Source organism: Typopeltis vanoorti, chromosome 24 (genome assembly GCF_054136105.1).
Source record: "Typopeltis vanoorti isolate ZY-2024b chromosome 24, IOZ_Tvanoo_1.0, whole genome shotgun sequence".
Taxonomy (NCBI): domain Eukaryota; kingdom Metazoa; phylum Arthropoda; class Arachnida; order Uropygi; family Thelyphonidae; genus Typopeltis; species Typopeltis vanoorti.
This window is the reverse complement of record NC_143572.1, coordinates 28525186-28669364: the sequence shown is the minus strand read 5'-3', so window position 1 is coordinate 28669364 and position 144179 is coordinate 28525186. Positions and strand designations below refer to the sequence as shown.

The 144179-nt window shown below is 34.4% G+C and overlaps 1 protein-coding gene across 1 annotated transcript; it reads right to left on the bottom strand.

Annotated features, from left to right (window-relative positions):
• Positions 1 to 37859: 37859 nt before the first annotated feature.
• Positions 37860 to 104120, bottom strand: LOC150093051 (pyrokinin-1 receptor-like). The gene is made up of 2 exons (XM_090413559.1): positions 102739 to 104120; positions 37860 to 39001 (listed from the first exon to the last, which is right to left on the bottom strand). Exons 1-2 carry the CDS (start codon positions 103622 to 103624, stop codon positions 38412 to 38414), a joined length of 1476 nt encoding a protein of 491 aa, XP_090269685.1. The 5' UTR covers positions 103625 to 104120; the 3' UTR covers positions 37860 to 38411.
• Positions 104121 to 144179: the final 40059 nt, after the last annotated feature.

Sequence of the window (144179 nt, the reverse complement as noted above, 5' to 3'; positions counted from 1 at the left end):
AGCTGTTTGCAATAAAGCCATCGGATACAGAAAGCGCTCTACTCATGACAAGTGACAACGTTCAAATAGATTGGTTGACACAATAACCAATCACAGACGCTAGGTACTGGGTGAGCTCAAAATCTTAGCTCACCTAGCCACGCCTTCTCAACGGTTTAAAAATACTAAAACGATAAGAATTTGACCCACTGCGCCCTCTTTACATGTTTTCAGAGGGCGCAAAGGTGTATGCATTTTGGAAGCACACCCTGGCTATTAACGCGAATATGACGCAATGTTTACGCGTTGAAACGTGCTCTCTCTTCATGAAGCATTAATGCTTTATTACCCTCGTGAAGAGGACAATGAAGCATTAGTATATTGTATTCAATTTTTAAGTTTGCAAACAATTAGAGGAGTCTTTAACGGGAATAAATGCGAAAATATAATATCGGTGATATTTCGTGGATGAGCACCGTACGCCTAGCACACCCGGAATATTCGTCCCTGATTATAATTCGCCCCTATATATATATATATATATATATATATATATATATATATATATATATATATATATATATATATATATATATATATATATATATATATATATATATATGCAAAAATTCTTAGCATATAAATGCAAAAATTCTTAGCCCGCCCAGTGAGAGTCGCATTAAAAAAAAAATGAAAAATTGCTTCAAAATTAACTTGTAAGCTCATTTAAAATAATATTTCCGTTCTTCTGATTTTTATTTTCTTTTTGACAGTAGAAAAATAAATCCATAATACCGAAATAATTATGATAAATTTAAGGAAGGGGGGGGTGGTATTCGAAATGTAATTTACTATTGATGTTTTTCTCTTTCACGTTTTTTTTTTTTTTTTTTCAAATCAAAGGTACACCAAAAATATGAAGAGTCATTGATTATAAATAACTATTTCATTTTAATTATATTATTGATGAAAATATAATTTTATATTAATATAATCTAATGCACAATATCAAATGCAAAAATAAAATTCCATATATATATATTCAGAAGGTCAAACAACTTTCTGTTAGAGGTAACAGATGGCAATGCTGTAGCCAGTGAAGTTTTAACTGAGGCTCGGCTAGTTCCGTTACCCAGCCATGATCAGCGCTTATAGCCCTATATTACCTCATCCATACATTTTCTTCTACAGATAACGGGGTATATAATGAAAAGCATTCTTCTTGCTTCACCCATCTAGCCAAAAAAAAAAAAAAAATCTGTTAGGAGGTAACAGAAAAGAGTATTGGTGGATTTGTAATTGTATATTATATTATATTATATTATTAGGTGATTTAATATACGCTTTTAACATTAATCATGAGTAAAATATGGATGCAACGTTTACTATCAGCCGGTTTTGACGTTGACAGTTTGTTATTTGTTTCAGTGAAAAAATAAAAATAAATAAAATCTATTAAAATATTAACAATAATAAAAAAAATCGGCTGGCAAACAACAGATCTTATGGTTTTTATTAAAGACGTCAGACAGGTTGCATTTCATAGCGTTAGAAAACCATTTTGACGACCTTATAAAGTGGACTCGGAGCCACATGCGACTCATAAATGATTGTTACTGATCGTTATTCTACTGCACGATATGGTTATGTAGGACAAGCAAATATAAAGTAAGTTAAGTGCGATATCATAAATTCGGGAAGTTATAGCAGAGGTTCTTTTATCAGTTTGAAAATATGACTCCACAGTATCTCGAGAATATTTTTTTCTCTCACCCAAACACACGTTCAACTTCACGCTGAGATGAAATAAGAATGTCAGGAAATGTGAAGTTTCAAATTTGAAGAACTCATTTGGTATTCAACGATATATATATTAATCCATATTTTAATATAAGATATGATTGATTAGGTTCAAAATACACTCGGACAGAACGCACTAGTAAACAACTTTATTCATCGCTCTGAAAACAGAGCACACTCGCCCAGGTGATACTCGATCAACATCTAAAGACATTCACCAATATACTTGTATTGCCTGGAAAGAGAAAGAGTGTCAGATTCTTCGGCAGTCTATGACTTTGTTTTGATTAGGAACGCATGCCAGAAATGAATGCCACAAGGACAACAACAGTCGACAACACATAAAAAGAGTTATTTGGCTGAAATCCAAAGATGTTTTGGTGTTTTTTTTTTCAGCTTTAGTATTATGACGCAAGGAAACTCAATCGAAGTCATGACAAATCTAAGATAGGCTTAATTAAAACAGTGAAGCCGAAAAGTAACATCAGCATAATCATTGAACTGTGTTTGAGACATAAAATGGTGTCCTAACTTAATGTTATCTTTAAGCCTTTTATTGATATTTTTTTGGCATTATAACTATTTAATAAAGTTAAATTTAATAATTTCAAAAATTTAAAATAACATTTTCTATTCAAACTTAAGTCTTACATTGCGCCAATTAGGATAATAAAATTATCCTAATAAAAAAACATGACGTTGAATTATTAGAAATGATAATGAGCTCGGATGATGCGACATCTGATGGTAATAAAAAAAAAGTCTTCTACCTCTAAGCTTTGGAAGTTGGTTAGGTAATTTGGGAGCAGAAAAGTCAAAATGTTCAGTAGCAGTTTATCGTATGATTATGGATTCGAGGGAACATGAAGAAATGCTGTCAGCGAATTTAGAAACGGTGTCCATGAAAGTACTTTGAAATATTGACGGGAGTGAGTCTTTGGAAGAAAGGTCTCCAATTATTAGAATCTTCCTCTTCTGAGAGAGAGAGTTTCGTGTAAACCCCCCCCCCACCACCACCACCACCATACGTGAGGAAACTTTCTACGTTTTGGGGTATTTGTGATTCATAGTCTTAGGAGTTGTGTACAATCGAAAAAATAATGTATTGAGTGAGAAAGGATATGATAGAAAGGTTGTGATGTGCTTATGTCAGGAGAGATTGGAGATGGAAGTCAATATAAGAAGAAATATCTGATCCTGATGAAGAACTGAACATTACCAAACGTAGGAGAGGCGAAATACAATATATTGTGCGTGAAATAATGCAAGATTTAAGGTTTAAGGCAACAAGGAACAAGTAGAAAAGCTTATCAGCAAGTCTTAAACTACTTATGTTTAAGCTTCAAGAAAATTCTAAAGTTTCTTGAAGATTAAACACAAGTATCTCTCTCTTAATAACAATATTTCTGATATAATCATCCCAACGTTGTATTTCAGTTGCCATCTACATTGCTTACGAAACTAATATACTCAAAGTGTACTAAAATAGACAAGATAATAAATATATATAGTGCCCTTGAGGGGTATGCTGCTGTACTTCCTTGTTTATATTATAAGGTAAGGTAGATTACATCCTGACGCCAGTGAGTTTTAGGACGTGAATTGCAATTTAGTTTACACCATGGAAAATAAACAAAAAAAAAAATCGAAGCCACGTTGATCCTTCTACAGAAAAACTGAAAATTAGAAATACCTTTGGAGGATTAGAATGAAAAAGAAAGATAGTCGTAGGATTTTGTTCGATTTCTTAATAAATCATCTCTGAAACGACTTAACAGCATGCTCGGAAACCTCATACACACGTAATTCAATTCCTTGAAATGAGATGTTTGTTAGATCTAATCAAATATGGGTTATTAATACACCCTCCAATCTGTTTGCTACCTGCTATTCATCTGTTTGCTATTCATCTTATCGCAAACTTTATTCAGGAAACTCTGGAAAAGCTTGGAGAATAAGCATGTGGCGGAAACCTCTCTTTCTTTCTCGGCAAATTAAATCTGACATCGTTGCTATCTCCAAGGTCTTTGTAAGGAACCGAAAGCATCCCCCCCCCCGTCCTGATTAATTGTGAGTGAACACACGGAAAGGGAAGCGAATGCAACGATGCCTCTCTTGGGATGTGTCCGCGGAAATGTGGTTTTCGTTATCTGATTTCCTAAGATGTTGAAGCCGTATAAACACATTCTGTGACATCATCGCTCTCCGGCTATGATGCTGACTTCGAAATGGGACGGTTAATTAATGGAATACAAGGTTGAGCGGAGATGTTTTCTTCACCTCGTCTGTGGTGTTGCTCAATATCTGTTTTTACGTTTTACTTTCCTTCCAGGATGTATTTTTTTTAATCTTTTACTTTCTTTTCTGATTCTTTCTACCCACATACGTTTCCTTTCTTTTCCTTGTATGATTTATTTGCTCACCTCGTAATAAAAAAGAATAAAAAAAAGAAACAACTATTTACGAGTACCTCTCTAAAAGCTGTCTGATGACGAACTCTTCTTGTCATTTCATAAAACGATTGTGAAAATATATTGCACTCAATTATAGCTAACAACCGCACGCACACACACACACACACACACACACACACACACACACACACACACACACACACACACACACACACACACACACACACACACACACACACACACACACACACACACACACACACACAGAGAGAGAGAGAGAGAGAGAGAGAGATCATCCTAAGAAAACATAAAGACAAATATCATCCAGAGATAATGATCGTTGCTTGTAACTCATTCTAAATATGAGCAAAAACCAACATATTGTAAATTTAGTAAACTATTCAAATAATTTAAAAATATTTCCAAAAAATGTAAATAATTTAAAATAAAGTTAAATATTATTTCAATAATTTGATATAATTTTAAGATTTGTTATAAATTTAAATAATGTAAAAATATTTCAAAATTAAACCAGAAATAAATTTTCTACCATTCATTTTTATATATAAAAAGTATAGAATATGATTATGGATCGTTATGAAAACTGTGCCCACACAACCCAATGTCATCCATCTTAGCACTTTATGCGGATGACACAGCAGTACTTACCAGATCTCTACAACCATATCTTGTCACTAAAAAACTGCAAGAAAACCTACTAAAACTAGAACAACGGTTCTCCAAATGGAGATTACAAGTGAATCTCCAAAAGAGTATAGCGATACTTTTCACCAGAAGATTGGCAACTCCCAAGGGGGACCTTTATCTATTCAACACCAAAATACCCTGGCAAACAGACACAAAATATCTTGGGGTAATTCTAGACAAAAAATTAACGTTCAATCCACACATCAAAGCCTTATGCGGGAAAGCATCTAAAACTATTGCACAACTTTACCCTCTAATAAATAGAAGAAGCAAGCTAAATACCAAAATCAAAGTACTCCTCTACCTGCTGACGATCCGCCCCATAGTGACATATGCATCTCTAGCCTGGAGCCACACATCCAACACCAACATCCTCAGGCTGCAGAGAGTGCAAAATAAGTGTTTGCGCATGATCTTGGATGCACCGTGGTTTGTGAGGAACGTCCAAATGGATGCAAACATGCCTTACATCTACTCCTTCCTACTAACTACAGCGGAAAAATTCTTCTCAAAGATCTCTACACACCCCAACGATCTAGTTAAACAGGCAGCAGACTATGATGAAACTGACCTCTTCAAATACAAGAGGCCAAAAGCCATCCTGAACACTTGCAACAATGACTAATCTCCGTGTCCCCCCCCCAGGGCGAGCTCACAGCTCATAAATTTTTCCTTCAATTCATCCTCCCTATCAGACAACGGGGAATAAAAGCATCTTGCTTCACCCTTCTGGCCAGTGATGTTATGTTATGTTATGAAAACTGTGATTGTGGATCGTTATGAAAACTGTGAGATGAACCCAGGAAATGAACATCCCAGTCCTTTTTAGGACTTCCGGGGTAACGGATGGCAATGCTGTAGCCAATGAAGTTTTAACTGAGGCTCGGTTACCCAGCCATGATAAGAGCTTTTAGCTCAATAACACCCTATCCACACAGATTTTCTTCATTCAGATGACGGAATAAAGAGCCAAGGACTCAGGCCATCTCCCAGTTTAAGAACTTTAAGATTAAAACTGTGAATGGTTTGATCCAGATGGCAATACTGTAAACTGAGGCTCGGCTAGTGCTGTGAACTCGCCAAGACCAGAGCTTATAGCTCTATATAGCAATATACTATAGTCAATGAAGTTTTAACTGAGGCTCGGCTAGTGCTGTTACCCCGCCAAGACCAGAGCTTATAGCTCTACTCTATAATACCCCATCCATACATTTTATTCTACAGATAAAGGGGAATATGAAAAGCATTCTTGCTTCTCTCATCTAGCCAAAAAAAAAAAAAAAAATGAAATTATAGATTTTAATTTATACAATAAGGGTGACAGTTAAAAGATTATTATACACGTAGACATTGTATATTATTTTTAGTTGTCTACGAAAATAATATAATTTTGTGTATAACAAGCTAATTTATTCCTTTCTTGTTTGTATTTTTTTTGTCGCGTATATAAATTTTCAGAAAATAAAATCATGGGTTACAGCATGAAAATGAATTTCTTGACTCCCATATATTTTGCCCACAAACATCTATATTCTCTTACTGATCGATATTTCGCGCGTACCCAGCCTCTATCTATATTAAGAATTTTTTCCCCTCTCGATATCAGGGGTCTTTGACATATGCAGCGAACGCAATTAACAAAAGCAGCCTTATATCTGATTTGTTTCTCGTGTCGACAATATTTATAAGGAAGATTCTTACAAGCGAACATTAATAATATAGAAATGCGTTATTCTGTTGTCAGAGAAATGCAGTTATATTGTAGCCTTGCAGTGGGCAATCACCTGGACGAAATCCATACATAAATCTTGGGATGCATTATTAAATTCTACTAAATTGCATAGGGTGGTTGACGCAGTTGGTCAAAGATTACCGCTGTCTTTTATTATCTCATAATATTCTTGGAAAGTTTTTTTTTAGAAGTTGTTACCTTATTCTTATTTTTCGCTATTTGTACTTCAATATGTAAGATCTTAATCAACAAAATATATTTAAATATTTTCCTATTAAATGCTTTTAATCCCGTGTGTGTGTGTGTGTGTGTGTGTGTGTGTGTGTGTGTGTGTGTGTGTGTGTGTGTGTGTGTGTGTGTGTGTGTGTGTGTGTGTGTGTGTGTTATCATTTTACGAACCGCTGGTGCATTCGACACATTAGCATCCCCCCCCCGTATTTTAGCTTCTGTTACCTTAGGCCTATGACGTCACACGTAGACTTAGATAAGGACGCTTCCGAATAACATTTACTTCCCGTTTCCGTCCAGGATAGTTGCCACCCGGGCATAATTACCATGACTCTGTGGTCGTTAACTAAGATCGAATTCTCGTCCAGTAATTTCCCAACTCACCTCCTCTATAGCTGTACTTCCATACTCTATCAGATAACAGGATGTGAAAGGTCCGCAAGCCTGGATAAAGTAAAGAATAACAAAATGCAACAGACTTGTCTTTCTAGATTTTTTAAAAGAAATAAGTGTTTTCGTACAATTTCATTTTAAAAGAGGAACTTTGACGATATTTTATTTGAAATTTTATTTGAAAGTTTGAAAAAAAAAATTGGAAGTTAAAAAGCGAGAAAAAAAAATCAGTTTATCATGTTATCAGTTATTAGGTTAAAACATGAATAATAACATCCCTGTTCTTGAGTAATTTCAATTTTAACTATTTGAAAAAAATTGCGATGTATAAATCAAAATTTTACCAATTTTCTGTTAATTTTTTATATAATCTTAAAATGGTATTATTTTTATTAGTAATATTTATACATTTTAATTAGTTCTTAATAACTATTAAAGTAGATAATCCATTAAATGCGAATTACAACACGAAAAACTAATTAAATTAATAAATTCAGGCATTGATTCATTCACTCTAATTGAAAACATAAATATTTATATAAACCGAAAGAATGTTAATCAGAAAATATTCTAAAATCTAGAGCAATAGGTTCACAAACTTTTTAGGGCCACCGCCCACTTTGCAAGACATAAGTTTTGTAACGCCCCCCCATTATATAAATTATATAAAATTGGGTTTATTTTTGTACAAATCAATTAGAAAAGTGGTTTTATATATTTTATATATATTTTGAAATGAAATATGACGAATGTATTCGCTACTATAAACATAACCTATTATACACACATATATACATGCTCAATTTTCTCATTGACATAGAAAATTGACATCTATTTCTATCTGACATGGTAAATTTTCAAATGATTAAATAATTGAAATAGAAAAATTGAAATTGCAATATTTTAATTCATCTTATGAATTAAAATATTGCATTTTAATTCATAAGATGAATTAAAATGCAATATTTAAATTTTAAATGATTATCTAATCGCAAAATCACGAAAATAATTAATTTTTAAATATATATATTATTAATTTCGTCTATAAAGAGCCACCGACCCCTAGACCGCCTGAACGCCCCCAAATGCTTCTGATCCCACTATAGCCCCCTTCCCCTCCTAGAAGGCTTCAGCGCCCACTGGGGTTGGCGGTATCGCCCACTTTGGGAACCTATGATCTAGAGCAGTGGTCGCTAAAGGGGTCGATATGACATTGTTAGGGGTCGATTCGAGCTCAGGGGTCGACAGAAAAATATAAGACATCATTGTATGGGTAATATTTAATTCGGTTAACTTGGATTACCTCCATGACAAAAGACATGGAAGTAATGACAACGCAATTAAGAGTGAATCGTGGAATCAGTACCTCCATCTTACAGGTCCATGAATAGGACCTGTAAGATGGAATAAGGTCATGAAAATAGTTACTGAGGCCAATCAAGTAGGCCAAAATGACGTTTTACCAATAAACGAATGTTGGTGGTTCCTGCCGGCCGGCGCAGTGGGAGCGAGATTGCAACACGTGAGTGGTTCTTATTTACTGATACTTCAAAAATGAGAATATAAGTATTCGATCCCAGTCTCATTTTTGCGCATCGACATCAAGTGAGCGTTAATGTTCTGAAATTAATCAACATACATATTATAATTCAATCGTTATTCATTCACGAACTAAACTTATCTATGTTGAAGAGTTGAGCAGCGCTGGTAGTAATACCAGTAGTTTATAAATATCACTAGTAATACCAGTGATATTACTAGTGATAGTAATAGTAACAGTAATAGTAATATAATAATATATACTATATTATATATACAATAAACACTGTAACTATAAAATAAACAATCTAAAAACTCACATAAGCGTCTTTTTTGGTTGTCTTATTATAATTACGTAATAGTAAAATATAGGGGGTCGATAAAAAGTCAAGAAACGCTTGAAGGGGTAGACGGGCAAATAACTTTGGCGACCCCTGATCTAGAGTAATTAAATGTACTATCCAGAACCTGGATAAAAATCACTTTGTCTTTGGAAGAGCTATTATTTCTTAGCTGTTCTCTTAAAGAAACAAGAAGCAAGTGATATGAGGCACAAATCACAGAATTCATCTACACAGTAGTTCAAAAAAACAAACAAACTTGCATCTCTCTATGAGATTGGATAACTCACCTTCAGTTGAAAAGACCTGATAAAGATTCTTCGCCTCCTATAAAGGATTTTATGGCAGGTCTTCCTAGTTTATCAACTAGAATACCCGATGATCTTCTTTATTCTCCAAGAATTTGTTGTAATTTTCATTTAATGGATTACCTACTTCAATAGTTAGTAAGAACCAATTAAAATGTATAAATATTACTAAGAAAAATAATAGAATTTTAATATTATATAGAAAATTAACAGAAAATTGGTAAAACTTTAATTTATACACCGCAATTTTTTTCAAATAATAAAATTTGAATTGCTCAAGAACATGAAGAGTATTATTACTTTTTTTATTACTTTTTTAATAGAAATCGACCGTCAGATGCGGTGATGATTATAATTAATACACCTGTATTAATTAAGATTAATACACCTGGAAGGAAATGGGTGGCAATGCTGTACCAATGAAGTTTAACTGAGGTTCGGCTGTTGCTGTTATCCCGTTGGGCGATGAGATTCGAGAGTTTTTGAGTTAGCTCTCTTCAGATCAGATTTTTGCTTTAAGGGAGAAATTTGAGTCTCCGGGGAAAGTGTTCTCCGGCACGGTCCGCTGAGGGGCTTTGTCGGTCAATTATTTTCTTCGGAATTTGAGCGGTTCTGCTCGGTGGTGGGGGAGCCCGTCACTGAGTGGAACCAACGCTGAGATATGGACGGTCTTTCGCCCACTATGGAGTGGCCTAGAGATCGTCCGATTTTTTGAGATTTCACCTTTACTTACATAGTCGGTGATTAATACCCTTTTTATTTTGGGGGGGGGGGGTAATAGCTCAATGGCACCTTGTCCCCACACTGTCCTCTACAGATAACGGGGATGATGAAAAGCATTCTGCTTCGCCCCTTTAAGCCAGTCCTTATAAGGATGTTATTATTTGTTATAGTGTTGCTTTACACGCACCTCTATAATCTACAATTTTACATATCATATAAAATTGCAGATTCTTTTATTGTACACATTCAATAATGAAATAATGATGTTTGACATTTCAAAGTTCGTACCAAGAGCATTGCAAAAGTGAGTCAACGTAACTGAAACAATTTAGTTGAATGTTTGGCTGTTCAGAATATTTTAAGTTTGGGATAATCTCTCCTTAGAGTGGACAAAAATCCGACAGATGTTTTTATAATGAAGACTTTTTTCCGGATTTATTGTGTTATGTTATAAGAGTATTTCGTTCTTCTGCCATGGTGTGTCACTCTATTCTTCCGAACATTGTTATCTTGGTTATAGTAAGCGTAGAAACAGATGGAAGACAAATAGGACACTTTTACTTATCTTGACTACACAATGTACAAAACCGATTCCTTCTGCCACGAATTTGTATCTTTGATATGCTAGAATCCTAACAAAGTAACTGCAGAACAGTAATGGTGAATATTTCCGTTATTAGATACTCGATATGACTATACCGATGTCTGTGCAATTCTTCTTTGTTGTGCTTTGAAATTGGAAGAAATGCCAGAGTTCGAAAGATAAAGGTTGAAGACATTTGAGATTTTTATGAAAATTTCTTCACTTTCAATTTTTGTTTCGTTTGGACCATTTGTACTGTCAAAATTGGGCAACACGACATCAGAAATATTCGTTATGCTATCATACTCCGTTGTACAAGGAATTGCGTTTTTAAACCACTCACATATTCAAGATTGGTGATAACAGTGATGAAATAATAATAACCTATGTTATTATATATATTATATTTATATAATAACGCCCTAAACTAGCTATCGAACATTATTAGGAGTTAGCCTCCATTCTTAGCCAATCTCAGAATAACTGGCCCACAAATATGAGTGATTTTAATTGGTACCCAGGAAATACACCATACAACTGATGGCACTTCATAGTCCTTAACCCTAACACTGTATATTATTGTTTGAAACGGTGTGAGTTCTACGGTTGATCTTTGTTGAATTTAGAGGATGAAAAACAACCCGTCTGGGATGCCAGAGATTGACTAACTTGGAAACCTTTCGAAGAAAGGCTTAGAAAAAGTTCCTCCAGTTAGCGACTAGAATCGAACTAAGAACACTCTTTCTTCGGACAGTGTAGCGCTATGGATGCAAACGCAATTTCCACAGAACACTAAAAAGAAGAGCTAAAACTAATAATGTCCTATTTTTTTCACCATAATTAAAATTTTTTTTTTTTGTTTCTATTACAAAAATGACTCGATATGATCATTCATTGCTATCCCATGGAAACTAACGTTTTTTTATTATTATTATCTTTTTGATTAAAGAAATCAAAAACAGAAAGCGAGTTAAATCACGTGGTAAAGGATTTTGTTAAAAGATTAGTTGAAAGTTAAGAGTAGTTTGGTCATTTTTATTCAGGTGAAGATGTGTTATAACCAAGACAGATTACATACCGTTAAATTAGTTATTGTGATATGGTACATAAACGATCAGAGATCGAAATAAAAATTAAGAATCATCCAACTAGGTTATAGAATTGCTAAACACGGCACTTTGAAAACCAGTACTTGGTTAGACTGAGTTGATAAGTAATTTGGAGGTGTGGAAGATGAACGTTCGATAGTCTGATTGTAGATATATTTATTCAGATAACCAAAAATATGAAAACAACCAATAACGAAGAAATGAACTACATAAAGTAAGAATTTTAAAGAACTGAAAATAAAGAATAGAGAGAAACATAAAACCCGTTAAGTACACGGACAAGCCTGCAACATGACTAGTGGCTGGCCATTTCGTTTGAAAACGTCATCAGATTTGAAACAAAGATAACAGACTGTGAGCTCACCACGTAGTTTAATGAAAAATCTAGTATATGCCAAATAAGTAGTAACTGATATTGATTGTATTTTCGTTTAGATTGTTATTCTTTTTCACAAACAAAGAGATTGAATATTCGTTAGTGTAATAAACTCGTTTTTTACACTAACGTTTATTTTAGGACTTATAATTACACATCACCAAAGCATTTACATACCACCCACGAATGGATCTGCTTTTATTTTCTTTTTCCTCCACGTAATTATAACTAAAAAGTGGTTTTTTTTTTATTCTAAAGCACCCTATATAAAATGACATGAAATGAGACGGGCCCGTAATTTTTAAAATCTTCAATATTATCTTAAAGAACATCTACACGTTATTTCGAGTATCGTCTTTCAAAACGACCAAAGCAGCTGCCCTTCTCTTTGTATCCAGCTGATTTGACGAAAATCGGAGTATTAAACTCCAGGATCTGCACGATATTATAACAAGCATCATGCGGAGAGCTGCTGAAGATAGCTCTCCAGTTGGTCTGCTTTGTATGCATGACTCCATCATTTCTCACTCGATGATAGGGCTAAGTTCCACTAACTTACTGCACGCATTGTTTGTGTGATCGCTTTGTTTCATTTTTATCAGTAAAAGACCGATGGACAAAGAAAATCTCGATTGCGAGAGAATAAAGGAATGAGTACTTTTAATAGGAAATGAGAGCAATGATTTTTTTATGTCAATATGTCAACTCCATTAAAGGTCGTTGAACACTTAGAATGTATAATAATATCTGATGATCAAGGATAAGAATAAGTCTAAAACCAAATATAATCCTCATAAATATTAGAACCTCATAAATATTTCTTTTATGCAATGGTTCTTTCTATTAGACCATAAAATGATGCAAGTGATTATTGTTGTATTCTTCATGTCCTGTTCTGTCCTAATTTACACTCACGCATAGACCCGCACTTAGGCATTGGAAACCGAAAATCGCACGGAATAGGTCGATCAAATCGTATTCCAGGAGTGGCTTATGTCTGTTGAAGTGTGAGGGCGTTCACGGGGACGGTTTGTCTGTTCTGAGGGACGAAAAACCCGAATTTTCGGGTGAAAAAACCTCCACCTCCATATGAGATCGATAAAAGTCGCCTTTAGTCGAAAGAGACCAAATAAAGGTTACTCACGTCATGGACGGGAATCGAACCAGGGTCTTTCCGATCAAAGGGCTTCGCGTATACCGACTAAGCTACGGAAACTCTATTTTCATGTCGTAATTTAAAAAAAAAATGAATATTTTGTTCATTTTAGTGAACGTTTATATGTTTCAGTTACACCAAACTATTTTATAGAATTTCATGATTATAATATATTGTATTTTGCGTAATCAGTGCTGACTAATAATAAGCTTGCCACAAATTTGACATTTCCAGATTAATAACATGTTAGAAATAGGAAGCAAGCGCTGATATCTGCTGTCGTCATTAGCACCCTGTATCTGTTGTCGTTATTATCTGCATTCTCTCAAAATTCTATGATATGTCTCTCAGCTTTCATGTGACCTCGAATGTATCGTGCGTCGATGTAGCAATATGAGAAGGTAATGTCACAAACCTATGGATTATTTGAGAAACTTAAGATTGCGTAACAAGCAGGAAATTGTTGTACCAGAATGAAGGAAATGTTATTCTTATAGTTTGTATGAATACACTTGAACTAAAGCGATTCGTGTTGAAGTTTCGGGAATAAAAACTACGTAAAACTGGTTATGAAAATATTTCGAATCGTATCCAATATATTGATCATCATCTGTTCAAATGTCTATTAGTATTATTCAAGGATAACCACCACCTTACCTTAAGAACTGAATTTATTATTATTAAAGTTGCATTCCTTTTAAATAAATAAGCCAACTTCATCTAAATGTCTGTCAACGAGAAAATAGAACGTTTCCAACATTCATATTAGCCTTGCAATGAACTTATCCTTATAAGGACTGACTTAAAAGCGTTAAGCAAGAATGCGTTTCATCTTCCCTGTTATCTGTTGAGAACAGTGTAGGGATAAGGTGTTATTGAGTTATTGAAGCTCTGATCATGGCAGGAGGGTAACAGCAATAGCCGAGCCTCAGTTAGAACTTCATTGGCTACAGCATTGCCATCCATTACCCTCCGAGGGTCAGATCCTAATATAAACTTATTATAGTCCTTATAAGGACTGGCTTAAAGGGGCGAAGTAAGAATGCATTTCATCTTTCCCGTTATCTGTAGAGGACAGTGTAGGGATAAGGTGTTATTGAGCCATTAATTTAAGCTCTGATCAAGGCAGGAGGGTAACAGCAATAGCCGAGCCTCAGTTAGAACTTCATTGGCTACAGCATTGCCATCCATTACCTTCCAAGGGTATTTTGGGTTGAATGAATCAATCACCGCAACTCCGGGTCGATTGATTCCCCGAAACTAATAAACCTAGTATAAATTATTCTTGATATTCTTCTATATCATCTATTATTTATTATTTTTAAAGGTGCATAATACTTTTTTGAAGAAAATATTTTAATATTTATTTTTTTTTAAATAATTTGAATTTTTATTAATTTTTTTATCTTAAGATATTATTGTTAATAAATAAATTGAATAACCTTTATTTCTTTAAGTCGAACTAGGTTATATTGAAAGACGCATAGTTAAGGCTATTTCATGACTTGGGAATGTACACAGCAATTAAAATAACAGAGAGATCCGTGTTTCATATTTTGAAATCCTCATTTATCACATCAGCTGTAAGATACTGCCAACATTTTTTAAAGATTTTACCAAGTAAAAATCATAATGATATATTAGAATTACGTATTGCAAACAAAAGACAAAATAAAGTTATATGCTCAATTCATCCTTAAAACATTTTGTACGTGAATTAATTTGAGATCCATTTATGTGATTTAGTTTATTTTTGTTTTATATGAAAGCTAGTAAATTAAAACAAAGAAGGCAAAATTTTGATGAAGAAACTGGACTGGAGAGATTATCGTGTTAGGAAATTTTAGGAGAAAAATAAAAGCAGAAATGTATAGATTTATACATATTTACACTTGAATACAATAAAGGAGACATAAAAAGTATATAACCGTCAATGTAATAGACAAGAATCACGTCTGTGAATCATATGAGCAATCTATTTACGAGAGAGTATCAGAACTCGGTACATGAGTTATTTATTTATTTATTATGTTGATCCCAAACACGAGATGTTTGTTTGTCAACCTATAGAACGTTAGTATCGTGCATAAGAAAAGATTTGGGAAAGGAGAAAGTTGTTCACATTAGATTTGAGGGTCTGTGCATTGTATTCCTTGGGGTAATAAATGGGAGGAAAGGCTTTTCCAGAGTACAGCAACAGCAGGGGTGGAGGAGGAAGATGATCACTCCTGTGAGTTTTGAGTTTGAATTTGATTTTGTGTCAACGGACGCTAAGTGACAGTTGCACGCATTTCGATTGATTTAGCAGCGAGCGAACGAGAAAGGAGTTATTGATGCTAGTTCTAATGAATATTTACAATGGAAATATTTATAGAAGATGTACTCAGCATAATCTAAACTCCTGAAAGTGAGTGGCATGAAATGGTAACAGAGAAGTTATTGCGTCGAGTATTTTTAGGGAACTCTTTGGAACAAAGCACCAAACGTCTGACCAGTACTAGATGGATGGGCGGTTTGTGATTTCTACAGGATTAACAGATGTTCAGAGGTAAAGTAAGGCCTTTAGCGAAAATTGAATCTCTTTTTTATGCTGAGGAGGCAATGGCTGTAACGTGCTTGTGTCAAGAGAGGCGAGGTTAGTTGGTTATTTTTATGAGAAATAATGCAGAATCAAAATGAGCTATGCATGCATTCGAGGAAAAGTATAAAGCCTGGAAATTCCCTTCTTCTGTAAGTGAAGACGGAAGAGACCCATCTAGGTGTAAACGAGTGGGAACAGTGTGGGACAAAAGTAATGCCCAATTGCTTTTGCAAACGATCAAAAGCCACGACTGTCGTTTGGGAACAATGCCAGTTTCCGCTTTGGCTCTTTTGAAATCAATTTTCGTTATAGTGATAGTCGTCTCACAGCTGCATCCGTCTTTGGAATAAACAGTTAAGGAAGATGGAGTTTTGATGATAACCAATTGTAATATGCTCGGGTTTTCATTTGTACAGTCTAAACGTATCCTTTGCAGAACCAAGGCGTAGTCAGAGGAGGGAATTTAGTGTGAACTGGGAAGTATATGTTTCCATGACAGCGAGGATTACTTCAGTGATGCATAGTGATCATGTCTTAAGGCAAAAAGCAATAAAGCATCAATGGAATGAGAATGAGATTTGGAAATCATAAAAGTCCTGGCATTCATATATTGGCAGACACCTCTTGGTTGGAAGCGACTGTTTGGATATTGCTCTGTGGGACAAGAGAGAGAGAGAGAGAGAGAGAGAACAGGGTTGTGATCTGAATTACATAAGGAAGATTTAGCCTTTATCTACTTGGAAGAATCACTAGTGAGGAAGAGATTTAGAGTGTTTAGAGAGTGGCTGGTCTTACCATTCTGGTAACTGCTGTCTCTACCTGCTTACTATGAGAGAGAGAGACATCAAGGAAAAGAAGAAACAAAAAGACAGTTAAAAACGGGAAATTACCCAGGAAAAAATTGAAAAAGAAGCAGTGAAGGATAGCATAAAACAGGCCATTTACTGTTTTATATACGGCGTCGCATAAAAAATTTCTGTGAAAAAGGGGTCGGGAGTGAAGAAAGTTTAAGAAGCTCTGCTCTAAGCAACAAACGAATTTGTTGAAAGTCTTTCATTCAGGTACAGTGTTTGCAGAGATTGGCAATCATTGTGATGCAATTATTTCTGTCTTGTGTATCTCTAAAGTCTGCATGGTACTTTTGTTCTCCGCTGGTCTATGACCTTCCTATAATGATGTTTTTGACGGCCTCTTCCACTTCTTTCTTTTAGTGTTTCCCTGATGATCTCCTGGTCAAACTTTCGTCCTTTACTGTATGGCCTAAAAATTTCATTTTCTTCTTCCTGTTCTCATTCAGCCAATTTTTTTTTTTTTTTTTGGTTTGACCTTTGAAGTAATTTGCGTAGTAGTTGACATCATTCTTCTTACACATTACAATTGCACAACATCTCCAGAGACATTACTCTTTTTTTTTTTTTTCGTTTCTTTAAAAATAGTCTATTTTTTCACAGGTGCATTAATGTGGAACAGATACAGGAGGTAATAAGTGGCATTACTGTATTCATATTGACTTTTCTGTTTTTAAAGTGTCCTGTGTTAATTTGGACTTACTAGACAGAATACCGTTCCAGAGGTCAGCGATCGAGCGAGGCACTGTCATCGACGCCGATGTTGCATTCCACATGATCCTACAAATGATCGATAGGATTGTAATCAGAGAAATTAGGCTGCCAGGGAGCACGCGGTATGCTCTTCGAACCATGGTTACCGCTTGTGACACGGGGAGTTGTGCTTGAATATCGGGACACATTGTTACCACGTAGGCCTCATCTGAAACAATTCCCAGGTAAAAATAAGCTGTTAAAGTGGTGTCGGGAGAACCCAGTTATGTTCGTAAGAACAATCATCCTAGGATGCCGCCACCACTGCTAGTTTCCGGCCAGATGTGCTGTCTCGCTGGTCAGAAACAGGCTGGATGGTCATAATTCTTTAGATCATTAGTGTCTGGTCCAATGTTTCTGAAGTTTCTCATGAGTTGTTCGTGAGCGACAGTGTCAAATGTTTTTTGGAAATTTATGGAACGGAGGTAGGCTTGTCTTTGTACAGCAAATGATTTTTAGATCATATATTGAGCAATTTTTGTTTCGCTTCTGCATTTATATTGTCCCACCGATATTTTACTTTATTTTGGTTTTGACATCTATCCAATATTATTCTAAAAATTTAATTTATTATAAATGTAATTAATTTTAATTACTATTGTATTTTTAAAATCATGACGAAGTGTCACTTGCTTCATTTAACCATACTTCATTTACCTTTCTCCATTTTTAAATTATCTCAATGTCATTCATTCCTTTTTTTCCCTTGTTCTTTAGAAGTATCAGATCTTCTGAAGCATTAATACCTTGAAATTATTCCAAGCCTTCGTTATTGCAATTGCATCACTTGACTGTCTTCATTTTCCAGTTGATCATTTTCAATATGAAGCAATTCAACTAAACAAAAGACCCACTCTCCAACATTATCATGGGATAACGTTGGAGAGTTAGTGAAGATTAATAGAAAAAGCATTAAGACATGTTTCTGTAAAGTCTTGCAGAAGAAGAGAAAAGAAGAAATATTCGGTAACGAAAAATCCTGATTAAGCAAAAATGTATTATTAAAAAGATTGGATTAATAATTGTAAGGATTATTAGAACATCCAGAAAGAGAGGAAAATGACAGCAACGTTGCATTTTGAGTGTCATGAAAAAAAAATGTAATCAAGGAAGAGAAAATAGACATCGCTATTCAGAAAATTAAAACTAGGAAAGCACCAGACCATGAAATGTTAAGTACATGGAAAAGGCTGGTAAGATGTCACTATGAAACGTTGGGCTTACTTAGAAATGAAAGCAGATCCCAAAGAAAAATTTTAATCATTGTTAGCATCTTCTAAAAACAAAAGCGGGAGATAAGAGATTATGCTAGAATGTTGCAAGTATTTCACTTCTTATGATGCTAAGAACAATCTTGGTCAGGATATTCAAAGCTAGATTAAGCGCAGATAGAATGTGGCTTCCGAACAAATAGAGATCTTAGTATCAATTCACTCTGAGATATTTAATTGAGAATTTAAAAGAGCAAATCAGAAGAATTTCTGACATTTAGACCAGAGTTCACTCTCATTGTTTACTGCATCATATCATTCGCTGGCTGGTTGGTTGGGTGGTTAACGTATCCGTGCTCCAACTAACAAGTTAAGGGTTCGAATCCACCGTGAGTACGGATGATTGTCTTTAGGCAGGAGATGAATTTCATTGCATGGTGCAAGACCTGTCCCACTTAATGTAAGCCTGAAGTGACTTGCAAAAAAAAAAAAAAAAAAACGTTTCATGTTTTAGTATGTGGTGTAGGGTTTCCAGATGCCAAGAAAAAACGAATAAAAATACAAAAATAATTATAAAATTAATAAAAATAGAAAAAATCCTTAGCTCACCCATGGTGCTAATATACACTGTCTACCAATAATTGTCTAGCCACTCCTGTTATTTGAAGTTATGGAATATTCCGGTTTTTTAATAACGTAAAAACCGGTGTACAGATATAGGAAGCAGTATGTCATAGTAGCAGTTAAATGCTGGTGCTATGGCAACATGACATGAACTCAGTGACTTAGAGAGAGACGTCATCGTGGGCTGTCACTTTGTCACATTGGTGGCGTGTTGCTGTCACCAATGTGACATATTGATGGCAGCAATTGCTGCTCAACTGGAACATCCAAAATCAACGGTTGGCGATATGATCAACGAAGGGAGATGTTCTGGCATCACCAGTGCAGGAAAGAGAAAAGGACTGACAGCAACATAAGGGTGTTTAAGACAGGTGGTAAAAACCGTCTACAGTCCGCACAGACCATCCGTGATGAGTTCCAGAGCGCCAATAACACCATGACGAGCACTAATAGTGTACGAAAAGAACTCGATTTAATGGGTTTCCACGGAAGAGCAACGGCACACAAGCAAAACGCCACAACAACGAACAATGCGGCTCGTCTGGCCTGATGTAAAGAGGGTGTGAATTGGACAACTGACCAGTGGAAAACGGTAATGTGGAGCGATGAATCATGGTTCACCTGTTTCCAGTCTGATGACAGAATATGGGTATGGAGGCGACTCGTGCATAGGCACTGCGGAACTGCAGCACCCCAAATTTTTCTCGATATATAAATATTATATTAATTTATTTATATTTGCTTGTAATATTTAATTTTATCATCAGCAATCCTATATAATTCTCTTATTTTGTATAAAAAATAATGAAAATCCGTCTTGTAGCATTTAGGAAGGCGAAGGACGCTAGCAGCACTGTGTTTACCACAGTGTCATATTGCTACGCGCGCAAGCATATGCACGTCATAGTGAGATGCGAGCTATTAGCGTAATGCGGCACTGTCCATCGCGCAGTTCCACTGTTGTCTATATGCAGTTTGCGAGTAGTAGAGTGTTTGTAATGCTTATCGTATTTACTCCGTCTATTTAAATATTTGGACATTACAATTAAAGACATTTGTTATTGTAATTTTTAAGTAATTTTCAGTTATATCAAACTGTATACTTTTATCGATAATAAACAATATTTATTCATGTTTAATTTTTTTTTTAATTTTTTACCATAATTTAGATATTTTATCCAAACACGTATACACTGTACTTACAGTGTGTATGTATATTTCGAAAGTTGCAGCACCCCCACGATTTCAAGCCACGAGCCGCTACTGGTAGGCAGTCTGGTGAACGCTTGTTATCACAGTCTGTTGTGCCCACAGTAAAGTTTGGTCGTGGTGGAGTAATGGTCTGGGACGCATTCAGCTGATTTGAAGCGGGACAACTGGTCGTTGTCCGTGGTTTCATGAAGGCGACTCAGTACCTTGATATTCTGGATAATCAGGCGTTGCGTACACTGTGGAGATTTTATGGAACGGACCCGTGTTATTATCAAGACGACAATGCCCATGTCACAAAGCTGCAGCTGTTATAGAATGGCATGAAGAGATGGGTGCTAAACGACTGTCCTGGCCTGTGCAGAGTCCTGACCTGAACTCAATCGATCACCTGTGGGGCGAACTGGAGCGGCGATTGAGGTCCAGAGCAACAGATCTCAGTGCTGTCGCTGAACTCAGTGCTGCTTTGATAGGGAAATGGAGACAAATTCCACCGAACGTCTGCCGCACATTAGTGGAAAGCCTCCCTCAAAAGGTGCAGGAGGTGATCAAAGCCAAAGATGGACATACCCGATATTAGCGTTAGCCTGTTGGTATCGATTGATAGTAGTGTACATGCTTACAACATGTGATGGGTGAGAGTCATTTAAAAACTAAAAAAAAAAAAAAAACTGAAGAGTAAAAAACAAACCATTTGTAATATGCAATTTGCCAATGAATTTTACTGTCACTCTATATCTCAACACCGAAATGAGATTTTACAGGCAATAGAATAGATTTACAGCCACCCATTTTTGACCTGGGTTTATGTAAAAGGGTGTTCACAAACTTATCAGAGATTGATTCTTTATAAAAAAAAATGATACTTAACATCGATGTCCATTTTATTTCTGAGGAACTTCAAGGTGGACAAAGATTTGACATAACATGGTAGACTTTGGCTAAAGTTAAACAATGGATAAAAACGGGTTGAAGAATCAAAATCCTCCTTAGCCCAAATGATTTAAACATTTAATTCTAATTATATGAACTATTCTTATCAACTAACACATGCATATTTATTATTATTTTTATATTTTTTTATATTTTAATTTTTTATGGTTGAAAAAGTAGACCACTTTTTTTGGCAGTCTGCATATTTCCAACGAAGTTTGTTTTTTTCTTGAGAAAATTTTTTTAGAAACATTTATGCTAAAGTAAAACTCAAACCTTACACTATAGAAAAACGGAGCATTTTTTTTAAAATTATTTCTCACTAAACATTCGCTTTAAATACCTATTTCGTCATTCTGTGACGAGGACATGCATACATTTTTGCGCATATAACAACGATACTAGTAAAAGCTCTAAAGTCACAATCGAACTGGAATATCGATTTTCGATACCATAAAGATAAAGATAATACAATTTTCGTAAGTAGTCATCTTCACGTCTCCCAGTAATCGGTTTATCAATACTCGCCTTCCTACTGAGCCTCTTTCAGTTTCAGTAAAAGTTGGTTAGATGGGTGTATTATCTTTCTCACCACTTATGTGTCTTTTATTCTATAGCTTTAGGAAACCCTCCCATTTATTTGTGGTGCACAGAAAATTATTTAAACAAAAAGTAGTTTATTTTATGCGTTGTGGCATTTTCTTAATTTGTGACGTATAAGAGTAATCCGCTTGCTCACTGTGTTCACACTAATCAGTTTTGAATTTAATAATAAACTAACACAACATTTTCCTTTTGAAATTAAATTTTATTATTAATTAACATTACAGATGTTAATTAATAATAAAATTGGTAGACTTGAATAATAATTTAATAAACTTCGCAGTATTAATGCTACTCCAAGTGAGAACATATTCATATACCAATTCATGCATAAAGAAAACTTGATGGATAAGATACACTCTTTTCATATTTTGGTTTGAATTACAGTCCATCCATCGATCCGTTGGACATAATCAGATGCCGTATGGTCACTCCTTTACGTTGCAATGTTCCACACCAGTCCTCGCCAGTGGTCCTGATGTATGCTCCTCTGGAGACGTCAACTCTCTGAAGATTAGTCACTTCAGACAATCCATCCATCTATTTCAGTGAGGGTTTACCGCTTCCTCTTTTCCCAGCAACTTTACCTTCTATTACTGTTTTGAGAAGTACGTCCATCCTTTCGATATGTCCGATGTCTTCAGCTTTCTTCTATCAATATCCTTATAGAACCTTAAAGTTCTGCCGATCATTTCTAGAATTCATCCATTTAGTGAACATCTCAAAAGCGGCTATCCTTTTCCAGTCAGACTTCATTAGGTTCCAACTCAGTTGGAACCTAAAGAAGTCTGACTGGAAAAGAACTTCCAAGTCTCATATCCATAAGTCACTGTTGGAAAAACACTACATCCAGAACGGTCAGCTTTGTTCCATCCTTTCAGATAGAGAACGTCATCCTTCCAGATCTTAGACAGTCCCTGACTGTGGCTTTAGCTTCTAAATTTTCTTCGGATGTCTTTTGAACAGCAATATCAGGTACTCGAATTTATCGACTTTCTCAATTATTTCTCCGGTAAGATACTCTTGCTTATTTTATCAGAAGCTTCCCATTCCCTTTGAGAACCATAATCTTTGTCTTACCAGGATTTCAATAACGTTGTCAAGGATTAATCCCAATTCTTCCTTCTCATTAGAAATGCTAATCATCAATCTTCCACGTATCTAATTCTTGTCTTAATTTCATCCAATGGTACACACGTGATCTCCACAGTATAAATACTAAACAGGTGAAGAGAAAATAAGCATCCTTGCTTAACTCCCTTTCCAACCTGAAGCCATTAATCTCACACCTGTTCTTACCTTGACGTCTTGCTCCCCGTGCAAGTGAACTCTCAACCTGATTGCTTTTATCATTATGGTTGGTTTATCTGTTTTTCGTGATGACAAACCCCTCTATTCAGATGGAAAGAAAGACCATGCAGCTCTCGGAACTCACAATATTTTGGAGCTATACGGTATTACGATTCGAGAACTATGTGGCTAGTAAGCAATAATTGAAATTAGCTTACATAAAATATATGGAGATTAGCTTTTCTATGTTAACTGTGCAGATAAAGTATTTTTATTATCAAAGTTAATCTTGTTTTAATCTTGTTAATCTTGTTAGTCATGATTGCAGATAGATCGTTTTGAAATTATCACATAAATGAGTAGTGTAGCAGGTGAAGTAATCTATTTCTTCTTTTGTGTAAGCAGATTTTTTTTTTTTTTTTTTTTGTATAGTAATTTGTTTGAAACATCAGAAATGCAAACTAGTTATTCTGGTTTCATGAAATAGAACTTTATAGTTCTGTAGTAATCCTCCAATTTTTGGAACTCCCGATAGTGAATCGGCTGTTTTCTTTATAAAACCAGTTCTTTATTCATGAAAGTAGTTTTATAAAAAAAAACTTAGAAATACCAAGGTTTAGTAATACAGAACTTATAAATAGTTTACCAACACAAGTTACCATAAGGTGCTTTGACCTTATTAAATAAAAATCTAAGGATGAGAGATAGATGCAGAAAACTTGGTATTTCTAAAAAAAAACCTTGGTATTTCTAAGCCTGGCTCCCACTGATGCAACCTCAATAAAGGTCGAAACCGGTTTGCGTAGTGGCCCCTTGCCTTTAATGCATATATATATATATATATATATATATATATATATATATATATATATATATATATATATATATATATATATATATATATATATATATATATATATATATATATATACTAATTTATATTACTAATTACTAATTTATATATATGCAAGGATGAATTCGAAAGAAGAATTATCGAATCAAAAGAAATAGTTCTGGACCCTTCACATTTGAACAACAATCTAAGCTACAATTTGCCTGATTCCCATTGCGCAGTAATCCAGTACTTGCGCTCTAAAATTAGCTGTCGCACACATTCAACTCATGCCAACGGTAGCACGCGGTCACCTATTCAAATATGACTGTTACTATTCTGCTTTTTATTAAGCTGGAAAGTCCATGTTTTTTACCTTGTTATTTTTATATCTTATGCTTTTTATTTCTCACCTGAAGAAGTCGGAGCACCGATGAAACTAGCCGTGATGTATTAAAGGTTTTTGTTATATTTTCTCGGGTTCTAGTCAGTTAAATTTATTTTTATAAATGCATACATCCCGAGTAAATCCTAATTTCAATAATATATATATATATATATGACAGAATGATCATTAACTCGGTTAACATACATAGTTTTATGAAGAATTGAATGACTAGAACCGGGATTTAAGTAAAAAGGTTTTAATATAAAAACACTACTAGTTTCGGCCTGCAACAGCCTTCTTCAGGTGACATTATAAAAGAAGAAAAAACTAAACGTTGAGAGCTAAAAGACTATGAACAACAATGACAGTCTCTATACATAATTAGCATGAAAACGTTGTAGTTGTATTTGAAGCTGTTCTTTCGTTTGTTGCATTGTTGGGAGAGTGCGTGCTTGCGGCATCACGTGAACGCCAGTACATGATTACAGCTGAATGACCATCTGGGAGGTTGTAGCTCAAGTTGTTATTTAGATGAACAGGGTTGAAGTTGATTTCTCTAGATTCCACGATTTTTCTCTCTATTTCGTCACTGCAACGGAAGATGGTAGTAGATTTTTCCCAGCAGACTTTGTAACTTGGTTTTCATCATTAGGATTAGCCAAGAAAAGGATATGACTTGATAATGCACTCGCTCGCTGTCTCTTGTAAGTAATGTCCCTCATGTGTTCTTCCATACGCAATTCGACAGATTTGTCTGTCTGCCCAAAATAAGGAATATCGCAATCACACAATATTTTATATACACCAGGGTATTTGAGTTGATGATGACAAGGTTTTGGGTGGCTAATTAAGGAAGGGATCTTTGGAAGTGGAGTGAACAAGGTTCTGATATTGTATTTTTTTAGAACGTTTGCTAATTTATGTGAAACAGTACTTATGTAAGGAATAGATATATTGCCTTTGAATCTATTTGTTTCTTCTGAGTGGTGTCTAGAAGGATTGAGAAGGAATTTGTCAATGATTTTCTTGGAATATCCATTAACTTCGAAAGAAGTTTTCAGATGGTTTATTTCTGTAAGAAATTCATTTGGGTCATCAAGAAGAGAACGGGCTCTATGTCCCAAGGTGGAAATTATTCCAAGCTTATGAGGAGGGAAATGATGGGACTGACTGTGCAGATATCTGTTGGTATGTGTGGGCTTTCTATATATCGATATTTTGAGTTTACCAGAAGAGCGAGTCAGTGTGACGATTTCATCAATCGTCAAGAAAAGGCAGGGAATTACCCGTTTCAAGCTCGGCAGTCAACTTATTACTTTGATGTCAGCTATTGAGATGTTCGAGGAAAACCATAAGGGAATCATGTCCATGGCTCCAAACAATGAAGACATCATCCACATAACGTTTCCAAACTTTAGGTGTTAAAATAAAGGAAGGGATAGCCTTGGTTTCAAAATCTTCTAAGTAAATATTTGCGAGTACAGGGGATAAAGGATTACCCATAGCCAGTCCATGATTTGCTTGTATATAGTATCTTGAAATTTGAAGTAACCGGACCTGATGCAATGTGTAAGCAAGGCTAACATATTTTTGGATAACTTGTCCTTGAATAATGATAGAACTTCATCTTTTGGGACATTAGTGAACAAAGAAGTTATGTGCAAGCTAGCCATGATTTTATCTTCATTAACTGTAATATCCTTGATGTATGTAACAAATTCTGTCGTGTTCTTGATAAAGGATGGTGACTTTCCTGAAAAACCTTTTAGGTATTTGGCAAGATATTTTGAAAGATTGTACGTAGGAGAATCGATACCTTCTACAATTGGGCGTAATGGGGTGTTCTCTTTATGGATTTTATGGATTTTAGGAACACCATATATGCGAGGAATTAACGGATGGAGAGAGCGTAGAGATAAACGAACGTTTCAGGATAATTCGGTTGTTGTTTTTAATAAGTTGTTTGTACGATTTTGAAGTTCACGAGTTGGATCTCTCTCAAGTATTGAGTATGTATCATTATGTAGTAATTCAATCATTTTATTCTGGTAATCTTCAGAGTTGAGGATGACTGTTGCATTGCCTTTATCCGCAGGGAGGATGATTATATCTCTGTTGTTTTGTAAACTTTTAATAGCTTTGCGTTCAGTTGATGTAATGTTGTCTGCAGGTGGTTTTGCGTTATTGATAATAAAGATTGATTCAATACGTAGAAGGTTTGCATCTTGTGGAGGGAGAAAAGAAGCAGCTTTTTCTATTTTTGTAAGTAGTGTCTCCTTTGGAATTAATTTTGGGGAGGAATAAAGTTTAGACCTTTACTAAGGATGCTTTTTTACTACATCTGAAAGTATATAAGAAGATTATATATATATATAAAGTATATATATATATATATATATAACATTTATAATAAATTATAATCATTATAACATTTTAATGTCAAAATGTTATTGGTTATTTTTATTGGAAATCGCCAAATTGATCGTCGCGCCATCTGATGCTCTGTATGCTTCCCATAAGTATACTGAAAATCGCTGGAGTTGTTTTCAAAGATTGTGAAGAGAGTTTTTTTTTTTTTTCTGCTGCGATTAACAAAATAATAATGTAAATAGAAATATTTGAAACGACACGAATCCAACTAACCTAGGAAATATTCTTAAAGTATATTCCTACGAAAATTTCCTTCAGTATAGCAAAGGTAGTAAAACGATCGCACGCTAAGGATTCGATGGAGTAATTTACTGCCAAGACCCTTCGAAAAGTAGAACATCTCCCGGCGAAGGAGAGTTTGGTTCGGTAAACAAGGACATTAACCAGATAAGAGAAGAAACTTTTTGAATAGCAAATAGCCAAGTTTTACAATTTTTAAGACTGTCAAGGATCATTTAATATGGTTATCAAGATTTATTATTTCAAGAGCTCTTTTTCTCATAGATACTTACACTAGTTCGTGTATGCATTTATTTGTTTAGATAACATATTCATAAGAAATTAACATGACAATTTCAGCCACATATACATTCTTTTATAATGATATAAAACTAAATTTAAAAATAGAAAAAGATTATATTTAAATAAAAAAGTAAATAGAATCTAAAAAATGTTAGCACACCAGTTTTATTTAATAATAGTGCCTCTATGAAATTGAAAATAAAAACAACTTTTCGGTGGGAGATATTTAGGACTTACAGGGTAACAAATGGCAATGCTAGCCAATGAAGTTTTAACTGAGGCTCGGCTATTGTCGTTACCCAGCCATGACTAGAGCTTTTTAGCTCAATAACACTCCATCCACACAGATTTTAGCTCAATAACACTCCATCCACACAGATTTTATTCATTCAGATGACGGGATAAAGAGTCAAGGACTCAGTCCATCGCCAAGTTCTTATAAGAACTTTTCGGTGGGAATGAGATGCGGTGATTGATTCATTCAATCCAATACCCTTGGAGGGTAATGATGGCAATGCTGTAGCCAATGAGGTTCTAACTGAGGCACGACTATTGCTGTTACCCTCCTGCCATGATCAGAGCTTCAATTGCTCAATAACACCTTACCATACACTGTCCTCTACAGATAGCGGGACAGATGAAAAGCATTCTTGCTTCGCCCCTTTAAGCCAGTCCTTATAAGGACTATAAGGACTTATAAATTATGGAGGGTAACGGATGGCAATGTTGTAGCTAATGAAGTTCTAAATGAGGCTCGGCTATTGCTGTTATCCTCCTGCCATGATAAGAGTTTTAATAAATTATACATTTAACCTTGTAAATGTTTATCGATCAAAAGGGAATTGGTCAATGTTATGTTATATGCATGTGGAAGAAGATATTCTTAAATTAAATTATAATTTTCTTAAGTATTTTGTCTTCGTTTCTGAATAATTATATTTCCTTTTCTTTCTTTCTTTTTTTTAAACATTTTGTGTTCGTTTCTGAATAATTATTTTTCCTTTTCTTTTCTTTCTTTTTTTTTTAAGACAAATTTTTACTTTATTAATGAAATCCATAAATGAGATCGTCATGCATTTTTGATTTCCAAAATTTATATTGTTGCTACAATGAAAAAATTAATAAGGAGATTTTAACGTCAAATAAAAATTTGACGTTAAAATAGATATATATGATACTTTAAATATGGAGCTAGGTGATCCATATTTAAAGTATCATAGCGGACACAACTAAAATATTTTCTGTTTTTATTTCTTTAATATCTCTACGAAACAATTTAATAAGATAATATCCTGCCTTTTGTGAAAGAAATAAAAATTTCAGGAATTGTTTTTTGAATACTACTAACTATATGTTGTTTTTAACATGGTCGTCTATTAGCTAAGTTCACCACACGTGACCACAGTACATTAGTAACATTAAAAAGCGGTTTTAATTTAAATATATATACATAATCTTTTAAAATATTTATTTTTTTAAATGAGAAACTACATTTTATTAAAAATTTAAAAATAATTTTTGAATATAATTAAAACACCATTTATTTATTTATAGAAAATTATTTAAAAATGGAAAACGAGGAATTTATTTGTGGTTATAATTTCATGCTCTATATTCTCTAAGCTCTCGTATTTTGCGGTCCGCATTTTAGAACTGATTAGTGTTCTCAAAAGGAAAGGAAAATTTTATTTTATCTCAATTCGAATACCTCTGTTGTTTTAAATAAGAAATTATTTATCTAATTAATAGTTTCGCAATTATTGACTTCATAAAGAGCAACTAAATTATTTACGCTTGGCAATCACAAAACGTCATGCATAAAAATCGCCTTATCTGAACAAATTTTAAAGAAAATATACTTTCACCTAACTTTCGAAAAGAACTGGTAATTAAATACCCATATTAATTAGTTAATTACACGTGAAAATTTTTTCACCCCATTTAAAAGAGAAGTTGTTTACATGCTTATCCTAACATGTGTCGCCATCTAGCGTATACGTCATTATCGTAAATCAAAAAAGAACTGTTAAGCTATAAATATAATTATCTACTCAAAACTTTGAATAGAAAAAAATGCTTGATTCTTTCTATTTCGTAGACTATTTTAGGGAATCTGTTCTACAGTTAAAACTGCTCATGATATATTAAAAAAACATTTTGTGTAAACAAATAAGTATAATGTTAATTAACAAATGAGCAACATAATATTTTTGTAGACAACAATTATAAACATATTTTTTTCAAATTTGTATTATACATATATGCATCACTTGAAAAAAAAGTGAACGGACACCCTCCCAGAGGCAAGGAAAATCGTGTCATGTAATGAGCGACGTGTTTGACAAATTCGGCCATCCGAGGTCAACATTCAGTGTTACCATAGTGAGGTGGAAACGCAAGGAGACAACCGAAAGTGCTACCTGCAGTTGGCGACCCACCACACTCACCGAACTTGACCATAGGATGCTACCCAGAATAATATGTAAAAACCTCCATTCGTCGGCCGACACGTTAAATGCGGAGTTCGGGGCATCGCATCTTCACAAAAAACATTCAGAACCGAGGCTTACGACATGGGGTTTCAATGGTAGTACTGCAATCGGCAAACCTCACATTACCCGAACCAACATGCAGCGTCGTCTTCAGTGGTGTTATGGAGCCACGAATCAACATCCTCTACGGAACAGATGGACGGTTGTGGATGTGGCAGATACCCGGTTAATAATGTTTCTTACCAGAGATGCGTAACCCCAACTATGAAATTCGGAGAGGGCAGTATGATACTATGGTCCTGTTTATTTCCTGTATTTGGCCTCGGACCTCTGGGGTGCTACAAACATTGAACTCCGAGAGATATCCGAACATTCTGGACAATGTAATGCTTCCTACTTTGTTGCGTTTCTACGGAAGAGTTGTCTCTTCAAGCAAGACAATACACAGTGTCTGACTGACCGTGTGTTGCCTTGACTGGCCTCTACAGAATCCTGATCCCAACCCTATTGAACATCTGTGGGATGAACTGGAGCGTCCGGAGGTCAAGAGAAGTCCGGCCCACAACAGACCAGAACCTCATTACATGCTTATAGAAAAATTGGTCCAAAATTCTCATTGATTCATTATCGTATGCTTATGGAAAAGCATGCCGTGTAGGACTGCTGCAGTCATCGCATTCAAAAGAGCTCTTACATCTTATTAAGATGAGCACCTTGATAAAGAGCAGGCTGATCTCATCTCATCAGTCTTGTCTTTCAACTCTTGTGTAGATAGCAAAATTACCGGCCATCAATACTACGAACAATTCATTACATACCAGTTTCTATCTACAACTGGTTGGAAGTCATCAGAACAAAATCGTCTGTAATTTAATACTAATAAGGATCGTGGTCCAATCTTCCCCTTCTCCAGTTTTACTGAAAGAGCTTGTCCTCGAAAATTAACACCCATTTCTCATTGCTTAATCAAGCTGTAATGAAACTTGCCATCGACCACCAGCCGAAAACAACCCTTTGCTCAAAAAAAAAAAAAGAAAAGAAATATTGTCCTCAAACATTGGACCATTGTCTTCACTATCAGTCTTGGTGATAATATGAATGAGATTATTAGCAGCCGTTTGTTTCACTCTGTGGCAATCTCCAAATTAATTCGTGAATAACAAATGGATTCCTTCACTCTCATTCTGTTCATAGCTTGGTAAGCAATCCACTTAAGATCTCTCTCTCTCTCTCTCTCTCTCTCTCTCTCTCTCTCTCTCTCTCTCTCTCTCTCTATATATATATATATATATATATATATATATATATATATATATATATATATATATATATATATATATATATATATATATATATATATATATAGAGAGAGAGAGAGAGAGAGAGAGAGAGAGAGAGAGAGAGAGAGAGAGAGTAGAAAAATGCTCCCCAATATACACTTTTATTGACCAGCATAGTCTGGTTCGAATACAATCGAAAAGTAGGTCATCAAAAGCCCACCACAATGAATCTTTTCGAATGCATCTTAAGAGACTTGAAGGTTGACATCGATGCTCGAATTGACCTATTTAGGAACTTCTTTCACACACAGAATAGCTTCGCATTGAAATGAGGTGCTGCGTCGAAATATTTGCGCATAATAAAAACCTCTTTTGGAGATACGCATTTCTGTATAGAAATGCAAAGAAATGTTACCATGACCTATTACAATTTATTATTATTATTATTATTATTATTATTATTATTATTATTATTATCATCATCATATATAACTCGACATTTTGCCGTAATATAAGCTAGTCCTCATTTCAATTTTTAAAATATGTATTAAAACATATATATTTTAATTCTGTTGTTTAAAACTTCATTTTAAAATGCAGTTTTAAAATGCATTCCATGAAACAATGAATTTTAGTGAATTTGTCTGACAGGAGTATTCCTAAAAATATTTCGTGGAAGGCATATCACTGAATTCGCATATTCTAAAGAAATAGATGGTCAGCGAATCCGCTTCAGCAGCCTTTTATTATTATTTTTTTTTCATTCATGCTCTCTCTCTCTCTCTCTCTCTCTCTCCAATTAATGTCGTTTTATTTTGCACTAAAATACAAGCAACAGTTCTCTTTCATACTTGAGTGGTACTTGAATGAAATATTATTCGTGTCCTTTTATATACACAACTGTAGTAGAACTGTTCACGAGTTTAAATTTCAAACAATTTAAATTTAAAAAAATGTTCTTTTCCCCTTTTTTTTTATCTCTTTCAGTAAAACTTCAAGAAGGTTCAGGAGTAATCTTCTTTATCTTACAGAGAATAATAATATTGACTAAGAAGGACTTTTCCCCTGAAGCACTTCAGTGTGTTCCTATCACCTGCATAAATTGATCATCATAAGATCTGCTTAAGCACACTTTACGTCCAGTGAATTTTTTTTTTAGACCTGAATTAGCATATATTCCACTTCAAGGATCTTAACTGACCAAAGCGCAATCTGGGGGCATCTGCAATCGAATTCTTTGCTTTGTGTAACTTAGTTTAGTTCAGCAAACAATTTGATAGAACAGCCACGTGTTATTTTTTCATTTATCTTACAAGATTAAGGGAAGTGAGAACAACTCTGTCCTTGGAAAATCGAAGACTCTAAGATAAAAGTTTACCTTACTCTTTTCTGTTATATCTTTTTTCGCAATTTACTCTTTTTTGTGTGTGCGTGGGAAGATAGTCAAATTGTATCGACTAAGAAACTAGGCCAATGCATTTCATGGTTATCAGGAAATTGTGTTTTGCTTTCACCGGATGGATGACGTGCAGTTATTTTAAAGGAAGGCAAATGCAATAGGAACATTTTTACTTGGAGTATCTCGTAGGAGTAATCGAAAAATTCAACTATCACATCATTGATCCAAATATAGTAACCCTTTAGACACCTCCCCCCACACAAAATGATGCAACGTGCTCAAAGGTGACTTGGTTCGTCTTTAAAGCTGTCGATTCGAATCCCAAAGATACGTATGAATGCTTTTAGGTGCTAGATGATTTTTATCACCGGGTGTGACAACACCAACGTTGTAGTGTTTATCGGAAGCCTGATGGGTAGTAATCACATGAAAAAACTGCCTTAAAAAGTTATTTCTTTTTTCCTAAAATAGGAAAAAAGTTGCTGAATAAAATAAAGTACATTAATTAAGTTAAGGGGATAATAAATTCCCCATTATTTTATTTTAAAGCCGGATACGAAACTCGGAGATCGAATTCGAAGAGTTTCATGCCGAAGAACTATCGGCGAGTCCAGGCGTAAGTGATCACCTGGGTAGTACAACACTAAGCCAACTCGTTGCAAAGGTGGAGCAAGTTCCGTCACTATCCTTAATATTTTCTCATAATGCAAAACGCAGCTCCTAGATGCGTAATTTTTGCGCATCTAGGAGATGCGCGATTAAGATGCCGCCGGAAAAATAGCCTCTTGGCTCTTTATCGAAGTACATTAATAATTTCTGAAATGTGTCATAGAAAAAAAAAAAAAAAACGACTCAAATTCACTTGATTAGATAATGCGAAATACAAATACACGTAGAATATGAAAAATAAATAGAAACAAAACACACACTTAATTAGCAAATGACAGAAGTTAAAACACGAAATAAAAAGACAAATAATTGCCTGCTATATATACTAAATTTTACAAAAAAAGCAATTAAATTAAAAGGTTAGTTGATTAAATAGATCTTAAAAATTAATTTGTTAACTTTCTTCTACGCTTTGATATTTATAGAACTAATGAAAAAATGCGCTTTTCCATTTTCTTGCTCTAAATTAGATGCTTCTTTTTCTTACATTACTGAACGTATATTAAAGCATATCCGTTTCGAAAAATCTTCGCTAAACAATATTGACAATTACCATTCTATTACATCAGTTTGTCGCCTCAAGGCGGAGCAAGATGACGGTAAAAATTTCCATGAAATCAATTTGGAAAGAGAAATGATATTAACAGCCTGGAATAAGGTAAGCTTTGGTACGAGTTTTTATGTATCAACTAAAGAAATAATTTTATGGCATTTCCAATGAAGACTAAACTGCACATGCGCCAATCCATGCAGAAAATCGAAAGGTATGTCGCTTATTTTTATCCCTGGAAGAATTTGTGACAGTAAAGAATCAGGATGGAACTGTATCAGGAAGATGTGAGTTGGCTGGAGAGATTGTTGCTGGAAGAAGAGGTAATGAGTGCAATGAATAGATCTGAAGTGGTGCGAGGTGATAGGAAAGAACAAGAAAGCAGGGTAAGGAAGCTTGCGAATGGAGAGGTGAATATCCTGAGTGAAGTAAATAAGAGGGTGGAAGCACGACACAAACATAGAAACGGGGAAGTCAGGGTGGATGGGGAGGGAAACACTTTAGGAAACATATGGATGCTAGATTCAAAGGTGAATGTGCTTCTTCTTCTTCTTCTAGCTTGACAACTCTTTATGAGTTTTAGCTTGCAAAGAGGTGAATGCGCAAGTTGGCCAAAAAAAGGATCGAGATAGCCTGTGATGAGAGAGAAGAGTTTGAGTGCAAGGAAAGTTATGGAATCGGTGATAATATATAGGAAAGGACAGAGGAAGAGTCACATCGGAGAAGTGATGTTCGTAGGATTTGTTAGAATCACAAATCACTTCTTATGTTTGGTTACTAATGTCAGAAGTATTCGAAATAAAGGGAACGAATTTGTTGCACTGATTAGTTTATTCGCCCCAAAATTGTTGGTATAAGCGACACATAGTTAGATGAGGATGACATCCTGACAGGAATAGAGATGAACGGATATCATATTTTTCGTGAAGACAGACAGGGAAGAAAGATAGGAGGAGTACTGTTGATGGTAGCAGAGAGTTGTGCCCATCTAAGGTGGATTTGCAATGTGCAAATAGTAGCACCTTAGATGGGTGCTACTATTTGCACATTGAAATTTGAGGCAGTATGGTATGAGGCGGAGGTAAACAGGGTGAAATATTTAGTTTGGATGCAGTGGAGGCTCGTCCATAATAGCTGCAGGGCTACATTCAAGGCACTCTGCAGCCCTTATGGGCAAGCCGTCACTGGTGGGGTGTTGCTATAGACCTGGTAGTATGGAGGGTAATGAGAAGAAAATATATAGACAAATTAGCCTGGTTAGCAAGAAATGAGCGATCATTATGGGTGACTTTAATTATGGTAATATAGACTAGAATCAAGAGACTGCATTTTGGGGCAAATAAAACGAATTTCTAGAGTTTTTGAAAGACAATTACCTTGGGCAGTACGTAAGAGAGGGCGCACGAAGATCAAGAGTATTGGATTTGATCATCTGATCAGATCATGTTATTATAAATGGGGTTTCAAATCTTCCCCCAGTTAGTGAGAGTGACCACCAGGTGATAACTTGCAGGGTGACCAGCAGTAGTGGCTCGTCCATAAGGGCTGCAGCCCCTCCAGTATAAATAGAAAGTTCCTGTTTTATTATTGCCGTCTTAAATTTTTATATATTTATCTAAAAACTGTTATTTTCTTGTTTGTAATACAATAGCCCTCGATAGTATTTTATATAATTCATTTTGTAGCAATAGTTGTATTTTGCAATAGTCAATGTGCTGTGCTGCGCTAGGGCTAGTGTACCCAACGCCGGAATTGCATTCCATGCAGACCGCTACCTAGTTGGGGATAACGTGTGATTTACGTGCAGTCTGAGATGGTAACATTGTAACCACGAATACTAAAAATTCTTTCGAGCCGCCACTGGCGGCCAGCCATTTGAATCAGTTTGCGGCAATAACTTGGAATGAGGAACCGGATGGAAAGGATATCAATGCTGCTTGGGCCTTACTCAAGAACTATTTGGTGGAGGCAATATTACAGTGTACTCCAAAGGTAAAGAGGATAAATAGAGGAAGTATGAAATGGATAAGTCAAGAGATAAAGTAATCAATCTGGAAGAAGACGGTATTATGGAAGAAGCACAAGATGAATGGTTATAACAATTAGTTGCATTAGAAGTACAAAAAGGCACGCGACTCTCTTGTTAAGGATAACAAAAGTGCAGTACGAGCAAAAGTTAGCTGATAACCTCTTTAACCTGATAACTTAAAACTTCTTTATTTTCGATAGCCAGTAAAAGAAAGAATGATTATGGAAGATGGCATTGATTGAAAATGGAGGTGATGACCGCTGCAGAGGATATAGCTGAAGTATTTAATGAGCAATTTATAAAGTATTTCATTCTTGTGAATGTGACATCATGTAGAACTCGAATGCAGCTGGAAAGGAGGAGGAATTATTAATAAGTGAGCAGGAGTTATACGAGGAATTGAATAAACTTGGATCTAGACCTTGATGATATGTCACCAAGTGTTCTGAGGGAAAATTCCAAGGGCTTTCAATTATAGGCCTGTCTGTGTGTATCAGTTGTTGTGGTTAAAGCGGTTAGTTGGGACCATGATTCAGAATTGGGTTGACAACAGAAAGTGTTGTCCTTTGGTGACTGGCATGGGTTTGTTAAAGGAAGGTAGTGTTTTAGCAATGCATACACAGTGGTATGTTTAGATTTTACAAATGCCTTTGGTAAATTGCCACATGAAAAACTGGTAATTAAATTGGGACTAAACAGTATATTAGGGCGCATGTTTAGAGACTGGCTGTTTGATAGTATCAGAGAGTTCTCTATGGAGGAACGATATCCGACGAGAGGAAAGTTACAAGTGGTGTACACCAAGGATCTGTTTTGGGTTCATTGCTGTTGAATTTGTATTTAAATGACATCGGGAGATGTGTGAATGGGTGATATGCAGTTATCTGCAGAACTATCAGGTATATAGTGGATGCCGTAGTTAATATAAGCGGATGCAAAAGACATGAATCCACTGCGTGAATGGGTCAATAAGTGGGGTTATCAATTGAATGTTTCGAAGTGTGATATTTTGAAATTTGGGAAGCAGAGATGGGATGTAGAGTACACAATCGGTGGAAATATCTTGGAAGAGGTAGAGGAGATGAGCGATCTGAAAGGGATTGTGGACAAGGATCTAAACTGTAGGGGACATATTGATAAAATTGTAAGGATAGTAGAGCGGGTAATGGGAATGATGCGGAGGGCACTGACTTGTAGAAGTAAGGATGTTATGGTTGCCTTGTATAAGGCATTGATTATGGATTGCTGTGCACAGATTTGGTCAATCGATTTTCAAAAGGATGACAAAATGTTGGAAAAGGTCCAGAGACTATTGACTGAGGTGCTTTCCGGTCTCTGGAATGTTGAGTATGAAGACAGATTGAGAAAATGAAATTTTCAGAAATTGGTGGATAGAAGAGGAGAGGGGATATGAGCGAGACATATAAGCTATTAAGAGGTTATTGCCACAGTAACCTCGGGGGGAGGGATTTTGCATAGAATGGGCGAAAACAGGAGGTCATCCCTGGGAACTGTATAAGGAGAGCGTGAGCAAGGGAGTGAGGAGCAGGGTTTTTGCATGGAGAGTGGTGAGTGATTGGAATGTATTGCCTGAGAGTGTGGTGAGCGTGGAGACAGTGAACATACTTAAGGCACGGTGTGATAAACTATGTGTGTAACAGTGGGACCTCCCGCGATGAGGCTTTTAACTCCATGGAGATTTAATAATAATAATAATCATGAAATATGATCAGGGTATTTCCGTTGCCATGGATACTAAATGCAACGTAACGAAACGTCAAGTAAGATTACCATGGAAACATAAGGAAATGAAACAAGAAACAAGAATTAAAAGCATACAATTTTATTTTGTCTGTATTTTCATAAATATTATTAATCAATTTCTCATTGCTGAATATTGCCATCGAAAAAATATATATATATATGCTGTTAGAACATTAAAATTTAATTGCTATGTTTTTCTTTTAATTTTAGAAAACTCTTTTAATTTACATCTTTCTTCCTTGAGTATTTTAAGAAAATTCAATTTTATACAACAATAAATATTGGCACGAAAAATATTGATTTTTTTTTATCCATTTGGCTGACAAATATTTAAGAAAGTTTCTTTATTGACACCGAAGATTTATATAGTTAAACACCACTGGTTAAAAAAAAAAACAGACGCACAAAGTCATCTTAGAACAGCATCATAGGTAGGTATCGATGGCATGCACGTGCAATTTATGACAATGAACAAAAACGAACAACAACAAAAAAAAACGTCAATACGATATTTAGGTCACATCTTGGAAAATCCAAATCTTTTCTATCATTACAATCAATACGACATCCTCTTCGCAATGTGGATGGCCAAATGGAAATTTAAGGGTTGTCTTTTCATCCTCTGGTGCCCTTCAACTTCTCCATATAATCGCTAAGCTCTGCACCATCAAAAACGTCATCATCCAACATCTGCAGGCTACTGTTGCTTATAGAATTGCTCATCTTCTTGGGATCATCGGCATCACTGGCTTCGAGGATAGAGATGGCGGGAGTGACTAGGTTGTTCTCGTAACGTACTTTAATTCCATGGTTCATCTTGACTTCGCGATCTGATTGATGGGAAGCTATACCATCTTCCATCAGGTGTGGTGATTCTGACAGTAGTGAAAATTCTGTTGTTTCCAGGCCACCCGAGCGGAGTGTACTGTTGTAGAGGGACATGTTTGGAAACGTACCCCGTCGGGTGGCCCTGCGCCCTAAACATCGTGCCAAAGTATCCCGAAAGGCATGTCGGAATTTCAACGACATGATGCTGTACAGGAAAGGATTGATGGTGGCGCTGATGTAGTAAGTAATACCAGATATATAGGTGAGTGCTGTGAAGATCATTATATCGGATGGGGTTGGTTCCAATACGTAGACGGCCATCAAACGCTGAGCATGAAATGGAACCCAGCAAACAAAAAAAGCCACTACAACAGCCACTGAAAGCAGAAAATAAAAAAATAAATATTAGGTTCATGTATAGAAACTATTGCCAAGTTAAGGATATTACATTATTATTAACAGTTAAATTTTCTTCTTTAGCATTTTTGAGTCAGTAACAAAATAATCTGAAATTCTACAAACAAACATCTCATGTAATTATCATAAAATTGGCATTGACGCATGCTCAGTGAAATCAACAGAACGAATGGTGAGCATGCGCATAATACGTGTTTATACGTGAATTTTGATAAATATCTGCTCATGCGTATTAGAGAGAAGCACAAACAGAATATAAATCATATAGAATATCACAATTTACATAAAATAATTAACATCGATATAAATTATAGTAAACGAAACTAATTACTAGCAAATTGATACCATATCTACTTGGAAACCAATAAATAGAGGAGTCCGTCAAGGCTGTCCTTTATCATCCATATTATTTAACATATATATGGACAATATTATTTTTAAAAAATGGATAGAAGTAAATACATGTGGCCTCCAAGTTTAATCGACATACAAGAATAGACACGCTACTCTTTGCTGATGATCAGATCATCTTTGGGAAGACTGAAGATGAACTGCAGAAAGCAATCTGTAATTTAAATAATATTATACAACACTATGGGCTGGAAATATCAATGGAGAAAACTAAAGTCATCGCTTTTTATGGAGATAACCTGTCAGAAGTAAAATAGTAATAAATAATAAAATAATTCATCATCAATGTATCTGTCAAAGGATACAATGAGGAAAGATGGTGATTTAATTCAACTAACAAAAGTGCAATACACTTTTGAGCATTAGGAAGTGATGAAGCCTGTCGTAGAAAACATGCTTTAGCTCACTGTTGAGTAAGTAATGCGTTTACAAGATAAACATATTAGATAAAATAATATTCTTGGTATTTCTCATTTTGGAGAAAGCTGTTTGGGGATGACTCAGAATATCAGGTTACTTTTACTTGTACACTAAATGACGTTTAAGTCGGGAGTTTTATCACTTAAGCTTTCAGAGATAAACATCTAAGATCACTTGAAACTTACGACGTCAAAGCGTGCTTATCAAAGAAGCTTTGTTTTCATCAACGAATCATACTCGAGGACATTTCATTTGCAACCTAGAACTGTACTTCCTAACCCACATACAGATACACAAGTGGGTTCGATAGATCGAAAAAAATCACAGTTCACTAACTCCGTAGTAAACGACAATAAAATATTTCAGTCCATCTACGAAAAACAAAGTGTAAAATTCCCAAATCATATTTTTTTATAAAAAAATAATAAAATTATCGATTGTTTTCTAACTTTAAAAATATACTTACTGTATATAAATATACACACTAAAACGACATTGGCTACAAATATAAACATCAGTGTGGCTTGGGATTTAAGTTTTCTACAACGTATTGAAAACTGGAGTATATTTATAACACCTAAATCGATTTTCTACTTCAGAAATAAGTAGAAAATTTAGTATGCGATCTCCAATAGCATGATTATTTATCAGAAACTTCGTTTTTTAGCATAAAGATTAGTTTCTGATACTAACTAGAAAGTATGCTTTTTTCTAACATGAATATATTTAAATTTACCTGAAACAGAAATTAGATTTAATCAGTCAAATTTATCATATTCTATTTGGAAATCAGTCTAAACTTATTTGTGCTATTTCCAATGAAAGTGTCGTGTGATTAATCTCAGATGCAGTGGTTGTATTTAGGTTGTAATCCATTTTAAGCACTAGTCTTGAGACAATGAGTTTACTTGTTATTAAGGCTACTGTTTAATACATATTGATTTAAACGAGGCCTTTTATTTCTCCTTCTGCAATCAGTGAACAAGCTTTAATAGAGCCTTTAACCAGAAGTTGTCTTGCTTCAAAATAAAGCTGAAAGTCGATAATCACGATTTAGTACATTAAACGCAAACTATAAGTTCCTAAATCCTCTCCAACTTCACGTAATTAACGACTGTTTCCAAAATCCATTTGTTTCCATGGTTACCACCACTGTGACAACCATCAATAATTCTCGTATTGTGTTAATAGCTATTTTAAGAGCTCTCGTACTAACAGAGGTCAAATGCGAACAAGAATCTCCCAAATTTTCCGATTAGTAACATTCGTGGCCTTGACACGAGCATGGAGAATACACCTAGAGTCATAGCCCTGTAGAAAGCAGCTGGAGAATCGTTAGGTGTACTATCTCTGACAACAATTCTGCATTCATCACTCCGTGTGTGTGTGTGTGTGTGTGTGTGTGTGTGTGTGTGTGTGTGTGTGTGTGTGTGTGTGTGTGTGTGTGTGTGTGTGTGTGTGTGTGTGTGTGTGTGTGTGTGTGTGTGTGTGTGTGTGTGTGTGTGTGTGTGTGTGTGTGTGTGTGTGTGTGTGTGTGTGTGTGTGTGTGAAAAGTGACGTCATCTCTTCTTTTGAACTCCAACAGAATTCTTCACGCGTGAAGAGCATTTGTGGTTTCTTAAAATACATCCTTAAGTTGGCAGAGAAAGTAATTGTTGCTTAATTAAGGGATCTCTCGCACAACAAGAAACATTTCACGTCCTATAGTGTACTCAGTGCTTTTGTACAAAAAAATAAAATTGTGTTTGGAGGTTTATAAACCAATTTTTAAACGCATCACACTAAGCTACCATAATGTAACAAGCATGATAGAAATATGAAAATATATAAAGCTAATCATTTTTCCAACATAATTTAATACAAATAAAGCTAATCATTTTTCCAACATAATTTAATACAAACGGCTAAAAAGGAAACAAGATTCTAGCTTCAAACAGCACATCATTTCAACAAGCACTGCCATGTAGTCCTTATAGTCCTTATAAGAACTGGGCGATGGACTGAGTCCTTGACTCTTTATCCCGTCATCTGAATGAAGTAAATCTGTGTAGATGGAGTGTTATTGAGCTAAAAAGCTCTAGTCATGGCTGGATAGCTGCAATAGCCGAGCCTCAGTTAAAACTTCATTGGCTACAGCATTGCCATCCGCTACCCTGGAAGTCCTAAAAAGGACTACCAGAAAGCGCACTGCCATGTAAAATCAAAGAAGTGGAATTTCATTATGTTATAACTAATTAAAGATTTGGTGTCTGAACAAAATTACGTTAAGTATGACAATTATAAAAAATTCTAAAAAAATTAATATTTATTTAAAATTATTATTTTATAAAAATGTTTATAGTTTATCAATAAATATAATATAAAATTTCTATTTATATATTAGGATTTCTTTCTTCTGCACTATATGCTATTGTGATATTCACATATTACATAACCACTGTAAGTTATTTATTTTTAAAAATTTTATATATATATTAGTTTGTAACCTAATAAATAATTGAAACATTGTACTTGTTCTGTATCTTCTCCATTGAGATTGCAGTTAATATTTTCCGTGGGTCTACCTATGGTTATAGTTTTGTCTTTCTATTTTAATCATATTTGTTACAAGAAGTTACTCAGTTCTGGTAGTTCAGAAGCCCTATAGGATTTATTTAGAACTATAAAATTGTCTCTATAAAGTGCTGAGTTTAGTAACTATGGTTTCGATATTAGGTAATCAACATGTGCAGTTTTCGTTAACTTTTACGTAGTTGCCTGCTACGTATCTTTGTGTTTTTTTCCGTTTCGCTGTGAATTATAAATTATTTATAACTATTATTTTATTTTATTGTTATTAATAATGGCAGATAGAATTCAAGGTAAGGGTGCTGTTGCTTCCAGTGAAAAGAAGACGCCTAATATTATTACTTTATACGTTAACATTAAAATTATTAAGTTCATGACCGTGTTGTATTCAAACACTAAGATAGTAAGATAGACCACATGCTAAACTTACCCTTGCCCTATTGTTGTTACAATTAATAGAAAGATAAAATCTTAGGTAGGTGAAAAGTGCTATACTAATTAATAGTATGATTATCCATAAATCTGACAATTTATTGACGAAATAAAAATTAAAAAAACTTTCAATTCTAATTTGATGAGCAAAGTGGTTGGTATGCTTTCTTAAACCAAACTGTTCAAAATAACTTTTACGTTTGCGAATCTGACGTAAATAAATGCTTTACTTAAAATTTAACTGCTTATATATGACTGCTTAAAACGTTAGTAAACCATTATACAGACAAGTTAAAAAAAAAAAAAGTGATTCGCTATACGACGGTGGTCAGAAACTTTATGTGTCGTATGATCGTTCTCTATACCTGTACTGAGTAACACTTGTATAGGTATCTTTCGTATGTCTTTTCTAGATCTGAAAAACTTAAATACAGATCATTGTTAAAGGCTAATGAAATCTCAACTATTTGTCTTAAAGTGAAACATGATTTTGACAGTCTCTGTTTTGAGCTCAGCTTGTTCTTCCATAATTCGTTTGCACCTCCCTTCTCAATATGGTTGCACAAATCTTACTGAGAACACTCAATACAGAAATTCCTCTGCAGTTCTCACATTCAGTTTCATTTCCATTATTATAGATGGGAACTAAGAGAGTTTCTACTCCAATCATATGCGATTCGACCTTCCGACCAGGCCCTGTGAATTATGCACAACCATTGCAAAACTTTTATACCTCCATACTTAAGCATTTCGAACACGATTTATTTCAGCAGCTCGATATATCGACTACATAAAATTCCACGAGTACAAAAAAGTCTGGACACCAAACATCGCGTTCCTTGGGAAAAAGATTAAGGTCAATCTTCAACTTCTTGTGTACACTATGCCGTTATGATTTTTCCATTTTTGCAGACACCACCCACATACATTATTGGTTGAATCAGTCAATTTCTTCAGATATTTTTCACTTCGTCTCTAAGTTTTTTTTTTTTTTTTGGTATTTTAAAGGTATTTCATTTGTAATAATGTGTCTGTATTTCACCTTTAAAGTTGCACGTTTCAAAAAAAAAAAAAAAAAAAAAAAAACGTAAAACAACAAATCTACTAATTGGGTAGCCTACCCTAATAGATACTCGTAGCTCAAGGCAACACAACTATAGAGAAGTGTATCATCCATTGCATTCTTATTTATTTATTTTTAACATGTTTTCGAACCTACGTGTCGCAAGTAATTCTCTGACCAATTATGCGATAAACGTTTCACTGTCTCCTCAACCACCCGAAAGTCGATGTAAATCACTTAAGTGACCATTTAATCTCTTTATAATGACCTACTTCACTGACAAATAAAAATACACAGGCTGTTTTCCTTTCCATCCCATTAGGGGGCGTTAGTTAAGTGAATTATGATGCTTCACGGTATGCGAACCTTGACTCTATATTCCAGGCCAATAAACATGATTAATGATTGAATTTGTGACAATGAACCCAGTGCTATTTAAATATTCCCTACAAAGCAATGAAAGGTCGTGAATTAAGTCTCTTGAATATTCAATTATTTTTATTCTGTGTACTTTTTTTGTTTATATATTTATTTTATATTTTTTAAAGTTCATCAAAAGCATGCGCTTCTGCACGTAGACTATTCTAAGTGCATCTACAAAAACTCTAATAATCTTTCATATATAAACACTACCGCTGAGTTTCGACAGCCTAAGTGCTCATCGGTGTCCACTACAGAAACACAGCTCTTCTATCAGGTTTCTTAGCTGTGTCAAGGATTTCCTAATCAATGACACGTTGCTCTTTTTTGTTTGTAGAAGACCACACGTACGTTCGCGCGAACACCCAATACTTGTGCAGACAGCTGCATGTTTATAACCGCCAATAAAATAGCCCATAACTGTTTACTGTAAGGTTCGTCAGGAAGAACCAGCCAGTCGTTTTATTTTTGTCTCTTTTTTTTCCCCTTTCTCTCTCTCATGAAAAGAAAACATAAACTGGAAGCTTCTTTGATTGGATTTCTTTCTTCAACATCATCCAGATCATAAACACACACTTCCGATGTGTTAATAGTCTTGATTTGTAGAACCATTGCAGCAATACTCAGAAGTATTTAAAAATTTATATCTGCCATTGAGCGTTTTCCCCTCTCTCTATCTCGAGAGAGAGAGAGAGAGAGAGAGAGTAATCAGTAATGAGGTGAACACATTGGTAACTTTAACAAGATGTACTTGTTACATCTGCAATATGAACAACAATATGTAAGCTATGTATACCATTAATCTTACAGACAAAATGAAAATGAATAAAAACTATAATTTTATTAATTCATATTCTAAAATTGAAATGGTTAATTGAACATCAAACATTTTATAAGTCAGAGAAATTCATATTACATTAAAAATAAAAATGAATACATTAAACTACATATCAAATAATAAATCACATATATATACTTATTATAAATAAATAAAAATTGATAAAAAAAGTACATTTTTAGTTTTATAGATGTAGGTAATAAACGATAATATAAATATAAAGGAATAAAAGTTACCAAAAGTTCCAGTCGTGGCTGAGTAACCGCAATAGCCGAGCCTCAGTTAAAACTTCATTGGTTACAGCACTGCCATCAGTTAACCTCGAAGTCTTAAAAAGGACTCTCCTTTTTCAACTTACCAAAATCCTTATAAGGACTGGCTTAAAGGGGCGAAGCAAGAATGCTTTTTATCTTCCCCGTTATCTGTAGAGGACAGTGTAGGGATAAGGTGTTATTGAGCTATTAAAGCTCTGATCATGGCAGAAGGGTAACAGCAATAGCCTAGCCTCAGTTAGAACTTCATTGGCTACAGCATTGCCATCCATTACCCTCCAAGGGTATTATTAATCACCGCATCTCATGGTCGATTCGTTCTTGGTTGATATTCAAGTTACCAAAATAGTCCTTATAACCACTGGCTTAAAGGGGCGAAGCAAGAATGCCTTTTATCTTCCCAGTTATCTGTAGAAGACAGTGTAGGGATAAGGTGTTATTGAGCTATTAAAGCTCTGATCATGGCAGGAGGGTAACAGCAGTTACTGACTGAGCCTCAGTCAGAACTTCATTGGCTACAGCATTTCCATCCATTACCCTCCCAAGGTTTCATCCATATAACTAAATCATATTTTTAAGTTGTTTTTTTGTGAGTTATTTTTAAGTTACGAAAATGTTAACTATTATTTTAATGTAAGATATTCAAAAAAAAAATGGTATATTAGATTTTAATATTTTTATAAGAGTTATGAAATATATATTAAATAATAATTAAAATTTTAGAAACATTATTTTTTATTATATCATATTATATAACTAAAATAAATTAATTATTAAATTTTTATGAGTACATATGATTAAACTTTTAAATGTACATAAATAAATTATTTGATTTTCAATTATTTTTATTTTATATAAATGTATATATATTTATAAATTATTTTATTTATTTGAAATGTATATGTCAGTTATATATCTAGTACACCTTATTACGATATAATAATATGAAAATGAGAACCTTTGTAACACTCAGATTGACTAAACTAATGCAGAGAAAGTAGATGCTTTAAGTTTTATTTATTTATATTTATTTAGGAATCTCGAGTTTTTAATCCCGCAAATGAGTAATTTTGGCCTGAAGAACACAGATACAATAAACGACATATTTTTGCTAGCTGTGTAATCTCAAATGCTTCTATCGTTATAATAAAATCCAACACAATCCAGAAAAAGATAATGAAGATGATAAATACTCTCAATAGGTGTGTGTGTGGGGGGGGGGGGGGAATGAAATGTAACACTTTATTGTATAACTGAAGCAAAACATCATACCATTAAAGTTAGGCATAAATATTAGATTTTCAAAAATCATATTTCCATTTTTCTCCATTTTTTTTTAATTCTTTTTACTTTTGTATTTTATTTCACTTACACGGCAAGTTGGGTTTCTTTCTTTTTTTTTTTTCTTTTTAAAGAACAATTGAGTCGTTTAGTGGACGAAACACTTCCTTGAACTCTGTGACGCTCTCATTTGTCTGCCGCAATTTTTATTCATGCCTTTTTAAGATTCCATCTCCTCTCGCATCGAAGAACCATTCGCCGCAAAGAGTGCGGGGGGGTGAGTTGGGGGGGGGAGAGGAAATTGCACGTGCTGGTTATCGAGATACGAAGAGTAGTGCGCGCGTGTTCGGTGAAGGCCATAGAACAGAGAAATCTTCAACCGAAAGGTCAAACAAAGCTTCAGCGAAAACACATTTCATCACTTTTTTTTTTTTTTTCCGTTTTACTTTTACTTTTCTAAATTAATTACGCAGAACACAGCCATGGATTTGAAGAAGGACAAAGCAAAACAGCGAAGTGTTTTCTCGTGCTTGCTTTTGAAGATGATGATGAGAAACTTCAAAGATTTCGAACGTCGACAGAGATAAATATTCTCTCTGTTTTTGTTACTACGGCACGAAATATATAACCCTCACGAAACATCAAAACAGCTCTGGCTATGAAGAGTAACAAAAGCAGATCAGAGCAGAGTTATGAACGAAAAAACGTGCAACGCCTACTCCAATTGGCGAGCCGCTGATGTATAAGCCAATTGGCTTATTGCCCAAATGGCTTGTATTGACATTAAACATTATTAATATATCTTTATTGTTTCTTAATTGAATTTTGCTTCTAATAAAGCGAGTAATTTTTTTAATTAACTGTAAACAGTACATATTTTATCTTCAAGTTTGTTTCATTAATTGAGGAGAATAAAATTTCTAGCAGATCGTAATTAAATGTCCAAGACACAACAGTTCAGTGTGAGTTAATTCTGTAGTCGGTTGTTTGAGTTTCGTAGTTTTTTTTTTTTTTTTCAATTGATCTTATGTTATTGACCTACCTACTGCCTGTCTATCGATGAAGCATTTCCAAATACCGTTTGATATATTAGATTTTTTCGTAAAGTATGATTGACATGGTGCACTCACATGAATGCATCGCTCAAAGAAAATGAACTGAAAATGAGGCTCTCCATTTTGTGTTTATTCCTAATATCCTTCCCGGAATTCCAGTGAACATATAATACATATCTATAAAAGAAATATAGAATTTTTTTAAAACTTATTTCACAACCCACGAATCTGTAATGACCAAGGAGACATTCCACTAGCTTCCTACTGTTTCACATAACTTCATCGATTCACAATACGGCCAACGCATGAAGAACATCATCCCATAAGAATAAAACGAAGTCAATGCTAAAAAATATTTGCAGTCATTTCGGTTTATGAGCTGCCTTTTCTTAAATAACAAGATTTCTTTAAAACGCGACGTAAGAATTGCAAATGATGCGTGTGTCTCCTTGCGACAGAAAATTGAGTATCACACGACAAAACTAAAGTTAGATGAAGCAATAAAGAAAAGCGGGAAATCTATTTTTCGTGACATGCAATTACTGGTGAATAGTTCTTCTCATTTAGATGATTGTATTACTTACAGTTTTTCACGAATTTTCCAGATAAATCTTATAACCAAATTTTCCACAGCTTGCTATTGGGTAACCATGACGTCATAAGTGAACTGAAGCAATTCTAAGGAGAATGGGATTTCTCCTAAAAGTGAATCTCGCAACACTTACCCCTAAGTGGATGAATTATCTATGCAATGTTGGTGTACATACTGTGAAGTAGAGCATGGAGTTCTTATCTATGCAGAACGAAAAATCTTAAATTTAGAGTAGTTTTTTTCGAACTTACGAAAAGAGGATAAGAACATGTCTGGATTCTTGAATGATGATAAACACGAATAAATAAAGAAACGGCCTGCAAATATCCTTACCAGAGAATAATAAACAGATGTCAGTACGCATATAAAACTACAATCTTTTTGTAGTTCTAATCCAATATATGTAGTCCGTCTCTAAGAAATCTCTCCACGTGTAAAAGGAAGCCTTTGGAGTGTTTTCAGACTGTTTTCAGTTTTACTCTTAGATTTGACTGCATCCGTAAACACCTTCGCCTCAAAATAACTACTCGAGTATTCAGCCATATCAATACTTTCTACCAGGGGTGAAATCTCCATGCTTGCTGCGCAAACTCATTCATTGAGAAAGAAATAATATTTATTTGTTAATAAATGCATGCATTTATAAGCATTCCATTTAAGCTTTTATTTTTGTAGACAGAAGACGTTTTAAGCTTGCGCCGCAATAATTGAGCTTTGCGTTGTGTATCGAAGGCCGATGCTTGCTCGTCTAGTCGAAGCTACCTTGGCTTGCTCGGTTGTGTGAGCTTCCAGGTCCTCACAGCAGCACTGTGATTTCATGCGCGCGCATAGCCATTTCCGCACCCTTCACGTCATCTTAAACCCAGGCCATACGCAGTGAAAGTAGTTCTAGCTAGTGAGCTTCGGCCAGTCTTTACAAGTGTGCGTGTTGCTTGGGAAAATTAAGTTACAACCAACTTTTTATGACGATGTTATTGACCAGTTCATAAAGAAGAACCGTAGGGTAGAATTTGTATTCAAGTAGCTAAATTGAAAAAGATAAATATCATTTGTAAAATAAATGTCGTATTTGTATGATTAAATGTACATAAATTTCTAAATATATAGTTTTAAATGGTCAGTAATTCATTATTCCGCTAATCAGACTTCGATTACACACCTCTCATTCCCTGAATGATAACAAGAGCAAGCGTGAATTTCAAGACTAGATGATATATCTAGATGATCTATCATCATCATCAGTCTATGATGATAGAAATATTTAGAACAAATTAAAACAAAACTTAAATTAAAATTTAGATTGGCTATATTACAGATCACATTTAAATAAATTAAAATTTAGATTTATTAATTTAGATAGTTACAAGTTTAACTCCTTCAGCGACCACACTCATGCACTATAGTTTAACTCCTTTAAAGTGTGGAATTAACATGAAAAAGCTTAAATTAAAATTTCGCCAAGCCTTTTTGTTTTAGCCGTTCCCTACGTAAGTCACTATTTGACAGAAAAGTTTGTTTTTTCTTCTTCGTCTTCTTCGAAAACTTGAATGTTTAATTCCATAACTGAAGAAAATCGATACAAGAATCTCACCATTCTAGACATTAATGCATAATATTAGGAATAATGAAATGGCGCAGTTATCTGACGTGCTATTTTCCTTGATGCTTACGATATCATTAACAGCCTTGGACCAGCTATCAGTGACAGCTAGGGGTGAAGACTGGCTGCTCCCCAATCTTCAAAACAGTAGTTAAAGATAAAAGAGCCACTTCTACTCCTCAGCAAATAAAAGGCGTCAGGAGATTTTTTTCTTATCTTTAATTGCATTAAATTGATAAATAAACATTTAGATTAAGAAAAATTTTTAAGTGCGTAAAAAACACCATTAAAAATTCAGTGAAATGGCAAATATGTTTGGTTCATATCAGTTAAACTTTCGATGAGATTTCAGATATAATTGGTTTATATTAATTATTTAAAATTAATTTATATTTAATTGCAGTCTGTTGCAATGAATTCCCTTTGAAATGTTTTGAAGTGAAAATTTTTTCCATTAAAAAAGTCTCATTAAATATATCAAATAAAAATATATTCAACATATTCGGGGTATCTGCAATTTCTGTTCTTTTGCTCACTTAGTGTGTGCATTTATCATATAAAAGAATTATGAAATTAAAAAGCTGTTTCTAATGAGATGCACTTCATTAATGTGAAGGCGATTAAATTAAGAAAGTGTGTATTTCTTAAGAAAAACAGAAAAATAAAAACTTCGATTAAACTTAATGCCATCTTGTGTCACTTTTATTAGCCTTCGTTCAACTTCATAATTGGCCTGTCGTGCAGCCTTGTCATTTTTGAACGATGAGGTCTGAAATTAAATACCATTAGTGTCTGTGCGCCTTCACTTAAAAATTTCCCAGTGGAAAGGTGACAAGAATTGGGGCAGCGTTACAACCAACCTGTACATCTCTCTCTCTCTATCTATCTATCTATCTACCCCAAAATAGAGGGTATATGGAAAGAAGTATGCAGAAAGTAAAATGGCAATACTTCCACATGCTGCATTATACCTATGTGATCCTTGATAGGCCTTCCTACTTTCTCAACAAAATAAATGATCTGTGAAAAATCATTTCACAATTTAAAAAAATGTATCATCAATAAAAATAGAATTATAACGAGACAAGAAAAATAATCTTTATTTTAATTTTAACATACATTGAGCTATTAAGGCTCTGATCATGGCAGGAGGGTAACAGCAATAGCCGAGCCTCAGTTAGAACTTCATTAGCTACAGCATTGCAATCCATTACCCTCCAAGGGTATTGGATTGAATGTTGGATTGAATGAATCATCACCCATCCAGGTTCTTATAATTACAATTTAAAAGTATCAATTCAAATTATAATAATAAATAAAAGGTGTATTTTTTAAATTATAAATATTTCAAAAATTTCAAAGTTATAGTAAATTAGTTTTAAAATATACATATTATAATTCTAAATTTATTATAATTTATATTAAAATTTGATTATATCTATTTAATTTATTTTAATGATTTTAATTACTTTTGAAAACATATTGCTTTGTCTCATCCATTCCTATTATTCACGAAAGATAAATTTGGCATTTTAAAATTTTAAAATATTACATTGTATATATTAATTTAATCTTTGATGCTGAATGATGCCAATCTGATGACAGATTTCCTATGATAAATTTCAAGTTATAAAGTGAAATCTATCATGCACAACATACCTAATTTCAAATTGTATACCGCATAATGGGTAAAATAGAAATGTATTCTTCTTTTAAACAATGAAATAACAGAAAAATGAATGCAAGAAGTAACTGAAATTAAAATCGAATGCGACAGTAATCCCAAACTTTAAAAATCTGGAACTCTTTTCAAAATATACTTTAAATTTTATACTAAATCAGCCTGTCACATCAGTCATTACATAAAAATAAAACTGACTTTAAAATATAAATAAATATGAAAAAAAAAGTTTCTTTTAAAGGAGTCCAAAAACGTTTAGTGGCAATAATGATATTGATATTCTCAGTTGCTCGAGATTGTATTTTATGGATTTTATACTGTATGTTCCATGCAATTAAATTCTACCTCTCATTATTAAATTCATTATTTCGAGTTTTCATGTTACTCAACAGAATCACAGTGAGTCAAGAGAAAACCCACGCTCTCTAGAAATAACCTCAGAGGCAGTAAGATTAAATTTTATTATTATTATTATTATTATTATTATTATTATTATTATTATTATTATTATTATTATTATTTTATGTGAAAAAAAAAAAACACATTATCTTCTCACAAAGACGAGATCTCAGAAACTGAAATCATTGGAATCATCTAATCAACCGAAACTACTAATACATAACGTTAATTGAATGTCAAGATAATTGACATGCACACATTATTTCGTTTCCTAATTAGTTATTCGTTCAATTCCTTAATTGAAATACCATATGCTAATGGAATAACTGTGCTTCCTTAGAATGTCAGTTGACATGCTTAATTTATAAGACAGATTTCTGTAGATAATGATAAGTTAATCTGAAAAGCGAATCTCCATTCCATAATGTGTATTTTCCCAATCCATCTATCTATGTCATATTTTCGTTTCATTCTTTCTTTCAATGGATTTTTTTATTTATTTTAGTCTATCTATCTGATTGGTTATCGGAGGCATTTCTTTTTATTTTTTTCTTCTTTCATTCAACAGTTCGTCATCACTCCGACTGTATATTTATCTATGTCTCTGTATTCATTTTTTCCTTCATCTTTTTTCAGTCTTTTTCTTTCGTCTATCCATCTGAACGACTATCAATCCTTGTGTTCTATTTAAAAGCATCTATGTCGGTCTGTCTATATACACTGCATTATCCACTCGTCACAGCCATCCGCCTTTTATTTTCAAACGACATTAAGAATATACACAGCCAATTTTTTTTTCTCTTTCGCTGCCTAAAAGTCTTCATTATTCACTTCTTCACTGAGTGTTCAAAATATCATTAAGGAATTTTTTTTAAAATAAAAAAATGCACTTTCTTAATCTAAGTTGGTATGAGAATTTCGTTTAACACTGATTGTTATCTAAAAAACGAGATTGTCACTTGGAATATTTTTCTTACTTATCACACAACCTAACTTTGTGTGTAAAGCAAATAAGATCAATACTCTCTCTCATTACTCGCAAACACACAGTCCATTATTGCCCTTTCAAATAATTCTTTGCAACAACCTGGTGTTTACATTTATATTTGGCCATGCATTATTGCATGTGCGATGGCAATCTGCCAATTCCAATCTTTTTTGTATACGTCAAATTAAATAAGGGCAACCTTCCAGTTACACATCTCGCCGTGTGTGACAGAGAGATAAAAAGAAAGAAGAGTTTCTCATAACAAATGCGATAAAATCGCTACAAAGTTTTATTGTAGGAAAGCTGACGCTCGGATCACTTCAGCAACAGTAAACATTCGTGAGTAGAATACCTAATTCAACATATTTCGATTCTATTCTACATAATTTTAATTCATCTCTAAGGGCTGACTTCCGTGTTTGGCAATATCCATCCATAATTTCATTTCAATGGAAAACATCACATCAAATCAAATCAAATCAAAGAGAAAGGATTTACCACTTTTGATAAAGAAAAATTAAATTCCCACGCCTGCAGAAGTGACTTAACGATATATAAATGAAATTATTTTATTTTTTATTTGGTGTTTTTATATTTTATTTAGTATTTTGTAAATAATGTAAGTATTTTGTTATATATTTATATTTTTCTTTGTGTTTTAAATAGATCAAAATATATCTTACAATTATCATTAATTATTTAAATTAGTACACATGTAATTTAAAACTAATTTTTCTATTGAGAGTTAATAATTCTGATGTTTTTCTAGTTCAATCCTCATTTATTCTACATAAGAAACTAGTGCTGCCACCTACCGATAAACAAACTGGAGTGATAATGATGTGCTCATGGCTTCCGAAAAGTTCAAATATATATACAAACACACAGTTATGGTGATTAAAAGAAGTAAAGAAAGCGTTGCAAAGAGGGGGGGGTGTCAACTTCATTTTTCCATGTTTCAAAGAACCCTTTCTCGTCTTTCTTTGATGTGATGTTTTCCATAACTCTTAGAATATAAAGGCGACTATGTACACGCAGTACAAGGCACTTAAAGACTCCAAACCACGTGGTGAAAACACTCATGAAGGGAAAAGAGTTGATGGGTTCGTAGGATCACATTGGACACTACCCAATCGCGGTCAGCAGAATTTTAATTAGGATAAAATGCGTCATCTCGATGAAAGTGTCTTTTTATGGCCCCATAGACGGGGGATAAGTAGGTGACTTGCAGACGCACGTGTGATTCCAACGAAAGTGAAGTGAGCCACTTAGAAGCAGGAGAAAGGAAGTCGATTGAGAAGGGGAAGAAAAACATAATATAATCAAGTTGTCACATCTAGTCTGTATCCCATTGGTGGTAATTTGCTTCCATCTTCATGCTTTGCTTGACAAGTAAAACGGACAGAATGACAGGAATATAGGGAGCCGTGTTTTTGCAAATAGCTACTTATTAGCTTCATTTGGTAAGCATCAGATAAGGTCATTGAATCCTTCGGTGCTTTTGGAAGCGTTTTTGTCGACTGCCCTGATTTAACCGACACTCTTCAACTTCTCTATTCACAATAAACGTTTCCGAGTACTGGACCAATTTCCCTGTCTTCCCGAATGGCAGATGGAGAATGTTAAGCATCTCTCGGGCAATTGTGACATGTTATGAAGAAGGAGGTGTAAGTGTTATGACCGGGTTTAATGCCTTTGTGGCTTCTCAAGAAAATTCTATTTACAGGAACTTGTGTGAATGTTTGTTTTACGTTCTGGAGAAACGTGTGTGTCACGAAATGAATTTAGCCCATTTAGAAAGATTCTTGTTATGCAACCCATAATTTATCCTTTATTTATTCTCTATTCTTTCCATTTAATGGCTCCTTTAATATGCACACTCTTATGTACATGCTTGAAACGTTTGTGTAAAATAGCGATTTGTAAAGCGCATTGACCAAAATCCTGGTCAAGTGTTATGATGGTAACAATAACATTCCCAATGTGCTACTGGCAAAACTATAAATTCGATATCATGTTATTAACCAAATAAATTCGATTTTTTTCTTAAAAATAATTTGAAAACTTTAATAATAAAAATTTTAAAAATTATATCACACCTTAAATTATTTATTTTTATTAGACTTTATTAAATTCGCCAATTAAAATTTAAATAAAATAGAGTTTATCTTAAACACAGTGGAAAGTATTTTACTTTCCTTAAAGCTTTAGGTTTGTGGAGTTCGGGAAATATTTAAGTGGTATGAAATAAATACACAACAAAAAAATAAGCAAATGTATCTCTTAAAACGTTAAGTTAGGCAACGTATTCATTGCTTTGAAATTTCTCATTAAAATTAGCTTGACAATAGAAAGATATCTCTGTTCTCTATTTCTTCGATTGGAAAAGACCTGCTCGTCGGGATGAAGGATTTTTTATATGGACATTTACAACTGAAGTTGAGTTTGCCGATCTCATAAAGAGGTAGGTAGCGGGATCTTCTCTCCCCGAAATTCAGGAAGAAGAGGGAGTAGAGAACACAGACAATTTATGTATAAAAATTATATTCGTGGGCAAAAGTTTGTGAGTCGATGGCCGATAGTGAAGTTGTGAAGAAATTAAGTAGCATAGACCGTGAATTTGGTAGGACAGAGTATCCTTCTGCGATAAGTCCTTGGATTATTTTGATATGTCACGTAATAATAATAGGAAGAAGTACAAAGCTTGCAAACTAACTTGAAGTTCCGAGCTATTATGGATATGATTAATACAAATAGTTTAATATATTCGATTTATTAAAATGTATAATCTTCTGATACAGTTTAAGTAAGTTACACTGTGTTTGAAAGAAGGCTAAAAATATATTATACTGCTGACAAAATAATTTTAAAATTACATTTCTCAAAACATTAGCTTAAATATGATAGAAGTGCAACCTTTTATAAATGGTAACTTTTGTTTGTAAATTTTGATAAGGATGTTTCATCCCACTTTACAAAGTCAGGCCTTGATAAGACCACATCTGCACTACTTGTGATCAGATATGGTCATTCTTGGAGATGAAGAAGCAGTCGAAAACGTCCAGCACCAGATAATCAACAACATCTGATCTGGTTGGAGGAGCTTTGCCTATGAAGGCAGGCTGAAAGATCGTGTGATTCAACGTTTGAGAGATACAAAGAGAAGATCAGATACAACAGAAGCATATAAAGAGTTTCTTACGAAAGAGATACAGAAGAAAATTTGCTGCTCATAGGTGGAAGGAAGAACTGGGCGTCATCTGTGGAAACTATGTAAGGCCAGGAAGAATGCAAAGTCCAAGTTAGTTTCATGGAGTGAGTGAATGGAACGAGCTTCATTGGGACATTTTGAGTGCGTTTTCCATGAATATTTCCAAGGAGTAACCTAATAAGTTCTTGACTCCCTAGGGGGTTTTCTGTGTATAATGATAATAAGAATTGTCATTTTACTCATGGCACCTGTGAAACCAAATTATTAAATCTGACGTAGATAAGAATTGTTTTGACAGAAGAAAGAAAACCAATAACCTGTACTAACTGAGTCAGCTACAATCTTCTTTTAAAAGTTACCAAAAAAGTATTATTTTTATTTAACATTCTTACTACCCAATTCTTTATTGATTTCATACTTTTGGTACACTTCAGAGATTTCTTCATATAAACTAAATGACAAGAGACCTTTGCTCTATCAAAGCTAACAAAAATCCATAAGAATCAACGGTTGCAAAGGTGGTTTAGCAATAATCTACATACGGCATTTCCGTTTCTTGCTAAGTACAGGTTGGCTTTCATTGATTGTATAATAGACGAGTCTGGACTTTTTGATTCTTTTTTTACTTCTTTAATATGTTTTGAGACTGTTTATCACCAGATGATCTACTTAAAAGTCAACATTTCCTTACCGAACCACTAGAGAGAGCCAATGAGGACTGAGAGTACGCTGTTTAGTACTGTCTATTGTTTATCTACCTTCAATGGATGTGTGCGCGCGTGTTATTTACATTGCTATCTATGAAGATGCCTTGGTGACCAAGGAAAAATATTAGCTTAATGATTAAAAGAAATTTAGTAAGCGTATAGGTCACAAATTTAATATGCGTTGCTCCTACAGAATGTGTACATAAATACTTATTATGTACTCTAAAAGCAAAGTCTATTAGTATTTTTTTATTTTTAGATAACAGTGCCAAGATTTCGTTATATAGTTATTGTTTGTTCCATGCATATTAACGCGAATCTATTTAATATCTCCTGTAGAATTTCGCCAATAATTTTTGATGCATTTTAAATTAGAAAATGATTTTTCTCAAGTGCAAGTTGAGACTGGTAGAGTAACGGATATTTTCAACAAAATATAACTGTCTGACGGTTACAAAAACCCCTGTAATATACTAAATTCTTCTTCAACCGCCTTAAATTTTTATCTAAAGAATTATTAAAATCTAGCTGACCACACAGAATAATAAACTCTCGCTATAATTTTCGTGGGTTATTTTTTTACTGTCTTCCAGAGAAGAAAATGCTACTTCTTCGTTTCTGTATTGATCTGAATGCATAGATCTTCGCTGAAAAATAGTCAAGAATGGATAATTGTTCTTGTTTGCGTTTACTCACTTTCTGAATAATTAAAAGAATATTATTATTAGCTTTTTTTATTATTATTTCCTTTAACATACTGCTAAAATGCTGAGCTGTTTGCACGAGAAACAAAACAAAAGTCGATGGAAGACTTTGATAAGAATGTCGAAGATAGAATAATATCGGGAGGGTGGCAGCAGGTTCTGGAAGGTAGAAATTCTTAAAAATGGAGGAAAAAGTACTGTAATAGAAAACAGAGATTATAAAAGTGAACTAAACAGCGGCAGATAAAATTTGGGAAGAATGCAATGAGCATCATATTGATATCAATACTTGAGGGTAGAATAAAGTAATCGTAAACCTGAAATGAGGAAATGTAACTGAAATAGATCATATTCGACTAGAAGTTCTCAAATCTGGAGCCACAAAAATTTTATAGTGGTTGTACTGTTTAATCAGAAGCCTTTGTCGAATTTCAGATGATTGGAGTCGAGCTCTCATAATGCCTATCTATTAAAAAAGGGGAAGTCAAATGAATGCGAGAATTGCAGAAGATATTTCCTGATGAGTATTTGCTCCGAATGAGATTAATGCAAGTACATATGATGGAATGTTAAGAAAAATTGTGGAAGGGAAGTTTGTTGAAGAACAAATTGGATTCAGGCCAAATAGAGGTTGTCAAGATCAGATTTTCACTTTCAGATTAATAGTTGAGAAATCATGGACATAAACAAGGATCTGTACTTAAATTTCGTAGATCTGGAAAAGTTTATAAAAGAAATTCTTTTCAAAACGCCACGATTATATGATTAAAAGACATTATACACGGCAATACATAGTCTATATTTACGTTGTAAGTTAGCAATTAAAATTGAAGGAAATACAGAAGGGATGCCATCCTCACTCTTGTTCGCTGCCTTCATTGATCGTATCATGAAGGAATATGGCCTCAAACTACTGTATTCAAATTAAAGATCAAAGATCAGATAGGTAGATCAGTAATAAAGCATTTGATCAACGACTAGAGGCAACAACTATGAGTTGCTGCCTCTAGTAGTTATTTCGAAGGAATTTGATGTTAATAATACAATCTTAATTGTTTGGCGCTATCATAGTATCCCTTGAAGGTGCATATGGCGAATTTGATGATGATGCTAAATGACTTCCTATTATTATTTTGTGCTGTTGGAATTTAGTTTTTTAAACACGAATATAAACTCAAACACTGAACGAATGAGACACCGATTGTAAACAGTAGGTCAGCGTTCGCGTGTGCAATTTGTGTTATCAGCGACATCTCGCGATGATCCACGCAATAATTACTTTAAAGTGGCATCTAGCGACAAACTTACACAACTGAACCAGTTTATATGTTTTTTTATATGGGTTTAACCTTTTTTGGGATTGCACAATCCCTAATGGTGCTTTTGTCTTTAGAATACAAATTTCTATGAAGACAACCGAACGTTGCTGAAACCACGTGTGCAGTGGATATGGATCGTCTAAAATCCTTTGTTATCTGGAAAACGTTTACCTTCTCTGTCGGATTATTATTATTATTATTATTATTATTATTATTATTATTATTATTATTATTATTATTATTATTATTATTATTATTATTATTAAGAGAGACCTCCAGGGAATCAGAGAATCATCGAGGGAGGCCATATACTACACAAACCAGCTATCATACTTATTCTGGAATTCATTTACACTGCTCGCACTCACAACATCCAATGGCAATACATTCCAATCACGCACCACCCTCTGAGAGAAAAATCTAGCCCTTACATCCTTCTTGGCGGCCTTCATTCTCAGCTTCCAAGGATCCCCTCTTGTCCTTTCCCCACCCTCCATAAATTGAAAAATTCCATCAATTAAAATCCTGTATGACCCTTTCAGAAGTTTGTAAGTCTCAATCATATCACCGCCTCTTTCTCCTGTTTGCTAGTGTCTGCAATCTACAAATTCTCAACCTGTCTTCATACAGTATTCCACAATCCTGATATCATTTTTAACACTCTCCTTTGTACTCTCTCTCTCTCTCTCTCTCTCTCTCTCTCTCTGATATATAAGAATCACAACGGAATCCAGGAGACCAGACCTGCGCACAATAGTCCAAGTGAGGTCTTATCAAGGCCTTATAAAGAGGCAAAATAACATCCTTATCTTTACATGTGAACGTTCGTTTCCGCATTTGAAATCTTTGCCACATGGCCCCTAAATTTCAACTTCCTATCTGCCTCATCAGTTTCCTCTAGCCTCCTATTTTTGCATCATCAGCAAATAACTGTATGTTACTTGTCAAATCCTTCCTAATATCATTAATGTACAGATTGAATAACAGCGGACCAAGCACTGATCCTTGTGGTACACCGCTTGTTACCTTAAACTTTGTAGGCACCCATTTTCTCCAATTTATGCAGCAATCTGCCATGCTGTATTCTGTCAAAAGCCTTTGGCAAAATCCATAAGTGTCATGGTGTGTCCATTCCCCTTGTCTAGTTCAATGGTAACATTGTTATAGAATGTGAGCAAGTTTTTAAAACATGACCTTCCCTCAGTAAACCCATGTTGTGCATTGCAAAGTAGAGATTCACTCTCAATCCATTTCTGAATGCGGGCCGGAACTAATTTTTCCACAATCTTCACCACCACTCCTGAGATACTAATTGGTCGATAGTTTGATACATCGGTTTCTGCACCACCCTTGTGCAATGGAATTACCATACATTCGTTCCATTCCTGCGGAATCTTCCCTGTGCTGAGACTCATATTAAACATCCTGGTCAAATGAACGATCAATTCAGCTGAACACTCTTTTAGCACACGTTCAATAGGGACTGATTCCATCAGTCCCTATTGCTGAATTCTAATTTTTACTGAAATTTGCGTAGGTTTTTTTTTTTTTTTTTTGTTACGAAATATTTATGTGGGCAATTGAGCTTTGAAGGTGAGCTATACACCTACTTGGAATTAAGCCTGCATTAAACTGTGAATAAGTAGAGATTTTTAATGACTTCAACTAACGAATTCGTCATAGTAAAGTGTTATTGATAAGCTGACATCTTTAACCAACACAGATGAATCACAGTAATTTCTCTATTTCATTTAACATCGTTTTCTGAGGGGGGGGGAATGAATTACGAATATTAAATTTGTTATTTGTTTGACTGGACTGATTTTTATTGAAATTTTGTATTTGGAATTTTTACAATAAATTGTGGCGTCAACTTAATTTTAGTTAAAAGTGGATCGTGCAAATTTTAGAAAGAAAAACAAAACGATCTTAACACATCCCTACCACCCCTGCTTAAGGCTATTCCAATCCACTTAAAACTAATTAGCAAACAATAACAATTATAGCATAGACTGAAAAGAACTGACATACGATTTGGTATCGAGATTATTACAAACTAACAAAGAATGGCATTTAATCGTATTATCCTAATAAACAAGGTTGGGATTATTTCGGTGCGACTTTGGTTGCCTTTCGAACTATCACTAAGCGAACACCACAGAGCTACTTTCTTTCAAACGATTTATTTTCGTCTCCCAGCAACAGAAGGTTATGGTAATTTAAAAACTAAACTTGGTGAGTCGACAACAAGGTTACTTAGCAACTAAAAGTGTCTACAAGAATGATCCATTAAGGGTTCGAATTTCAAACGTGTTCGTTAAGGGACGGAATAATGACTTATCATATCTCTTAAAGATCTCATTAAATCGGGGAAAGTTTTTGTTTCCTGTAATGCAGAAGCAATAAGTGAGTTCTTGACTAAAGTGCTAGCGGCAAGTAGAACATGGTTTAAGTGCACCAACTGCTTATTAGCTATTTGTTAATGGTTTTTTTGTGTCACATCGATAGCTAGTGTGACGCAGTACAAAAAATAATAAAGATTTTTTTTGTTGTTTGTATTTATCCATTATTAGCTACATCTACCAGTATCCAAATGAAATACGCAATAAAATTCACTCAAATATATTAACAACATAAGTGCATTTTATAATAATTAAAAAGTTGTATTGAAAGATGTGCCAAAATCGAATCACAGTTAGTAATTATTACTATGTCATAAAAAGCATACGCATCAGTTGAATATTTGTTAGTGTATACTTGCGCGACAATTTTTTAATCGGTGTTTTCAAATATCATGGGACTAGTTTTGTATTTCCTCAATTTCATATGAGAATAATTTGCATGTAGATGTACATAATGATCTAGTCGAAATATTTACTTTGTTATTTCACATTCCGCCAATATCGTAAGTTTTTCGCAGAGTTCTGTAGTGTGCAGAGCCAACGGTGGGCGTCCACCTCTCATCCTCCAGAGCACAATGGAGTATAATATTCAACTAATTAGACTGGCGAGTATATAAAAGTGTAGCATTTTTTTATAATTTTTTATAATATATTCTTTCGGTTTTGGACTAAAATACGGTACTCGATTTTCGTGTGGTTACACTCATTATTTCAAAACACTATCAGAAAGAATACATATGAGTTATTTATCGTGATATCATATCATAAAGTTTCCCTATCCTTATATAAGGACTGGCTCAAAGAGACGAAGCAGAAAAATCCTTATATCCTTATAAGGACTGGCTTAAAGGGGCGAAGCAATAATGCTTTTCATCTTCCCCGTTATCTGTAGAGGACAGTGTATGGATAAGGTGTTATTGAGCTATTAAAGCTCTGATCATGGCAGGAGGGTAACAGCAATAGCCGAGCTTCAGTTAGAACTTCATTGGCTACAGCGTTGCCATCCATTACCCACCAAGGGTATTGGATTGTTGGATTGAATGAATCAATCACCGCATCTCACGGTCGATTGTTCATTCTCTTCCGCAATCCTTCGAAGCAGAAAAATAGTCCTTATAGTCCTTATAAGGACTGGCTTAAAGGGGCGAAGCAAGAATGCTTTTCATATTCCCCGTTATCTGTAGAGGACAGTGTAGGGATAAGGTGTTATTGAGCTATTAAAGCTCTGATCATGGCAGGAGGGTAACAGCAATAGCCGAGCCTCAGTTAGAACTTCATTGGCTACAGCATTGCCATCCATTACCCTCCAAGGGTATTGGATCGAATGAATCAATCACCGCATCTCACGGTCGATTGATTCGATTCAGCAGAAAAATGTATCGTGTTAAAGATTCTTATATAATATCTATATGTAAAATATAAAAGTGTATCTAATTAAAATCTAATTATATCTCAAATTTTAAAATTATCTTTAAATTTTTTTAAAAAAGTTGATATTATATTAAAAATAAAAAGATATTTTATTCTTCTTTTTATCAGTATTAAGAGCTATAATACCAATATGGGTATAAAACAAATATTATCTATCTTTTATCCTATAAAGTATATTTAGAATTGACATTGCTATTCATATACAGTATATTAACTAACTATACTGTCAATGGTTCTTCTGGTTTACAATATTTTTACAAAATCATCTTTCACTATCGTAAACAAACTTGCATAAACACACCCATACTGTATTTCTGTGCCCTTCCTATTTATAGAAGACGATCATTGTTTACCTCATCCTTTTAACAGGAAAAAAACACCGTTACATGTGCGATATGACAGAGGACAAGAGCGGTATTGATGAATAAGTCACTTTGGACATCGACCAAAAAGGTAATGACGTAGAAGCAACCACACTCTCCTAGAATATAAACTACTCTGCCATATGAAGAAAGTGTCTCAGAGCCAACGTAAATAAAAGATAAAAACCACCCACAAGAGTGCTCTGGTGCGAAGTGGTTGATATGACAAGTTATAACTAGAGATGAGAGACCAGACGGTTATCGTGGACACCAGCCGAATATTTACATTAAGTTACCCTTATTCCTCCCTCGAGCTTACGAGTCCACTTCATCTTTAACGACAGACAAAACAAGTCATCCACAACACTTAAAACGACAGACAGAACAGTTCTCGAAATATGAATTATACAATGATCTACTAAAAGTACTAGACTATCATCCTACGATCTATCTTCGTTTAAATTATGTACCATTTACTAAAACAAAACGAATGTTAGAAGTACCACTCTTTCCTATTATTTTCATTGCCTCGATTGTTGAGAAACGTCCATAAATGCCCGTCGTATACTTACAGTACTGAGATTACTTGAGAAGAAGTACTAATCACAACACATACCATTCTTTAGTGTCTTTTCTCTTTATAGGACTTGATACAATTCCACTATATTCCATTGACAAACGTAAGAGTTTAAAAACACGCAAGTAAGGAACGCGATTAAAACAAATATTAAAATACAATTGATAGAAATCTCATAAATCCTCTGGTCTATTTTCTAAAAATTTTGTTTTGATAAACGAAGTTTCTATCTATTGAACTATATAACGAAGTTTCTATCTATTCAACTATATTTTCTCTTTACTATCCATTCAACTATATATCTATTAAACTATATAATATGGATGGATTTAATTATCCCAATTTTTGTTATATGATTCAATCACTGATAAATATAAAAATTATTAATGTATAAATTTATAAAGTATTATATCCTTATTAATGTATATGTTTTAAGATGCAATTTGAGATGTTAGGTGATGTCATAATAACAGTCATAAGAACTAGCTTAAAGAGGCGAAGCAAAAATGCTTTTCATCTCCCCCGTTATCTGTAGAGGACAGTGTAGGGATAAGGTGTTGTTGAGCTATTAAAACTCTGACAATAGCATAGCCCTTATAAGGACTGGCTTAAAGGGGCGAAGCAAGAATGCTTTTCATCTTCCCCGTTATCTGTAGAGGACAGTGTAGGGATAAGGTGTTATTGAGCTATTAAAGCTCTGATTATGGCAGGAGGGTAACAGCAATATTTATTAAAGCTCTGATTATGGCAGGAGGGTAACAGCAATAGCCGAGCCTCAGATAGGACTTCATTGGCTACAGCATTGCCATTCATTACCCTCCAAGGGTATTAATCACTGCATCTCACGGTCGATTATATCTCGGTCCATCTCGGTCCACCACCCGACCACTGACAATAACAATCCTTATAATCCTTATAAGGACGACTGGCTTAAAGGGGCGAAGCAAGAATGCTTTTCATCTTCCCCGTTATCTGTAGAGGACAGTGTATGGATAAGGTGTTATTGAGCTATTAAAGCTCTGATCATGGCAGAAGGGTAACAGCAATAGCCGAGCCTCAGTTAGAACTTCATTGGCTACAGCATTGCCATCCATTATCCTCCAAGAGTATTGGATTGAATGAATCAATCACCGCATTTTACGGTCGATTCACCTGATAATAACAATAATAATCAAAATATATTTTAGTTATTTTTATATTATTTCAAAAATGGTGTTATAGAAGAATATAAATAATTATTTTAATAAAAATAATTAAACGCATATTTTATAGCTTAAACCTAATATTATAATTTTTATTTTTATTTCTTTATATTCTTATTAGACTGCATTTTTAATGCAATCTTAGCTTCCATGGTGATAATTCTGAGCAACGCTATCAGTCCTCTCTCGCATACCAGTTAGGTAGTTCCCTTTTTGCGGAGAATTCTTTAAAATCAGAACTTCAAAGAACTTGAGAGTGGATAATTTTGTTTGTTTTGAAGTACGGCTTATGAAACAAGCACAACGAATGCATCGAACTTGTAATTAGCATAACTTTGAATAGAATTAATGAATGCGGATGAAAAAATAAACCAATTTGCAGTACTGAAGAACGCTTGATTTATACAGAATAAAAAATGCAGATGAAAAGAATATTAGTCAAAAGGTACTCCACAAGCACACACAAATATAAATGACGAGAGGAAGTTGACTATCTAATTGCAAAATAAATAAATAAAGTAAAAAAAAAATCACAATAGTCTGCAAGGGACTGCAAATCCTTTGTTAATAAACCTTTATGCTGATTTTAAAACTTCAAGAACTTCTGGACTTTAACGTTTTCAAAGCATTTTCCTAAAACATTATTAAAGCATGTACTCCCCCTCTCGTCTCTTTTTCCTGGAACATTTCGTGATATTTAAATAAAAATATGATGTCAAGAAAAAAACATTTTATACTTTTATAGTTTTAATAAAATAAAAAGAAACACAACTTTGTATTAAAATGCGATTTCATTCCAGTGTCGTTGTTTTTGCGGTAGTATGTTTATTTCTCTACGTATTTATTTATTTATTTTGATTTTCATCACGATTTCTTTTATCTAAAATCACTGGGTAAGTTCGAAAGTTCGTAAGCTGAACTTCGTTATTAGCTGTAGCCTTTCATATTTGAAACGTTCAATGACGTCATGCCCTGCAAATACTATGGCAGATGTCGTCAACGAAAAATCTCAGACGTCACAGCTGCATTATTTAAAGTAAATACATTTCGATGTTTTAGGATAAATAATGATTCATTTCTGTTAATAAATTATATTTATGTATAAAATGTAAATTATTTTATAGAATATTAATATGAATATAAACTTCTTAATATATTTTCAAATTCTGATTTTAAAATTTCAATACACAATATACTGTTTAATATAACATATATACATATATAAATGAAGCCAGGGCTGCTTTGGAGGTCAAATTTTGTAAGCCATTTTCCGTCATTATCTCTTTAGCTGCATCTATTACAGCATCACAAAACTTTTTTAACATCCCTGCTACTGAAAATATCGCAGGTGGGAGTAACCTGTTTACACCAATGCTTCCCACTGCATTTTCAATTTGAATATAACGATCGAAAGATAAGTACCTAAGCCTCAATCGAAACGCCATCGTTACGTTACTTAGTTTAACAGTTATGCATAAAGGTGGCTCTCGATTATCAAAATTACAGATAATAAAGAAAGCAATCAATAAAAAAAATAACATAAAACAAAATAAAAATAACATAATACCAGTGTTTCATATTGCAATTTTATCGCTATCTATCTTAAATTAAGCAGTGACTTAATAATAATAAATATATATGACTTAATTTATTATTATTATTATTAACCTGATCGTTTGCTTGAGGACATTATGGACCTGATCAGAGAGAAGAGAAGAGCTAGGAAGAGATTTCATAACACTCGCGCACCTCAGGTTAAGACAGTGCTTAACAGATTGAATGGAGCAGTAAGAGATGCACTTAAAACACAAAGAAACGAAGTTTGGGATAAAAAGTTAGCCTCTATCTCACCTATTGATCACTCTATCTGGGGCCTACTGAGAAATATCAAAAATAAACTAGATCCCTCCCCCCTATAATCTCAAACCAGGGCCTAGTCCACACAGATGCAGATAAGGCAGAAGCCATACTTGAAAATCTTGAGGATCAGTGCAAACCTTCTTATAACAACATTGATTTCAATCATCTGTACAAAATCCACAGACAGGTTAGGCATGCACTAAACCTCCCGGACACCAGTGCCGATCATATTGCACCCGCATCACCTGTTGAATTATATGATATTATTAAAAAACTTAAGAACAATAAAGCTCCTGGACTAGACAGCATCTCAAACAGGGTGATCAAGCTGCTGCCTCGAAAAGCTATAGTGCATCTGACCAGTATAATTAATGCAATCTTAAGACTTCACTATTTTCCTTCCACCTGGAAAATGTCTGATGTGATTCCTATACATAAGCCAGGCAAAGACCCACACTTACCGGAATTATCGTCCAATCAGTCTCATCTCCAATCTGGGTAAGGTTGCAGAGAAGGTCATCCTCTCACGACTCCAAACCTCAGTAAATGACCTAAACATCCTCCCTAAAGAACAGTTTGGATTTCGACAACACCTAGTACTACCCAGCAAATCCACAGAATTGTGGAATATATCACCACCAGCTACAACTGGCGCCAGTGCACAGGAGCGGTATTCCTACACCTATCTAAAGCATTTGACAAAATCTGGCATTTTGGACTCCTGCACAAACTTATCTCAGCCGGTATCTCACTAAAAATGGTTCATCTAATCCGTTCATATCTTCAGAATAGATCAATGCAAGTTAAAATTAACGGTTCTACATCGTCCCAGCGCCATATCTTTGCAGGGGTGCCGAAGGGATCTCTACTGGCTCCATTGCTGTTTTCTGTATACATGTCATACATCCCACACAATCCGATGACTTCCATTTTAGCACTGTATGCGGACGATACGGCAATACTAACCAGATCTCTCAGACCCCACTTCGTTACCAGAAAGCTTCAAGAAAATCTTCTAAAGCTGGAGGGTTGGTTCTCCAAGTGGAGATTGGAAGTCAACCCCCTGAAAAGCTCAGCGGTTCTCTTCTCAAAAAGGCCAATGTCTCCTGCAGGAGATGTATTACTATTCAATACTAAAATTCCCTGGCAGAAAGAAACAAACTACCTGGGTGTGATTCTCGACAAAAAGCTATCTTTCAACCAACATATCAAGTCTGCATGTGCAAAAGCATCTAAAGCCATAGCTCAGATCTACCCACTAATTAATAGAAATAGCAAACTCAGCAACAGAATCAAATTGCAGCTATACCAGATGACGATTCGTCCTATAATCACCTATGCCTCTCCAGCCTGGAGCCACACCTCTAATACTAACATTATTAAGATACAGCGAGTGCAGAACAAGTGCTTGAGAATGATTTTGAACGCCCCGTGGTATGTTAGAAACAGCCAACTCCACAGAGACACAAATATTCCCTATATTCTCTCTTATCTACAATCCTTAGCTTCCAAATTTTTTCTAAAGACGTCCACACATCCCAACGATTTGGTTCAACAAGCTGTAGCATACTAGCCAACGGACATATTTAAATATAGAAGACCAAAAACTATATTAGCCTCCTATAGCGATACATAATTTCCATGCCCATTCAGGGCAAGCAAACTGCTCGTAAATTTTACCCTCACTGTAACCACGACAGATAGCGGGGAATATGAAAAGCATTTTGCTTCACCCTTAAAGAATAAATGTCAATTGTCAATTGTCATTCGCTTATTTATGTATTTTAGAAATGTTGATCTCGTTTTTATATCGTTCGGATTATTTATTATTGATTCGGTAGTGAGTTTTGAAATGAGCAATTTTGAATTGTAAGATTATAGAGTTTGGTAGTCGAAAAATTGAATTCTAGGAGTCGGGGAAAGACTTTTGTAAGTGATACTTGTTGCAGATGAGTTCTGAAGATCTCGCCATTTTATGCCGGTGCTTTTATTCAAACAAATTCGGAGTTTTGCAAAAGTGCCAAGATTTTACCCACAGACGTCAAGTAGATGTTATTCTAATAAGCGAGATACATCTAAGAATCTGGGACAGCCCTAGAATAAGGGGTTATCTCCTATACAGAACCAACAGGTTAAATTATAGAGGCGGCAGCACTGCCATCCTCATTAAAAATTATATCAAACACCATTCTGTAAACAATCCTCCAACCACTAACCTTGAGGTCACAAGCGTGGAAGTATTCACTAACTCGGCTGGCAGACTGAAAATCTACTCAGCTTACAACCCACCCTTAAAAACTCTTCTGCATTCTGATCTAAATGCCATCTCAGGCGTTAGAGAGTCCATCATTATTGCCGGAGACTTAAACTCCAAGTACCCAGCCTGGAATTGTAGAACCACCAACAAGAATGGCTGCATCCTTTCTTGTTGGTGGTTCGGTGGGGCCTGCTACAACAGCATAATTTGATGGTATGTAGCAGGCCCCACAACTCATCTTAGTACGTTGGCACTGCACATCCTGGATATAGCCATCCTACAAGATATTAAACTACAGTACAGTCTAAAATCATTGAACTAGTTGTCATCTGATCATAACCCAATTCTACTGCATCTGGGAAAACAGGAATATCTATCTCCTCCCTCTCAATAATTTATATCGTGTGAAAGATTGTCAAGAGTACTCCGGGATTACATTGGACCTGTTCCCTCATATAAGTTCAAAAGAAGATGTTGAAATCGCAGTCACAAGCCTCACCCAACAAATTACTCCGCTATAATGTCAGCCACCTACTACAAATCTGTCCCCAAGCCTGGTCGTCTGCCGAAGACATTATGAAGTTGATCAGAGAAAAAAAAACAGAGCAAGGAAAAGATTTCACAACACCCGCGCCCCACAAGACAAAATAGTTCTTAACAGATGAAATGGGACAGTGAGAGATGCACTCAAAGCTTACAGAGACCAACTATGGAAAGAAAAGTTAGCTTTTATCTCACCTACTGATCGCTCTATCTGGGACTACTGAGAAATATCAGAAACAAAGGCAGATCCCTTCCCCCTATACTTTCTGATCAGGGCCTTGTTCACACAGACGTAGAATAGGCAGAAGCCATAGCAAAAAATTTAGAAGAGCAGTACAAATCTTCATATGAAACTTAGACTTCGATCACTTGTATAAAATTCACAGACAGGTCAGACACTCATTAAAACTGCCTGATGCCGGTGCTGATCATATTGTACCCACATCACCTGCTGAAATATATGATATCATAAAAAATTTTAAGAACAAAAAAGCTCCTGGTCGAGATGGCATCGCAAATCGAGTGATCAAAATGCTTCCCCGGAAAGCTGCAGTGCACCACCTGACCATAATAATTAATGCAATCTTAAGGTTTCACTATTTTCCTCCCACCTGGAAACAGGTTGATGTAATCCCAATTCATAAACAGGCTGATGTAATCCCGCACCTGCCTCACAATTATCGTCCTATCAGCCTCATCTCCAACTTGGGTAAGATTGCAGAGAATGTCAAACTCTCACGCCTTCAAGCTTCAGTAAATGAACTAAACATCCTTCCTAAAGAGGAATTCGGTTTTCGGCAACACCATAGTACTACCCAGCAAATGCTCAGAATAGCTGAATATATTACACCAGCTACAACTGGAGTCAATACAAGGGGAGCTGTTTTTCTTGATCTATCCAAAGCATTTGACAAAATATGGCACTTCGGATTGCAGCATAAACTTATCTCAGCCGGTATCTCACTGAAAATGGTACATATAGTTAGATCAGATCTACAGAACAGAAGCATGCAAGTCAAGATCAACGGCACTAACTCATCCCAGCGCCATATCTTGGCAGGAGTACTTCAGGGATCCTTGCTGGCTCCATCTATTTTTAATATACATGTCAGACATTCCTCACAACAATGCGGATGATACAGCATTATTAGCCAGATCTCTCTGGCCACACCTCATTATTAAAAGGCTTCAAGAAAACCTTCTAAAGTTAGAGAAATGGTTCTCCAAATGGAGACTACAGGTAAATCACAAAAAAAAGCTCAGCCATTCTCTTCACGAAAAGATCGATATCTCCCGCAGGTGACGTCTTACTATTCAATACTAAAATTCCCTCGCAGACAGAAAGTTAATAAAGTTGACTAAAAGTTAAAAAATTAACTTTTAGCCAACACATCAAAACTACGTGTGCAAAGGTATTTAAAGCCATCGCCCAGATCTACCTCCTAATTAACAGGAACAGCAAGCTAAACATCAGAATCCAATTGCTTTTATACCAGCTGACGATTCGTCCCATAGTCGCTTACGCTTCTCCAGCCTGGAGCCATACCTCCAATACTTACATTCTCAACCTGCAACGTGTACAAAACAAGTGCCTGCGAATGATTCTAAACGTCTCATGGTTCATCAGAAACAATCAACTTTATCGAGATAAAAATATTTCTTATCTCTTCTCTTTCCTACAATCTTTAGCAACAAAGTTTTTCCTAAAAAGTTCCATACAACCCAACGATCTCGTGCAAGCAATAGCCTACGAGGCAACGGATATATTCAAACATAAAAGATCAAAAGCCATTTTAACTTCCTGTAGCGACGCATAATCTCCATGCCCATTCAGGGCGAGCAAACTTCTCATAAAATTTTACCCTCACTGTTGCCGGAACAGATAGCGGGGAATATGAAAAGCATCGTGCTTCACCCCTAAAGCCATTGATGTCAATTGTCAATTAGCTGATTTATATTTATATATTATGTTTCTTGACCATCTTTGAGTTTTAAATATTGCACGTTGTTTACCATTTCTTCATTAATTCTATGATGGAGCATATTCCTTGAGAGAATAGGATTCAAAATAAAATTGTAGTGAAAATACTTAACAAGAAGCATTTGTTGATCCATTTCTAAAATGCAATTGCCTGCTACTTTTCTCAAAATGCAAATTATTTTATGATCAAAGTATTTTTTTAAGTTGCATTATAAAAGTCAATAGAAGCCCAACTATGTACATTGCGCATGAGCACAAAAACAAATAAAAACCAGACGGGAAAGTTTTAAAATAGTATAGTGTTTTGTTTTTTGTCTCTTTACATACACACGACTTCCAAAGTCTTCGCTTCTTGTTTACATGCATTCCTTAAAACTGAATTTTTTATTATTCATTCATCACTGGTTACGAAGAGATTGTTAAATTAATGAATTCAAATATTAATGTTCGAATATTTCCTGCGGGAATGGTCCTGGATTTTCAAATTGGATCCTATACCTTTTCCAATTATCCGCTGTCAAGAGACGGTGTCTTTTAACGAATTGGTTTGCTTCAAATGGAATATTACAAGCAAACCATTTTCATTTTCCTGCTGATGTGCCAAGTACTATATTAATGCACACTGACACTCACGTGCATTTCGAAGCGCTTCTTAAATTTGTCATGCTGAGATACTCACAATGATAAGCAGTCTCTCGAGATCATGATACAATAGGGTGAACCAAATTATGAAATCTGGTAACAACGAGATTAATTCTGAGATACTTGAACGTATGTTTATTAGAATTAATCACTTTATCAATGACAGCATTAGGTAGTATCGTACAAACTCAGGAAACGAACTTTTTTTGTTTCTTCTCGATAAGTGCTAAATTAATCGATGTATAGCATTGGGTGCAGGATTTTCTCCTGTTTATTTCACCGAGGAGCATCGGCGTAAACTGTACTAAATTTACAGAAGACACCGTCTTGTTTAAATTTCAAAGAAAATGCTAGTTAGGTTATTAGACTAATGTTTGAAAATGTATATGAATATATAAGAAACTACAGTGATTAAAATAATCACTGATATGGAGGTAATCGTTATCAGAATTCTTGTTCGGTTGTAGTTCTGCTGGGTACATTAATGTACGAAGCCAAATTCACCATCTTTAATAAGACCTAACATAGACATCCAAAAGCTATTTAATAAAATCCCCTTGTTTGATATTTAAGTCTCTGAAGAGTGATGTGAACTATTTAATCCACAGTGATCCACATCAGACTATTTAAATCTGATGTGGATCACTGGCTTGAAGATCACTTTTTTATATGTACACCTTATGTCCAAAAAGACACCGGACTGTTCGCAAATAGAAGAAACTATTAGCGCCACCTGTTTTATCTTTTTGTTGTTGAAAGCGGCAACCTTCTTTAGTGTTGTGTGCACTGTTTATGACATTTGTTTCATTAGAAGTCGAGATATAGTGCTAAGAGTGATACAACAGGGCGTGTTTTGACGATCGATCGGAAAATGAGTTTCAATTAGCTTTTGTGTTCAACTTGGTAAAAGTTTTACCGAAATGTATCAAATGCTTCAAAAAGCATATGGTGATGAATGCTTATCCCGTATTCAAGTTTACGAGTGGTTTAAGCGATTTCAAAGTAGTGGTGAGACGCTTCAGGAAGACGAAAAGCCGGGCTGTCCAAAAAAGTGCGTGATTTCATCAACGAAAACCCGAAATTGTCCGTGAGATTGATTGAAGATGAATTGGGGATTCCAAAATCAACTGCGCATAACATTTTGAGCGAGAGTTTGGGCCTTCGTAAATTAAATTCGCGATTCGTTCCCCACAAGTTGACAGACGACTAAAAAATGTATCGAATTGAATACTGTAAGGACTCAAACTTCCTTGAAACGATCGTTACTGGTGACGAAACATGGTGTTTTGAGTATGAGCCCGAAACAAAGCGGCAGAGTGCTGAGTGGAGACCCCCAGAAGAGGGTCATCCGAAAAAAAGTCGCTCGGAGAAGTCAAAAGTAAAGACAATGCTGATTTGTTTCTACGATTCCAAGGGCATTATTCACAAAGAATTCGTTCCACCTGGCCAAACGGTCAATGAGTTTTATCGCGATGCTTTGAAGCGATTGATAGCGAGAATTCGTCGCATACTGCATGAATATCGTGATGAGCGACCGTTCGCCAAAACACACTGTCACTCTTGGCACTATATCTCGTCTTCTAATGAAACAAATGTCATAAACAGTTGACACAACACTAATGAAGGGTGCCGCTTTCGACAGCAAAACGATACAACAGGTGGCGCCACTAGTTTCTTCTATTTTTGAAAAGTTCGGTTTCTTTTTGGACAAAGGGTGTATTTCTAGATCATATTACAGTCTTTAAGAATCTTATAGTTGATTTCTGATTATTTATTATGTTAAGTTTCTATCATATATTATACGTATATTTCGCATTTCTTATATTATTTACTATTATATACCCACTATTTATATTTATTTACTATTTCTTATTTTATAGCAATATTCTTGTAGCTAATCAGCAGATTATTTTAGCGTCTCTGTAGAGCAGTTGTAGGTTATCGTGATATTTGCCCTTTAGCTGTAAAAAGCCTAATTTGATCCCGTCTAGGAAGCCAGGGGCCTTTATTAAGAGTGCTCACCGAAGGCGAAATAACCGATCTTGCGCCAAGGTGACAGGACGCTTTCCTCCCGGAAACTGGGGATTTTTCATCCCAGCGAACACACACACACACACAATTAACAGACGTCCCATAATACACTAGCTGGCAACCATTAATTGTTTCGGTAGTAATTTTGTAGCAGTGCCGTAACTATCGAAGAAGATATCGCTTACTGAATTTATTTCTCTCTTGAAGCCTTATTTCCTTCATCATTTCTTTTCTGAGTTAATTAAACCTTCGTGAACGGCATTAAATTCGCTTGATTCCAAGATGAACGTGCAACTTGCACTTCCGGGATTTCCAATAAGTTAATACAGTATTATTTCTTATTTCACCGGTAAAGAACATCTAAAAAAATCAGCTTAGTTTCATGCTTTATAAATTTGGCTTTAGTTTACTTTAGCAAAAGAAAATTATAATGAAAATGAGGTTTAATTTTAATATATTCTAATAACATCCTAAAAAAAATTCGAATAAGAGAAAAAAACACCTTTTAAGATTTGCTATTGAGTTCTAACTGATATTCAACGAAGAGAGGCTGCTTGATTAGAGTGGCCATAGAGAATCCTTCTCATGATTTCAGGGTAATGGATGGCAATATTGTATCCAATAAAGTTTTAACTGAGGCTCGGCCATTGCCGTTACCCTGGGACGTTGAGTTTTGCTCTCTTACGTTCCTTCCGAAATTTTGCTCCCGTCTCCGGTTTACCCTGAGAGAGTATTTTGAGTCTCCCAGAAGGGTGTTCTCCGGCATGGTCCAGTGAGGAACTTTGTCGGTGGATGCGGTTCTGCTCGGTGGTGGGGGAGGCCGTCACTGAGTTGGACGGTCTTTCGGCCACTATGGAGTGGTCTAGGGATCGTCCTAATTTTTAGAGTTGGCTTTACTTTAATATCAGCCACTGAGGCTCGGCTATTGCTGTTACCCTCCTGCCATGATCAGAGCTCATATTCTTACAGTGTCCTCTGCAGATAACGGGGAATATGAAAAGCATTTTTGCTTCGCCCATCTAGCCAAAAAAAAAAATTGAGCATTAAGTAGTTCTGCTAGTCACCTCCTTCGAAAGTAATTTAAGACAAATGTTTATTTATAATTATAATAATCAACACGTTGCTTTTATGAATTATTATAATATAATATCATCATCATGCGTATCAAGGATTTAGGCCTAGCATGGCCTATTCCGGCCTTAGAAGTAATCGTTGAATCTTTTAAGAGGACGTCCTGGTTTTCTTTTTCCTAATGGCTTGTACTTTAAGGCTTGTTTTGGTAATCTTTCTGTTTTCATTCTTTGAACGTGTTCCATCCATTTATGTTTATATTTTTTATTTTTTTTCTATTACTGGTTCTTGGTTTAATTCTTTCATAATATCTTCGTTTCTTTTGTGATCAAATACGGTATACTTTGCAGTTTTTCTCATAAACTTCATTTCTGCTGTTAATCTTTGTTTGTCTTTTGTTTTATTTTCCAGATTTCGCTTCCATACAATAAGACTGGTAGGGCTAATGTATTGTATACTTTTAGTCTGGTTTGTTTTTGAACTAGGTTTGGTTTAAATATAGTTAATTACACCTGTTATTTGTAAATATTTTGTAATGTTTCGGTTTATATCTTTTTTATTTTCATATGTAATCATACATCCTAGGTAGTTAAATGAATTCACCTTTTCTAAGATCTCGTTATCTATTACTATTTTAGTTCTTGCTGGATCTTGTCCTTTAAAGGCCATAGTTTTTGATTTTTCCGTTGATATTATCATACCATAATCTTTGGCTATCTCATTTAGATCTAAAATAGCTTTCTGTACCTTATCTTCATAATTTGTAATTATTATTTGGTCGTCGGCAAAGAGGAGAGTGTTTAAGTTCACTGTAGGAGAAAGTTTAATTCCCTAATGGAAATTTTTATTCCATTCTATTATTATTTCATTTAAGTAAATATTAAAAGGAGTTGCTGAGAGGGGACATCCCTCTCGGATTCCTTGGTTTAACTCTCTCGTATATGATAGCTCATGATTTAATGTTATTTATAATTGATTATTTTCATATATACTTGTGATAGCTTTTAGGATATTATTTGGTATTTGTCTTTCTTTTAATATGTCAAATAAAATGCTTCTTTTAACTTTTCAAAACTATAATATAATAAAATATAATATATAATATAATAACCGGTGCTTTTTGCCATTAAGAAACGTAATATTTTATCCTTTTTGTAAGTAGAATAAATGTCAGAAATGATCCCTGTTTTAGGACTATTTTAATTACTATAGGTAAAAACTATTTCGTTCTCTCTTTCAAGCCTACTCGAAATGACCTCTAATTGCTAATAGTCATTGTGTTTTTACCAGATCTTTCATATAACAAGAATAAACATAAATCACACATACGATAAGAAAGAAAACAAGAGAGAGAGAGAGAGAGAGAGTTGCTTGGAGTAAGAATGTGAAAACCATTTGCAAGCTAACTCCGGTGAGTTAAGTTACGACAAAATGGCTTTAATAATGAGAATAATAAGATTATTATACTTCACTTTGTTGTATGAATTTCATGATATGAAAATAGCTTCTGCCTTTGCTCGTATAAATGCAAACTCAGTCTTGTTAATGTGTAAACTCAGTAAAACTAATGCGTACTTCATTCCACTGCCCCTTCAACCTTTCATATGCCACACTCCACCTTTCGACCTCGTTTCGTCATTTTCACTGCCCCTCCGTGTCATTTAAGTCAATACAACTCTTTTACGCTGGAACCTAGCGAAGAGTAGATGAAGGCAGTATTGTATCATAACACCCTCGGATCCCGCAAGGATCCCTTCGGCCACTAGTAAACTGACGCCGACATTTGACCTTGCCTTTCATTACATATAATAACCTGTTGTAGCCGCAGTAGTCGGACGATTTCCGCTGGCGCTGTGCCTTGTTACTGCTAAATGTGTCCGTGACATTGTCGCTTGTGTCGGAGGGTATAATTGGACAGTTACGGTTGAATTGAGTGCCCACTTACGGAAACGTAATAACTGTAGCTGCATCCAAATTACATGGTTCGCTCTGTTTTCCAAGTGGCTGCCGCTAGTGACGTCATAGCGATGTTCTTTGAGAACTCTGTGTTCAGATCTGCTGAAAATAAGACGTTTTAATTGGTATTTTAGCGAGAACAACTGAGCATGATTATCGTAGACTAATTAGACAATATCTATTACGCAGCTGAATAGAACCGTGATGAGATTGCAAATTAGTTTAATAGGAGCTTAAAAGATAAATATCTTATGCCATGGCTACGTTAATCAACTGTTTGAATGCAACACGTTGTAAACAGTTTTGAAATCACAGTCCATTGAAGTTTCGTATCTTGTTAAATTATTCCCATGTGGCTGTATTCAATCTTGCAATTTATTTTAATTTTTTATGGAATTTTCTCGAATACATGAGCTTATTCTGAGTTATTCACGAACGGCTCGAGGTATTCCTACCCCATGTTCAATTTTATATAATTGCTATTATCAAGCCCTTCTCATTTGACACCATAGTGCTAATGATATCAGTCTTTTTCTAAGGCTAAGATGTCTCCTTTTTCTTCTTTTTTTACAAAGAGAACAGTCCAAGCAGCTAAAATCAGAATTAGAAACACATGAAGCACATCTGTGTCAACGAGAGTGTAAATTTCTCCCTAATTTCTGTGTTATCTGAAAATATTTTACATGTAAGCAGGAGCAAATTCTTTATGCTTGCTGCGCAAGCTCATTCATTGAGAAATAAATAATATTTATTTGTTAATAAATGCATGCATTTATAAGCATTCCGTTTAGGCTTTTATGTTTGTAGACAGAAGACGTCTTAAGCTTGCGCGGCAGTAATTGAGCTTTGCGTTGTGTATCGAAGGCCCATGCTTGCTCGTCTATTCAAAGCTACCTTGGCTTGTTCGGTTGTTAGAGCTTCCAGATCCTCGCAGCAGCACTGTGATTTCATGCGCGCGCATAGCCATTTCCGCACCCTTCATGTCGTCTTAAACACAGGCCATACGCAGTCAAAGTAGCTCTAGCCAGTGAGCTTCAGTCAGCCTTTACAAGTGTGCGTGTTGCTTGGAAAAATTACGTTACAACCAACTTTTTATGACGATGTTATTGACCAGTTCATAAAGAAGAACCGTAGGATAGGATTTGTATTCAAGTAGCTAAATTGAAAAAGATAGAATATCATTTGTAAAATAAATGTTGTATTTGTATGATTAAATGTACATAAATTTCTAAATATATAGTTTTAAATGGTCAGTAATTCATTATTCCGCTAATCAGACTTCAATCACACCTCTCACTCCCTGAATGATAACAAGAGCAAGCGTGAATTTCAAGACCAACATTCGCCCCTGCATGTATTATAATGAAAATGTTGCATATTTCTTGACCAAAAAAAAAAGCATTTTTAGGAGTCAAAGTCAAACGCAGCGGAATTCAAACCCACAACTTCTTGGTTGAGAGAGCATGCGCTATCTACTCAGACAACAATGCACGCGAACAGAACAACATGTATGTTGCCAGCCTGATTATGGGGATATCTCCTTGTATGAATAGGTCCAAATAGAAAGATAAAGAGCTATTGTGTTCAACTTTAATCGTGCTAACTACTGAATAAAGAGACGAAGAGTTTGAAAGACTTAAAGGAATTAAGTCTTTGAAAACATATTTAAGTTATTAGAAGACTTAAAAACATATTTGACTAGAATAAGTCCAGCATCCATAGATTAAAATTCGCAAACAGCGCAATTGTTTATAGTGTTGAACAAACTAACATATCATTGATAAAGATCGCATAATAACAACAAAAAAAAGTAGAGTATGGTCATAGAAGGACAGAAAGAAAGAGATCTCAATTGATGATCAGTTTGTCACTTGAAAGCTATTACCTTCATGGAACACTTCGTTTCTGAGCTGTGGAATCGCAAACACTGATTCAGCAATTATACTCACGCAATTCTTTCTGGCCTGGTTGGCCGAGCTATTATCCGCCGTCCAACCATCAGGCTGCCAGGCCGAATCCCGTCGTGGGCATGGTTGCGATTGTCTATAGGTGGGAGATGAATTTTATCGCAATGTGCGAGATCAAGGGCCTCTAGATATGATTCGGTTTCGACGATGGCCATTGGTTGGAAAGACATGAGTTCAAATCCAGTGTAGGATATAAATATATATATTTCTCCTGAATTTCCAGGAGATAAACCTTCCACATCAATTGTGAGACCGGCTAACTCACCTTTAGTCGAAAATGCCTGATAAAAGTTTCTCATCATATATACTGTACTCTATACTATAGGGTTACAACATTTCGTGGATAGGAATCAAATAAAAAATAATAATAATAAACATTCAATGAGACCTATAAATAACTGAAATTCATACAAAACATAACAGAACAGACTAAATGAAAAGAAATGTTAATTGTATATATATAGCATTGCCAATGATGTAGCTAGAGCTTTTGCCTCGCCCGTGGCGATCTCTGAGTTTGCCGCCCCTCTCAATACACACAAAAACACTAGAAAAAGTCAAAACGACGTAGGGAAATAAATTAAAATACTATGTTTCTTTTTGAAGTAAAACTTTAATTTCGACATTCTAAAATGTTATTTTTCTTGCTTTTCTGTTAGCAAATCGTCGATGATATTGGCGAAGTCTATTTCATAGCAATGTAGGTAAATCATAATCAATTTTATTTAGAAAAACTCCTTTCACAGCAACACTTACAGCAATTGTGAGGAAAATTCGCAGTAGTATTACAATAGTTTTGGAACTGAGTTCTCGAGAATGTATTTTAGAATTAACTGCAAAAGTTCAAAAACGTTCAAAGTGTTACCCGGCGCGTACCTCCCTCCCCCTAGCTACGCCTCTGAGCATTGCATTATATTACATTACAATACACTTAAAGCATTAACAGTTACATGTTTTGACATTTCCTAAGTTAACAGCAATATACTTAACTCAAATATGACAACTCTTTGACATGGACATGGTCACATGTCGGTGAATTGAAAGTTAGCAATTATTAATTAAAGTAATGCCATAAAAACCTTTTCATGCTATAATTCAGTTTTATTATATCAAACTAAACACTCCCACGTTAATGGTTGAAGTGTAAATGAAACTGAATAAATGACGTTGAACACTCCAGACAGATGAGATATTTGATAAGTCCGTCATTTGCTTCGACGTTAATTACCAAAGAGGGAGCAGCTGTTCTACGAAGTTTTTCCAATCATGGAGTTACCGTCTGAGGATTGTAAAGGCTCTAAAGTTTATTTGTAATACGAGTATATAAAACAGCTACCTAAGTAAAGTGTGCATTCTGGGAAAAAGAATAACGTCGTTGTGCACTTACGCGATTTCTTCTTTCATTTTCACCAACTAAACTAAAGTACACGAGGTATTTTTCATAAACAAGAATGAAATGCAGAATTGTTGTTGGAAAAGAACTATGGAAGTTCAAGATTATCTAAAGGTCGCAGAGCGAATGGTAGTACAAAAAGATTCAGAAAACTTCTGACATTTAATCCTTCCAAGAATGCTTCCACTTGAAATAGAGCGAAAGGGTGTAAGTTAAAAGGAAAATAAAAATTTGCGACCATACATCTGCATGGAACTTTTTTCATTGAATTGGCTTGACGCGATCTCTGCAGCAGTATATGTTTTCTGAATGGACTGTTAATTCAGTTGGGATTTATTTTTAAATTATCTTAACATTATATTGCTTACCATCGTGTTCATAAATAAATCTAGACAACTTTATTTTGAATGTTGTTGGGAAAAAGTAGGTTTTAATTTTTTTTTTTTTTTTTAGAATACTTCTTAATTGTGATTTCTAGAAGACTGACCTATTTTTTAAATCATGAAATAATTTTTTTTTTCGGATGAAAAAGATGCTTAAGAACAAGTTTTTACCCTCCTAAAAAGAGATTTTTTTTTTTTTTGTTTAACGGGTGAAACAAGAATGCTATTCATACTCCCCGTTATCTGTAAGAAAATGTATGGATGGGGTAATATTGAGTTATAAGCTCTGGTCATGGCAGGAGGGTAACAGCAATAGCCGAGCCTCAGTTAAAACTTCATTGGCTATAGCATTGCCATCCATTACCCTCCCTGGGTACCCAATTTAGTCGCCTCGTACGACATGCATGGACTACAGTGGGGGCTATTCTTATCCCGGCCACTACACGGGGATAAAGCTGCTAACAATGTTTTTTTTTTTTTTTTTTTTGGCTAGATGGGCGAAGCAAGAATATGCTTTTCATATTCCCCGTTATCTGTAGAGGTCAATGTGAGGACAAGGTGCTATTGAGCTATGAGCTATGATTATGGCACAGGAGGATAACAGCAATAGCCGAGCCACAGAACTTCATTGGCTACAGCAGCGCTTCCCAAACTGGGGGCCGTAGGTTTTGTTGAGGGGGGTGGGGGTCGTGAAATAATGAAAACAAATTGAAAATCTTTTAAGACTAAGTAGATTTTTTTTAATCTTAATAGAAAGGTATTTAATTTGTATTATTTATTATTTCTTTTTTGTTATTTTTTTATATTTTAATGGAAAAAATCACACATTGGTGCGTATTCACAAATTTCGCTTCCTGCGTATTTCGGCGCTTAATGAATATTAGTAAATCTATGCTTATTCATATAAGTTTCCTTTCAAAGCAGAAATCTAAGAATTTCAGTTTCAAATATTTCACCTGACTTTTTGTGTAGCAGTTGAAACACATCCATCACATTAAATTGTCATTAAACTTCTTTTATGTTTTTAATTCTTTCTTTATTACTAATCTTTTTACGTTTCATGTGCTTGTACTGCAAATGTACAATAACAATATATCTATCTATATAAAAATATGAGATAATGTGCCATGTCAAATGTGTATGTAAGATGCTAAAAATGTAATCTTTGCATTTGATTTTTGCAATATTCTCTGTGTAGGTTTTGTATTGAATATAAATACAATAACTATTATAATAATATATGTCTATATTATCGAGGGGGGACGTGAAATGTTGAAATTTTTCCAAAGGGGGCCCTGACATCCAGAAGTTTGGGAAGCACTGGGCTACAGCATTACCATCCATTACCCCTCCCTGGGTACCCATTTCAGTCGCCTCGTACGACATGCATGAGTAAGTAAAGCCCTCTTTTTTTAAGTAAAGCCCTCTTTTTTTAAGTAAAGCCCTCCTAAAAATTAACACGAGTGGCCGAAAGATCGTTCAACTCGGCGTTCGTTCCACTTAGTGACGGGCTCCCCCCACCACTCAGCAGAAATGCTCATATTCCAGAGAAAACCATCCACCGATAATGCCCCCTCACGGGCCACGCCGGAGAACACCCGCCCCAGAGACTCAAAATGCTCTCTCATGGCAAACTCTCCGAAATCTAAGCCCCCTCACCGGTAGCAAAATTCCGGAAGAAACCTAAGAGAGCGAAACTCTGCGTCCCATTTTATTCGCCTCTTACGACATGCATGGGCTGAAGTGGAGCTATTCTTATCCCAGCCACCACACGGGGTAGAACAAGAAATTTGAATTCTCGTTTATTAGTACTATTATTCTTATGTTTATTCATAAAGGATGTTATCAGAAAATACGTCTATAAAAATTATAAATACAAATATACGATTTAATATGATTATTCATATATAATATGACTGTAACTAATCTACTAATAGAAATATCTGAAAACTGTAATGATAGTTAAATTAAGTTCGAAAAATATAGAACATGCTAGAAATAATTCGCATCATGTCCACAAGATGGAATTTAAGCTAGTATTTATTTCAAAGGGACTATTGTAATAGCGAGCTAAAAATAGCCAACTGGTTATGAAGGCAAAGGATTACGCCATCGTCGAAAGGCAACAGTATCAAGAAGTGCACACCCAGAGAGCACGCCAATGGACAAGGGAAGAGAAGGAATAAAGAGAATAACAATAATACCAAAAGATCTGTGTTCTAAGTTCGATATGGGTTATGAATGCCCTCTTTGGTTAGAAAATTGTTTAAAATTTTGGTTTATAATATCTCTAAAATCGCATAGGGACTGACACAAATTTCGTCAGTTTAACGCGTTAACTCCATTTCCATCCATACCAATTATATATAGAAGTAGCCTATTATCGCATTTGTACTATGTTATTATTATCACTGTAACAAGAATCTTTTTTTTTTTTTCACGTCATTTCTTTGTTTTAATATTTTTAACTTTAATTAGCTCTCAGTTTCGGGCTGTTTTTAAAATATACAATAAATATTTTTAAAAACATAACGGGAAACTACAAAATGCTTAAATGTTTATTTTCATAAAAAGAAACCTTGTAATGACAAACTAATTATATCTTCTTTTGCGTGAATGCTGGGCCAATCAGAATCAAGAACAGTCCTGAGTGGTATTTTTTGTTACTATCAGTAATCGAAGGCAACAATGTTTTCGTGTTCACAGTTATATGCGAAATACTGTTTCCCTGTTTAGTGTTAATAATGAGCAAAAATATACTCACTATTTACAAATGGATAGCTTATTGAAGCAATCCATTTCTAAAAGAAAAACATTGACTTAGGAGAGTAGAAGGTGATGATAGAAAATGGAATTTTTCAAATGTTCTCTAACTACCAGCTTAAGTGATATACAACGATTACAACCACAAAATACAAATAAGCATAAAGAGTATATGCTGTGTAATTGTGTAAACTTAGAAACATTGAATTTCTTTTTTCTTAAATAATCTTAAATGACTTGGGGGGGAAATCACACCATAGAGAAATTTTTACTAGATGAAACACTTCAATTTAAAATATAATACTGCAAATTAAAAAAAAAATAATAATAATTTCCTAACATCGGTATTATGAAAACCCATCAAAACGTTCGGAGACAGTTTTTTCAGTCCTAATTTATCGTGTTTCCATAGCAACATGGTCACCCGTTGCTATGGAGACCTGTTGTGCCCAACCAATAGACTATACCACCATGAGTAGGAATGTTTTGCAAATATCTTTACATAGCAGATGAGTTTCATCGTGCGGTGTGAGACTGCCACTCTGCTAAATCAAAGCCCGAAGTTGCTCGAAACGCTTCCCTGTTAGGTATCGACAGACTGTTTTAACTGTTTTTAAGTTTAAATATTCAGCAGTTGGTTGTAACGACAACAGCTACACCGAAAGGTTTTATCTATGGAAAGGTGGTGAGGAAGAACGGTATTTGTCTCGGACTTTCTTTCTGAGCATTACCAAAATTTCTAAATGAAACACAAAATGAATCAGAATTTGCAGGAAAAAAAATTATTATTGATGAAATTTACTTTTTATTTGAGGATTTTCATTCTAATATTTCCTTCACGGTGAACTTAAAAATGAAATAAAAAAATGTGTTCCACACGCACATATTAATAATAATTCCTAACTAAACCATTCTTTAACAAATGCATAGTGGATTTATTTTGAGATCTGACAAAAAAAAAAAAAAAAGCTAAATGTCAACTTGATTAAGATTTCGTTAGAAAAGCAACCTTCAAGCTTGAAATTTAATCAAAGAATTCTACCTCATTTCGTTCGACAGAAGAAAGAGATTCAATTAAGTAGGACGAACTACGATTTACGTTAGTTCTGTGTTTTGCTTGCATTGATTTATTTCGTTAAATGCTTTTGTAGTTAGTTTCCTTGTATCAAAGACCGTTTGCGTAATTGGATGATGAATACTATGAATGCTTATCTGAATTTCATATTTCTTAAAACCTGCCTTCTTAATGGTAAGTTATCTTTAAATCTTTAAAATCAGTCATCCAAGCATGAATGCGTGTCTTTGTAAATTTACATTCCTTAAAATTGCAATACGAGCAGTTTCTTACGATATCAAATTACAATATAATTTGATATCGTAAGAAACTGCTTTTTAAGCAAGAATAACAAACATTTAGTATTAAAAAAATAATGGTGTATTAAACTATTATTAATTACTTTAAAATTTTTTACAAAAAATTTAAAATAAAATTCTAAATTAAAAAAATGAAAGAATATTTTTATTTATTTATTTTTATTTTAATATTTATATTTTCTAATGTATTTTTACATCAGAAACAATTCATTTTTTGTGGGGTTCTAGGACTCCATTTCGTCGAATATTCAGTCGATTTCTTTTTATTCGGTTTTCCCCCATTCCTCCACCATCTCTTAGGACTGGTTAAACCCTCGTAACGAGGGATTAAGTATGTATTTTATGAATGTAGAACCATGTGTGTGTGTGTGTGTGTGTGTTCAAGGAGCGGTTTGCCTGTTCTGAGGGACGAAAAATCCGAGTTTCCTGGTGAAAAAAAAACCCTACCACCGTATGGGGCCGGCTAACTCACCTTTAGTCAAAACAGACCAGATAAAGGTTCCTCATATCACGGACGTGAATCGAACCCACGTCTTTCCGACCAAAGGACTTCGTCTATACCGACTGAGGTACAGAGGCTATAAATCAATAACACATAAGCACCGTGATAACTGCGCAAAACAACGACTAACTAGGCAAGATCAAATCCCTCATTCTAATTACGTTGATGTTTGCTGTTAGGTATATGGTTTACAGAGAAACCAACCGAACAATAAAGAAATAAATAATGTGGACACTTCATAACATTTTATGAAGAAATGAAAAATAAGAAAAAAATTGAATTGAACTAGAGCATTTGATAATGTGAAATCCCTTTCTTTCCACATCCTTCAACAGATTGTAATACGCAAAAAGATGTTATCCATTATCAGAGGAGCCTGTGATAATACAACTGTGCCCTCCTAATCAATAAGTTCATATTGGATCTGGTTAAAATCCATAAAGGAGTTAAGTTAAATATTTTACAGGAAGATGACAATTCGCATGCAGTGTGCGGGATAAAAGTTCTTTGATCAAGAAGAAAAAATAAAGTATTGGCATATGCTGGTGATTTTCATGGAGAATTTTACGGATAATGATTCAATATGCATCTTTTTTGTGTGTTTTGGGAATTTATATTATCGTATCGTTATCTGTGTTTATTTATATAATAGTTATCATACGTTCTTCTATTACTCTTTTTTTTTCCTTTTTTCCCTCAGTATGATAATATTGTAGATTTCGTGAAAAAAGGTTGAAAGAGGATAAATAGTAAACAGATGAAGGAGGATATAACTTAAGTTTGTAAGATTTTTTATAGTTTATGTATATAAGTAAAAAAATGGTGTACCTTTAATATTGGCAATATACTCAGTTTTTCTAATTTTAGTTATGAAGATATAAAATTCTCTCTGAATATATTTTTTAAAGTAATTTTTTATAGAACATCATGAAGACTAAAGACAATAAATTTGTTTGTCCTTGAGGGAAGACGATGCACGAGTATGATCATGTAAACGAAGTTGTTATCGTATTTGCTATCTGTATTTATTTATATAATAGTTATCTTACGTTCTTCAATTACTCTTTTTTTTTTCTTTTTTTCCCCTCAGTATGATAATATTGTAGATTTCGTGAAAGAAGGTAGGAAGAGGCTAAATAATAATGGAAGGTTTTTAATTATTATTTTATTTTATTTATTCATTTATATTCCTTCCTCAACACATCAAAGCAATACAAACTTTTCGAAGTATGTTAAGTATAAAAGTATAAAAGACACAGAATAGTCTCTATTCCTAGCACTAAGATTTCTAGAAACTTTATAATGCGATAACATGCATCGTACAGGATTCTAAAAGTGGGCATCTGAATGGCAGCAGAAACAGCAGTCAAGAGATGAAAATATTTTTTTTGTATGTTTACGTAATAATTTTGCTGAGATAAATTATTAAGCTTATTTTTAATACTTAAAAAGACCAATAGATGTTCTGAATATATGCACTTTTATTGATATGCACAGTTCGCATATTTAAATTATGCGTAAACACCAGAAATAAACGCAGATGGGAAAGATATTCTTGACTAACAAACATAACCTCTGAACTGAATGGTATGGAAAATTATCCAGTGAGTTTTTCCTTTCTTCTACGCAGTTTCGCCATTATTTAAGTCATATTTTTGATCCATTTTCAGTTTATAAATTCCACGTTGCCGCACTGAATTTTTTTAACGAATATAGCCTGAGTAATAGTCATGAATATGATGTAAACGCTATCGATTCAACAATATCTTATCGCTAATAATTCCTAGGATCATTATTCCTCATCCGTTGATTCATGACTAAAGAAAAATTGTTATCGCCAGTATAAGACGGTAGATATACTGTATGAACTCAAGATGTTCATAACGAAAGTTTAAGTGTCAAGGCTAAAGCATTATCAGACCAATCTCAAGGTGAGACATAATGAATGCTTCCCATCAAGGCGAGACCACTCCTTATGTCTCACGCCTGTATGTATATAATTAGAGAGAGGGATTTTTGTATCTGAAGAAAAATTATCCGAAACATGGCGCATGCGTATTGCATTTATGCTGATTAAACTTTTTCTGAAAAAGAGCGAAGGTAATTTCAAATACACTTCGTTAGATTGCTGCTCCTCTGTTTTTCATCTTAAATGACAACTGAAATAGAAATTTTATTAGCTAAATGGGTAGATAATGTGAATTAGCACTCTGTTTAAAGCAAGTAGAAATCACACACACACACACGCACGTACTCACACACACACAGATTCAAGTTGAAATATGCATCCTAAATATCAGATTTCGAACCAAGACAATGAACTTTTAATATGCCTGTAAAGGATGAAAAAATTCTTATAAAAATAAGATATAAAACAAACAAAAAAATCATTCGCCAGCTAACAGAAACTTAAAAACAGCAAGGTAGGGTAGCATGTAGTTGCCAAGGTTACCAAACGAGAATGATAATGTGGCATAAAAAAGAAGTCTTGAAATGATGAAGTGGTGATGTTTAAGCTCTTCCGAGTTTCATAATCATTTTGGATCCACTTTGCAGCGTATCCCTTTAAAAGGAGAAGAAAAGAGGCTTTTGTAAGCAGATATTACTCATTCCACTTCAGTATCTTGAGAGAGAGAGAGAGAGAGAGAGAGAGAGATGGACCCAGAAATATGTTATCTCAAGTGAAAAATGCTGCCCTTCTACACTCTGCCTTAACTTTGGAAGTTCGCCTGCAGCTGACAAAGTGGAACGAAGAGTAAAGTGTGCGGATAAAAGCATTTGCTTAGCCAAACAGATCCTTAAAGAACTGTGCTACTGAATTAGGATACGCAAAATAGAACGAAGATGCCACTGAAGAGCAAGAAAGAAAAAAACATAAGCATATTTCAACTGTGAGCTGTTTAAACCATCATACGTTTGTGCATCAATTCTGTTACTTCGTGCATTTTCTTTGTTTTTATATTGATCCGGTCTTAAATGAACCCAACAAAAACTAATCAGCCAGAAATTCACGGACAGCTGGCTATTTTTATCCCGCTACAGTCCCTAAAAGTTACGTAAGTCTCCAGAAACTGCGATCATGAGACAAAGAGCCTTTTGTAGTTGGAAAGCACCCCCGCAGCGGCATTTAATTGAGGAGAAATAACTCACCCATCTATCTCGTTGATGATTGATCGAATTACTTTGCTGCTCTGGAGATTTCTGTCGTCCGGTGGTTCTGGCAGAGGGGGAGTGGGTAACTACATGGTTGGGCGGAAGCGACAAAGAATCAAGGGTTTGATGGTACAGGAAGGAAGTGGGTGGTAGACTACAGTTTCTTTTACGTAATCAGAGAACGGATACTTTGCCAGAAGCTGATAATACCGAAAAATAGAAAGCGATCATTTCTTTCTTTTAGTTTGGCGGAGAATGCTGGGGATGGGGGGGGGGACAGTGGAGAGAAGAGTCGTTTCCTTTTGCTATCACGTAAGGCGGGCAAGACCGAAACGCCTAATTAACGTCAAGGAAGAAAACAGATCACAAATGACCTCTTGAACTTCAAGGGGTTGAATCAATGCATGTTCGTCACGCGAACAGTCTGATTGCCCTTTTAAAAGGATCGGGAATTAATGTTAAAGGCTACATAGCCAGTAAAGGTACATTTAGGTCTTCTTTGGGTGGGGAAGAGAGTAACTGAATTCTCACAGACAACTCTATCCACGCAATATCTATTATTAATTCATTCGTGTTGCTTTCCAATTGAAGGATGCGTATAGAGACCGCTCATCTTCTCTTAAGTGCCATAAGCTGTAAAGGATCAATCTGTGTTCAATTGCTCGCAAAGGTAGTGATTTATCTTGGATGTTGATGTTAACATCTCATTCAAGATGGGAATTAGAGACTTTAATGCCATCGTAAACAATTTGATCACTCCTCAGCGACGGTTATCTTCTTTCAGATTTGCACGTACACTTAAGATGATCACACTTACACAAAGATTATTAATTCTAGTCTGCTGGAACTAGAGTCTGCGAGGACTTAAGGTTTAAAGACTTGGACTAGTTATTATGTCAATAACGAGCCTCTAATGATAAAAGAATGAATTCTGCATGACTCGCTCATTCACAAAAAGAATCCAAACAGATGCATTTACGATGGTGTACATGATTTGAATGATTAAAGGATGTCACTAATTTATCCGAACGGTGGAGCATTGAAGCGACTATCCAATTTAAGTACACTCTTGCACTAAGTTCGACCTTATTGTAGCTCACAGGTATTTTGATGAAATAAAAATTATATTTTATGTACATTTCTCCAATTTTACTTATGATTAAAGAAAACGAACTTGCCTACACAGATGAAAGGGGGAAATTTTGTAATGACACTTTTTCAATTTTCTGTCAAAATTAAACTAATTACAAACGTATAGGAAAATTTTACAGACATTTCATGCTAGATAAATAATTCCTCGGTTGTCGTAGCCGTATAGATTTTCATTGTTTTGGTTGTTCTTCTGTTAGACATTTGCATTGTGTATATATACTCATGCACACATGGATCATCTGCTGCGATAGGACGATTAGATCTTTTCATTAAAAAACTTACCAAATAATGTGTTGATCCACCTCTCTATGTAAACGTCTAGAAATAGATTCCACAAGGTGTCGAACATCCTCCATAACTCGTCCGCTGCGTTAACTCCGTCACTTCACGCTCACTCCGTGGAGGAAGATCAGCAGTTCTCACACCCCGTTCTAGCATATCCTACGCGTGTTCAATTGGATTAGAGTCAGGGGAGTTTGGAGCTCAATGCAATGGGATGAATTCGTTGTCGTGTATCTCCAACCACTCAGTACTTGTACGAGCCGGATGACAAGGTGCGTTGTCGTGTTGAAAGATGGCACTGTGGTCGGGGAAGACCTCCTGAAGATATGGATGGAGATGGTCGTCTAACAAGTCCCTTTAGCGTTAATCAGTGTTTATGGGATGATAACCAACGGACCTAGGAAGGACCAGGAAGAGCTCCACAGACCATAACATTAACTCAATGGGCCTGCTAAAACCCAACTGTGCAACCAGAGAATAGGACTTCATGTTGTTTACGCCAAATGAGAACACGGCCATCAACACAGTGCAGCAGGAAACGGGACCCCAGACGACCTGCTTCCATCTGTCGAGGGTGCATTGCCGACGCTCTTTGGTCTATGCGAGGCGTTGTTTGCGATGCCTGGCCGACATCATGGATACTCTTCTTGGTCTCTGGCTGTGGCACGCCAGGCTAAGCAAGTTACGGTGCATAGTGCATTTAGCAATGAATCGAACTGCCCCGCTCTTTTAATGATGGTTGAGCTGTGTGAATGTTGTACTTCGGTACTGAGATACCAGTCGTGACACCCGACGCTCACCTCTAGGATCAACCATGTGTGGATGTCCAATGTGACAATCTTTCTCCTGGATGTCTGTTCATGGTTAATCAAGTCCTGGTACCCCCTTGATACAGTAGTATGAGCGCAACCCACAAGTGCGTCTGTTCCCAAAATATTGGCACGTACTCTCCAGTCCCCAACTGTCTGCCCACGGTCAAATTGGCTTACTCCAACATGTTTCCCCATTGCTGGTAAACGTTTACTGATAACGTACGCTGGATAGGTGTGGCAATTTATAGTAGCCATATTTGATGTTGCTATCACGTGGTACTTCGTTATCGTGTTAAATATGTAAATCGAGGATGTTACTAATACAAAGCTAACTCAGTATATATCTGAATTGTTTGCGATGCTAGAAGAGTTCATGTTTTCCTCTGACCTGTTTGCATCTTTAGCTAGATTAAAAATTCTAGTTTCTCGAATTTTTAATCCCGGTGTGTGTGTGTGTGTGTGTGTGTGTGTGTGTGTGTGTGTGTGTGTGTGTGTGTGTGTGTGTGTGTGTGTGTGTGTGTGTGTGTGTGTGTGTGTGTGTGTGTGTGTGTGTGTGTGTGTGTGTGTGTGTGTGTGTGTGTGTGTGTGTGTGTGTGTGTGTGTGTGTGTGTGTGTGTGTGTAAATTCTTAAGTTTGCTCAATATCTTTTGGAAGACCAAGAGGGCAGTGTGTCTCCATGCTTAATCATTAGTGGTAACTGAACCCGTTCTAAATGATTCTGCATGAAAAAGAATATGCTAGAAAACTGATACCATATACGACCAGAAAAATGATCGTAAACCCCAACAGATATACATTATTGTCTAAGATAGAGTGAGTTTTACTGTCGATTTTCTTGCTAACAGGGTTGAAAATCCAAAATTTCTAGCGAAAAAATAAACCTCATATGCCTGCTCTAAAGACTGACTAACTTGAGAGCCAGTAGAAGTAAAGCTTAAAAAGTTCACCTAGTACGTGAGAGCGAATTCGATTTCTAAAGGTGCATTACGTTTATATTCTCGTGTATAGCGCCTGTATAGTTTAGTGGAAGTGGCATTTGCATTCCTAACATTAGTCTTCCCAAATAATGACCTACATTTGACTCTAGTCACCGACTAGAGGAAGTTCCTCTAGTTCTCTTAGAGAAGTTCCTCTAGTCGGAGGACTAAATGAAAACTGACACCATCTCTACTCTTTTGGCTAAAGGAACTTCTCTAAGACTTTCTTCAACCAGTTCCCGACTTAGTTGATCTTGGACTCATGCAAATGTTTTTTTCTCTCCCACAAAAAAATCAAGAAACTGGAACCACCTATTTCAGACATTAAAAATATTGTGTTACGCTTGGGAGATCATGAGATGGCGGCAGTTGTATGCCATATCTTTAATGGATGCTGCATAAAATTAGTGATACTTTGGTCCAGCTCAGTCTCCAAAAGTTAAACAGGACTGAAACGGGCTTGTTTACTCCCTATAAGGGAATAAAAGGCATTAGCAGATTTTTTCTTTCGTACGTATTAGGCTCAAAGGTATCTTGTCAGAACTGCTGACTGGAGTAGATAAAAATTAATGCCTTCTATGTTGTTGTCTGTAATGTGAATACATTAATTTTTGCACAGTTAGTTCTTAAATATAATCATGTCTGCAGTCCATACAGCGCAGGTAGTCGCAGTAGGTAAATTTTAGGTAATCTCTTGAGTTCATCTCGATAGGACAAAACGTGCTATCTTCATCATAAGAATGAAGATGGGCCTTGCAATGTTTCTTCCGTTACTAGAAGATACGGAAGCCAAATACAATGTGCTCTTTGTTGTGTGGTGAGATCAGAGACAATGAATTCGAAGCGATGAGTTTCTACGATGAGGTTTTTGTGTTTATCTGAAGTGCATACGGTCATATCGAAAGATAAATCTGCTGTATGTCACAATGTTCGAATCAGTGCCTTTGGTTTTTGCAGCGTACCAACGTAACAATCCGAGTTAGTCGTGTTGTCAATAGACGTAAATTCAGAATGCTCAATGTCATTAATTAATGCATCAGAAAGCAGTGCTGAGGATTGTAAGAAATGTTAACCCACATGGAATAGTACCGTACCGCTATGTACAAACACATCGTAGCACACAGCTTTCATTCTGAAAAGAATATTATTCCTGTAGTGTTATGAATGACTGAAGTTCAGTTTATGCGTTTATTTCACAGAACAAATCATGGATTTCATGAGCATGATTTAGTTTTGCTAAAGGATTTAATCCTTCAATCTACAATTGAAAACTCCTAAAAAGTGATATCTCTATTATTTTCTTAAGAATTTTGTTTTATTTATTTTTATTTATAAATTTCTAGCCCTTCTTAATTTTTATGTTCAATTTTCAAGTTACGTGTCCTTGATTGTTCTTATCCATGTAAAATAATTTGTCTTACGTGGATAATTTTTTTTTTTTGGAAAGTATTGGAATGCAATACTATGTTTGTAGTCTTTCTTATTAATTAGAAATTACATCCCTTTTTAAACCATTAAAAACAACACATTAATGGAAACATTGTGAATTCTGAGTCTCAGTATCTTATAATTAATTAATTCTTAAATTTAAGATACTGATTTTCTTACTAAGTTATTATTTTAGATGTATTATTTTGCTATTAATTAATTTACTTATTACTAATCATTAGTTATTCATTCTTGTTACTAATAATTATTACTAATTATTAATTACTGCTTCCGTTGTTGGATCATGAGTATTGACTTATTTAAATATTTTTATTTATATTTTATTTAGGTGTAAATAACAAAGTAGCATTTTATTTCAAATATTTTCTTAGATATATAATTTTCTTAAATTTTTCATATTTCGTTTTTATATAAATTATATTTTAATTAAACTTTAATTGTAACTTTAATTATTAACCCTTTAGGTTTGAATTTCATCTGTTATGTACAGAATCTTTATAAGGCTCCTCCAGGTGAATTAGTTGATCTCATACAAAACGGACGATTTCTATGAAACCAAGTGAAGGCACTTTAATCGGCTTAGCTTGTATGTGAAGCCGATTGAAGCCACTGACTTAACAACTACGGGAAAGAAGTTGATGGTCCTACGCTGATAAAATACAGATTTCTCTCTCAAACATGAACTTCACTTTTTAAATTAACTACGACATCAACATATAGAAAACTATCAAAATTTTATTTAATAATAATGATGGCAATATTTAAGTTTAATATCTTACCACCCTCCATTTGAAAAAAATCACACATTAAAAATTCCTAGGTATTATATTCAGTGGCATATTGCTACGCGCGCAAGCATATGCATGTCATAGTGAAATACGAGCTATTAGTTTAATGCGGCACTGTCCGTCGCGCAGTTCCACTGTTGTTTATATGCAGTTTGCGCCAGTAGTAGTGTTTTCATTTGTGTGTGTGTGTGTGTGTGTGTGTGTGTGTGTGTGTGTGTGTGTGTGTGTGTGTGTGTGTGTGTGTGTGTGTGTGTGTGTGTATAAAGCGGCACTGCAGCTTAAAGCTGCAGTGCCGCTTTAAGCTAATAGCTCGCATCTCACTATGACGTGCATATGCTTGCACGCGTAGCAATATGCCACAGTGGTAAACACAGTGCTGCTAGCGTCCTTCGCCCTCCTAAGTGCTACAAGATGGATTTTTAATATTTTTTTACACAAAATAAGAGAATTGTATAGGATTGTTGATGATAAAACTAAATATTACAAGCAAACATAAATAAATATATTTATATAGCGAGAAAAATTGGGGTGCTGCATTTCCGCACTGCCTATGCACGAGCCGCCCCTGTATATATATATATATATATATATATATATATATATATATATATATATATATATACAGGGTAGCCATAAAATAACTTTCGCTCTTTGGAGGCATCTGTAGCTAAAAGCAATAAACGGAATGAGAGACCAAATTTTATATTGAAACTTTCGAAGATGTGGGGAGATGATTTCCGCGAAAAAAAGGTTTATTACCAAAAGTCGCCGATAGGGGAAATTTTGGCGCTGAAGGAGCCGAAAACAAGCTAATAATTACATTAAAGGCAGATAAAATAGAATGATAACATTTCGACGGTGTAAGCGACAGCCTCGTTACTCATTCCAGCTGGGTATGTGGCACGTTACGATGATAATAATAATAATAATAATAATAATAATTAAACTAAAACAACAACTTGCGAGAGAAACAGAAATTAATGTAGTGATTGAGAACTCACAGGAAATAATGTTTTATTCATCAGAATCAGGGTCCTCTGGATTACATACACGATTTTCAATGTGCTGACCTTTCTTGTGTACAACAAATTGCATTCGCAATGCATTGCACTGTTTAAGGTAAAAAAAAATGCATTGCACTGTTTAATATATATATATATATATATATATATATATATATATATATATATATATATATATATATATATATACACATGTAGGAAGTTTTTTACACCTTGGGTATACTATATTAAATATACCAAGCTATTTTAAATATATAAACCTGGTTTTAATCCATTTCCCAAGTAAGCAAAGAGAAAGTAAGTCAAGTTTGCGCCTGCAATTAGTGCAAGTCTGGGTGACCCGCACGTAGTGCAAGTCTTAGGCAACTGGTGGTAAAGGTGGAATAAGCTGTGATCACTATTCTTCGTATTTACCCTTAATGCAAAGCACATCTCCTTGAGGAGATGTATGATGTTATGCATTAAAAGCAAGGGGCCACTACCCAGACCGGTTTCGACCTTTACTGAGGTCTCATCAGTGGGAGCCAGGCTTAGAAATACCAAGGTTTAAGTAATACAGAGCTTATAAATATATAAATATTTTAGCAACACAAGTTACCCTAAGGTAACTATTAATTATCCTACATAATATTCATATTCATAGGATTATCCTGCATAATAACATACTTTCCATAACGTCAGTTTCAGCAATTAATATCTGTTGTTTGTCAACTACCAACTAGGTACCAACCAGAGACATTACTCATCTAATCCTATGTTCATAGGATTATTCATAATATTCATAATATATTATATTCAGTTGAATTACTTTATTTGTTATGTATAAAAAATAAAGGTATATTTATATATTCTAACATAACTTTAAATTTATGAAAAAAATTATTTGAGTAAGTAATATATTTAAGTCTATAAAATTTAGATTTGTTTTTATTAAGAATATAAAATTAAATCCAGTTAAAAATCATACATAATTTTAAAAAAAAAATATGTCACATTGCAAGTGTAACGTTTTAAATATCACAAACATAGTAAAACGTTACAGTGCTAAGGATCGTTATTTGATTCTTCAAATAAAGATCATTTCAAATAACGATGCATTCACGTAATGCTTTTTTCCAAAAAAAAAAGAAAAGCATTAGGTGAAATGCAACTTCTTTTTTTCTCTCTAATGTACTGTAGACTAAGCCACACACACACACACACACACACACACACACACACACACACACACACACACACACACACACACACACACACACAATCACGCACACACACACACACACACACACACACACACAATCACGCACACACGCAACTTATTTTTCTCTCTTTTACTGCTAATATGACATTTATTACAAACTTTCAATTAACTTAACAGTATCTCATGACATGTCAAGAGCAACCCATCTTGAAATCGATTTTTTCCTACATAAGTTATGATAGAATAGCTCCATCATCTGGTATGGATCGATACGAAATCGATTCACGGGTTGCCAAACTGGAGTTTCCAGGAAGAGAAACGTATGATACTGGATAAATCCCTAATAAAGGTTCTTGGCATCCTGAACAAGACTCCAACTTCGGTCCTCCCAACCAAAGGGCTTCGTCAGTATACTGACACAGTTGTGACACACTCACTGCACGATTACTTTCCAAATCTTTCAAGGACGAGATGAACCGACGAAAGAAAAAAAAAGTGATTCTATTATACTAAAGAAAGTTAATTCTTCTTGTGCATGTTCACATTATCAATAGAAGAACGTGCATTTGGAATACAAATTATGCAGTACTAATAAAATTTCAGATCACGAGTGAAAAATAAAAATAAAAGATGTACTCGTTAAAAGGTAAATGCATTTTCTGCTCTCTCTCTCTCTCTCTCTCTCTCTCTCTCTCTCTCTCTCTCTCTCTCTCTCTCTAAGGTATATTCATACACATTTCTTGCCTTAATTTACTATTTCTTTCTCATTCTGTTGAGTGGGCACAATCTCAATTTGTCCTCAAGGACAAGGTCAGTAGTTAGAAGAAACGTTTAACTCTGTTCCCAGACACTATTTTAATATGATAAGTAATACCTCTTTGTTATAATAACAAGATTTGAACATCTTACAGTAAACGGCAATCTATTAAATAATGGGGCCATAAACCAAGTAATAGATCTTTCCTAATCAACAATGTGTCATTTATGTTGATCAGTAGGACCTTTACTGGAAAGATAACATACATTTATTCTGCTATATATGCAGATATGTTTGATATATCATTTGTCAGATTTTCGGTAAATAAAGCTTTCCCACAAAGCACTTCGAAGTTGAACGATCATATTGGAATTTTTGTACTCAGTGTCTTTAGCAGCTTGGAAAAAAGTGCACAAATTTCTTACTTACATCTACTCAGCATATTTTCTCCAACATTTACTTACTTTATGCATCTAGAATAATTTTCGATGTGAATGTGGATGAAGTGAGTTAGTTGTGAATGAATGAAACTGCCTAACAAATATTTATACTTTGCTAAAAGTTTCGAAACCCTTATTTTTAATAACCGATTTTTAAAACCGATTTTTAATAAAGAGTTTGATGATAACATAATTTTCATACAAAGTTGTTATGTTTATGTATTTATTTATATTTTGTATCGGTAATGCTAATGGTTGGAAAGACCTGGGATTCGAATCCAGTATAAGAAGCAAAAGATTCTTTATCAGGGTTTTCGAACTTAAGGTTTGTTAGCCTGTTTCGTACAGAAAATGAAAGGTTCTTCTCTCTGTAAACTTGGGTTATCCGTCCAAAAAAAAAAAAAAAAATCAGCCAGCCAAAGATACATTTAACAGATATAGTACAAGGGATGAGGATGTGTGGGGTCATAATCTTGATTACTTCGGCCTTGATTCAAAACATCAAAGCTATATGAAAGAACGAAATGAAATTCTAAAATCCATACACCAGAGATGTCTTTTAACTAAAAATATGAACAAATATGCGAGCAAGAAAAATGTCCGAAAAGAAAGTTGAACTTTTTTCGTGTTACACTTTATCCTGAATATTTCAAAAATAAATTTGACTCAGCTTGGTTAAGATTACAAACAAAAGTATAGTATATAAATTAATAGTGAATATTCAGTCGGTTTATGTCTTGTAGGAGAAAATAACATAAAAAAACACCTCATTATATAATCGACTAACTAACTTTGAACAGCAAAACCCTTATAAAAGGTTCTTTGTTTGTTTGAGCAGGATGCAAACTCAAGTCCTTACCTGAAAGGCAAATGCATTGGCCACCTCACCGTCCTATGAACATACTGTAAATCTAGTAATTATAATCCATAATTAGCCTACTAGATTCCATAGTAGGCTAATCCATTTGTAAATAGGAAAATCGAAAATGCTCATTTACGACACAAAGCTATATTATCAGTGCATTCACTAAATATCTTCCTGTTGCTTGTTTTAGTAACACAGTTGTTTTCATTTAGCGTTGAAATACAATCGTATTGGATATTTTATAATTGAATTCTTGGGGGTAAGCTGTTGATGAAAGAGAAACAGGATAACAATAGTTATATTTAAACAGCGAAACAATTTAGTTTTGAAACTATGAGCAGACAAAACAACCCATTAAGGATAATTGAAACAAATATCAGGAATCATCGGTTTCGTGTTTACATTCAGCTGCATTCGAAATGGAGAAAACTAAATGTGGCATTTCGCTGTAAGTCTTGTAACAAAAGATTGTCAACTGGGAAGCTAAATATTAATATATACAGATCAAGTTCTGATAAGGAACTTTATATCTTAAGAACTAATTAGCAACTGGTTGGTTGCTAGTAATGACTTCTCGCATCTTCTGTGTCATCCATCATTGTCGACCATCCATCACACACCTCCAGTCGGTAGTTTTATTAAAAACTTTCTGGAGCCACGCCAAACAGTCCCAACACGTTTCTGCAGTGGCTCACTTTAAACTCGTGATGGTATCAAGTGATTAGTTTTCCCTTAAGGAACCCGATATTCCTGGATGCTTGTAAAATTTAAATGGAAAATGCTAATGGCTGGATGCTCCTGATGAAAGAGGAATGCGACGATATGCTTGTTTGTAACATTATACATTTAACTGTTTAAACGACGTTCGTTCCCATGAACTGCTTTAGTTCTGGGAAAGGTTGGTGCATCACGTAAATGTTATTCTAAGAGGTTAGCGAAGTTGAAGCAATTAAACGATGAAAAGCTATTCCTTAGCTCGTTAAATTGTGAATAATTGGATGCAAATTCATTACCTCGAAGTTCGGAATGTGACATCATTCCTTAACATTTGGACAATTGATTGAAGGTTTACGTTATTTTAGTAAAATTAAGAAATGTGTGTCTGAGACGACGAATCCAAGGAAAAGAGAGTTAGCAATTAAAATGATCGCTTAGGAAATAAAAGGAATGGAGATAATTAGTAATTTTAGTAACTATCCACATTAACGAAGTTTTAAAATGTGCACATTTTTGGCATCGATTAATCACGTGACCTTGATTTCTCCAAAAAAAATTATTCACTTATATTGCATTAATACCGTGGGTGGGTAAGAGTTAAATAGACTATTTTCCTATTCTAGAGAAGTAAATTATCTTTTTTTCGTTTTACTTTTTGACTTTCGATAAACAAAGTGTGGTCTCACACCGCGTGATGATAATCATTTACCTTCTAAAGTCTTGCAAAATGTTTCTTGCCACAGCGCGATTGGAATTCACAGCCATTTCAGTGTAAAAAGGCCACACACACACACACACAGTGATTCTACACCCTGATGATAACTTTAAGAGTGCTCTATTTCTATACCACATAACTAACGAAGATTTAATAAATAGCTCCAGAAACCTTATTTCCGAGATAAAAGTATTTGTAGCTGCAGTACAAACGCTGACAGACTGCAATGTTTACAGAAGAAAAAAATGAAAAGATATAACAAATAAATTCCTTAGCAATAAATTCGTCTCTAGAACGAACGACCCTACAACAGGTGTTCAGAAAGACAGAAGTCATTTTAAATTACTTCAGTTCCTCTCGATAAATGCCATGTAATGCGTTTTAAAAATGATAATATTTGTTGATTATTATTTATTCAAAGTTAATCATCCATGCATACGACGAATTTAAGATTTGAAACTTAACTTTTTCAGTTGAAATATTTACGTTAGTTTTTACAGTCCGGTATGTAATCATCTCCTGTTAAAATTATAATTCATAGGTTTTTGTTTTTCATTATCTAAAAAAGTCTTCTATATCTAAAAACTGTGCCATCAAAACAAGGTAACTTAATGTTTAATATAAAATCTGAAGTAAACTGATTAAATCAGCGAGAATATTGGAATAAATAGTATTTTGTTCCTAATTTTCTTCAAACTAGTTTTTTAGACGATTGTATTATATTTAAACGTTCAAATCTCTCTCTCTCTTTGTGTGTGTGTGTGTGTGTGTGTGTGTGTGTGTGTGTGTGTGTGTGTGTGTGTGTGTGTGTGTGTGTGTGTGTGTGTGTGTGTGTGTGTGTGTGTGTGTGTGTGTGTGTCATCATCGCCTTACGCTTAGTTCACTAATTAGTATCTGTTCTTGTGCAACTTATTTTAATCCTATGATTTACTGCTGTGTTTTGGAACAAGAAATTAGATTATTTTATCATGATTCCCGATATATTAAATTATTTTTTAATATATTTTTAACAACGATTTTTTCGATGTTTAAGAAAATGACAACAAAGACAAAAAAAATATAATATCTAGACCGGTGAAATTGTCATTTAAAGCCAATTACATTTGGTTGCCTGGTAACAGCGCGCACTGCTCATGGAAATGAAAAATAACCAAAGCACAGACATTTTTGGCAATTAGTAAGGTTTTAGATAAGCTAATGTAAGAGGCTTAAAATTACTTCAACCACAATGAGATAGTTTCTCTTGTGTTCACTTCATGTTCTTGGACAATTAGAAGAAAGAAAAGGATAGATGTGCATAATCATCCGACATCGAACTCATTTAGTGTCCTATCTGTGGGATTTTAAGAAAATAAAATCCTTTACGTTTGCTACGTTATATAGAAATAGTTATAACATCGCCTATGAATTTTTTTTAAAGTGGTGAATAAGCAGTGACATCGTGATACATGCAAATCTTATCTGCTGTGTGATCAAAAGAAGGATGCGGCCCCCTACATACATACAAATGAATTAACTTGAGAAATTCCCAAATTGTAAACAGCAACTTCCTAAGGATAATGACTGACGCTTTTTATTTATTTATTCTATTTTATTTATTTATAAAGAACTCTGTTATAAACGTTCTTGACCTTTTTACAGTAGTCTTCACATACATTTCACATGACTGAATTGTCCTCTGAATCGTTACTATATATTTCTGTACATACATAAACAATTAATGAGAGATTTATAACATTTTGAAGATTTACTGTATAGGATTAAACACAAGATGTTATAGGCAATATATAGTGATTTTGTATTAACTAATGCTTTTTGTTTTTCAAAACTGTGTTAAAGTTAATTATTAAATTTATATAAAATAAAATATTTATTATTTATTTTTGTATATAGCATTCATACAGTTGAGAATCCCAACTATCAGCGCAATCAAAATAAACATTTCCTGCAAAAAGCCTCGGTGATGCCACCTATCGGCGATAGCAACTCACAGTTTCTGAATAACTTGCGTGTAGTTGAACTTTCGTCGCACACTGGCAATGAAATACTTATTTGAATTTTGTAATTTTCATTTAAAATTTGTATATGACGATAAAGAGAAGTTTATGACAGTCTAGTGTAGTTTGATTTTTTTTTAATTCTTTAATTACTTTGTAATTTTTCTCCTTACAGATCAGTAAATGAAAATTAAGTTTTTTTTTCAAATATACGAATCGAAATGGATGAAAATATATCGAAAAAAAAGAAAAAAGAAGGGACTGAACTATTATAATACGAATATCTCTTCCCGCTGGTTTATTTATGCTATTTTATTCCGGTTTTCTAAGCAAACTTGAATAAAATAATTATTTACAGCTGAAATTACTCGTATATACTACCTGTTTAATGCAGGATAAATCAGAGATCATGCACAAGTCGGAAACCTAATAAGACTGCTTATAATACCACCAAAACTGTTTGTTGGTTTAATATTCTCAACATAACGGTTTTCTGACAATGGTTTTGTCTCGATAATTGTAGCCTGTCGCTGTGGTGCGACAAAGCGGGTCGAAAATATCTTTACCGCGAACTGCTGTAAACGAACCTGTCGTGCAGGGTGATTGTACGGAGGTCATAGGAACGAACTATTGAAATAATCTCACAAAAATACTTCCCCAGAGAAAAGAAAGAAAACAACAAAAGAAAGAAGAAAGCGTAAGGTACACTTACCTAACATCTTGACCACTGCTTTCCTTGAAGATGACCCCTGCGATCGTTTGGTAGACTGACGGGTTAATCTCCTTCCAGACTTGATCGTTCCATTGCTGGATGCCGTGGAATATCGAGGACTCTGACCGGAGACTCCCACAGACCTCCTTAGCTGGAGGCCGATGAGGATATAGATAACCGACAACACCGTCATCGGTACGATGAAGAATACCGCCGTCGAGATCTCAAAGGCGTGACTCAATTGTCTTTCACTTGTCACCGCACATGTGGCCGACTCTGGTATCTTGCGACCTTCGTGGTCATCAACGTACACGATCCCGAATTGGTAGGCTAGCGGGATCGCACACAAAGCTCCGCACACCCAGATGCAAACGATCAGCTTAATAGCTCGCGACAGTTTTGACATGGTGTGCGCGCGGAGCGGGTGACATATGGCCATGTAGCGTTCCATGGTGAAGGCGGTGATGGTGAGGATGGATGCATTGGTGGAGGTCTCAGAGGTCAGACCTCGAATGATGCAAAAAGCCTCTCCGAAGATGTACGGATAGCGTTCCCACAGCAGATAGAGTTCTTGGGGAAGACCCAACACCAGCAGCAGGAGATCGGACATAGCCAAGCTAAACAGGTAATAATTGGTCGCGGTGTGCATGTGCTTGTTACGGGCGATGACTATGCACGTGCAGATATTTCCCACAAGTCCCGTGACCAGCAGGATGGTGTAGACCAGGGTCATCGGAATGACCGTCGACAAAGAATCTCTTCGTGGACCTCCCATTTCCATCTCTAAGTCAAAAGTGTGGTTTGGGGAAGTTATGTTTTCGATTCCGGCAATTATTATGGCGCTCACAACGTCCGGAGACACCGTTGCGATGGGTGGCGGCGACATATCGGACAGAATTTAGTCACTTCTCTCGTCCTTTTTCGGTGAGTCCGTTCACAGTAAATACTGTCGCCATGACAACGTTGGTTCGATGGCTGTCACTTTAAAAAACAGACGACTTGCAAAAGGTTAAAAATTTGCCACGTGGGGGGTGAGATCTACACCGATGTACGCCAGCGTACATATTCACGCAGTTCCGATCCGACACTTCGATAGCCTTGCTTTACGAAATAAGCGCTCGAGGTCATGACGCTATCCGGGTCATGACTTCGTAGTTGTTTCCGTTTAGTTACTGTGTGGGAATAGTCAGACGCAGATGCGAATCATTTCTCAGTCAACTCATGCAGGGTTGTGCCTGCCAGCAAGCCGTCTTGTGTGACAATTACTTCAAGGCATGCGAGTCTAAACCTTCTAGTAGCAAACTAAGGCACGTGACACGCGCGCACACACACTGTCTCTCTCTCTCTCTCTCTCTCTCTGCTTCGGAACAGATCTCCGTCAAGACTGATAGGACAGTTCACTTTGGCTCTGCCTCAAATGAATCTCGACCTCTCTCGTCTGACGTCATGTGACTGATATAATACTCGTGCTTCTTTCACACAAGTGGGGAAGATGCTATGGGTGGGGTGGGGGGGGGAGAGAAAAGGAGAGACAGCGGATCGGTGAAGTAAAGAAATTGTTTGGATGCTGGGCGATGTTGTGCGAAGCATTTTAAGAGCTCTCCGAGAAGCGGTAGGGTCAAGATTAGATTACCGGTACAACAGGTTTTCTTGTATGTCTGCTTAGAAGTACTTGAATTAGCAAGTTAGGAAATATTAATTCAAAAATTAAAGAGCAACTTTTATTTGTATTAAAATTTTTTAATAAAAATTTTTAAATTTTAGAGAATAAACTTTTAATTTATAATATATTTCGACACCATTAATTTAAAATCATATTTTAAAAGGAAATAAAACATTTAAGTATTCATTTTGATAACATAACATAACTTTGATTATGTACTAACTCCATTTTGTGACGTGACTTGAATCATTATTCCGTGTTTGTTGATAAATGCATTTTAAATGCTGTGGTGACAACTTGGGTGCTGTTAAACATTAAAGATACCAAGTTATATATATATATATATATATATATATGTAATTCAATTTTTAACTTGGGGATACTGTATATTAGGGTTACCAAGTAATTTTATAAGCTTGGTTATTTAACTCCTAATCCCAGGTATGCAAACAATTAAGTTTGCGCCTGAAACATAGTTCAGAGAGAGAGAGAAAAGAATTTGAAATTAGAAGAATTTCTAAATTACTACACAGAATTGTGGATAGACAAATATTTTAAAAAAGACAACTGGCAAACAATTAACGAAAATGAAAAAGAAATAACTAAAGAAGAATTAGAAATCAGCCTGAAAGAAAGAAGAAATGGAAAATCACCTGGAGAAGATAAGCTAGGTTCAACTATCTACATATGCAGGAACAAATTCAAAGAAAGACTATTATTATTTTTAAACAAAATTTATTCAACTGGTATCCCCCCCCCCCCAATAGAATGGAAAAAAGCAATTGTGATTCCTATCTTTAAAAAAGGTGATAGAGATGACCCTACAAACTATAGAGGTATCAATATACTAAATTCCTGTTACAAAATATATAGCAGAATCTTATATAGCAAACTAATGAAATATTCCGAAAACTTTATTTTAGAAGTACAGAATAGATTTAGAAAAGGACGATCATGTATAGACCCGTCCTTTTGCCTAAAATTAATAATAGAGAAAAGAAGAGAATACAATTTAGAAACACCTATTGCATTTATTGACTTTGAAAAAGCATTTGACAAAGTTAAAAGAAACATATTATTTAACATATTAAAAGAAAGACAAATACCAAATAATATCCTAAAAGCTATCACAAGTATATATGAAAATAATCAAATACAAATAAGATTAAATGATGAGCTATCATATACGAGAGAGATAAACCAAGGGGTCCGACAGGGATGTCCCCTCTCAGCAACTCTTTTTAATATCTACTTAAATGAAATAATAATAAAATGGAATAAAAATTTACATCAAGGAATTAAACTTTCTCCTACAGTGAACTAAGCCACTCTCCTCTTTTCCGACGACCAAATAATAATTACAAATTCTGAAGATAAACTACAGAAAGCTATTTTATATCAAAATGAGATATCCAAAGATTATGGTATGATAATATCAACAAAAAAATCAAAAACTATGGCCTTTAAAGGACAAGATCCAGCAAGAACTAAAATAGTAATAGATAACAAGATCTTAGAACAGGTGAATTCATTTAACTACCTACGATGTATACTCACATATGAAAATGAAAAAGATATAAATGTAAAAATTGTAAAATATTTACAAATAACAGGTGTAATTAACTCTATATTTAAACCAAACCTAGTTAAAAAACAAACCAGACTAAAAGTATATAATACATTAGCCCTACCGGTCTTGATGTATAGAAGCGAAATCCGGGCAATAAAACAAAAAGACAAACAAAGATTAACAACAGCAGAAATGAAGTTTATGGCAAAACCTGCAAACTATACCCTATTTGATCACAAAGAAATGAAGAAATTATGAAAGAATTAAACCAAGAACCAGTAATAGAAAAAATTAAAAAAATATAAACATAAATGGATGGAACACGTTCAAAGAATGAAAACAGAAAGATTACCAAAACAAGCCTTAAAGTACAAGCCATTAGGAAAAAGAAAACCAGGACGTCCTCTTAAACGATTCAGTGATCACTTCTAAGGCCGGAACAGGCCATGGTAGGCCTAAATCCTTGATACGCATGATGATGATGATGATGATGATGATGATGATGTATATATGTTAAATAAATAAATATATATATATATATATAATGCAACACTTGCAGGCACAAACTCGGCTGACTTGTCTGTTTGCTTACTTGGGCAATGGAGTAAAAAAACAGGTTTATATTTAAAATAACTTGGTATCTTTAACATATATATATTATATCCAAGGTAAAAAACTTTCTACATCTATCTCTCATCCTGAGATTTTTATTTAATAAGATCAAAGCACCTTATGGTAACTTGTGTTGGTAAAATATTTATAAGCTCTGGATTACTTAAAGCGTAGTATTTTTAGCCTGGCTCCCACTGATGAAACCTCAAAAAAGGTCGAAACCGGTGAGGGCCATTATGAGTTCGCTCTCAGAAAATAAAAAATACTTGATACCCTTGCTTTTTTACACCTGAAGACAAAATAAATAGAAAGAAAACTTTTTTCACTTAGAAAAAAAAATCAGGTCAGAAAGGGTTAAGGGAGCAATTTGAGTCACTGGGGAAGTGTTTTCCGGCACGGCCGGGTGAAGGGCTTTGCGGTGAATGCTTTTCTTCGGAATATGAGCGGTTCTGCTCGGTGGTGGTAGGTGGAAGGCCATCACTGAGTGGAGCCAACGCTGAGATGGACGGTCTTTCGCCCACTATTGAGTGACCTAGGGGTCGTCCGAATTTTTAGAGACGGCTTTACTTATTCATAAGGTCGAAACCGGTCTGGGTAGTGGCCCCTTGCCTTTAATACATAGCATGTTACATCTCTTAAAGGAAACGGGCTTTGCATTAAAGGTAAATATTAAGAATAGTGATCAGAGCTTATTCTATTTTTACCACGAGTTACCTTAGTCTTGCACTACGTGTAGGGCCAGCTAGACTTGCAACACTTGCAGGCGCAAACTTGACTGATTTGTCTGTTTGCTTACTCGGGAAATGGAGTAAAAAACCAGCTGTATATTAAAATAGCTTGGTATCTTTAACATATATTATATTATACCCAAGGTAAAATTTGTCTGTTTACTTACTTGGGAAATGGAGTAAAACCAGGTTTAAAATAGTTTTGTATCTTTAACACACACACACACACACACACACACACACACACACACACACACACACACACACACACACACACACACATACACACACATATATATATATATATATATATATATATATATATATATATGAATGCTGCTATTCCTTAATGTTGATGTTCTCAGAAGCGCAATTTAAATTAATGGTATTAATAAGTTGCAAAATCAGAGATGACATCACCTGTTTATCAACAGTTTCATGGTCAGTGCTAAAAATAAACAGATGCCCAGTTAAATTAAGGGACAATGGCTAGTCGTGATGAAGACGTTTTTAAATGCAGCATCATAATTTTTTTTCAGCAAAGTAAAAAAATGCCATCTGGTAGATAATACAACTCGAAGTCGTTTTTATTTAATATTTGTCCTAAATATAATTGAGTAAACTTTATCAACTGAGTTAACTTTTTTTTTATATGACTTCGTCCATGAAAGGTTGTAAATCTATATAATATTAATATTTCTAATGGGCTGGGATATTTTGCATTTTTTTTATTTTCTTATTTATTCTTTTTAAAATAGTTTTACATAATTCAGAAACCATTCAATAGAAACAAATCATGTAACATTTGCAAACTTCGTTAAGCCTCCAATAAATCGTGATAGTCTCACATCAAGAATTGAAATTCATCTTGTAGTTTTTGGGAGATTTTTCCCCCAGAATAAAAAAAAAACGTTTTCGTAATGTTCTTAATTTATCTGTTTCTATTATTTGAAGACCACTTTCTTAAAATTAGTAAAATTTCTTCTTCGTTTCTTTTAATCACTTGATGTAATCAATCTTGACTCCTTCCTTTTCTATTCCTTTACGCTAATATTTCCACATTCGATACATCCTTTTTTAAACAACAGAAGAACGAAATGTAAATAAAATCAAAAAGGAAACAAAAATTGACTCAAACACTCGATAGAATTGAACTTCGACAAAAAAATTCAGTTCAAGTGCAACAGTAGCTGGAACTAGTTGGTGTCATGTAGCCATGCAAGGGAGTGTCACGTTACATTGAATTACTGGAATTAAAATATGCAGTATCTTAATTAATTAATATCAATTTAAATAGAAGGAAGAGGGGGGATTTGTAGGGGAGATAGGACAAAACGTGTTATTTTTCTCCCATCATAATAATTTTAATTGTCATCTTGCCAAGCTTGTTTTTACGTGAGTCACCTTGAATTTCATTTTTGATTTCCATAAAAGTTATGCCAAGAATTGAAACGACACACCTGTATTTCTAGCCGCAGCTGAGAGTGCCAATCTCTGTTGCGTCTTGTATTGACATTGTATCTACATTTAGTTACAATGGTAAGAACCAGAACATGAAACTCTTTATTCTAAAAGAAAATCAGATTTGTAAATAAAAAAAATATCCTTTTTGAAATGTGTATGAGACCGACAAGGAGGACAAAACCTTAGGGAAATGTCTTATTTATTAAACATCTGTTATCCCTTTTCTTTTCTTTTCTTTTTTTTTTTTTTCTGTCTTCGGAGACGGTTGCCTAGCAACAGGCTGTACTTTTTTTTTTTTTTTGATATTTCTTGCAGGCCCTCGTCGGAGGTGATGACTTAAGATTATAGCAAGGGACTCATCGATTTCAGCTGGATATTGACAACTGAACTTCAAGTAATCCTCGACTTCCATCAGAAATACGTCCTTCAAATGTATGAAATGTTATTTTTTTTATAATCGCGGTGTTCAGAACTGGAAATAATTCGATGATCAAAATACAAATTTTAAATTGCGAATAAATATTTTTTGAACTCTTCGAAGTACAATAATGTTATTTTCTGGAACTTCATTATTCTCCACCACCCTACCCTACCCTACCCTTTTGTCACGATCGTCAGACAAAATAAACCTTCCACTCGGAAAAGTATTATCCAACAATTTGATCTAGCACATAAAGTTTCAAAAATGTTGAATAAAATTAATATCTTCCTATAAAATAAAATATATTTTAATATATTCTTTTTTATTTAATAAAATTATTGGTAATTATAATTTTAAGCTTAAAATAATACATGATAATTCAAACACCATTTAATTAATAATATGCGTTATCTTATAAATTAAATTATTTGTAGTTTTTATAAATTTGTAAACAGTTTCGTCTTTTACTTGAAAAAATTCTGAAATTTTTTATAGCACAAAATTAATAAAATAATATTTTCAAGGGATGTGTGCAAAAGTATCCAATATTTGAGTGTTCATATGTCATGCCTAATCTCTACCAGAATCAAAGCAACAATTATTATTAATAAAATAATAATACTTCATTTAATCTTGACACTTGTTATCTATTTATCTGTCCACACATTTGCCATCCAATGAATACATTATACTGTAAGCGAAATCGGGTTTATTGCATTAACACGGCTGTTTTCTTGTAGACGCTGTTCCACAGTTTCATTTTTCTAGCAAACTATGTTTGTTTTCTTCAGCTTAAAGCTAAAGGTAAGATGCCGGCTTTACGAGGTTGATTTATTTTATTTATTTGTGTTAAATAAAAGTCAGTGTTTATTTTAAACCAGTAAAATATTTGTGTTAAATAAAATCACTGTTTAATTTTAATCAGTAAAATAAGATAATGAAAAACAAGAGCAATTATCGCGATAAGAAACTTATATTTTGCATCTAAATCCTTATAAGGACTGGCTTAAAGGGGCGAAGCAAGAATGCTTTTCATCTTCCCCGTTATCTGTATAGTACAGTGTAGGGATAAGGTGTTATTGACTATTAAAGCTCTGATCATGGCAGGAGGGTAACAGCAATAACCGAGTCTCAGTTAGGACTTCACTGGCTACAGCATTGCCATCCATTAACCTCCAAGGGTATTATTCACCGCATCTCACGGTCGATTCATCGACCCACCTTTTTTTTAAATTAGACATACTTTTATCCTTATAAGGACTGGCTTAAAGGGGCGAAGCAAGAATGCTTTTCATCTTCCCCGTTATCTGTAGAGGACACTGTAGGGATAAGGTGGTATTGAGCTATTAAAGCTCTGATCATGGCAGGAAGATAACAGCAATAGCCGAGCCTCAGTTAGAACTTCATTAGCTACAGCATTGCCATCCATTACCCTTCAAGGGTATTGGATTGAATGAATCAATTCAACTTTTGTTCCTCTAGATCTAGACATACTTTATACTTTATCAGATCTCGTATACTTAAATTATCATTTAAAATTAATGGTGTTGCCAAATTTATGTCCGGTATAATTTCAATGGGTTTACTTTTCTTATTATTTTCCATTTGATTCAATAACTGCATTACTCTTTCTCTCCTATTAGAAAGATTATCACTATCAATATGAATTACTTTATGTAAATCTTTCTAATACCAGATACAACATTCTTTAACACATAAATTTCACTTTCAAACTGGGTTAGGTATTGATATATCCTGTAGATGGCGCCACGATATATCAGATTTAGTTTTGTATTACCCTTTCCTTAGAAGGTCCAATATTATCTACTTTTGATGATTTCACAAGTATTTGGTAATAATAATTTAATTTTTAAGTAATTTATGTAGATTTTTTAAAATTCACAACAAGGCAAAAGCTTCTTACAGAACAGTTGCCAGAAATTTAAGAAACACATTGCAACATCAAAATATGGATAATGTATAAGGACGGATATACGCGTCGTTAAGCAAATTTATGCGCAAAACTATATGCGTACTTGTTTTTTTTTTTTAAATTTATTATTTAATTATGCTATTATAAGCAGATGTCATGGTTATGTGAGTTCTACCGACAACCTTGGACATTTTCTTTGAATGAAATCTTGAGAAAAAAAGAAGTCTACTGTTCCATATGACTTACGAATGTTAAATAGAAACGAGAATAATTGACCTAGCCAACAGATCTTTAAATATCTTCTGAACTCCTTTATTCGCAGCTTCTCTGGATTCTGTCATGAAGTTGACACTTCCGCTTGTGATGTCTAGAATTTCATTCATTTGACGTGTGAATTCGTTGAATGACACGCGGCAGCTGTACAGGAGAAAGAAAAACAGAAAGAAAGTATAAGGTGTAGAGCTGATCTGGAAGGTAAAAAGGGTCCCAAGTTGCTGTTTCAGTGAGTTATTTTTCAGTATAATAAAAAGGTCACGTGATTACTTCCAACTTTGCTTCTTCGACTAATGCTAATAAATTAATTCTTCACATAATAATTTGAACCATACGATAAGATTACATACGTGATAGTGTAGCTATAATAACTGTATCTGGCATATCAATAATTAGATCTTGATTCCTATTAGGAAGAACTATAATAAAATTACTTGCTCTCTTTTTTTTATTCTGAAATTGTAACCGATCGTAAGTAATTACATCTTTTACGTGAAAAAATTCTGAAATTTTTGATGGCACAAAATTAATAATATTTTCAAGGGATGCGTGCAAAAGTATCCAATATTTGAATGCTCATCTAGCAAAATCAAAGCAATATTTGTTCTCATGTTAGGCTTAATAGTCTGTCAAAGCAAAGTAACAGGATCCATACAAATCTAATTGTTATGACAGAACAGTTAGACTAACTTACAAGATCTGCTATATTATTTTCAATGGCGTACGTTGTAGCTGGTTAGTCTGTTTATGAAGAATCAAAAACCAAAATTTCCTTTAGGAGAAAACTGTAAATCTAGACAAAATAAACGCAACTTCAGTTCATTTTTCCTATCTCAGACAGGATTATTCAAATTATCTTTCGAAATAAAAGCTACTGTGTCTCTACAACCCAATATAAATGATAATATTCAGTGAGGTAACAATATCTTGTTCGTTGTACTTTTTTTGAATATTTATTTCATCTATAATCCTCTATGGGAACAAATCAAATGAGATTTACTGAAAAATAGCCGATTAAGTGCACGCTATGTATTTGCTTATATATACATCTGAGGATGGGTTTTTTTTTTTTAATTTTCTTTTCTTTTCTCGTTGTTGAATATTCCAGCAAACAACTATATCAACTATATACATTGAGAGATGCTTTATGTTTAATGGATAAAACCAATTTCAGTACTGAAATGGAATGGGTTATTTAGAAATGAACAAAGCGGCTCTAGATTCAGCATCTAGACAAAGCATATTCTACAGACTCAGGTGGCCTACGATGTGATATACGATATGAATGGTATTGAGTTCACAAAAAGCACAGACACTACTTACAAAGACATTCCTCCTCAAACCTTTTCATATGTTGGAATTGCACTCGTATCCTTGTTTTTAATAAAATGAAGAATCTTATCCTTGTTTTTAAAATTAATAATAATAATTATTATTATTACATGACACCTCCAGGTAGTCCGAAGACCCCTCGAGGGAGAGCATCTATTCTACAGCTCTGTCTCCACCACTCAATCCACCAACTGCAAACGAACCGCAACTACACCAACGCCATCTGCCGCCGACAGCCACCACTGGTATTTCCGCAGACCATTACAAACATCCATGTCCACGGCGGGATTCGAACCAGCAGACGTTTGGCTGGAGAGTGGATATGCTAACCACTCGGCCAGCCAGGCTGGCGATTTAATTACATCAATAATTTGTAATAATTATTGATGTAAATAAATAATTACATCAATAAACGTCTTTTAGCATTTTTCGATGTAATTATTTGTCGATATAAACTATAAATACATTATTTTCATTTTACATCGATTTTAATGATCTTTAATTCTTGGGAAAAAAAGTATTTATTCGAAAATAATACAGTTTTTAGCACAATTTCATATATATTAAAAATTGATCAGCATATTTTATTAAAAATCAACCAATTAATTAATTAATCCTAAATTAAATTATTTCAATTTAAAAGCAAAAAAAATCATAAAAGTAACAAGTAAAATAATATTAAATTACATACACTGACCTTTTAAAAATGTATTTTTCTGTTTAAATCTATTTCACTATAAATTTGCAATTCACACTTCACTCAGTGACTCACTAGACACAGAGGGCAAACCAACACAACAGTAATGAACATTTTTTTACAAATCAGAAAAAGATGAACCAAAAACAGGAACGTGTACTTTATTGCTGCAATAAAACATGTGTTCTATGGCTACCCCACCGTGGGCCAAACAGACTAACCCATAATAACATTTTAAGACAGAAAAAGCGTCCCAGGGTCGAGGGTGTAAGGTTACATATCTCAATCACTTTTACGATTATAATTTGTGGAATTTTTTACTCTATCCCGGGGTAAAAATGCCCCATTCATCCCCCTCTGCAGATGCACATAACCATATCATTGCATTTTTATCGATGTATGAAAGTTTGAGAGCGCATAGCACATCAGTGGTCATCTTAATTGGTCTAATGCAATTAATTGTAGAATAACCATGAATACTTCTGCAGTGGGGGAACAATCAGTTTGTTTTAGGATTTATTAGAAAACAACAATTAAGGAGAATGCTATATTTGGTTGGTATATTTGAAATACTCAAAGATGAAAATATGTGAACCATCATTTATAATTAGCCGGCCTGGTTGGCCGAATGGCTAGCGTATTCACTCTCCAGCCAAAAGGCTGCGGGTTTGAATCCTGCCGTGGACATGGATGTTTGAGATTGTTTATGAAAGTACTAATGGTAGTCGGCGGTAGATGGCGTTGGTCTGTAAGATGAAGGTGGAGATGGAGAGTTGCAGAGTAGATGCCCTCCCTCGATGAGTCTTCGGATTCCCTGGAGGTGTTACTTAATAATAATAAGAATAAGGCATGTGAGAATAAGAAATGAAAGGAACGAATAAGTGTGAGTAGAAATACTTTCATTAATGCTAAAGGAATTATTAATAATTAACATTTGTGATATGTGTGTTTTATAAGTTGCTGGGTAGAGTGAATAGCACGAGCCTATAAAGTCTAGACATGAATAAGTGAATTTATGATTGCATAATTTAAAAAAAATTACAAGGAGACAGAGAGTATGGCAGGAATGAAATGTGTTGCCCATGTTATGTGTATTTTTCTGGTTTGTGTATATTTCGCTCTGCTTTCCAAGAATTTTCTTTTGTTTACTGAGACTCAGTATACATAACATCCGATCATTATTGGAATTATCCACACTTTCGGGAATCCTACATTCATTAGGATTTTTTTTTTTTTTCAAGTATCAGCGATTTGTCTGTCTTATCAATCTCATATATGGTGGTATTTCTTTGTAGATCAACAATGTCTATTATAAGACGTCGATATTCATTTTTATTCAGGAATAGATATTTTTTTTATTGTCTGTTGTTTCCGAAGACTAGAATAAAAATGTCTCTATACAGTTAAAAAACTTTGCAACCTCAACAACAGATGCTGTACTGCATAGCAAGATAAATATTTAGGTTTTTTCCCCCTAACATCCACTTTCAAATTTTCAGTTCCAGAAAACATGTGTAACAGCTGTTTGCAATACAGCCATCATACAGAAAAGCACTCAACTCGTTCAACTGGATTCGATGACACAATAACCAATCACAGCAGCTAGGTGCAGGGTGAGCTCACCCAGTCTCGTCTTGTCATCGGTTTAAAAATACTAGAACGCTAAGAATTTGACCCGCGGCGCCCTCTTTATGTCTTTTCAAAGGGCTCAAAGGTGTATACATTTTGAAAGCACACCCGGGCTATTAACGTGAATGTGAAAAGCGCCTCTTCATCGAGCACTAATGCTTTATTATCCTCGTGAAGGATAATAAAGCATTAGTATATTGTGTTCAATTTTAGGAATCGCGCCAAGTCTGCAAACAATTGGGGGAGTCGTTAATGGGAATAAATGCAAAAATATAATATCGGTGATACTGATATTTTGTGGAGGAGCACCGCACACCTAGCACAGTTATATCAATAAATATTATTTATTGATAAACGAAAAAATAATAACTTAATCCCGCGTTCCAAGAGGATAAAGAAACTGTGGAAAGGGTGCAAAGAAGAGTTACAAAGATTATATCCGGACTGTGAGATTTAGATTATGAGGACAGATTGCGAGTATGTGGATTGCACACTCTAGTTAACAGGAGAAAAAGGAGTGATATGATAGAGGTCTATAAACTTTTGAATAGTTGTTATAGGATATCAACTGATGAAATTTTTTGTATGGAAGATGGGGAGAGAACACGGGGCATCCATGGAAGTTAAATTTATTTGCAGTCAAGAAAGGGATAGGTTTTTCTCCCAGAGAGAGCAGTGAGCGAGTGGAATAGTTTGCTGTTAGTGGGTAGTGAGTGCATCTAGTGAGAATGAATTTAAGGGAAGGTATGACAGCTGGTTTGGTTGATTTATAGCCTCGCTCGATGAGCCCTTGACTCCCTGGAGGTTTCAAATAATAATAATAATAATAAATAAATAATTGAACGCTGTCTGGTCATAATTGAAACCTCCTTTTTGTAAATATTGTTGACGTTAAGTGGGAAGATCTTCGCATGTGTTCTTTTGTGCGATCAGTATCGTACAGACTGTTGAAACTAAGGGACCATGTTCATATGCTCTGTTTAGTAGCCTCTGTCCGTCTAATATTTCTTTATTATCATAATTTTCACCTAAAGATTGATTTTCTTACGTTTACAGATAGGTTTAACACATTTACTGTCACTTTGTCGCTTCTTTTCATAAGTACAATCCTGAAAAATCACTAAAACTCGTATTTTTCTTAAAAGCAGTACACCAAAAGAAATAGTACCAACACGAAGTATTGTAAGATCAGCTACAATGTTGTTTGGACAGTTCGTGGGAATGTTGTTAACAGGTATGACAAAAGTTTATTGTTAGTATAACATAAAATACTATTTTGGTAATAATAATGTAATTCACCTATAAAAATATAAAAAAAAGAAGCATATTTACGAATTGAATTATTTTGGACTACGATATATTTTATTTTTTTTATGTTTTTTTTTAGAAAAGTTTTACGAATAAAAATTAAATGAGGATTTTATTAGTCGTAAAACAGTTTCGTTCACACAATTTTCAGCGCTGAATACAGTTATACATATTTTCATGTTCTCTTTGCGTACTATTTAGAAACACTGAAAAAGATGCAGTAGAGAACCTAGATTCCCTGTTTCTGAGTATTGTTCTTAAGGACTGGCTTAAAGGGGCGAAGCAAGAATGCTTTTAATCTTCTCCGTTATCTCTAGAGGACAGTGTAGGGATAAGGTGTTATTGAGCTATTAAATTAAAGCTCTGATCATGGCAGGAGGGTAACTGCAATAGCAAACCTCAGTTAGAACTTCATTGGCTACAGCATTGCCATTCTTAAAGTTCTTAAAAGAACTGGGCGATGGACTGAGTCCTTGACTCTTTATCCCGTCATCTGAATGAAGAAAATCTGTGTGGATGGAGTGTTATTGAGCTAAAAAGCTCTAGTCATGGCTGGGTAATGGCAATAGTCGAGCCTCGGTTAAAACTTCATTGGCTACAGCATTGCCATTTGTTACCCTGGAAGTCCTAAAAAGGACTTTGGGACCTTCAAACCTACAGCTTTGACATCCTTATAAGGACTGGCTTAAAGGGGCGAAGCAAGAATGCTTTTCATCTTCCCCGTTATCTGTAGAGGACAGTGTAGGAATAAGGTGTTATTGAGCTATTAAAGCTCTGATCATGGCAGGAGGGTAACAGCAATAGCCAAACCTCAGTTAGAACTTCATTGGCTACAGCATTGCCATCCATTACCCTCCAAGGGTATTAATCATCACCGCATCTCACGGTCAATTAACCATATATATATATAACATATATAATAGCATTGACATCCATTACTACTACTCTATTTCAGGAAATATAATCAATGAAAATAAATGGTGTATTTGTAACTGTGCTTTTATTATCCAATTATCAGTGCATAATACAATAAAAATTAAGTTTTAATATTTACATATTTCTTTATTTTGTATTATAGATGAAATATCTACTTTTATTCCTTCATATTTATATTGTAAAACATTGAGTTGTATGTTTCTAACAGTTCGGAAAATAAATTGGTTTGCTATCAGATTGACAGTTTCCTTAACTGGAATTTGAATCTTCAGTAGTTAAAAGCAGGCAAATACCAGTCGATTAGCTCGTGACAGTGGAAGGATTTTCATAATACCATTTCATGTACTTCTACCAAATATTCCTCGTGTTTTTAAAGAGAATCACGATTGGAAAAAAAAATACTAATAATTTTCTCTTCAAAGAACAGCAATGCGGCTTGTAATTGGATTTATACAAAGTCCCGAATAAACAAGGGGCTTATTATTTTCAGCTTCCCGTAGTAAAAAAAAACGTCCCCAGCAATTATTATCAGACTTTTTTTCTTGGTTCGAAGAAAGTCTTCTCATTGTTATCGGAATGTCTCAATTTGGAATGTGAAAGAAATAAAATAAAATAAAAAAAACAATAAAACAATTCCGCAGTAGTATTGGATTTTGAAGGACTTTTCGTATCTTGTTTCAAAGTAATCCGCTTGATGCACTTGTTCGGACTCATGTCCCCTCAAATGTTTTCTTTGATTTTTGTCTGAGGCTCATTTCAAAGAGAAAAAAGGAGGGAAATTGGACTGCAGAATGTGACTCGTTAGATGATTTGTCTCCTTAAAGAAGAACGTTTTTTTTTTTTTTTTTTTTTTAATCCATTACTTAGTTTTATGACAAACACGGCATTATTTTCCATTTTATAAAAATTATCTTTTGCCTCTAGAGGAAATAAAGCTGCCTTGGGATACATCCAGTTATGTGATACGTCGGACAGAAAAATGCAACGCTCCATGCTGGTATTTGCACAAATACCCGTCTTACTCTCTTGCAGGCAATGACAAGAACAAAACTCTGTTACCATGGTAATGGGAATTCGTCGAAGGGTTTAATTAACAGCCATGGATAAAAGTTTGTGTCAGCTGTATCTTTTATTTGTTGCTTTCATATGTAGTTACACTGTAAACTATGTGAAAGATAACGAAGTATGAAATAAGAGATTAATATAGCAAACAGTATTTAACCTAGATTATTGCTTTCAGATAAAAATAAATGATCATTACGTAGAGTGAGCTCAATATACTTTTTTGACTATGGAAAGAAATGAATTTAACAAAACCTTAGTGATAAATTAAATGCATAAAATGAGTAATAAAGATTTTTTTCCCCGAAATCTTACGTATTACACGTGTCAAGTACGTTTTTATTTATTTTTCTCGCAGTTTTCAGCTATTCGAAACCTTCCTACAGAATGAATTTTGTTTTTTATCTTATGTCCACTACCATGTAATTAACAGTAGTTCCTGATGTGATTTTCATAGCCGTGCAAACTTTCAGATGCTGTACTAAGTAATTTCGTCCATTGTTTTTCCTACGGACTTATATTTTTCTTTGCATCTGTCCTTAATTCATTTTAGTGACGAATGCATCTTTGAAATCCTAATCTACATACCTTTCTTCGTTTTTAACTTTGCTTCGTCTTATATTTGAGTTAAAAGATGTTCGTTTTTTTTTAATTATTATTTTTCTTTAGCAATTTACTCTTCACAGTGGATTTTTTCCAGTTGATTTGGATGTGCGTAGAATTTAAAGTAAATTTACTCGAAATGTCACGCTTATCAAAAAAAAAAAATCACTGCTTCCAATTAACTTACATAATTATGCAAATTTCAATTTATCGTCAGCTTTTATCTTCTGTTTAGTTTGCAATAATCAACAGCAATTAGCGTTTGTGTAGTTGAAATAATTTCAATTAGCAGGCATTCAGTTGTATCTGTGAAGTAATTAACGTCAATGTCAGTTCATTTTTACACAGTTTTATATTTGAAAAAGATATGCTGAAATAAATATGGAGACAGCGCTCATTTTTTAAGAAAGACTTAAATTGCACGCATTCTCAATGCCTTGCTAATATTGAGATTCTTAATATTAAATGAACAGATCTCGTTTAATTAATATTCTTAATTTAAGAACATTATATATCTATATATATATTAATTTAATAAATTGTAAAAATTAAAAATGTCTTAAATTTTAAAATTTTATTTATTCATTAATAAATACACCTAAAAGTATATTAAATATAATTTACTTATTTTTAATTTGTTCTAACCAAATTTAGGACTTCCAGGGTAACAAATGGCAATGCTGTAGCCAATGAAGTTTTAACTGAGGTTCGGCTATTACCGTTACCCAGCAATGACTAGAGCTTTTTAGCTCAATAACACCTCATCCACACACATTTTCGTCATTCAGATGACGGGATAAAGAGTCAAGGACTCAGTCCATTGCCCAGTTCTTTTAAGAATTCACGGTACAACTATGAAGAAACTGACCTCTTCAAATAAAAGAGACCAAAATCCATCCTAAATACTTGCAACAATGACTAATCTCCGTGCCCTCCCAGGGCGAGCTCTCAGCTTATAAATTTTTCCTTCAATTCATCCTCCCTATCAGACAACGGGGAATAAAAGCATCTTGCTTCACCCTTCTGGCCAATGATGTTATGTTATATTAACGGTACAACGGAGGATTGATTCATTCAATCCAATACCCTTGCAGAGTAATGGATGGCAATGCTGTAGCCAATGAAGTTCTAACTGAGGCTCGGTCATTGCTGTTATCCTCCTGTCATGATCAGAGCTTTAATTTAATAGCTCAATAACACCTTATCCCTACACTGTCCTCTACAGATAACGGGGAAGATGAAAAGCATTCTTGCTTCGCCCCTTTAAGCCAGTCCTTATAAGGACTATAAGGATTAACGGTACAACCTAGTGGCTTGACCTGATCCAAGCTAATGAATCAATCAAACGGTAAATCAATTAAAAACTGAGGCTTGGCTATTGCCGTTACCCCGCCATGACTAAGCTCAATAATACCCAAATACCTTTTCAAAAATGAAAAGTCAAGAAACTGTATTCAGTCCATCTTCCCCAGAAAAAAATAACGGTACAGCACTGGGCTGAATGCCGTGTCTGGGCTAAAATACTAAAGCTGGACAAATGAAAGGCGAAGGTAGCTTGAAGGGATTAATCGCAATTTAAACTTCATAGCGCCGATGGGAGACTAAGCATATGGCGCCAACTCCATGGATCCCACATGTTGGGTCGGAAATGTAAAAGCCGGTGGTGGTGGTTCAGTGATGGCCTGGAGTGTCTTAAGTTAGACGTCCTTGGTACGTGTGCCAACGACTCTCAATGCATCCCGGTACTCATGGCCGACCATTTACACCCATTTATGACCACCATGCATCTCAATGGATATGGTGTCAAGACAACTGTTCGTCTCACAGATCCACGAAGTTCCAGGAGCATTCAGTTGATTTGAAATAATGAAGTGGCCACTTAGAAGCCCTGATTTAAATCCCATCGTCAATCTTTAGGATAACATCAAGCAGAATGTTCGGGTCCGTGTCCCATCACAGCCGAACTTGAGCGAATTGTGGACAGTTCTGGAGGATGCATGGATCGCCATACTTGTCAAGCATTTTTGCAAGCTTGTGGAGTCCTTGCCTCGTCGGTCGTGTAGTGACTGTTATCAGGGCCAGAGAGGGGGGGGGATGATCCAACACATTACTAGGTAGCTATCCTCATTCAATGGCACTTCATGTATTATGAGAAGATGTATTTTTCAGAATCCAGTAAGAAAAGATCATTACTAAAATACTGCATATCAGTGTTCGCTAAGTCATTTTCCATGTTATCCAAATGTATATCAATGGTGCATTTAGAATACATCTGCAATGATTTACTTCAGAACAAATTACAATTTTCAATATAAATACATTAAACATTGTACAGAGCATATTACTTAGAGTAATATTTAAGTGTAAATCAATTAAAAATAGACATTTGCTTATCAATTATTTAGTTTATTTCACCTATATTAAGTCTACAAACAGTAATGCTAATGTAGTCTTGCGTAAATTGATTTTAGTTGTCCTCTTGATTTAAAAAAAAATCAATTTATTCATCTGCTATTAGATCTGGTCATTTTCATTTGAATGATTTAACAAAAATGTCATATTAGTTCCACATGGGATAATCTTCTCTAAGTTTGATATTATTTCTCTTTTCGTATTTCATATCATAAAAGAGGAAGTTCAGTCCCCATGACACACGTCAAAGAATTTGATACAATAGATAAGCTGACAAGATCTTCATTTCGTCGAGAGTCTTCTTACACTAAGACGAGTCGTACGAGGCTTAAAATGTCACAGGTAAGACGACAGTCGACATCATTCCGAAGGAGAAAAAAAAAACTCAAAGAGAACTCTACCCCAGTAATGATATAACGTAAAAAGGATAACATAAATATCACATAACGTAACATAGGTTAATATATATTAGTAGTAATTATATGATTGCGAGATAGCTCCTTGGGATAAAAGACCCAAATTATATGGAAATCGGAAGAACTAATTTTTATAAAAAAAAAAAAAAAAATGCAGACAAATGATGTCCTGACTACGATGGTAGTACGTCATTAGCACCAGCTCTATCGTAAGACTATCTCAATTATTTTTTCGATTTTATTATTTTATTTCAATGTATACTTAGTTCATTAGATATTTAATCGGAGTTATGATTCCAGTCGAGTCTTAACTCGTAGTAACAAAGGGAATAAAAATAAAACATTCATGAAATCCTATGAGAGCGAATATAAAAGATTATTAACAGCACGAAATATTTTTCTGATTCTCAGAAATTAAAACGAACTCAGAGATTCCCTGGTTTCGAATAATGGTCAGACACTAAAAATGAAGACTTTGGATTGGCAAAGACTGATATTTCAAGCCATTACCTGAGCTTTCAATGGTACAACTGATAACTAAAATAATTGCAAAGGACACTTACATTTGCCTTCATGCAAGTGGCTAAGGTGTCCTTAAAGGCTCGAATGTGGTACGGCTGCATTAAAACAACAAACAAGCTCCATTAATATCCCTAAATGTTAGCGAGCCCACACAGCATCCGAAAACGCCAGGAGTCAACGGCACAGTTGTTGGGTGAGTAAGGAGCGCGTGAAAAACGATCTGTCACGACCCATTAATGATCTAGTTCCTCCATAACCCGAAAACACACAGGGTGATGGTAATGGAACTCCTGGTGAAGGCGACGGCTTTTGTGACAACAGGAAACACGGCTTGTTTTGACAAAAAGCATTCTCTCGTGGGGGATCTCTTCCACCCGGATGTACAGCAGAAAGAACGAGTTAAGATAGGAAAGAAAAATGTGGATAGCCCAATAAGATAATCAAGTTTGGGAAAGAAGATATCTTTAACCGTGTCAGATGTGTTTACCTAAAAACTATCTAAACATCTAATGTGTTTAAAAATCTCTAACAATTAATAAATGGTATAAAATAAGAATATGAAATTTATACAAGACCCATATTTCATCGGTTTACTAAAGAGAAAAATTAATAAGATCATCTTATGCCATCTAAAAGAGAAAACTCGGTTTAAAAAATGTTGAAACAATGAAGATAATTAGTTGGTTAAAAGACATAAAAAAAATTGAGAATTTGTTCTGTAATACTGAAAGGTAGACGTATGTAAATGAATCAGAATTTTAATGAATGCCAGCAATCTAATATGTAGTGTTTTCAATGTCAATAAAGTCCAGATAATGGTGAAAGAAAATTAGGCTTCAAGCACACGTTAAACAATGACAAAGATTATAAAATAACATTGGAAGGCAGATTTGAACGAGACTCTTATGAGGGTTGGATAACAGAATGAGGAACGTGAAGCAATAGAAATAAAATAGGTACTCAAGAAATAAAAATAAGCAAACAAAAAAAAAATAGACGTTTAAAGGCGGTAGTAAAAATAGGAAGTTCCTTAAAGGGTTTGGCGGGAGGTGATGAGTACTGTGCATCAATAAATGAAAATTAAAAAAAAAAATGAAAATGTGTTCCAATCTTCGGGTGCTGTATGTAAGATGTGCAAAAGAATCCTTTTGCACCAAACAAACAAACAAAAAGGCTTTTCCCCTGACACGTGTATGTGTGTGTCTCCTTATTAGTATTTTTATTCTATTAGTAATCAACGGCATTCGATAATTAAAACTGAAATACCGGAAGTAATCAACGTAGTTCCACTTCACAATATTTAACAAAAGGAAAGATTTTGATATACAGAAGAGCTCTTCTCATTAGCGTTAGTGTTTGGTGATAGAAAGAAGAGCTCATCACTCTCCTTTTCCTATTTTTTTCTAACCCCAGTTTATACTGAATGGCAAAACTCTCTTTGAAGGGGGCTATGTCAGCATCCGGGAGTGTTCTTTAGCCCCATCGAAGCAATTTCCTTAAGTTTCAGGTAAAGAGCCACGTGTCGCGTGCGCTTTGAAATGCTCTTAACGAAAATAACAACGTGACCTTTGTGCAAGTTCACTAATGCATCATGAACTTTGCGAGGAAAGTCGAGAAGCGAGATGAGAATAGAAAAGATCTCGTGAGTCGTATGGATTGGGTTTCTCGTCACTAAGAGCTCTTAAACCCGCCCGCACACCCTTCCAGCCTGCTTCATTCAGGTAAACTCTTCAGAAATGGATAACGGTTCGAATAACCCAAGGAAGTGATTTGCAAACAGATATCTGAGGGAAGATCACATTTTGCCTCCGATCAGTGGATTTTGAAACGGTATGTCATGTCTAATGAAAGGCCAAACAATAGTTAGTCCAACCACGCAAGGGCATAGGATATGGAAACAAAATGCTAATAAAAGGGATAGGAAACTTGCTGTATGTGAGATCCCGCATTATATTATTTGTAGAAAAAATGAAAATTAGAACAGGATTTTTTTTTTTTTTTGCAAAAGTTCATAAATATGTAAATCTGGATTCGCATATCCACTTGTTATATGTGCGTGATACCCACTTAGTCGAGCCTCTTCTATCTGATGGTGCAGCGGTAACATCATAAAGAGCACCTAACTCTTCATTCGGTTCATTTTCCTTGCTGTTTTTCTTTCTACGTTTCACAAAATATATTTTCTGGATGAATTTTTGTTTATTATCTGGATTTCGTGAGAAAATTGGCAAGTATTATCTGGGATTGTTTAGGACGACGTTCCTTACTATAAAAGAGCATTTAATTATTTGATGATAAATGTTATGACAGTTCAAATAAATTTCTTTCTCATGGAAAACTAAACTCCTTGGACTCATAAAACAAAGCTTGATCTTTGACGAGCTACTGGTTTGCATTATCTGCTGAAGAACCGTACTTCTTTCCACGGAACTCTATAAGATAGGGTTTTTTATACAAATATACCCAAACTTATTCTTGAAGATGTGTATTCTATATTAAGAAATTTTATTAAACGCTGTAATGTATATTTTTTGGAAGTGACACTTTGGAGGCGATCTGAGTGATCAACAAGATCACTCAGATCGCCTCCAAAGTTATTATTATTATTTAACCAAGCTTATATCATTTACCACTGCATTAAGTTTATCTTTACCCAAAGCACCCTTGGAGTTTGAAATTCAAGTGAAAGACATTATGAGAGATAACACCAATATTATAATTTTTAAATTCTGTTATCAGTATCGTTTATAAAAAAAAAACAACAATAACAATAATAGAGCCAGAATGGATTCAGCTAATCCCTGTGGATCAGCAGAATCCATTGGGTATTCAGCTGATGTGTTTTTGTCATTTCGATAGTTTATATGGAAGCATATCCCACATCGGAAATTCCTGATGAAAATCCAAATATAGAATGGAGAAACTGAGCAATCCGTTCCTTCGAAGCAATGTTATATAAAGTAAGTTTCATAAATATGAGATACACTGGCACAAATCATACTGGAATTGGTTTATAATTACTAGAATAATTTTAGCTCATAAAAATCCCCATATATATACGTATATAAAAAATAATAATAAATAGCGTGGGCTGAATTTTTATAGATGCAACTTCATTTCATTTCAGGCCAATTAATCCGAATTTTTCAGAGAAATTTAAGAAATATCAAAATCTTTTATATTCCATATTTGGCTGAAAGTAGTTGAACGACGCGACTTGTAAAGGTATCCACAAACCCAATATCCAGCATCTCTTACAACCTCTCCGGTTTTGTCAGATGCATCAAAATTCTCCGCAATAGCTTAGCGATGTAAAACACAAATCCACTCTTCAGTCAATTTCTATTAAATCTGATCGCGATCCCCTTCATGTCTTCTCGATTGGACTGATATTGGGGGTGAGTTTCAGTCACATAAACCAGAAATCGGTTGAACGAAGAGGAATAATATCAACTATCCATTTATTTTCTTTAATTGGAATTTACTCTTCAAACTCATGATAACAATCTTCGTCTAAAAATGTGAAGAAAGGATCGATAATATTCAACTTAGAACTGGAGTTAAAGCAGATCTAATTTTGACATTAGCGGTTCGTTACAGATCAAGTACAGTGATATGCGCAGTACTTCGTTATCGATTATTAGTGTAATTTTTTTTTTTGTTAAACATAATAGTATTCTTTTTATATCTTCTTTTGCGATTCGTATTTTTAAATGTTATTTAGGATTATTTCTTTCAAATAATTCAAAATTTTTGTTAATAATAAATAAGAAAGTAAATAAACCATCTATAATTTATAATAAATGAAGTATTTAATTAACATCAAAAAGGTTAAGGCAATATGTAGTTATATATATATATAAGATTGAGGAGAAAGTGGAGATGAGGAAGTCCTTTTTAGGACGTCCAGGGTAACGAATGGCAATGTTGTAGCCAATGAAGTTTTAACTGAGGCTCGGCTATTGCCGTTACCCAGATAATTCTTGAGATATACTGGGAGGGTATATACAGTAAAACCTCGTTTTTACATTCCCGCAATTTACGTTTTCCTGCCATTCACGTCATTTTCCGTTGGTCCCATCTTAAGGCCTATTCTTACGATGTATTGTTTTTCCCGCCATTAACAACTTGATGTGGACATTATTTCCCGTGATTTGCGTTTTTTTCTCGAGTGGCAATACTGATTTTCGAATCGATTTCTGCCGAAATCTGCGCATTTCTGTTCCCAGATGGCGTTGCTTTCGGCTTAGTTTCGTTTCCTCCATCATGGTGACTTGCACGCTTGCAGCAGTACTTGAGCGATACCGTGATTTTTCAATCACAGTACGAATTGATATTGCAGAATTTCTGCTACGTAATTTAGCATGTGAAAGTTGCTTTCAAGTTGCGGTGGTGGATTATCCATGTTACTAACATGGATAATCCACCATGGAGAAAAAACAGAAAATGTATTTCGGTAGAAGAAAAGATGGCAATTCTGCGACGTGTAGATTGTCATGCCAGAACACGTGTGCATTTAGCAAAAGATCTTGGACTCTCTGTGTCCACTTTGAACACGATAGTAAAAAACAGGTCAAGCATTGAACTCGATGCAAAACAATCTGGCGCTATGTCAAAAAAAAAAAAAAGAAAAAAAAAAGAAAAGAAAAAACAATCAACAATTAAAGATTTTTTAAATAGATAAATGTAAGTAATTGTAAATTCGTTTATTTTCAGTTATTAATTTTTGTAATCTAGTATGTAGACTCACATACTCGCAATAAGTCATCTTTTAGCCTTTTTTTAATGATTTTTTTACAAAGTCCTTTTTAGGACTTCCAGGAAACGAATGTCAATAAAGTTTTAACTGAGACTCGGCTATTGCCGTTACCCAGCCATGACTAGAACTTTTAGCTCAATAACACCCCATCCACACAGATTTTCCTCATTCAGATGACGGGATAAAGAGTCAAGGACTCAGTCCAGCTCCCAGTTCTTTTAAGAACTTTATAATTCTTGAGATTTTAATAGGTAGAATTAGGATGTTTGGTTCATTTTTAATTAGAATTTTAATGAGATAAAAAAGTCCGCAAGGGTTAGTTTTTATAGCAATAAAAAAGCGAATTATATTTATAGAATATTTAATGGCTTATAGCAATAAAAAGAGCGAATTATATTTATAGAATATTTAATGGCCTGTAGCAATCAAAAGAGCGAATTATATTTATAGAATATATAGAATATTTAATGGCCTAAGCTCATGTCATATTCCTCATTTCACAAACACCTTAACAAATAGATTCTGTTACCACGTCATTACTACGAAACCTTGATTCGAAAAATGCAATGTGGGCTGATGAGTAAATTTCAAAAGGTCACGTTAATAGAATTGACATTCGTTTACCATTATGGTAAACTATTTAGTTAGTTACTTCCTGAACAAATAAACAAATAATAATAATGAAAATATGCCGCTGAAGTTTTTTATCCATTATTCTACAAATACATTCATTATTTACTAATATTTGTTTATTCAGAAAGGAATTGTATCCTTCAATGCAAATATTGTTGATATTTGCACGATTTTTATTTATTTAATTCCATGAAAATTATCAGCCCACAGATATTAAAATCACGGAAAGACTCGTATATACTCGTGATGTAAAAATGGTGACATTTCAAAAGATGGCATCACTCCGACAGAAGAAAATATCTAAGCTGGAAAAAAAAGTGTTTTCTTGGATATATTAAGTTTTTGTAATTTGTCACAGCTTTTCATTCTTTTAATTTATTTTGAGTAACATGGTTTGAATATAAATTTTTAAGCACGAATGCTATATCTATTCAATATATAAAAATAAGATTAAAATAATATAACCATTTTTGAATTATAATGTTCTATAAATAAAATTTTTGTTTAACTTAATAAATACTAAGTTTATTTTATAGAATCCTTAATATACGTTTTTATTATTTGTATATATGAAATAGATATTTCTTCAGAGGTTGACGTTGTGACGTTATGTCATTCTTCTTAATGGTATTGTTAAGTATTGTTAAGTAAAGTGGGTTTTTTTTTTAGCTGTTTGGTAAAGATTGTGTGGACTGTACGTTAACAAACATAATTCCAAGAGACTCTTGGAAACAAATATGAATTTTTTTCAAGCAATTCATTCAAGAAAGAAAAGGACTAGAACTATAAAAAGGTAGGCAGTAGAATGTAAACAACTGGTTATACATTTTATATATTTAGGCACAATTTGTATAGAAGCTGGTAAGCGTAAAATTAAAACACGTAATGGAATAAGAATAGCCATAGTCTTCTCAGATCTAATTTCGAGGTAATTTAATATCTTTCTCCTGCATCCATGTACTGTTAAATCTAGTGATGGAACTTGTTGCCATGAGAATGAGCATTTCTAAAAGTACACGCACGGTAGCTCCAAATACTTGAGTTTTACAGCGAAAACTCATAGCAGACGAAAAGGGATTAAAATTATAATTTAAAAGCACATGACATTTTTACGTTCTGTACTGATAAAGTGAAAGAATGTTGCATATACAATTTATGACTGTGATATAGAGTATTATGGAACTCATCCCTCGGCTAGGTACTCTGATCGTTGTTTATACAATTTTTTGAATATTCCACTTACCTGTTTACTTAATTGTCATTATAATATAAGACAGTTAAAGATATAACATAATATGCTTCTTTATGCATCAGCCAATGCGTACTGATAGATTGGTTTGATCTTTTTACGAAAGTATTAAATAAATAATATTGTGATTAAGTTTTACTCTTGCAGAATGTTGCAATTGATCTCGATAATTCAGATATGATCTTGTAGTTTGTAATTTAATTTTTCTTTTTACCTAATAAACTTGTTACTGCCGTTTTTAGATGTAGCTTTAGTTTGAAGTTCAAAAAAATTAGCTTATTATTATTATTATTTTATTCACGTAATTGATGCGCATTATATGGTATCAATTATTCACATAATTGATATCATATAAACAAAAATTTGACTGCTGATATAGAATGCAGATTCTACCCAAGAATCTAAAAATAGTCCGTCAGGTAGCGTCGTAAAATATGGACTGTTCCATGTAATGCTGTTTTTTGTAGATCATATGGGGTCACTTCGTTGATGTTTAATGGCTGCAAATAGTTGGATAGCTTCTTTGAAGTTGCCGATAACTATTGGGATGACTTTGGTGTGTGTAAGCCACAGCCGGCCAACTCCGATTGACAGATCTCGATATGTAGTAATTTTTTTCCAGTTCTTGTTGTTAATGTTACTATCACTGGGTACTGCGATATCGATAATCCAAACCTGTCAGTGTTCGATAATTGTGATGTCAGGTCGATTGTGTTTCAAATGCCGATCAGTTTGTATTCGAAAGTCCCAGAGAATTTTTGCTGTTTCGTTTTCCACTACTATCTCTATTTTATGCTGCCACCAGTTATCAGAAGTAGGGAAGCCATGTTTTTTGCATACATGCCAATGAATTATTTTGGCCACTTGATCAGGGCGGTATTTATAGTCAGTTTGAGCTATCTTGCTGCAGGCACTGATTAGATGTTCTACAGTCTCATCTTTCTGTTCGCATAATCTGCATTTGCTGTTATTATTGATGTTCAAAATTTTTGCTTTGATTGCATTAGTTTGTAATGCCTGTTCTTGAGCTCCTAGAATAAATCCTTCTGTTTTAATGTATTTTAATTATATTTTAATGTATCCGTGATGTAGCCATTGCCATGTCTTGTTCACGTCAATTTTGTCCTCAGCATCTCGAAGAAAGTGGTCACGCAAGGGTTTATTTTTCCAGCACACGTATCGGTTATTTTGTTGTTCCTTTTTGTAATCGCATTTTTATTATTATTACTGATGAACCACTCACAACCATCTTTTGAAATCCATTCATCGCCCTCCAAGCAAAATATCTCGTCTTAACACTCTTACTAACCACACTCTTACATAATTTCCATGGGTGACTCCTCGTTCTCTCCCTTCCTCTCGTGTACCGAAAAAAGTCTTCTTTTCCAATCACATAAAGCCCGTTTAATAACTTAAATACTTCTTTTATTTCTCTTCTTTGTCGCTTATCAGTTGGTCATTGAAATCAGCTGACCGCCAGTTTGTTTTCATAGGTAGCATTCCACAGGCTTGCAACAATCTTTGTCACTGGATCCTCTCCACCACTTCACCTCTACGGATTCCGGGTGACCAGATCTGCGCAAAGCACGTCCAGATGTGGCCGTAGTGGAGCTTTATATAGGGGAACAATAACTTCTCTGTCCGTGCTTGCTAGCGTGTTCTTCAACAACCACACATGAGTTGTGTTTATCCATTACGGGGTGGGGGGGGGGATATCCCCGTAATGGATCTCCCCGTAATGATATAAAGTAATAGTTTGTTAGTTTAATGGTTGCAGATATACGAGTATGCACGTAAATCTGTTCTCTCTGGTAAGTATTCGTCATATTAATGTTTACAGATTGTTACAACACTTCCTCTCTAATTTAAGAGAAAATGGAAGTGTTTTTCTTCTTTTTTTTTTACAGCTTTTATTAATCAGCCTTTTACTTATTGTGATGAAGTAATGTGCACGATGATTTTTTCTTGTTTCCCATGAGATGATTATTTATTTATTTAATTTCAGTGAGCATATATTTCACTAATTTGCAACGGTTGTCTTCATCGTTCCTTCCAGAATTCTTTCAGTTGGCACAACTTAGTTTTACGTAAGCTACTTGATGCAATTCTTCCATTTTTATCTTTTATGTGGTTACATCAACTCAATTAGATGTTAGTTTTCAGAAAAGAAAGCTAACAACGTTTGCATCTACGTAAATCATTTGATGTTTTCTTTTATTCCTTTATTTGAGTTTGGCACACGTCCCTCTTTCATTATTTCAGTTTAGGAATCATCCGTATGTTATTAACTGTCCTTTATCTCCGGTGTTTGAATATGAAAGACTTTTTTTAGTATCACAATTTATTAAGCTGTTGATTATCTCACTTCTACAAGGAGGTATTTGGTCATGCGTATTTCTTAATCAGTATTTCAGAATATAACTGCACTCATATCATTACTTATTAAGATCGTAATTCTTAGTCTTCTTTATAAAAGTTGCTAGTTTCCATCAATCTGAAATTTTCATTTTTATTTTTATCGTCTACTTAAATAACCTTAAAATTCCATCTGAAATTTTATATTGAAGTATATTAATAAGAAAAAAATAAATACTCAAAACATGATATAGAGAAAAAAAAACTAAATGAGGGTCATTAAAATCATAAAGATAATGAAAAACGATCCTCTCTGCTGCTAAATATAGAATCAATAGAGTGAAGTCCTCTTTCACATATTTCAAATGACACAAACTTTAAATAGACGATATCCGTCGCTCTCCACTAATTTTAAATTTCAAGCGAGTTTGTTGATAAATGGGCAAGAAATTCACTTCTCTCTCTCTCACCGCTGCTATCGTGATTCCATTGTTTTTTGACTGATGATTTTAATTTATTATTGTCAGAGTCCGATCATAACCCATCCATCACAGAAGAATATCAGATGGGTTTGTGTATTGGTTGAAGATATGAAATAACTCAACCCACAGAAAGGGGAAAAGTCCATTATGATTGCTTAATATAACTGTTCTTTAATGTTCCTTATACATTAAAGAATACAGAAATCATAGCATCGGATTTTTTATGATCACAGTAAAAAAATAGTTCTAGTGAATTAAACGACCTTGGATGGATGACTTATGGGAAAATGAGAGACATATTCAGGATATATCCTTATGACTCTAAAAAAGGAAAGCTTTCGACCAGTGCATACTTCCTGTCCTAACATACCGTGGAGAAACATGAACTTTAACAGAAACCTTAAACAAAAAGCTGAAAACAACACAACATCGCATGGAGAGAAGTATGCCTAAATAACATTAAGAGATAGGAAGACAAATACTTGGATAAGATCTCAAACAGGTGTCACGGATATTGTAAAATACATTAAACAGGCTAAGTGGAGATGGGCTGGACATATTGCGAGATGCAATGACGGGAGATGGACTAGTAAAACAACAGAGTCGAGACCAATGGATGGAACAAGACGAAGAGGAAGACCGAGAAGAAGGTGGAGGGATGAACTGGAAGAAGTTGTAGGAGTGAGATGGATGGGAGAGACAGAAACCGAGTGGTCTTGAAAACCATGGGGGAGACCTTCGTCCAGCAGTGGGCAGAACCAAAAGGTTGAAGAAGAAGAAGAAGAATTAAACGACTTTAAATGTGAAATAAAACTCCAGGCTTTGACCCTGTTTTAAAAACAGCTACATCTTCAATTATTACTCATACCGTATCTAATTCATTAAATTATGAATATTGATCGGACTCCCATGACTGCACACACTTTTATATTAAAAACATATTTTAAATGCAAGTGAAAAACAGTACTCTGAAATACGGGAGCATCAAACGTTGCACTTTGTACTGAGTGCACCATTTTGCTGCTTAAAATTCAGGTAAAAAAATTGTAATTGTATGCTGGGATTTGAAGGTTTAGCACTTCATTAATATACTTTTTTGAAGGCGCTTTTTTTTTTGTGTGTGTGCGTGTGTTAATTCAGAAATCAATAATGAAGATGATTTAGGAACGAAATGTATAATGCCATATGATGTAATACAATTTATTTTTGCTTCTAAGAAAGAATTGCATTGACCTTTTTAACATATTCCACTTTTCTTTAGCTCTTTCATACATACAAGATGGAAACTTACAAATATATCTAAGTTCCTTACATCACTAATCATTCGCACACTTTTGCAAAAGTTAAACCCTATTTAAACACAACCACAGCTGCTTCATTATATTAAACCTTCTAGAAAGTGTGTTACGTTCCGAAAATTAATATAAAATTAGAAAAATATTAGTCACATGCGTTATATTCCAAGTAGTTGGGAAATATAAAGTGAGGCAACAAATAATGCACGTAGTTGGTTGATTTTATGAATAGCAATAACTGAGATAGAATTAAAAGTAATTTTATAAAAGCAATATAGTGTGGCATTTTAAAAAGTACCAAAGCTGTTAACGGATTTTAATTTCTCTTAATAGAGTTTAGAAATAAATAACTGCATAAGCTTATTAAATAGTGCTTTAAAAGCATTCAATGGCATTAATTCACTGTTCCATATTATAACTTGCTTAATGCAACACCGCAAATATAAACGAACTTATTAAAAAAGAAATTGCTTTACTCTAATTGACGATCTGTGTTTTTGGCGTACGAATAAAGGGATTTGCTTTTAAATATGACGCAATCTAAATATTTTAGTTTACAGAAATCATTCAAATGCCAGTAGATGGCTACGTATCCTAGCAACTAAGTGTGTAATGGTAATTATCTATCAGACGAAGTACGTATGTATGACGGTAGACTTTAATACTTCGTGAAATTGATTTGCTGAGTCGGTAAAATGTCACCGTTGAATTATAATACAGAATATAGATCTGTAATGTTTCTAGAAACAAATTTTTGTTTAATTTTTGAAATATTTTGCTAAACTGTTAGTTTTATTCGACCAAAGCTCCTATTTAAAATCAATGTTAGTTGATTTAAAATCAGTGGTGGGAATTATTATAAAAGCCAATTACTTAGCCCTATTGGATATATCGAAAATGTTCTTCCCCGTTTTATTTTAAAAATATTTGCACTTAATGAAGGATATAAGGGTAATTAAACCAATGTTTTTGGATTAAAGAAACATGGTGTAACTAAATTTCTTTTTCTATCAGTGAGATTTCAATTATTTTTTAATACTACTGTTTCAGTACAAAATTAACTCAAATAAGCCTCTGAAGTGTCTAAATCAATAAACATTTGCTGGAATTAAATATTTTCTGTTCATTTTTACCAAAAATTCTCCAGGATTTTTTAACTTTCGAATTATATAGACATCGAATATCTGTCTTCCTTACAATACATACATATTTTGAAAAAAAAGTACTTATCTCATTTATTTAAGATAGTTTTTTTTTTTTTAAAATATTAATTTCAAATGATTATTGTTGAATGAATTTCACAATTTTCTGTCTTTACACAAATGTTTTTTTTACTGGCTGTTCTGCTTTTATTGAAATTTGATGTTTATTGTATCCAAGTGGTAGTCGTCTGAATTTTGGTTTCAAGAAAGAGAAAACTCAACAAAAATATTTAAAAAGGACCTAATTATATTCTGATACGCCATTTGTGTTCATCAGTGTGCAGGATACAACATTTATCACGTGATTTTAATTAATTTAATAATATTCTTATTTTTGGATACCAACTTACGCATTTTAATTTTCTGATTATGATGGAAAAAATTACAAAATGAATCGACTGATTATCTAGAAAAAGAAAACCTATTTATCCGGGGAATTAACATAGCACTTTTGTTTAGTATGCAGCGCACAATGTGGCTCAAGAAAATGTTGAGATAATCAGTGCTACACATCTTTTACTTGTTTAACCTAAACAACTAACTTTTAGTAATTGAAACACAGACCTTGATTAGCATACTAACATGTATATAAATAAATTTTAGGGAGACTTGTGGCTTAGAAAAAAAGAAGCAATATACTATAAAAACACATAGGAACAAGAATATTTGTTAATAAGGTATACGGCCAAATATTTTGATCTGAAACTTACGGATCATCTTCACTGTAACTGACAATTCATAAAAAAAGTTTGAATAACAACGATGGATTTCAAAAAGAGACAGATCCGTGGCCAATATTGGAACAGTACAGTATATTATACGGTTGATAAATACACTATCTGATGAAAGGTATCCGGACACCCCTCTGTAATTTGTAAATTGACGTCTAGATGTCACTACGACCTCACTTACCGGTATAAAAGGAAGCACGGAGCTCTGTGTTGTTCAGTGATAAGAAGTTCCAGCAGAATGGGCAGGTCAAAGGAGCTCAGTGACTTGGAACGTGGACTAGTTATTGGTTGACACGTCAGTAAGAAATCTGTCAGAGACATTTCAGCCCTCCTCAAGTTGCCCAAGTCTACAGTTGGTCACGTGATTGTGAAGTGGATACGTGAAGGCACAACCACAACAAAATCACGGTCGATTAGGCCACGTTTAATGCCAAACAGGGACCGTCGAGCATAGAAGAAGGTGCTTCATGGAAATTGCCAAACATCAAGTGAAACAATCAACCGGGAGTGCTGCAGTGCTACTAACTGTAGAGCCAGCACCATGACTGTGCGTCGAGAGTTAAGAGGAATGGGGTTCCATGGTCGAGCAGCTGCCCATAAACCAAATATTTCTCCTGTGAACGCTAAGCGCCGCCTGCAGTGGTGTAAAGAGCAACGCCACTGGAAAGTGGACAATTAGAACCATGTGATTTGGGGTGATGAATCACGCTGTACCATGTGGTAGTCCGATAGACGGTCTGGGTGTGGCGAATGCCTGGAGAACGATTCCCAAGCGTGTGCAGTGCCAACAGTGAAATTTGGAGAAGAGGAGGTGGCGTTACAGTGTGGGGGTGTTTCTCATGGAATGGACTTGTCCCTCTCGTAACACTACACGGAAATCTAAATGCGGAAGGATACAAGAACATTTTGACCCGTTGCGTACTGTCTACGGTAGAAGATCAATTCGGTGATGACTATTGACTGTATCAGCATGACAATACTACCTGCCATAAAGCAAGGTCTGTGAGGAAATGGTTTGTGGATAATTACGTTCCAGAAATGGACTGGCTGGCCCAGAGCCCTGACTTGAATCTTATAGAACACCTTTGGGATGAATTAGAATCCGACTTCGCTCCAGATTCCAATGACCGACATCACGAACTGCTCTATCTACAGTTCTTCAGGAAGAATGGGCTGCCATTCCTCCAGAGACGTTCAGACGCCTGGTAGAAAGTCATCCGGGCAAAGTTAGAGCTGTCATAGAAACAAATGGTGGACCCACCCCGCTTTAATGTCCACCACTAGAAAGTGTGTCACAGGGAAAGTCTGGTTACAGTTTCGAAATCAAATGGTGTATAAGCGAGCAATGTTTAAAGAAATGTTTAAAATTAACAATGATCTGCGTTTCCCAAATTTTAACTAATATTTGGGAAAAGCTGATCTTTGTTAATTTTAGTTCAAGTTGGGTCGAAGTATCGCTTCGATACTCTTCTTAAATAAGCGCTCAGATGTAAAATGGCATCAGCGTAATCGATCAGAAGACTCTGGGGACTGAATCGACACTGTGCTACACTAGGTCATTTTTTCTTTTTCTTTTTTTTTTTTGGAAGTGGGGATCTAGTGGATGATGAAGGACTCGTGTTCTTGTAGCTTTTTCTCAACCGAACGTCATGCTTTCTAAAATCCTGAGAGAAGTCACTCAGAGTGATTCTGGTAACACCTGAGAGATATGGAGGAGACTGTTTATCCTTAGTGAAAAGTAACATCTGTGTGAATTCATTTATTTATTAAAGAAAGCAAGCACCTAGTGATGCACACCATAGTGCTCCATTCTGATTATGATCATCAGAATTATTGTGATCATCTTCAAAAAATAGATTTATAATTTTCATAATAAAGCCTTTTGAGATGAATGATGAATTTCTTGAGATTTTTTGATACGATGGTGTTAATTTTCGGGGAATGAAGATAGTTTTAATTTCAGATGTGGCTGTACAGTAAAGATATTATCCACACAGCATTCCCTGATTAATGATTGAAACTGTATGAATAAGAAGTCTTCAAGATGTGCCGCGTAGTCATTTGGCAATCATTATATCTCCAAACACACTTAAGATATACAAATGATGTATGGCGTACAAAACAGCCTCGAAGAAAAGACTACCATCGAGGGTGCTTAAAAAAGTTTCAAAAAGTAAAGTTCGGAGTAGCTAACAGCAGCAATTTTACGATTTCTAATTCAGGAAATTGCTTCTTGGAAGCATAATAATAATAATAATGTTGGCATCCCGCCCACAGTATTATTCTAAATATGCATTGTATATCTTAGGATAATCCCTATAATTCGTAATACACTATGACAGTTCATATATTTTCTTGATGTTCGTATAATATATCAAAAATTCCTACGTACTGTTATCATTTGGATGACAGGTTCACAACGTCATCAACTCAATTAGCGATTTAATGGTGTATTCAAACGAAAAAGAAATTTAGCTAATTCATATGAATGACGTTCTCTGTGAGAAACAGAATATTCCTTTATCCGAAATTAGTGACTTGGGTGTCATCACCATACGCCACGATCGTAAGTTTTATGTTACGCATCTATAAATATCATTGTCCAGGAAAGAATATTTTTCTCATTAAGTTGCACTATTTTTCGTCCATGGAACTCTAGCGTGTCATAAAACAGCAGATGGTTGTACCATATCTATTAACACATCCAATTTTATTCCCATTTTTTAGAAATAACGCCATCAACACGTGCTTATCACCAATTTTTCCTTGGTCTGGTATCATGCGAAGGGGATAAAAATAATATACGGGACTTTCAAACAAGAAATATCTATTTACAAAAGTCGACTTTATTCAATGTAACCACACTGACAAGCAATAAATTTCGGAGTAATTACTTTCAACAGCGTGCATCTGGGTTTTATCAATGTGTTCCTCAGTATTTGTTTTTTTCTTCTCATCAACTATGGCAAACCTTAGAACTAGAGTTCACAATGGTAAGTAACTCTGTTTATATCCAATGAGGTATCCAAAAAGATAAAATTCTCGGTATAAAAAAAAAGTATTATTTTGATTTTTATTATTATTAATTTTTGATTCCTAGACCATTTAATTAAGCAGTTGGATTACTTTGATATTATAATTAAAGGTCCACGTTTCTGCCAACAGTACAGCAATGCAGACCATATATAGCATTTAACCTATGCGTACTATAAGTTCTAACTTTAAACTGCGGTTACACGGTGTTGATTTCATCAAGAGAAAATTTTTTCTTGCTATTTCAATTCTAACTCTTATATTCATTTCTGGATTGCAATCTTCATTTAACCAGCATCCGAAATATTTAAACTTAGCCACTATTATTATTTGTTTTCCATTTAAAGAATGTTCTGAATTAAAAATTGGTTTCTTGCTTATGAGCATGAAGTTTGGGCGATATTTATTTTTAATCCCATAGTTTCACTCTCTTCATTCACTAGTTCCAGAAGATTTTGAAGATCCTAAATATTGTCAGCTAGGAGAGCTGTGTCATCAGCATATCGGATGTTACTGATGATTTAACTATTTACATTAATACCTTCCTTTCTTCCTTTTAATATTTTCTGAAATATGCTTATGAGTTTATGTTAAACAGGAGAGGTGACAGCACACATCCTTGACTTACTTCTCGTTCGATGTTAATGGAGTCTGTAATAATGTCATCAACGTGAACAGATGCCTTTTGGTTCCAACATAAGCTTTCGATTATCTTAATGTCTCTACCATCTAATCCAATTCTTTTAATAATCCAATAATTTTAGTGTGCTTGACCTTGTTAAATACTTTCTCGAAGTTAATGAAGCAAAATTAATACTTCCTTGTTTTGATCGGTATATTTTTGGAATAAGATTTGTGAACAGAAAAGAGCCTCTCTCTCGTTCTCAAACCGCTTTTAAAGCCGAATTGGGTACCACCGATGGTATCTTTACATTTTCTGTGTATTCCTTTTGAATTATTTTCAGAAACATTTGGAGAAGATGGTTCAAAATAGGAACAAAGGAACAGATAACAAAATAGATCTATTTTTTTTATTATTGCAAGTCACAAACTTTCTCAACGATGACATCACTCGTTGGAATGTGTTTGCCCTTTTAAAAGGGCAAACAGGTTCCAACAAGTGATGCCATCGCTGAGAAAGTTCGGCTTAAGCCTCTTTGAATAAACTTGAAAGAGATCTGCCTTCTCGAATGGAATTCTGGAAATAAAAAGGAATGATGCAACGCATTATTCCTCTACACAAAGTTCAAGCGTCGCCGCGGTGTTATGCTGATTTAGTTGAAGAAATGCTGATATATGCAAGGCTGGTTTTTGGAAATTCAATGAAGAAATAAAAGCAAAAGAGGAAAAGTTATCAAGCCTACCCACCAGTTTTGAAACGCAGAAAGTGACTCCAACAATCTCTCTCTCTCTCTGATAATTTAATTTCTTTATGATAATAATGAAGAGGATGGAAATGCATTCATAAATCTGGATCTTGTTGTCATAATGGCAATAGAAAACTAATCTAAGAAAGTTTGTTACAGGAAAATGAAACAAACTTTCAATAATATTTTACTGCTGATTTATTATATCAACTGTTCAACAAGTCATTTTACATCAAAATTAATGGAGCGTATATCTACTTTTGCAATTCTGAATAGCCAGACGTTTAAAATGTCCCGAAAATATAAATTCACTTTCTAAGAAACATATTTCTGAAATTTAAAACATATTTATATTGAAAAATTTTTCTACGTATTTCACGAATTTGAAAATTTTTTCTACGTATTTGATGTAGTCGTGAGAGAAAACTGAATCCATTCGTATTGAAATTTGGTCGAAATTCACCAGAAAAATATCACTAAATTTTACTACTACCGAGAATCATCATTGGTGGTTTGTTGATATTTACATTCATTCTGCTCTTAACAAGACATCACTTTTAATTACTATTATGTACCTACAAAGCGTATCTTGAAAGATCAGGAATGTAAGATAACTGACTTCGGACATAAATACAAAAGAGTTTCATGACCCATTCAACAGAACTCCCTTCTTTTTTTATCTGACCTCATTCACGAAACATTAAAATGAAGACGCGTTACAAATGACGACAGCCACAGTGCGTGTGCTTCTTATGGAATTATGGAATAACCAAATTAGTGTGTGTGTGTGTGTGTGTGTGTGTGTGTGTGTGTGTTAAGAACAAGCCGGAAATCTGTTTTTTCTTACCAAAGTTTCACAAATTTTCATACCATTTTGTTACGTATATATACATACATCTTGTTGGAACACTCAGTAGGGAAATTTCTCACATTTAATCTCCTTTTACATTTAATTTTATTTTAATTTAATTTAATTTCCTTTTACAGATCGGAGCTAGGAGAGTTCAACTCCAGTCATTTGGAATTGAACCCGCTGACTATGGCTTCTGAATTATGGAGTAAAAATTTTTTAGAAAAACGTTTATATTTCGATATTTGAGAATTTCCGGTAGAATATTATTTACTTCAACTGCTTTTCCACATTAATTGTTTTATTACTTCAACACACGCACACGCACGGACACACACACATTGTAATCCTGGAGTATTTTCTATCATCGTGCTACTATTCCTTGTTTCATGTTACAATCTGTCAAAGTAATTACTCCAGACTTCCAAACGTCTTTGTTTTCAAAAACAAACTATTAACAGCAGAGGTCATGACTTATTTGTTTATGTGTGTTGAAGTATTTTCCGTTCATAAACACAGATTAAAAATAAGCTGTTCCTAAGTTCATTTAAAATAAAGAGCAAATTTAATATCCTTATAAAATTCAAGATCAAACAGACAACCGATCCTTAATTAAAGGGCGCATATGGTACCTTTACAAAACTTATTACCTCAAAATCTAATCCCCCTGAAAGTTTCGAATAAATCTTTTCCGTAGTATTATAGAATAAAGGTAGAAACATGCTCATTCTCAATATCAACAGATTATGAATTAAATAATCCTGTAATTAATATCCAAGTTGGAGATGCTATAATCAGAATATTTCGTATAATTTCAGCATAGTAGCATATCCCCTTCATCAAGGTAGTTATCAATAAACTTAATTACTTTCTTCTCCAGATAAAGATGCTGGTTCGTAGTAAACATTTTAATCGAGTAAAATGTTCCAGAAACATTTTGGAGATACAAACCAATATTATCAGAGTTTCTTATAAAAACAACAACAAAACAAAATCGTGTATTCCACTTATAAAGAAGCTATATAACAGCATAAAAACAAAGATACAAATATTATACATCAGCAGATAAAGGAAATATGCAAGACTTGGCTTCATAGATGGCAACTCCATTTAAGGTCTTACAATAAGTTATCAAGAGTAAATACGGGGATTTAGTAGAAGAAGAAGAGTCTGGTTCCCCCCGTTTAAAACTGTCAGCCAAATACCTCACTCGATCCATTTGTGAGCATTAATTTAAAATTTTTATCTCCCAAGTATCTAATACTCAACAGCATGCGTACACTGGTGCCAGTATTACACACTGTGCTCGTGAAATAATGAGTTGATTTTTTTACGGGAAACTCTTTTGAATAAAAGCAACAAACTTTATAATTTTGACATATTGTAATCGCAGGTGCAACTTTCGAATCGGGTAAAGTAGTGATTTTCGTGTAGCAACCGTTGAAGTAAAAGTTTGTGAGTGGAGTGTGTCAGACGTTTCGTCATGGAGCAAAGCACTGTGATAAACGTTTACTGTAAATTAGGAAAACTGCTACACAAGTGTATCAGGACCTAAAAGAAGTTTATGGCGATGACTGTCTAAGCCGTGCACAGGTGTTCCGTTGGTTTTCAACGTTTAAAGAGGGGGAGGAATTTATCCCTAGAGGATGAACCACGCTGTGGACGGCCAGTTTCTGCACGGACAAACGAAAGTGTGTTGAAAACTAGGAAAACTGATGCCCATGACAGGCGAATAACTACTAGGCTACTCGCTGTACAGCTTAGGGTCGGTAAGGAAACGGCCAGATTAATCTTAGAAAGAGATTTGAACAAGAGAAAGATTGGTTCGAGGTTTATGCCGCACACGTTGAACACACGAACAGAGAGAGCGCCACAGGTTACATGTTGTCAAAATTTCATCCATATGCAATATGTGTTTCTAAATTGTATTCTCTTCTTTTCTCTATTATTAATCTTAGGCAAAAGGCCGGATCTATACATGATCGTCCTTTTCTAAATCCATTCTGTACTTCTAAAATAAAGTTTTCGGAATATTTCATTAGTTTGCTATATAAGATTCTGCTATATATTTTGTAACAGGAATTTAGTATATTGATACCTCTATAGTTTTAGGGTCATCTCTATCACCGTTTTTAAAGATAGGAATCACAATTGCTTTTTTCCATTCTATTGGGGGGGGGTTACCAGTTGAATAGATTTTAATTTAAAAATGATAAGAGTCTTCCTTTGAATCTTGTTCCTACGTATTTATATAGTTCTGAACCTAGTTTATCTTCTCCAGGTGATTTTCCATTTCTTGTTTCTTTCAGGCTGATTTCAAATTCTTCTTTAGTTATTTTCTTTTCATTTTCATTACATGTTTGCCAGTTGTCTTTTTTAAAATATTTATCTGTCTACAATTCTGTATAGAAATTTAGAAATTCTTCTAATTTCAATTCGATGATTAATTTTATGTTTTCTTTGGTATTTAAGTGTTTCAAAATTTTATATACATTGCGTCTTATTTTATATAAATCATCTTCTAAATTAGAAACAAATTTGTTCCATGATTCTCTGTCTTTTTCTGACTTCTCTTTTAGCCTATGGCTCTTATTCTTTTATATTCCATTTCATCTTCAAATCTTTTGCTGCTTAACCATTTATGACAGGCTTCTTTTTTTCATTTTGATTATTTCTTTGATTGTATCGTCTGTTATCTTCAGTTTTTTCCTTTTATTGAATTTTTTAGTTTTTCCTAAGCATTCATTTGCTGCTGCATTTAGTATCGTTTTTATTTTAAGCCATTCTATTTCTATTTCTTCGTTTTGTTTTATTTTATCTAAATATTGGTTAATTCTTTGTTCATATAGCCATTTGTGCCGTTTAATAATCTAGTTTTATAAACAATGTTTTAAATTTTCTTTCTATTCTTTTTATTTGTAGCCATTTCCATGGTAATCTTAAGTTTATTTGAACGAGGAAGTGGTCACTACTTATTTCATATCCTCTGTGAACTCTAACATCTAAAGAGAACTTTGATGTCTTTGCATTTAAGACAAAATAATCTAATATTGATTTCATTCCTCTTGCTCCCCAAGTATATTTATGTATGTCTTTATGTTTATAGAAGGAATTCATTATTTTTAGGTTATTATAAACTACAAAGTCGATCATTTTTTTGCCATTCCTATTTAGAGTATGTAATCCATGTATTCCTATATTATTATTAATTTTAGTGTTTCCAATTCTTGCATTTAAGTCTACTGCTAAAATTACATCATCATTATAATTTATTTTATTATAAATATTTTGTAGCTAATTATAAAAATCAATATTATCCTGTTCTTCTCTTCCTTCTTCTGTGGCATATAAACCATTTATTGTTAAATAACCTCTATCTATTTTTATTCTAGCTTCTATTATTCTTTCATTCCATAATTTATAATGTTTTAACTGGTTTGAAATGAATCCAAATCATAACTCTTGCTTGTGCTCTTTGGTCTCTGTCGACTCCACTGTATATCACATTAAAATTTCCGGTTATCATGGTTCCTTTTAATTTCTTTTTTGTTTCAGTGATTACTGCTATTTTAAAATTTCTTTCTTTTAATATTTGGTCTAATTCTATTTCTTTATATGCTATTCCTCTTACATTCCAGTTTGCTATATGTATTATATTTTGTCTTTTCCATTCGAGGGTCGTTTTCCATAGATTCAATCCGATTATCTTTTTCTGTCAGCTTACAAGTAGAATAATGTTCTCCATGTCAGATGACTAGCCTGGCGATGGATACTCCAGTGGTAGGGCTGCTACCTTAAGGCTTCTGAACTAGCCTTCTTCCAAATTTAGACCCATAGGAGGAATAGGATATACGGAAAGTTAAAGAGTAGATTGTTATAGAATAGAGTAGAATTGTAATAGAGA

Coding starts and splice junctions, on each gene's coding strand:
- LOC150093051 (XM_090413559.1), bottom strand. CDS start 103,624: ATGTCGCCGCCACCCATCGCAACGGTGTCTCCGGACGTTGTGAGCGCC. Junction 39,002..102,738: donor AGCAGTGGTCAAGATGTTAG/GTAAGTGTACCT, acceptor TTCTGCTTTCAG/TGGCTGTTGTAGTGGCTTTT.